General features: G+C 43.2%; 2 protein-coding genes across 3 annotated transcripts in view; both read right to left on the bottom strand.

The window, feature by feature from the left end:
- Window positions 1-13920, bottom strand: part of PROM1 (prominin 1) — a 165079-nt gene extending 151159 nt beyond the window's left edge. For both annotated transcript variants that reach the window (XM_081226402.1, XM_081226399.1), the window contains exon 1: window positions 13884-13920. The gene's annotated coding sequence lies outside the window, so the exon portion shown is untranslated. The remainder of the gene's footprint in view (window positions 1-13883) is intronic.
- Window positions 13921-54334: 40414 nt separating this feature from the next.
- TAPT1 (transmembrane anterior posterior transformation 1) lies at window positions 54335-117851 on the bottom strand. Its single transcript, XM_081224887.1, has 14 exons — window positions 117586-117851; window positions 104970-105100; window positions 90984-91102; window positions 80711-80873; window positions 78192-78327; window positions 76482-76579; window positions 76232-76301; window positions 70667-70747; window positions 68164-68273; window positions 66683-66742; window positions 66228-66296; window positions 62773-62849; window positions 59465-59625; window positions 54335-56574 (listed from the first exon to the last, which is right to left on the bottom strand). Exons 1-14 carry the CDS (start codon window positions 117779-117781, stop codon window positions 56357-56359), a joined length of 1689 nt encoding a protein of 562 aa, XP_081081013.1. The 5' UTR covers window positions 117782-117851; the 3' UTR covers window positions 54335-56356.
- Window positions 117852-144179: the final 26328 nt, after the last annotated feature.

The raw sequence follows: 144179 nt of genomic DNA, 5'->3' as shown, positions 1-144179 counted from the left end.
GATCCCACATTCTGCGGAGCAACTAAGCCCATGTGCCACAACTGAGTCTGCGTGCCCCAACTACGGAAGCCCATGCTTCATTATGGAGGGAAGAAAAATTACAAACGAAGTGAGAATATTGTTCTAGATCAGGGTTTTTTAACCTCAGTGCTCTCGACATTTGGGGCTGGATAACCCTTTGTTGTGGGTCTGTCCTGTGCATTGTAGGATGTTCAAGCATCCCTTACTTCTACCCACCAGACAGAAGTAGCATCCCGCCCCCTTCCCCTGAACTGTGACAAACAAGTATTTTCAAAATCTAGGGTTTGATTTTTTTTCAGTCACAGGAGAAATGACTGAGTTTAGGCAGAATTTATCAGCTATATTAAAGAGGGAGTCCCTGGTATCAGTTTTGGCAAGTGCTAAGCGTGTCAGTCATGAACTGAAGCATACTGTGCACCCAAGCCGCTTAATCCATTCACATCACCTACCCGGCCCTGGGGAGTCAGCCCTGAGTGACTTCCCATCGCCCCAGTCACAGCCTGCCCTGGAAGAATTGCAAAGTGAGTTGTTTTGAGAATGCAGCTACCTGCTTGGATTCCTCCACTGTGACCTTCACAGATCTCCCCTGCTGGGTGCTTGCTCTGAGATTAGCCTACCACTTGGAGAAACTCGACATTTTACTTATAACTGTGAGCATAGAAGCATTCAGAAAAAAGAATAAGACAATTCATGAAATTTCCCATGGGCTAACGAGAAAGCGCCTCGTATGTAATAGGGCTTCAATAAATCTCAGAGGAAAACAAGGGGAATGGGGGGAGCTATGAGCTCATAAGAAGACAAATGAAAGTAGTGATGAGATGAAAATTCACATTTTAAGGCAAGATAAGAAAAATTTAAACATAAAACTTTTTCTCTGCCCTTTGGCCTCCTCCGGCCCCACTGGTATGCATTGCACATCTGCAATGGGTGTTAACCAGACCTCTCCAGAGGTAAAGATCAATTATTCTCCTACTGGCACCAGCCATGTAACTCCTTAGAAGATAACGTTCCTTTCTCAATCCTGTAAAAGGTCATAATGACCCACCCTCACCTTGTACATGCAGAGATCTTCGGTGAACTTTATGTACAATGCCAATATAGAATTTCACTTAAAGACTGGTGCTGAACAGACTGGTCAGTTGACCTGGGGAGATACTGGACTGCACCTAATGGAAATTCATAGCTTAAATACTTACTTATGCCCTTACTAATATTACCAGCTATACTACTTGTATTCTGCTCATTTTACAAGATTATTGTTTCTTGCATTACCAAATGTGTGACTGAGCCTCAGATAAAATTAATGATGCTTAGGTGACTTGAAATGATCGACCAAACGTATAGTTCTGTAAGATCAGTGATTGTGGGACTTCCCTGGCAGTCCAGTGGTTAAGATTCCACACTTTCCCATGACAGTGGGGGACCAGAAATTCTGCAGAGCATGGAAGGTAGAACCCCAGGCCTGGATGAGAGAAAAATAACAACAGCTAACATTTTACTGAATGTTCACCATGCATTGGGCAGAATGTTAGTTTCCATATGCCAACTCATTGGCCCTTATAATAACTCTATGAGGTTAGTTCTGATATTATTTCCACTTTACAAATGGGGAACCTAGTACCAAAAGGTTAAGCAATGTTCCCAGGGTCCAGGCTCCCCGTTAACATGGGGCTCAGGGCAAAAGTACATGGAGGTCCATAGACCACATGTCAAATATTTGAAAGTTAAGAATCCAGCCAACAAATTATTAACTAAAATATGTTCTCTCATCCTAAAAAAAAAAAGAAAAGAAAAAGATTCGTGCTTCCACCGCAGGGGGTGCAGGTTCAATCCCTGGTCTGGGAACTCAGATACCACGTGCCATGTGACACAGGCCAAAAAAAAATAAAATAAAATAAAAACAAAGATCAGTGATTGTAATAGTTAGTGTAACTCTAGATATGGGAAGAAGCAACAGGAGGGAACCATTTCCTGGACCATAACAGACCAGTGAGACAGGCTGTCCAGAGGCTTTTGCTTACAGTTAACAGGGCCTAGTCCAGTAATAGCACATTGAGTGGCCTATCAACGCAATCCTTGCCTGACCTGGGGATGAGCATTCCTAGCGCCATGGGACAAATTGATCACGAAATGCCTCCCAAACCTTGGTCGAATTAAGACTGAAAAGGAAGGCATGGTAAAATAAAGAATGTTGCCCACCATCCAGTCCATAAGAATCAAGTCATTAGCCACTGCAGTGGCTGACCTACAGTACACCCTGGAAGGAATTCAGGGTGAAGATCAGGATGACATGCTCTGTGCTCTGGGAAAACTGGCAGAACAAGCCTTCAGGTAGTTAGGTATTTTCAGGAAAAGTTTTTTAGGAACCTGTATTCCTGCATCTTCCCATACTTAGAAAAGCACTAAAACCACTAATTAAAATTGTTATCCCTCGAGCTAGCAGCAACCTACTGAGATGTGTGCTTGATTGCCTGTACCCCCTTCACCAAAATCACATATATACTGGCTGGCCTCCCCCTTTACCTCTTTGGAGTAGTTCTCAGAGCTCTCTGACCGACTGACTGTCTCCCGGGTTATAATCCTCAGTTTGGCTTGAATAAAATTTTCCATTTCTTTCTTAGATTGACTACTTAATTTTTTCCTTGACAATAGTAACAGCAAGAGTATGAGAAGATAGATGACGAATATCCACAGGGAAGTTTGCTGCTTGCTGACATTTGTTGACCATCTACTCTCTGTCAAGCGCTGAGCAAAGCGATTTCCCTACATTCCCTTATTTAATTAAACCCTCCTAAGGGGGCATTGTTATCCCCATTTGTCAGAGAAGGAAACTGAGGCTCACAGACTTGGACTATACTATATCTTAGTCCACAATAAAATATACTATATCTTAGTCCACAATAAAAACAACACTTACCATTTATCAAGGTAACCATTACGCTCAACATTTCATTTAATGTTTAAGATGATCCTAGGAAGAAGGTATTATCCAAGCAAATTAAAGAAAAATCTATTTTGTTACACGCCAGGAGGTGCTGGGGGTGCGGGGGACACAGCCGCAGACAGTCCTTGCCCTCATGGAGTGTTCAGTCTAGGTGGGAAAGTAGACCCTAACAAATACGAACAGATGGGATGATTTGTTTCAAAATCCCACCTTCTTCCTCCTGACTGGAAGTTCTTACCACAAGAACACACAGCAGCCTTCAGACTGGAAGCAAAGACCCTTTTTCAGTGACTTTTCCTCAGCCAGGCGGACCCTGTCCTGGCACTCAGGGACAGAGTGATGACTTCAACTTCATGCCAGTGAGAAACTCTTTGCTCGGACTTGGCTGCCCATGTACTGTGGCTGCTCAATGAAACCCTATTAAGTGGCAAATAATGATGGTGGTAAAAAAAATTTTCTTAAGAAAATGTAAGGGCTTCCCTGGTGGCACAGTGGTTGAGAGTCCACCTGCCGATGCAGGGGACACGGGTTCGTGCCCCGGTCCGGGAAGATCCCACATGCCGCGGAGCGGCTGGGCCCCGTGCGCCATGGCCGCTGAGCCTGCGCATCCGGAGCCTGTGCTCCGCAACGGAAGAGGCCATAACAGTGAGAGGCCCACGTACCGCAGAAAGAAAAAATAGAAAATGTAAGAAGAACAACGACATGAAAAAGAACAGTCCAGGTTCCTTTGGAAGGCAACAAAGCAGAACCATAAAACTGGGCAAGCACAGCCTGGAAAAGCTGAGTGAAGTTAGAGGAGTCTAGAGATTCACGAGGACAAAAAGCAGAAGGAAACATTCGCATGCATGTCTTTCTGCAAAACATTTCAGAAGCCATTTAATGCTGTCTGAAGGTGCAAAAATGCATAAACCCAAAAAGAGGATTTTAGAGGTACCTAAGTTGTAGTGGTAGAGGGGTAAGGGGTGCGAGGGGGTAAGAAAAGTAAAATTAAGGGAAATTCCCCTTAAATCTAAGGGAAAATCTCCTGGTAAGGAGACCTAGAGATGCAAGGAATACTAATGAACATCTTAAGAGTACACTGAAATCAAATTTAAATCAGTAAAATGATTGAAGCAGGGTAATAGGTATCAGGGGTTCTATTTTGTGCTGGTTTGAAATTTTCCATTATAAGAAGGTAAAAAAGAAAGAAAAGAACGTCAGTGGCTGGAATACTGGAAGATGGGAGGTGCAGTGGGCCTGCAGTGAGGGTGTGATGGCTGCGGGGTTGGGGGCCAGGGCTGAGTTGAGTGTGGGGTGGAAGACCAGAGTTAGCAAACCAGGGGCGAACTCTACCCCCTGTCTCCTCTTGGCTACTTTTCTCACATTGGTTCTTAAGGAAGGAAAATGTCAAACACCTCAAAAGTTCAATAGATAAGGGCCAGCAATGGGTGTAAAGTTACTCTCTCTTGTTGATGGGCCAGACAGGAACACAGATTCTGGAACAGACCAACCTGGGTTTGAATCTGACTCTGGCACACCTAACTCTATGGGTCACCTTGGACATGTTACCCAACTCTCATGGGCCTCAGTTTCCTCACCTGTAAAATGGAATTAACCCTGGTAGTACTGCTGGGCTTTGAGAGCATGAATGAGGTAAGGCATGTATGGCACCTGCACATCAGAAGGTTCCAGTAAGTGCTTGCTCTGTCCTCCTTACCACACCAGCCCTGACTGTATTTAGGGCAGGACAACGGTCCTTCTTTAGACTCCAGCCTTGTCTCTCCAACCAGCAGGTCTGGGGCTGGCTGGCTGAACCGGATAAACTGATATCAGAAAGACAGTGGAGCCACAGGTTAGAGAATGGCTCTGACACACCCAGTCTCCACCCCCCACTTCAAGAAGGCAGCTCTTTGGTACAACTGTGCTGGATGGTACACGAGGACCACATCATCGCCACAGCTTGTTGCCTCCACGGGAAAACCATCTGAATGTGTCCTACTGGCCATCACAGGCACCGAGAAAACAGAACACGTGTCTGAAAGGGAAACCAACTTACTATTTTTCCTTTTGTCATTCTCAAAACTACTGGTTTGTTCCTTCTCTAGAGTTTTCCATCTAAATTCATGGCTCTAAGCAGTCTCCCAAGAGAGAAATTCAACCTTGCCTGTATTAAGTGTTTGTCATTTGTTGAGTTGTCCAACATGCAGCCCTTTTCCAGCTGGGACAAGCTCCCCTTTGTGGTGAGTGGTAGTGGGTTACAGTCCAGCATCTTCCACCACAAATGCCAGGGGGTTATCCTCCCATTCACCTGTCATGCACCCAAGGCATGGCCTTACCCAGGCCCGACCAGTTGGCCACTCCTGCCCGTGACTTTGACTCTGGAGTGTGTGCTGCAGCGAAGACTGTGATGCCAGGTGCCAGAAACCGTGTCCTAACCAGGCTGTGTCCACTGCCTTTGCATCTGATTCTGTTCTCCAGCCTCCTGACAAGGTCAGGAGCCATCCAACACCCTTCCGGTATGCTCCTTTCCTAAGGTTAGCCAGAGTTGCTTTCTGCTGATGCCTGAGTAATCAATGCACCACCTTTGGGACTTCCCTGGAGGCGCAGTAGTTAAGAATCCGCCTGCCAATGCAGGGGACACGGGTTTGATCCCTGGTCCGGGAAGATCCCACATGCCGTGGAGCAACTAAGCCCGTGTGCCACACAACTGCTGAAGCCTGCGCGCCTAGAGCCCGTGCTCCACAACAAGAGAAGCCACCGCAATGAGAAACCCACGCATTGCAACAAAGAGTGGCCCCCACTCGCCACAACTAGAGAAAGCCCGCGTGCAGCAACCAAGACCCAACGCAGCCAAAAATAAAAATTAATTAATTAATTAAAAATATATACCACCTTCACCCTCCTCCCTCACCTTCACTTTACTTTCTAATCCATGGTCTCCTCTCCAGTCTCTTGGTGGCAGGGCTAACCAGCCTCTCAGCAGGTACTGCTGGGAGTCGCCTTCTTGAGCAAATTACTTGGGGACGGGACTTAGGAAGATGAGTGACAGGAGTTGGGCATGGGCCGGATGGGATCCTGTCTTTATTTAGCATTTTGAGATTTGTTCATCATGGAGTTGGGGGCATCAATGTGGATTTTTTTTAATTGCATTAAAATATCATGTATCTTTACATGCCATCTGCAGCAACATGGGTGAACCTAGAGATTATCATACTAAGTGAAGTAAGTCAGACAGAGAAACACAAATATCATGTACTATCACTTATATGTGGAATCTAAAAAAAACATGACACCAATGAACTTATTTACAAAACAGAAATAGACCCACAGACATAGAAAACAAACTTATGGTTACCTAAGGGGAAAGGGGAGGGGAGGGATAAATTAGGAGGATGCGATTAACAGATGCACACTACTATGCATAAAATAGATAACCAACAAGGACCTACTGTATAGCACAGGGAGCTATATTCAATATCTTGTGACAAACCACAGTGGAAAAGAATTTGAAAAAGAATTTTTTTTTTTTTTTGCTGTACACGGGCCTCGCACTGTTGTGGCTTCTCCCGTTGCGGGGCACAGGCTCCGGACACGCAGGCTCAGCGGCCATGGCTCACGGGCCTAGCTGCTCCGTGGCATGTGGGATCTTCCCAGACCGGGGCACGAACTCGTGTCCCCTGCATCAGGAGGTGGACTCTCAACCACTGCGCCACCAGGGAAGCCCGAAAAAGAATTTTTATATACGTGTGTGTGTGTGTGCGTGTATATATATATATAAACTGAATCACTTTGCTGTACACCTGAATCATTATAAATCAACTATACTTCAACTTAAAGAAATTATGCATCTTCATTAATGAGCTTTTAGGCACCCCTTACATTTTGTGCTGGCCCTGTGTGACTCCATGCAACACTGACCAAGACCAGAGCTTATCCATGCATTTCCCTCTGTTCACTAAATAAGTTCTTTGGGGCGTGGCTCTGCATGCGACTATACTAAGCTCTAAGCCTGCAGAGATGATGAACACCAAGCCCAGCCCTCAAGATTGTCACCATCTAGTGTGGGAAACAAACAAAGGACACTCTGAATTCTAGGTGCACCAACAGAGAGCAAGGGCAAGGTAAGTGTGGGCATAAAGAGAGGAAGCAAAGCTCAGCTCAGCCCCAGCTGGATCAGGGAAGGCTTCCCAGGGTCCCTGGTGCTCAAGCTACTTCTTTGGAGTGAGAAGTTCAGCAGGTAGAAAAGGAGGAGGACCTTCTGAGCAAAGCAGTCAGCATTCCTAGGTGTCTTTCTGAAACCGAGCAGGATCCTATGGGGCCCTCCTGGGGAAAAAAGACTTTCCATGTCCCCCCATTTCTTGTTTGTATGAAAAAGGCTTCAGCCTCCTAGGCCTTCCCTGAACTCCAAAGGGCAGATTCAAACAGTTACTAATTACTGGAGTGAGGGAAAGCAGAAACAAAGGAGGAGCAGTCAAGAAACAATGGTGCAGGTCTTCCCTGGCGCAGTGGTTAAGAATCCGCCTGCCAACGCAGAGGACGTGGGTTCGAGCCCTGGTCCGGGAAGATCTCACATGCCGCGGAGCAACTAAGCCCGTGCACCACAGTTACTGAGCCTGTGCTCTAGAGCCCATGAGCCACAACTACTGAGCCCGCGTGCCGCAACTACTGAAGCCCACGCGCCTAGAGCCTGTGCTCCACAACAAGAGAAGCCACCGCAAAGAGAAGCTCACGCACTGCAACGGAGACCCAACAGAGCCAAAAATAAATAAAATAAATAAATTATAAAGAAAAGAAAGAAACAATGGTGCAGTGATGGGGCAGGGTCCTGGTTCCTCCTCAAGGGATATACAGAACAATCTGGTACACATCTCTGAGTTCTGCTACAGGAACTAAGGCCCCCATCCAGGTGGAGGTTGGTACCTTCAGGCTGAGCACAAGCACCTGGACCCCTTCTGGTTGGAATCAGAAGGCTGATGATTGATATTCCTGGAACACCACCCCGTAACCTCAAAATCAACCAATCAGAGGAATGTCACCTACCCTGCAACCCTCCTTTCAAATTCTGCTTATAAAAACTCTTCCCCAAAACCCACCAGGGAGTTCAGGCTTTTTAAGCATGAGCCACCCATTCTTCTAACTTGGCCCTTGCAATAAACCTTTTTTCTGCTCCATACTCTGACATTTCAGTTTGTTTGGCCTCACTGTGCTTCCAGGACTGAACTTGGGTTTGACAACATTCAGATTCAGTCAGTGATATTGTAGGGTTTGATTGCAAAGTGTGTGGAACACAATTTGGAGAAAATGAATAATGAAAAGTGAATCTAGAGAAGGAGGTTGGAAGGGGTCAGGCTGTGAAGGGGCTCATACAACAACCATGCTAAGGGATTTGGACCATCTGAAGGCAATGGAGGAATCATCAATGGTTATAAAGTAGAGGAGGAATGGTATGACATTAGTTTTAGGTAGATTATTCCAGAAGGAAGGCTGGGGAGGAGGAAGCTGTGTGGTGTGGGAGAGAGGAGCCTGACAAGACACTATCCAGTGTGGGTGCTCAAGGGCTGGTTCACAAGGGCCTTGGTGTCTTATTCAGGAGTCTGGCTTTTTCCTCTACGTTGAAGAGCTCTGGCCTTTGGAATATCCATTAGATTAACCTCTCCTTAGAGAGGTTGCCTCTCTCCACCCAATTGCTGGCAAGAAGTCTAATTATTATATACAGCAAATGTCTGCTGGCCTCAACACCTTAGATCAACAAAATAAAGTCTTGGAGACTTCTCTGGTGGTGCAGTGGATAAGACTCCATGCTCCCAATGCAGGGGGCCCAGGTTCGATCCCTGGTCAGGGAACTAGATCCCATATGCATGCCACAACTAAGAGTTCACATGCCACAACTAAGGAGCTGGCGAGCCACAACTAAGACCTGGCCCAACCAAATAACTAAAATAAATAAATAAAGTCTCATTTACATTTCTGTCACAACTAGAAGTCTCCATGCCCTGCCCACCCCGCTCTTACCTAAGCAGAAAAGTAGATGCTTTTTAAAGTACCAATGAGGTATTTTGGGGAGTCCCCAAAGGTGTCTGTTCTCTGCCTTCATCCACCACTCAGAGCCCAACATGGTCTTCAGCTGCTGCTCTGACACCCATGGCCACAAAACCACCAGAAGCCTGTCTCCTGCCCCTGCAGACACAGCCCATCACAGGACCCAACATCATTATCACTACCATCTCCAAATTCCTACAGGCCCTTAAAACATGGAGCTCCACAGGTGCTGCACAGATCTCAGGTGTATGGCCTCATCCCCAAATCTGGGCCATAATTTGGAAGGCTAAAAGAATCCCCAGAGGGCACCTGGCCCAATGGTTCTCAAACTCTAGCCCACCCATCACTGAGAGCCAGTCTGAGGGATTCCCCCACTAAAACCCAGTAAGACCCAAATAAACCTGGATCTTCTTGCCCCTTAAGGCCTGCCTTCACACGCCGTGGCTCTCCAGGTACACCCTTCCGCTCTATCTGCCTCCAAACTGCCCTGCATGGTGACTGCAGCCAGTCTCCCGAGGGACGAGAGACGCGGAGGAGAACATCACCCATCATGAGGCCTGCAGAGCTTCCTTACCATCCCCCTTTTCTCACACCGCCACTCAGATCTCCCCCCTCCCTTCTTTCCAGAAACTCCCTGCTCATGTAGTCCTTGATGCTGGCAGCAGAAGCCGCAGGATTCAGTAGACTGTAGTTAGAGGATCACTGGAAGATGGGTACCGGAGGTTCCGGATCCTCAGCTCAGGGATTTTTCCGTCAATCGCACGATAGGGGAAAAGAGAATACTGGAGAAAGCCCAGACCAGGCCCCTGCATCACGGAAAGAGAGACACCGTGGGGGATGGAAAGGTGTGGGCGTTAAGCTTTTCAGAACAAAAGGCACAACAGTGATGTGTATCTTACAAAGATAATGCTTGATAAAAGTCCATTTACTCCTCCACTACCAGAAGCCTTTTCTCAAAGGGCTTCCATTCTGAGTGTGGTTTTCTAACTCTGAGGCAGGGAGCCCTAGGGTTTGCTCAGGACAGGAGTCTTAAGTCCCAGCCCCATTTCAAGGGGAACGAACACCTAGGTGTCAGTTACATATGTTAGGTTACTAAATAAGATCTTCATTTAAGAAAAAAGCATCCATACTCTACCCCAACTCAACATTTAAAATTGGCCTAGGAAAAGCCCTGAGCTTCACTAGTAGTCAAGCAGCACACAAACAATAAGGACGTGGCCAGGACCGTTCCTTGCCCACCCATATGCTCTCTGCCCTTCCTCTTTCACTCACTGAGATCATGAATAAGCAGTGCCCATAGCCTCCTCCAGTAAAGATTACATTTCCCAGCCTTCCTCGGAGTTAGCACTGAATTCTGGTTAAGCAGAATAAAGCCAGAGTGGTGTATGCAGTGTATGCAGTTCTCGGAAATGTCCTTAGAGGGCGTATTAATGAGGGTTCTCCAGAGAAACAGAACAGGAGATCTATATGGAGATTTATTACTAAGAATTGGCTCACGTGATTTTGGAAGCTGAGGAGTTCCTCAATCTCCCAACAGCAAGCTGGAGCCCCAGGGAAGTCGGTGGTATACTTCAGTCGGAGTCTGAAGGCCTTAGAACCAGGGAAGCTGATAAAGTAAATCCCAGTCTACAGACAAGAGAAGATGAAATGAAATGTCCCAGGTCAAGCAGGGGAAAAAAAGGGGGAAATCTCTTCTTACTCAAGCTTTTGTTCTGTTCAAACCCTCAACAGATTGGACAACGCCCAAACCACACTAGGGAGGATAATCTACTAAGTTCACTCATTAAAATGCTAATTTTATCAGGAAATCCCCTCACAAACACATCCAGAAGCAATGTTTAAACTGGGCACCTGTGGCCAGTCAAGGTGACACATAATGTGAACCATCACAGAGGAAGAGGGTGCCTCCTTCTTCATCTCTTCCTCCTACCTGCTGCCCAGAATTTGGACTGATGGTTGGAGCTCCAGCAGCCATCTTGGGCCATGAGTTGATCTTGAGAATAGAAGCCATGCACAGCAGAGCAACATAAAAGGAAAAAGTGAAGCATCACTTCAGCTCACACTGCCTTCCTTCCACCAGTGTTATAATGAGTGACAAACAAATTTCTATGAAGTTTAAGCTACAGTTTTGTTTTGTTTTCTGCTCTGTTACTTGTAGCCAAACTTCCTCAAAACTAATAAAATGCCAATATATCACATTCAATTAAAGATGGTGGGTCCTGTGGGGGCTTTTTTGTCATTCATTTCTGCCTTTATTAGTATAGTGTATTTGGACTCTCTTTCTCTCTCTAACCACAGACTCTTCATTCAGGGAAGGTCTGGCTATAGTTGCTGCACATTTGATAGATAGAGCAAGAGGCTGGGAGGAGGGAGGACAATTCTAAATTTAAGGCAGAACAAACCACTTCTTCCCTGTCATTCGTTTGTTCTTTTTAATTTAACCAATGCTGACTGACTCTGTGCCAGGTACTATGCAGTATCTCATCTAATCCTCACTGACAACACAATGAGGGAGGCATCATCCCCACTTTTCAGATCAGGAAACTGAGGTTCTGAGAGGTAAGGAAATGGCAGAGTGAGAATCAGTCTGCCTCCCTTGATTCTGCACTGATTACTTTTTAAAATCGTCAAACATATTTTCATTTGGCTAGTGGGAACTTGATTCCACAAACTTACTTCAACAAGGCAGAGAATGAAATAGTATAAAGCATCCAGTTCTCAGGTGATAAGGAGACTGGGGTTGGTCAATCAGTTAACCACTATCTATTGAGCACCTACTGTGTGCCATGTACTATTCTTCAAGTGGGTCACCAATGTGATGTTTACAGAGCACCTTTCCTCTGAAGTGCAAGCATCGTTGTTTCTGTGCAGAACCCACACTGCCCTGGCACACTCTCATGGTTCAGAAGAAAAAATAACAGCCAGGGGTACAGGGATTTAGGTTTGGTTCCATCTCTACCACCTGTCCACTGTGCGCCTTCAGATAGGTTGGGTAACCTCTCTGTCTCCCCTTCAGGGCCTTTGAGAGTTTCCCCTGCCTTTGCTTGTGCTTCTTTTGAGTGTTCCTTAATTCAGACTTGGTCAAAGCTTGTCGGGCAGTGCTATTTAGAGTTTTCCAGGAAATTACACTCTCAATGGAAATTCAGGAACCTTCCATTAGGCCCCCAAAATAATTCACATAAACATCGGGCTTCAGTTGCACTTTCCTTTTATAAAAGAGAGAAGACATTTGAGAAGGAACTGTTGTTACAGTTGAAATAGTCCCTGGAATCATGTTCTCTCACCTCCTCCTTGACTTTTTGCTTTTAGGAACCTCCTCTGGGAAAGAGTCCCATTGGAATGTGTTTCCAAAATATATTTGGTGATAAGAACATGGGGTTCTTGATTAAACTAACAAACAAACAGAAGCAGTATCCCAAGTCAGTCTTGGAGCTGTGATTCTGCAGATCAGAATGAGGCCAGGAATAGATATTCTTAAGAAGCACCCAGGGCCTGGGCTAAACTGAGACTTGAGTCCGCATCCTGAGGTTACATGGAAGTTGGAATCAGAAGTTTGAATCCTGATCTTCCTATTTATTAGCTGTGTGATCTTGGGCACGTGTTCTACTCAACTCACAAAGTATTCATGAGCAAGCGTCCGTATTACGCGCCAGATCATGTGCCTAGCTGAAGTGCTGTTGGTGGAAGGTGAGAAGCCAGCCTGCCTATGGGTGTTGCAGAGCCTGAAGGGGAGACTAACAAAGAGCAGGGACCACTAAAGGTGAAGAATGCCACCAAAGCGGAGGGGGACCCCATAGAGGTACCCAGCATACCTGGCCCGGTCTGCAGGGGACGGGAGTGGCTTCCCTAAGAAAAGGGGGTTCAGGTTGTAAAGGTTGACTAGGACTCGGCCAGGTGAGCAGGTTGGACGAGAGCACTTTAGGTATCAGGACAAATGCGCAGAGACCAGGTAAGTACCTGAATGCGGGCCTCCTGAGTCCAGAAAGAAATCCAGGAGGCCACGGGGTAGCCGGGGAAACTGGGGTGGGAGGGGAGGCAGATCACAAGTGGTCTCATCCGCTCATGCGCTCTATCTTAAAGGCGAAAGGAAGTCCCTCAAAGATGAGAGGTGGTCATGGCACCATCGGATGTTGAGGGCACGTTCCTGAGCCTCCGAATCTTCCTCTGTAAACGAGGGGTTTTGAGGCGCCTCTGCTTTCCTGTTTCCCACCTGTGGTCTAATTCTCCACCCGGGGAGCGATGTTTTCACACCAGAAGCCAGATCCTGTTCCTCCTTTGCTTAAAAGCCCCTGATGGCCCCCATCTCAGAACAGCGTCCAAAGTGCCCAGCGTAGCCTGTAACAATATGCCACGCCCTTCCCGGGCCTCCCTGTGGCCCCCAGGCCCCCAGCACACTTCCCGGCAAGTTGTGCCGCGGCTGCGTCCTTCGCCTGGGGTCTCAGACCCAGACGCCACTCAGCCCCTCCCGACGGCACCGCTTGCTGTCCCTTGAGGTAGCTCAGGTTTTCTTTGGAGCACATTCACCTGTCATCTCATATATTTATTTGTCTAGTTCTTTCTTGTCTGCTCCCCGCAGCAGAAGGTGAGCTCCCGGGGAGCAGGGATTTGGTGTCTGCTTGCTGCTGTTTCCCCAGGGTCTGGTGCAGAGCTCCAGCCCATAATATCAGAACAATACCTATCTCACATGTTTGAGAAGCTCAAATAATAGAATTATTGTATAAGTAGCATTGGGTTCAGTAAGTACTTAGGAAGTACTTCCCTGTTTCTTTCTACTCCAATCCCCCATCTTCCAGACTCCCGTTAGAAGTCCTTCCCAGGGCACCATTTACCCCTGAGCCCCCAGTTGCCCCACTGGGCCCTCTGCCCCGCCTGCCAGCCCCTGGCTCTGTCCCTGACTGACCTGAAGGTTTCGTACTGCCCCGCTGCTGGCTTGGCTGTGTCCAGGGAGAAGATGGCATGTGTCACGGTTACCACACACTGTGGCCGAGGCTGTTTGGAGGTTGGCAACGCTAGTTATAGTCCTGCTGCCCCTGGATCCTGTGTGGTCAGGGCCTGGGTGTGGCCATCACCCCGGGCGGCATCAAATGCATGCCAGGGCATGTAATGAATCTGGACCATTTTGCAGGGACAGAAAAAACAAAACTCTTCCTTAAGCTTTGACTGATGGCTTCTTTTCTCCTGACCCCGACACAAACAGATGGTTTTCATCTGATTTTCTCCAGCAGTGACCTGGGATCACGTGCAGAAAGCCTGCTGACTGCCCCTGCCCCTTCCTACAATCTACCTGCTAGGGTCGTGGAGATGGCAAGTAGTCTGCAACAGGGCGGCCCAGGCAATGTTCTGCAAAGGCTCTCTCCTCCTGCCTCTTACTCAGAACTCACAGGGATTTAAACAAAAAGCGGGGCCTTGCAGCACATGGAATTTCACTGTGGCACGTGGACTTAGTTGTGGCACACATGCAGGATCTAGTTCTCTGCCCAGGGATCGAACCCAGGCCCCCTGCATTGAAAGTGCTGAGTTTTACCCACTGGACCACTAGGGAAGTCCCCCTAGGCGGGGGCGGTCTTTAAAATCACCTAGATCAGGGTTGTTGAACCTGAGGCTTCTGACTGGCTGAGGGGTTTGGACTTGGGCTCTGAGCCTGGGTGCAAGATGGTGTCAGTCTGTGGAACAGAGAGTGCTTGATTTTTTGATTCTCAGAACCAATTTGTGCAAACATCCGGCCTGGGGAAGAGGAATAACACCTGTGATCACAGCGTGGATGGCAGCTCAGTCTGCTGGGGCTCCGAGACCTCCATCTGCCAGGTCACCAGCACTGCTCAGGACAAAACCATGGGCATACAAATAACAATGAACACGGAAACAATAGAAAACAAGCTTAGAAGAAACAAAGCAAAAGGAGATCAACATGTTAGTAGCCACAATCGTTTCTGGGAGCAGTGGGACAAAAGTCTTTCTCTTTTCTATTCTTTTACATTTTTTTCTGTATTTTCCAGATTTTCTATTTTAAAAGCCTTTTCTTGAAAGCATCATTAAAAGAAGAAAAATTTCTTTGAAGGAAAAAAAAATCACTAGCATTGTATAAATGTATCTCCATCCAACCCCTCTTTTTCTATTTTGTTAGGTTTGAAGGTTTTTCTATTGTTCGAGTTTGTAAGGAGTACATTTTGGTTAACAACTTTTCTAGAAAAAAAGCATGAGAGTTTAAGAATGCATTAGTTTTCACTCTGGAAGTATTTAAGGATTTCGCAGAAATGCTTTAAAGGACAATTTTCATGTTCTGATAAGTTCTGTAAATGGCAGAGTGCATTATTTGGAAAGATGCTTTTTTATGAATAGTTTTTTATTTCACTTACACTGTTGTAAAGTTTTATTTCTTCAGGGACTGAACAAAATTCAGGGAGCTGTGTTTGCCCTGAGATACCACTTCAGGGCAACCCTCTTATTTTTCTATTCTTAGCTTCAATGGAGGTTTTAAAAATAAAATTTTAAATTGTGGCTTCAGCTGATGAGTCCAATGTGATAGCTACTGAACCTAATAATTATAAGACTTCCTAGAATAAATTTAATTGGCACACAAACACTTGCAATCAGCTGTTATTGTTGCTATAAATATCTCTAAAGCCCTGGGTAAAGCTATGCTAATTGTTCTGGCCTCCGGAAAAATGTTAGTTAGGCATCACCCGTATATGGGCCCTCATTGTAGCCAGTTGTTTTGATTCATCTGGGGCAGAGGTCTATGTAGTTCAGAGAAACTCCTCACACACACAGAAGACAGCAGAAAGTTATTCTCATTCTTGTGGAAAAAGACACTTTTTTTTTTTACCCCATTTGGTGTGTTAGATTCAGGTTTACAAATCCATCCCTGTTTATATCTAGCTATGTCATCTTCTAGAATTTCATTCTGAATTTACAGGGATAAAAATAATTTGAATATAAGCCATTAAGCTAAATATAAGCCATTTTGTCTTTAAATATATAAGTCTGACTTTAAACCCTTGTTCTGCTTCTTAGTAGCTGTGTGACCCTGGGCAGCTCACACAACTTCTCTGATCCTTATTTATAAAACAGGAATGGTAATATACATGCCATAAGATGTATATGCTGTTAAGACTGCAGTTTTTTGGAAATAAGTTTTTGGGAACTAAAGTATAATATGGCATTATTAGAACAGTGTGGAACACACACAGCACATTTAAATTCATTTCATTTTCCCCAGGTAATTCTCAGAGAAGAATGTCAATTTTATTCAATTAAGCAAACATTAATTGAGCACTTATTATATGCAAAGTCCTGGGGATACCAACCCTCCATTCAATATTTTTAAGAAGCTCATCATCTTTTTTTTTTTAATTTATTTATTTTATTTATTTATTTTTGGCTGCATTGGGTCTATGTTGCTGTGCGCGGGCTTTCTCTAGTTGTGACGAGTGAGGGCTACTCTTCGTTGTGATGCGCAGGCTTCTCACTGTGGTGGCTCCTCTTGCTGCTGACTAGGAGTCCGGGCTTCAATACTTGTGACTCACGGGCTCTAGAGTGCAGGCTCAGTAGTTGTGGTGCACGGGCTTAGTTGCTCCGCGGCATGTGGGATCTTCCCAGACCAGGGCTCGAACCCATGTCCCCTGCATTGGCAGGTGGATTCTTAACCAATGCGCCACCAGGGGAGCGCTGCTCATCATCTTCTAAGGAGGACAGACCCCCTCTTATGTCCTAATTACACCAGATGGGGAAAATTGCTTTAACTGAAGTCTAAAGAACGTGCTCAGGGTTCCAAGGGAAAGGAATATTAGTTTTGACTGGTACAAAAAGGTTTTTATGAAAAGGTTTAAGAGCCTCAACCCAGCTCTCAATGGATGAATAGTTCTGACCTGAAAGAGAAGAAAGATTTGGAAAACAGAGAATGGAGAAAGAACACTGTAAGAGGCAAAAGCATAAAGGAAGGCAAGACAGAGTAAATGTGTGTGGTGTGGTCGAGGAAAGCTGCGGAGGACTGTGTCTCCTCAGGGGAGATGACCAAGTGCCAGAGAGAGAAAGATGGGGAACAGAGTCGCCAAAGGCCTAGGTAGAAATACCTGTGGCTCGTCCACATTGCCTCTGTCAGTGCCTGCCCCTTTAAGGCAGGCTGATCTCCAGAAAGGCAAGTCTTGGAACTCTAGTGGAAGGTCAGTAGACATCTATCACCTTTAATTATTTACTCAGCAAATACTCATCCAGTATCTACTATGTGTCAGGCCCTGTCTGAGACCCTTGGGAGGCAACAGTGAGCAAAACACAGTTCCTGCCTTCATGGGGTTCCATTCTACCAGGGCAAACAGATGATAATCAGATAAACAAATAAATGTCCTATAGAATAAAATTTTAGGGCATAGTGCTGTGAAGTACAAGAAAGTGTAGGGGATAGACATGAGGTATTTTCCACAGGGTCGTCAGAGATGTCTCTCGGAGGTGACACTTGAGCAGAGATCCAAGTTAAGTGAATAACTGTGGGAAGAGGGTTCCAGGGAGAAGCACGGCAGGTGCAAAGGCCCTGATATGGATAGGGTCGCTTCATGTGCTCAGGGAAGAGCAAGAAGCCTAGGTGGCTCCAGTGCAGGGTTTGGAAATGAGGTCAGAGATTTGAAGAGGCGGATGAAGGTTTCTAAACCTTAAGCTCTGTAACGCATCCCCCAATCATGCTCTGACCTTCTGAGCTTGGTCCTCCTGGATTTTGAACTTGGCTTTTCCAGGGCAGATTCTCTTGACTCCCTATTGGCTCCCTCTGCCCTTACAGGAACCCCTGGCTCCCGTGCCACCCAGGGCACATAATTCTGGACACTAGTCTTTGGAAAGGAAACACATAGAAAAGGGAATTGGTCACTTGGGTGGCTGTGCATCCCCCACCAGTGTCCTCATCAAATTCTCACCTTGATTCTCCAGGCTGGCGGCAGGGAGGGGGATTCCCCAGTGGGGAGGGCCATGGCAGGTTTGACTCTGGGACTCCCCTGGTGTCATCACACCCCTGCTGGCCCTTTTCTCTCTCTGACCTAACCCTGAACACAGACCCTTCCATCGATTTGTTCCAGCCCAGCTGAGACCAGGCTGGATAGTTGAGCAAGATTTTACAGGGGGCTTAGGGAACACCAAAGGGATGTAACTAGAATAACTGACAACTACCACCGCCACGGTTGCTCTCAGAACCCTCAAGGCCACCCACAGCTCTCCCCTGCCTGGCTCAGCCTCTTCCCAGGCAGCAGCCACTGCTCCCTACTCCTGGGGTCCTGGTCCCCACGGAGGGGCCCACAGAGAAGCAGGCAGCCAACGCCTCACCAGTTTAAGGTCTGCCTTCCACATTACTTCCCGTCCCAGAATCCTCCTCTTCCCACCTGATTGACACCAGGGTCACTGTAGGAGACCCTGCCCAGCACCCCAAGGGCTTGTAGCCCCAGCTTAATCCTATCAGAGTGAAACCGAGTCCCCCTAAAACCAAGTTCCCTTACTGAGTTTATTAACCTCTCTATTCAAAACTTCATTGCCTTTCTTGTCCCGCCTTAGTTTCCCTCGGGATTGAGGAGTGTCAAAGAAAAGTGGGGATTGAAACCAAGCAGGACCCTGTGAGGCCCTCCTGGGTACGAAAGACCCTCCATGCTCCCGTTTCTCTTTTTTTTTTTTAAACACCTTTATTGGAGTATAATTGCTTTACAATGGTGTGTTAGTTTCTGCTGTATAACAAAGTGAATCAGCTATACATATACATATATCCCCATATCTCTTCCCTCTTGAGTCTCCCTCCCTCCCACCCTCCCTATCCCACCCCTCTAGTCACAAAGCGCCGAGCTGATCTCCCTGTCTTGTCTGTAGAAAAAAGGCTTGAATCCCCTAGGTCTTCCGGAAGTTCCAAAGAGCAGACTCAAGCAGTTAACGATTAGAACAATAGAGTTGATTTCAGACGCACGCAGCAGTAAGCAGCAGCTTGCATCAAGCAGCAGTGAGCAGTAGTTGGAAGAAAGATCTTAGTACCCAGACGGGGAGTCCTAACTGCTAGACCACAGAGGCCAGCGGCTAGGGCCTAAACCCCCAGTTCTTGCCTGCCTTGTCAGGAAAGAATTCAGGCTAGGAGGCAGAAGGTAAAGAAAAAAGTAAAAAAATTATTGGAAAAGCAGAGTACATGCGGAAAGATGCAGGGGCGAACTCAGAGAGAGAGTCTCGCCTTTGGGAAGTTTAAATCTTTTATAAGGGGGCAGTTTTCCGGGTCTTTGTCTTCTTCTGGCCAATCATCTTGCTTTGTGCTCCCTGGCTAATTTGTCTCAGGACCCTCCCCTTAGGTGCGTACGCATCTCTTAGCCAAGACAGATCTCGACGCAAAGGATTCTGGGGGAAGCAAGACTCATTATGGCCTGGAGTTGTCCCCTGATTTTGATCCCCAAGGAGCCTTTCTGCACATGAGTAGTGTCTCCCTTGCCCCAAGGAGGGGAGAAGCAGAGACCCCTTGATCCTTTACTCAATCAAAGTTTTGCCTCTCTTTGTTCCTGCCATGACTGTTGTCTTAAGGCCTCCACAAGAGGCAAAGCTTGGCTAATTACCCAGTCCCTGTCATAGCTTCCATTTCAGAGAGTAAACAGGAGGTTGATTTTAAATGTCTAACCTGGAGCCCATCTAACTCTTGTCTCAGGAAATGCAAACAGGAGACTAGTTGTAAGTGTCTGGCCTGAAGCGCACTTTTTCCTGCCCTACAAAATGTAAACAGAAGGCCAACTGTAAATGCCTAACCTGGAGCCCATCTATCTCCTGCCTCAGAGTCACCAGACTTCTAGCTCCTCCTGAAGATACAGAGAACAATCTGGTGCATATCTTTCAGTTGTTCTATAAAAACTAAGACCCCCACCCAGGTGGAGGATGGTGACTACATGCTGACCATAAGCACGTAGACCCGAGGCTGGTGGGAACCAGAAGGTTGATGACTGGGATTCCTGAAACATCACCCTGTTACCTCACCACCAAGCAGTCAGAAGAAGGTCCACCAGCTGGTCAGGCATCCTAGGACACCCTATCCACTAACGCTGTCTTTAAAACCTTGCCTGGAAGCCATCAGGAAGTTGGGGGTCTTTTGCACACAAGTTGCCTGTTCTCCTTGTTTGCTGCCCTGCAAATAAACCCTGACTTTGCTGCAAACACCCTCTGGCAGAGTTTGGCTCTTGGTGCCTTGTGCACACGAGCCCTTGCTCGGTAACCAGAGCATTGTGCTCTCAGTGTCATTCAGAGCTCACAGATTCTCCTATGGGAGGATTCCTCGCAGCTCGACCGGTGCCCCTGGACTCAGTTCGCCCTTGCCCTGAGCTGCTTGGGGCAGGAATTCCCACCTGGCCTGGCTTCTTGAAGCTCATCTCTGCTCAGCAGCCCCAGCATGGTGGGGAGGGAGAGGGGGGTAGCCTGGAGGGGGCTGGCCTCCTGTCCTGCACGCTGCCTGTGCTGCTGAGTCTCTGGCTCAAGGGGCTGGTGGGCTCACCGGGGGTGTCCTGAAGTCCGGCTAGTCTCAGGGTACAGTACGTGGCTCCTTCTACCCATCATGCCTTGAGCTGAAGACCTGTCACCCTGTTTACAAGTTAGACACCGAAGCAAATGGAGCAGAGTAGTTCTCCAGATTCCAATGGGACACAGAAGCAGCAGAGCCTAGATGAGATTGGAGGACAGAGGCCAAGAGGGACACACCATGTAACGTAGCGGTTTATACTGAGAGTGAATACATGTAAACTTGATAGATTTGACTCAGGACCATATTATATCCCAGACACAATGCATGTGATCCATTTTGTTTCAACATCTTCGTTGGAGTATAATTTCTTTACAATAGTGTGTTAGTTTCTGCTTTATAACAAACTGAGGGGACTTCCCTGGTGGCGCAGTTGTTAAGAATCTGCCTGCCAATGCAGGGGACACGAGTTCGAGCCCTGGTCCGGGAAGATCCCACATGCCGCAGAGCAACAAAGCCCGTGTGCCGCAACTGCTGAGCCTGCGCTCTAGAGCCTGTGAGCCACAACTACTGAGCCCACGTGCCACAACTACTGAAGCCCATGCGCCTAGAGCCCGTGCTCCGCAACAAGAGAAGCCACTGCAATGAGAAGCCCGCACACGGGAATGAAGACTCAACGCAGCCCAAAATAAATAAATAAAATAAATAAATTTATTAAAAAAAACAAAATAAAGTGAATCAACTATACATATACGTATATCCCCATATCCCCTCCCTCTTGCGTCTCCGTCCCACCCTCCCTATCTCACCCATCTAAGTGTGATCCATTTTCTTGACTCCCAAGGTGAAGAGACTTGGTAAAGTTCCATTGCTGAGGAATGGAGTTGGGGGACTGGGTGCAGATTGGCCTGACTCCGGGCCTGGGATTTTAGCTACCACACCACACTGCTTCTTAAGCACAGATGCCTGAAGTTTGGGGAGGAGAAAACAAAGTCGGGAAGAATCCACTGAAGCAGGTTTCTGGGCCATCATGACATGTTGTGCTGAGCTCATGGCCCTTGTCCATCATAGAGTGTACAGTGGAATCATCTAGAATACAGTAGGGAACCACCCAGCTGCCAAGGCAAGAAGAGGACCATAGTAGTGTCCCCAAGACAAAGGCTGCCAAGCCTCTAGGAGAGAAAATCGAACACATTTATGAATACTTCCTCACCCCTGATTTCCTATCATCATGGCAGCCACCCTGTTATGGATTGAATTGCATCCCCCAAAATTCATGTTGAAGTCCTTGCCCCTAGTACCTCACAATGTTACCTTTGGAGACAGGGTCTTTACAGAGGTAATTCGTTAAGCTAAGGTCATTAGGGTGGGCCCTAATTCAAAATGGTTGGTGTCCTTATAAAAAGGGGACATTTGGACAAAGGCAGACATAGAGGGAAGATGCTGTGCAGAGAAACAGAGGGAAGACGGACATCTACAAGCCAAGGAGGGAGGCCAGGGACACATCCTTTGCTCGCTGTGAGACAGTGCCTGTCTGTCGTCTAGGCCACCAGTTTGTGGAACTTGGTTACAGCAGCCCTAGCGAATGAATTGACACCCCACGTGGGAAGAGTTATTGTCTCTACTTTACAAATGAGGAAACAGAAGCTCAGAGAGATTTCATGTGCCCCCTCAAGGGTCCTTGCATCCAGTAGGAGGCTGAGATTTGGGCTGCCAAGCCTTTTCCCACTGCCTGGAGCTGCTCCTGCAGGGGGCAGCGGGCAGGGGGTTGGGGAGCCCTGAGGTTTCCCACACAGGGGCCAGGCTGCGCCCTCGTGCTGCAGCAGAGGAGGCCCTGACTCTAATTATGATCATTTGTTCCCTTCTGTGGTTAGGTAGCAACCGTTCTAATGATCTCCCGGGTACTCACATGGGACTAGGGCACCTCCTTCCTGGAGGCAGGAGGGGATCCAATTCCTGGCAGCCAGGAGGAAGAAAGTTTCCTTATTTACACAGTAAAGCTAATGAAAACCTTGTTGGAAATCCCAGCTCTTTACACCCCCAGGGGAGGGGGTGGGGGAACTGAACCCTGGGAAAGTAAGTAAGGTGTTTGCAGGAAATATTTGAAAGTGAAAGTATGTGGCCCTCGGTGGCGGTCCCCTTTCCCATGCTAGTGTCATCCCATCACAGCTCAGGGTTTACTGACTCCCTCCCAGGGGTCTTCTGGCCTTCACCCCTTCGCCCATCCCAGCCTCTCCACACCTTGCGGGGCAGGGGCTGCTCTTATTTCTCCCTTGGACAGAGAAGGAAACCCAAGATCAAGGAAGAAGGAAAACGAGCCCAAATCCACCTGGCCAGTGAGTGGCAGAGCTGAGAGTCATACATAGCCTTTTATTGTCTCACCATAGAACTCATCTGGAGACCGTTGCTGAGCACTTGCTGTCTGTCGGAGGGAAGGAGGGGAAGAATGAAAACAGGGGCCGCCTCTCTAGACTGTCTGGAGGCCTCTGAGCCCCGTCCTGCTACGAGCTGCCTCACCCACTCGGTCTCCTAAAAGCGCTGTTGAAACTGGCAACCAGGTTGGTCCTGTGACCGAGGCCCTGAGGCCACAAAGCAGGTGCAACTGCGACCTCACTTCCATCCCGTTCATCCTGTGACACCGGCTTTCCAGCCTGGGGCTCAGGGAGAGCCAGGGGGTCAGGCTCGAAGGACAGAGGGGGCTTAAGGGGGAAGTGACTCACCTTGAACGAGCACATCAGAGGTAAAGAACAACGATTAAGTCCAACAAAGGGTACAACATCCACTGACCCTCCACATGCCACTCCCCACCCCCTCGCCGGGCCCTGAGGGCTGCACTGGGCTGAGTCTGCACAGGAAATGGGGGGACTGGCTCCTCATCCAGAAAAGAGCCTCAAGGTTCCAAGGGCCCTAAGTGGCCCTTCGCCCTCAGAGGGTGGTAGGGTGCCCTGAGGCACAGGGTGCTGTGTGAGAGGTGCTGGCCTCTCCTGGAGCATCAGGCAAAAGCTCCAGAGGAGGATTTCTCCACTGCAGCTCCTTCCTTGAGTAGGAAGAGGGCGGGAGGGTCAGTCCAGCAGATCCAGCCACTGGGCAGGCATAAGCTACAGGCACAGCCTTATTCTCCTTTTTTAAAAATTGAGGTAGATTCACATAACATAAAATTAGCCATTTTAAAGTGTACAGTTCATTGGTATTTAGTACATTCACAGGGTTGGACAGCTACTGTCTCTGTCTGGTACCAACACACTTTCATCACCCCCAAGAAAGCCCCGATCCCATTAAGCAGGTGCTCCCTTTCCTCGCCTCCCAGCCCCTGGCAAGCCCCCATCTGCATCTGTCTTGATGGAGTCACCTCTTCTGGTTATTTCCCACAAATGGAACTGTACGACCCTCTCTTCCTATCAACAGCCTGCAGAGCATCAGATCGAGAAGGGCTGAACTGTACATTTCATTCTGATATATTTTAACCTTTGTTGAGACTTTGTGTGTGTGATAAAGAAAGTCACACATTTCATGGTAGAAAACCTAGAAACTGAGAAAATCCCAAAGAAGAAACTTAAAATTGTTCCTTGTCCCATCCCTCAGAATAACTACACTAATATTTCAGAGATAAATATTCCACTTTTTCCCCCCAAGCAAATATCAGTGAGCATCTAGGCTGCTCTACCCGGCTCTGTGCCTTGGGTTGGTTTCTTAACCTCTCTGTATCTCCTTTCCTCACCTGTACAATGGAGATGATAATAGTACCTACTTCATGTGTCTATTGAAGGGATAAATAAGTGAATAATACATGTGAAGCACTGAAAACGGGGTGAGCCACAGAATAAATGCTCAGCCAATGCATCCACGTCAGCTATTATCATATTCTTTCCCACAACTCAATGTCATGAGGATTATTATATCTACAGAGGAAGAAACGGAGGGTCAGAGAGGTCAAGTAATTTGCCAAAAGGCAAAAGGAAGCAATTATTCTTTTTTGAGTACCTCTGTGTGCTAGGTCATTATCACTGCCTCATTTTACAGAGAAGGAAATTGAGGTGCTGAGAGGTTAGTGTGTCCAAGGTCACACGGCAAGTTCGGGGCAGAGCTGGTTATTAGCAGTCCTGGGGTCTTCCTCCATCCTGCCCCACTGCCTTCTTCCGTGTAACGAGGGCCCCTAATCTGGGATTTACAATCACGTGGCCAGGGCGCCTCACCTCTGTGTGGTTCCAAGCATCCGGTTCTGCCTTCCTGGTTTCCCAGGGCTACTGTCAGCTTCCTCCCTGGCTGCTTGCTCTGGTCATCTCTGGGCTGTAACTGGAGACACTCCTGCAGCATCTCCAGTGTCTCTCCGAGCGGAGTCAAACACCCTGTGGAAGCAGGCTTGTCAGTGCCCTGGTTTCTACTGCCGGAGCCCCTCGGGTGCTGCTCAGAGACAGTCCAGGGCCTTTGAGCAAGGCGTCTCCAGGTTACAATATCTGCTGCGAGCTCAGAGCCAGGCACCAGGGCTCCCTTCACAGATGCCATCCACTGAAGCCTCCCACCTCTGCCCTGGAGCAGGGTAAGCCCTGCGAAACACCGAGAAACGCCTCAAGCCCGGTGAAGCAAGGAAGACGTCTCAGGCTGGAGCCCATAGCTCTGCCAGCTCACCATGGTCAGCACTGGATGTTGTTACCGAAACAATTCATTGGGCCGTAGAGCTTTCCCTGAGATTCCACAGGAGGGCTTCGAGGCTGCAGCCTTTTCCTAGGATGCTAATTAGAAGCACAACCCAACCAATACAGCGTCATAAATTATTCAACTTGGAGGACCACAGGGACACAGGGTTCATGCTGCTGCCCGAATGCCTCCAGGGCATGCTTGTTCCTGCTGTCCTCTGTCTGTCTGGAGATCTCCCGAGACGGGAGTAATTCTCAGCAGGAACTGCTCCCTAGTCACTGGGACCAGAGGCCCGCATGGCTGCCTTGGTCCTGGCAGCCCCACTGAACCCCATCTGGTCTGCTGCCTGGCTGGGCAGTAGATGAGGCTGCCTGGCTTGTCAAACGGGAGTTGAGTCCGGAAACTGGACACACCTCCCTTCAGTGAAGTTTCCCAAAGTCCTCCAGCTTGGGGCTTGGTGGGAGTTGGGTAGACCTTCTGTTCCTGAGTTCCCAGAGCATCCACAGGTGAAGACTTATTTGTGAATTTAGAAATGGCAAATGCCTTGGACTCTGTCCCTTGAGGATGTCAAGCACCTGCTAAGTGATGAGATGCACGAGCACGGGTAGCACCATTGTGCTATGCTGCATGGATGGGGATGCTGTCAGTGTTTGGGTGTGGCTTTGACACTGGGGAAGACTTAGAACGTCCACACAGAATAGACCTGTGGGGCAGGTGATGCCTCCGGGGGCCTCTGCCTACCCAAGCTCTCTCGTTGGCCTTTCTGAACTAATGAAAACTCACTTAATACACCTGGAAAAATCCTATCGTCCATGACCCATGGAGAAGGCTCCCAATCAATAGAGAAGGTTCCCACACTTGGACTTCAATCAAAGGATCAGAGGACAAAGCAACCCAATCACTCTAACCTCTAGACCACGCTCCTGTTATACATGTGGCAGACCCTCCGGGGGGGTTCCTCCACTGGCCTGACTCTCTTCCCCTGCTGCCAAAGCCTAGACCAGATCTGGGCACCCCCTCTCCCACCTGCTCAAGGGAGCTAGTGTCTCTGTGGCCACAGGCAATGAATGTGGCTCAGTTTGAGCCATGTGTGGTCCCTCATTCCCCACATCCATGATTGCTTAGGTGTGGGCTTGGGATGTAACCCTAGCTCCTGACACAAAAGGAGAGGGTCCTTTGGGGATTTGGGGAAGGATTTCCTCCCTGATGGAAAGGATATGTGAGGAGAAATTGCCCCTCTTGTTCCTGGACATGATTCTGTGAAGGCAGGCGATCAGAGACTGAGGCCGCCATCTTGCAACCATGAGGCAAACCTGAGGACAAAAGCCAGTAAACCAAGAAGCAGTGTAGAAAGCACCCAGGCCCTTGATAAAATTAAACAGCCTGCTCCCAGCTGCCTTTGTACGACTTATAGACGAGATAATAAATCCTTAGGTGCTAAAGCCATTGATTTCCAACCTTTAGTGTGTGTATGAGGATCACTCAGGGAGCTTGTTAAAACAGGAATGCGCACTGGGGCTGGAGTGAGGCTCCCTAATTTGCATTTTCAGCAGACTCCCAGATGATGCTGATGCTGATCCAGGGACCGCACTTGAGTAGCCATGGCTGAAAGCCATTTTAGTTGTGTGCTCTATTTTTCACAACCCAAAGCATCCTAGCTGATAAGTGCTTTGGGCTGGTACATGACAACGAAGTTTACTTCATATTCACAAAGCTCTGATGCAACACTAGTTCGTTTGATCCTCACCACTGGCTTAGGAGGTGGCTTGCTTTGCAGAAGAGGAAACTGAGACTTAGAAAATTTCATTTGCCAGAAGCCTTTTGTTTGCAAGGGACAGAAACATGGCTCCAAAGGAATTTAAGCACAAAGGGAAAGCTGTTGACTTAGGTGTCCAGAAAGAATAGGGGAAAATCCAGGCACGGCTGGATCCAGTGATTCATATGATGTTGCCAGGGCTTCGTTTTGTTTTATTCTTTCTGATCTTTGACCACCTTTCTTCAAATAGCAGAGAACCTGACCACTAGCAACCCAAGGCTCCCATCCCATCACACTGGATTAAGACTCTAGAGTGGAGTGTTTCTCTTGCCCAGTGTCCACATATGAAACCCCTGGACCAATCCCCAGGAGGAAAAATTGGAAACAGTGAGAATGGTTAGGAAGTGACCCAAATTGCCAGGCATGAGATGACATGGCTCATATCAGGCTGGGAGGCATGAAGGTTGTGAAAAGCAGTCAGTGTGTTTAAATTCAAATACCTTTGTAAGATTTTCATGTCAATATATTTAAAAATCAGACAAAAATACTTTACCAGAATTCCTGTTCCAGGGCTTGGTCCTGAAAATGTGACTCCCTGTGCTTGTAGTTTTTATCTGACCCTCCAGCTTGGAGATGTTAATTATTACCTCCTCCATGAGTTATGGGGCCCTGAGAGCAGAAAACACGTCATTCATTCATTTCCTCAACAAATATTTGTGGGCCCTGCTGTGTGCCCAGCTCGAGGAATGGCGCTGATAATGCTGTGTCCGTCCCAGTGAGGACGTGGCATATGGATAGTCGGGCTCCCTGTGGACCAGGCATCCAGGAGGTGCATCTTTGTGCCCCTCCTGTAGTACAAAGAACCACTTCATCACACTCTCCTCAAATTTCATTCTGTGATTGTAATATTCAGCTTTGTCTTGGCTTTGAATAAAGACTGATTTTACCATCTGCCAATTTAGAATTTGGTCAAAGGCACATTTAGTGACCCCCAGAATGTGTGCACGCACACACGCGCGCGCGCACACACACACACGCCTCGTTATCCCAATATCTCCAAGCCTCGCCAGGCTGGAGTTATGATCACATTAACCATAATCCCTATGGTTGGCAAGTAGTTCTTTTGTTTATATTCTCAGCCTTTTCCGTCCCAAAAAGCATATTAGCTGGGTCAGAATGGATCTTAAATATCAGCTTCCAGATGATCTTCAGATCCCCTGTACTGCCCTCTGGACCTGAAGTCTTGAATCTGACTTGTTTTGCCAAAATTCCACTTCTCTCTTCAATTCCCTTGCAAAGATGTCCCAGTACTTTTGGCGGCTGTGTAAGTTCATCCATCTCTGGTTCACAGAAAGACAAGGAAATCACAGTTGGGGTGGTTTGGGCTGATATTAGATTTGGAGCTAATTAGATGTGGGCTTCCACGCGGTGATGCCCATCCACATGGTGATGCCCATTCATGTGGCCATGCCCATTCATGCAGTGATCCATCTACGTGGTGATGCCCATTATTGCAGTGATGATGCCCATCTATGTGGTGATGCCCATCAGCCAGGCAGAGCAGCCATCTTGGAAGTCTCTGCAGAGAAGTTCTGCTTGAAGACTTGGGATAAAACTGGGGCGTCTAGAGAGGAGAACAGACACAAAAGGGAACTCACCCTGGGTTACAACCAGGGTTGAAGGGCAGGGAGAAAGCAGAGCAAATGCAAATGGAAGAGACAGAGAAGCAGTATCCGGAGAAAGGGCAGTGCAAGATGGCTGAGTCCAGGCAGGAGCATTTCTGGAGGGAAGGAGAAATGCAGTGAAAGCACCAAGAGGGCAAAGTCAAGTGGGACTGACAACAGCAGAGCAGGCGAGTGGCATAGGCGAGTGTCTGCCTGCCTGGACCCTCTCCCTGCCTCTGGAGGTGGGCACAGCAGACACTGTGATCCTGTGACCTCTAGCTCCCAAATGAGTCTGCTGAGGACCAGAGAACTGTAGGAACTTCTTCAAAGTCACACAGGTTATTCTAATGCTTATGTGTCCTGGGACCTTGGCCAGTGTCCTTTTGGCTCCATCCAGCTGCCAGGGGCAGTGATCACTCCAACGGACAGCAGCTGTGCAGGAAGAATCGGTCACTGGAAAGGTCAGCTGAACTGCAGCTCAAACACGTTGAGATCTGAATCTTTTTTAAAACCCATACAAGCCTGCTGAAATTAACCATCCAACTTCGCCATCCAACTGTCCTCTCAGGAGGCAGAGTTTGTGGATAAATTTCTGTATATCATTACAAGTTTCCAAAATAGTCTTCCTTCTCTGTGTTGGGGAAACCGGCCAGACTTCCCAGGAGACATGACGATACCAGAGGCTTCCCTGCATCCACTAAATGGAAAACAAGCCTTTAGCACTGTTGTGAATTCCCTAAACTACTAGTTCTCTACCCTGACCAAGAGGTTAAGTCCTTTGTGACGCTGTCTCCCAGCCAGGGGACGGTCCGCCCACAGCCCTACCGCCAGCTGGTTCCATCTACTGTGGGGAGCCTGGGAGAGAGATGATCACTAAGGTAACCCAAGGCCCCGGGGGCGGGCAGACACAGACACACAGCAGCTGCCACTGCTGGGCACGCAGGCTACGCCCTGCTCTGGGGGGACTCCCGGGGGCCTTTGGCCAGCTGAGGCCTCAGACCCGACTCCTGCAGGCCTGCCTGGAGAGAGCTGCTTGGTGAGAGTCTTCTTGGTCTCTTCACACTCCTGTTGGATCATGGAGACCCCAGGGACCATCTCCACCTGGGGAGACTGAGGCCAGGAGTGGAACTGACACTTAGCAGCAGAGCTGGTACTTACCCTCAGTGGTCCTGATACCTGCTCCTTCTTTAGGGTGATGTCTTGATTCAGTGGGCTCCCCAGGATCCCATAGAGAGGGGCTGAACATTGCTGCCATGGATGGCATTCATTCATTCATTCATTCACTCAGTAGGCATACCAGATGTCTACTATATTAGTTTCCCAGGGTTACCATAACAAATTACCACAAATTTGGTGACCTGAAATAACAGGACGTTATTCTTGTACAGTTCTGGAAGCAAGAAGTCCAAAGTCAAGGTGTTGGCAGGGCAGTGCTCCCTCCGAAGGACGTAGGGGTGAATCCTTCCTTACCTCTTCCAGCTTCTGGTGGCTCCAGGCATTCCTCGGCTGGTGGCTGCATCACTCCGAAGTCTGCCTCCTGAATGTGTCCTGAGCTGCTGAAGTGCAGGCCCGGGCACCTTGAGACCAGAGCAGAGTGTGGTGACACCATGGCATGAAGACTTGGCTTTTGAATTTCAGGGTCCACAGGCAAGTGGCACACCTTTCCTGGAGCTGGCCTGGATGCACAGTGAGGCGTAACAGCAAGGGAAGCAATCTGCAACCCCAGGGGCTGGACAGGCCAAGGGAATCCAAGGAAGGAACCAGACTAGAGACTTCCTGGAAAAAATTCTGCCCAAGAGGCTGCTTGCTGGGCAAGGGGACCTCCAGGGTGAACCCTAGGGTCGGAGATGTGATGGGCAGAAGCTGGGAGAGGTCAGACAGAGAGTGCACCTCCCACGCCAAGAGCCCCAGGTGGTGACAAGGCTGGGTATCAGGGGAAGGGGATATCCCTGAAGAGCCCACAAAACACCCCATGACAGTGAGAGGAGAAAGAGGGCCATTATGGGTGAGTTGTTCACCCCCACCCACCAAATATGTTGAAGTCCTAACACCCAATACCTGTGAATGTGACCTTATTTGCAAATGGGGCTGTGACTAATGTCATTGGTGAAGATGAGGTCCCACCGCAGTAGGAGGGGCTCTTAAGCCACTGTGACTGGGGTCCTCACAAGAAGAGGGAAAACTGGGCTCAGGCACAGAGAGGAGAAGGCCGTGTGAAGACAGAGGCAGAGACTGGAGTGATGCTTCCACAGCCAAGGAACGCTTAGAAATAGAAGCTAGAAGAAGCAAGCGAGGATCCTCCCCTGGGGACTTCAGAGGGAGCGTGGCTCTGCCAAAACCATGATTTTGGATTTCTGGCCTCCAGATTGTGAGAGAACAGATCTCTGTTGATTGAAATGCCCCATATTGTGCCTCTTTGTTATGGCAGCCCTAGGAAATTAACAAGGGGACCAACCTTTGAGCATCCACCACATAGCAGGTACCAGTAGCCAGATATTCCGACAGGAATTCAACAGAACTGCCTTGCCTTCACATCTCCTCTCCCTTTGCTCACCCTTCTCCTCCAGCTCTGGAGGAGCCAGACACGGCAAAGCCTATCGAGGAGAGGGGAGGAAAAATCTGAGCCGAAGGACACACAATGCCCTCATTCCTGCTGTTGCTCTGCCTGAACTGGGGGAAGGGTACTGCTTCAAATGGGATGTGAGACAAAAAAAGAAAAAGGAAAAAAAAAATACCTGCCTTAGATTAGACAGGAATCTTTTTTTTTTAATCAATTTATTTATTTTTGGCTGCATTGGATCTTCACTGCTGTGCCCAGGCTTTCTCTAGTTGCGGTGCGCGGGGGCTACTCTTCGTTGCGATGCACAGGCTTCTCATTGCGGTGGCTTCTCTTGTTGCAGAGCACAGGCTCTAGGTGCACGGGCTCAGTAGTTGTGGTTCGTGGGCTTTAGAGCACTGACTCAGTAGTTGTGGTGCACAGGCTTAGTTGCTCCGTGGCATGTGGGATCTTCCCGGACCAGGGATCAAACCCATGTCCCCTGCTTTGGCAGGTGGATTCTTAACCACTGCACCACCAGGGAAGCCCTAGACTGGAATCTTTATACTGTCTGAAAATGACCAGAACGGGGTACGGGATCCACCTATATAATGTGGGAAATTGCCTCCAAGAGCCAAGACTGGGAAAGAATTCAAAGGAAACATGCATGTAGAAATATCTGATGGGCTCTGATACGAAACTTCCCCCTAAGCCTCAGCAGGAGCCAGAGTGCCTCTCTAAAGACGAGGGTGGCGGCAGGAGGTTATCTCAGAATCCTTGCCTTCCTTTGTGCTTTTCCAAAATGGAAAGAACCCTCAATTCAGCTTCACAGAAGTCTTCTCCAGGGACTGAAACCTAACCTGGAGCCCAGGTCACTGCAGGGAAATGATCCAGACTTCAAGGAATTGTAAAACATGTACTCAGGCAACAGCTTTACCTGGAGGCTGGCCAACGAAAGTCACCTAGTGGCCAGGGCAATATTCTGTAGTTGAAGGAGTGCTTTCCGAGAGGGGAAAACCTTTGAGACTGGAGATGGTGATACAAATGCCAGAGTAAATAGAGCAGGGTTTCCTGGTTGAGGGCATGGGTGCTCGAGGCAAACAGCGTGGGTCTTTGTTCTAGCCATCTGTGCAGTTGGCTAAGTGGCTTTATCATCAGGGTCAACGGCAGGAAACAAAAGCCTCGAGTAGTTTCTAGGCAAAAAGAGAATTAGTACAGGGAATTAGGTGCTTACAAAGTCATCTGAAGGCTGAAGGGAGTCGGGGGCTCTAGACTCGGTCTCCAGGAGTATTTAAAGAGTAGATAGGATTTGTTTTCATCGGTATAAGATACCGACATGTCAGTGACTGTTGTCAAGGAAGAAGTGTGTTATCCTCACAGATCCCTAGAAACAGGAGGCATAGCATGTTATGTAGGGCCACATGGGGAAGCACCATGGTCTGCTGGGGGCAGTGGGAGCAAGGGTAAAACATGAACAAGAAAGAGCCTTTATCACGGTTTCCAGGGGAAGGAACTTGCTGCAGGGTAGGCAGGCTTGGGATTGGCTGGTGTGAATAACTTCAGCAGACTGTGGGGCATAGGTGCTGTCCTTAGTTGTCTGGTACCTGGCCTTGGGGTGATTAGGGCAGGTGAATAGAGGCTCAGATGGTGAGAGCCTTGGAGGAGGTGGCTGGGTTATGGGCTCTGGGTTATTGGCTGGTTTGCATAGGAAACACATGTGTACAGACCAGCCATTGGCTGTCTCTAGGAATTAGCTACTATGGAAGGGACAGTCCCTCCAGGGTCAGCAAAGCCCCAAGATGTCAAAGCATCAAAAATACAGAATAAAAAGACTCGATTAATACAAGAATGATTTCTTTACTACTGTAGAATTGACCAATAGGATGTGGAATGGTTTCTGCAACCTTATGGAAAGTGAGGAAACAGACCACAAGGAAGCTGCTGAGTGTAAGAGGATAAAGACATGTATATAAACTGCTAGCAGAGCTAAAGGCATCAAGTCTTCACAGTGATTGCTGTCATTCTTTTTTTTCTTTTCTTTTTATTTTTGCGGTACGCGGGCCTCTCACTGTTGTGGCCTCTCCCGCTGCGGAGCACAGGCTCCGGACACGCAGGCTCAGTGGCCATGGCTCACGGGCCCAGCCGCTCCACGGCATGTGGGATCTTCCCAGACCGGGGCACGAACCCGCGTCCCCTGCCTCGGCAGACGGACTCTCAACCACTGCGCCACCAGGGAAGCCCGTGCTGTCATTCTTATTATTGTTTTGAATTCTGTAACTTGGGCAGCACAGACAATGATCATTAGGCTTGAAGTTAAAAAGGGAAAATGTCCCTGTCATTTGATTATCCATTAATACAGTACTCCCAGGGACGCAGGTCTGATGGCATGTGCGTACTTGTCAGCCTTCAGATGCACCAAGTTAAACTGAACCGCAGTGTATTGGGGATAAGGGATAGTTCTGAACCTCATCTTTCCATGAGGGCTTGAGCATTGTTGGGGGTAAAATTGCCTATGAGACGACCTAGCAAAAATTGTTTCCAGCACCTTCCTGAAATATCCCAAGAGCTTTTCCATACATGTAATGTTTTCTGCTGCCCACCAGGTAAGCAGCAGGGTAATGAAGAGCCAAACCCTAAATCCAGCCAAGGAGGGCCAACCTCTGAATCCATTTCCTGGAGTTGGGGAAACAAAACGAGGGAACCGTTCAGTGAGTAGAGCCTCAGGGACAGCAGGGGTGGGGCAGACCACAAAGCCCCCCCAAGTCAACACAGGCCAATGTTGTCTCCTTCAGCCTGTCTTGTCCCGCCCAGTTTCCCTGACTGAAATTGCATTTCTCTGCACTTTCACTCACAACTTTTATGGGTTGCATTTTTTTTAATGAAATAACTCTTTTTTATTTATTTTTAAATTTATTTTGGCTGCATTGGTCTTCCTTGCTGCACCTGGGCTTTTTCCAGTTGCGGTGAGCGGGGGCTACTCTACTTTGCAGTGCACCGGCTTCTCATTGCGGTGGCTTCTCTTGTGGAGCACGGGCTCTAGGCGCATGGGCTTCAGTAGTTGCGGCATGCAGGGTTACTTGCTCCATGGCATGTGGGATCTTCCTGGACCAGGGATCGAACCCGTGTCCCCTGCATTGGCAGGTGGATTCTTAACCACTGCACCCCCAGGGAAGTCCCTTATGGGTTGTATTAATAACACATCCCTCACAATTACAAAAGTAATAGACATTCACTGTAAGACAGAGACATGCACACTGTATAAAGATAAATCACCACACTGACAAGGATGGCTATACTGCAAAGGATAACAGCAGGTGTTGTAAGGATGTGCAGTGATTCGAGCCCTCAGACACAGCTGATGTTTAGCACAGCTGCTCTGCAGAACAGTCTGGCAGTTCCTCAAAATGTTAAACAGAATTATCCCATGACCCAGCAATTCCACTCGTAGGGATATACACAAGAGACATGAAAACATATGTCCACATAAGAGCTTGCCCGTGAATGTTCATGGCAGAATTGTTCATAATAGCCAAAAAGTGGAATCAACCCAAATGTCCATCAACTGATGAAGAGATAAAGAAAATGTCGTCTATCCACACAATGAATATAATTCAGCAATAAAAAGGAATGAAGTCAGGGAGGGAGAAGGGTAAGATGGGACGAAGTGAGAGAGTGGCATGGACATATATACACTACCAAATGTAAAACAGATAGATAGTAGGAAGCAGCTGCATAGCACAGGGAGATCAGCTCAGTGCTTTGTGACCACCGAGAGGGGTGGGATAGGGAGTGTGGGAGGGAGACGCAAGAGGGAGGAGATATGGGGACATATGTATATGTATAGATGATTCACTTTGTTATAAAGCAGAAACTAACACACCACTGTAAAGCAATTATACTCCAATAAAGATGTTTTAAAAAAAAAGGAATGAAGTACTGATACAGGCTACAACATGGATGAACCTTGAAAATATTAGGCTAAGTGAAATAACTCACAAAAGATCACATATTGTAAGGAATGTCCAGAAAAGGCAAATTATAGACAGAAAGTATATTAGTGGTTGCTTAAGCCTGGGGTGGATGAGATGGGGAGTGACTACTAATGGGTACGGGGTTTCTTTTGTGATTACAAGAATGTTCTAAAATTGATGGTGGTGGTAATGGTTGCACAACTCTATGAATATACTAGAAATCACTGAATTATACTCCTTAAATGGGTGGATTTTATGGTACATGAATTAAATCTCAATGAAGCTGTTATAAAAATTAGTTATGAAAACTTATGTCCACACAAAGACCTGCATACGGATGTTTATAGCAGCTTTATTCATAATTGCCAAAACATGGAAGCAACCAAGATGCCCTTTAGTAAGTGAATGGATACTACAGTACATCCAGATGATGGAATATTATACAGTGCTAAAAAGAAGTGAGCTATCAAGCCATGGAAAGACATGAAGGAAACTTAAATGCATACTACTAAGTGGAAGAAGCCAATCTGAGAAGGCTACATACTGTATGAGTCCAATAATCTGATTTTCTGGAAAAGGCTAAATTATGCAGGCAGTAAAAAGATCAGTGGTTGCCAGGGGTTGGGGGAATGGAGGGAGGGATGAATAAGTAGAACATAGAGGATTTTTAGGGCAGTGAAACTATTCTGTATGATACCATAACAGTAGATACATATCATTACATATTTGTCAAAACCCATAGAAGGTACAACACCAAGAGTCAACCCTCCTGTAAACTATGGACTTTGGGTGATCATGATGTTTCCACATGGGATCATCCATTGTAACAAGTGTACCACTCCCTGGGGGATGTTGATGGTGGGAGTGGAGGTGGTGAATATCAGAGACCAGGGTGCATATGGGAACACTCTGTACTTTTCTACTCAGTTTTGATGTGAACCCAAAATTGGTCTTAAAAAATAAGGCCTTTTTTTTTTTTTTTCTTTTTGCGGTATGCGGGCCTCTCACTGTTGTGGCCTCTCCCGTTGCGGAGCACAGGCTCCGGATGCGCAGGCCCAGCGGCCATGGCTCACGGGCCCAGCCGCTCCGCGGCATATGGGATCCTCCCAGACCGGGGCACGAACCCGTATCCCCTGCATCGGCAGGCGGACTCTCAACCACTGCGCCACCAGGGAGGCCCCTTTTTTTTTTTTTTTTTTTAAATCACTTAAAATTTAAAAAATCACTTAAGAGTCTGATCACATACACACATGATAAGTCAAACATTTTAATCGTGTGCTTGGAGTCTTTGTAAAGACTTTTTTATATAGTTTCACGTTATAGTATTTTAGCCTGTTTTTCTTCACTTAGCAATATAATGTAAACATTTTTCTATGGCAATAAAGGTTTTATTACACTTTAAAATATCTGCATGGAAATCCGTTATGTAGATGAGCTATAATTTATTTAAACATCCCACATTTTTAGACATCCTTTTAATTTGTGTTAGTATAAAGAACACAGTGGTAAACATCACATGCTCTTGGAATAAATTCTTAATGATAATAAATAGTGAATATTTGTAGAGTGCTTATAGGGACCAGTTAATGGTCAAATGCTGTACAATTTGTCTCGATTAACAAATGCTCAGAGAAACTTAGGAAGCAGGTACTATAATTGACCCCATTTTACAGATGAAGTGACTGAGGTTTGGAAATATTAAATGACTTGCCCAAGGTTAAACAACTAGTAAATGACGAAGGCTGCAATCACACTTAGGTTCACCTGATTCTAGCACTTTGAGCTATTAATTGCTTCTGACTCCTAAACACATGGAATTAGTTTCTGTAAATTTTCATTCTTTTGATACCTTTTGTCAAATAACCCCCCAGAAAATTCACAATAATTTATAGTCCCCATCAAAAATGCAGAAAAGTACTAATGACTCTCACCAACACTGGTTTTATAGTTCTATGTAATCTTTGTGCTAATTTGATAGTCAAAAAATGATTTCCTGTTACTGTTTCAATTTGTAATTTTTTTTTAAGGGGCAGAGTTGTCATCTCTGAGGATGTAGACATGTTTTCTTTTTTGTTCTTTTTCTTTTTTAATTGAAGTATAGTTGATTTACAATGTGTTAGTTTCAGGTGTACAGTAAAGTGATTCAGTTATATGTATATATTTCAGATTCTTTTCCCTTATAGGTTATTACAAAATATTGAGTACAGTTCCCTGTGCTATACAGTAGGTCCTTGCTGGTTATCTATTTTATATATAGTAGTGTGTATATGTCAATCCCAAACTCCTAGTTTATCCCTCCCCCACTCTTTCCCCCTGGGTAACCATAAGTTTGTTTTCTATGTCTGTGGGTCTATTCCTCTTTTGTAAATAAGTTCATTTGTACCTCTCTCTTTTTTTTAAGATTCCACATATAAGAGATATCATATGATATTTGTCTTTGTCTGGCTTACTTCACTCAGTATGAGAATCTCTAGGTTCATCCATGTTGTTGCAAATGGTATTATTTCATTCTTTTTTATGGCTGAGTAATATTCCATTGTATAAATATACCACATCTTCTTTATCCATTCATCTGTTTGTTGATGGACATTTAGGTTGCTTCTATGTCTTGGCTATTGTACCTAGTGCTGCAATGAACACCAGGGTGCATGTATCTTTTCGAATTATAGTTTCCTCCAAGTATATGCCCAGGAGTGGGAATGCTAGATCATATGGTAACTCTATTTTTAGTTTTTTAAGGAACTTCCATACTGTTATCCATAGTGGCTGTACCAGTTTACTTACCAACCAAGACATAGAAGGGTTCCCTTTTCCCCACACCCTCTCCATCATTTATTGTTTGTAGACTTTTTGATGATGGTCATTCTGACCAGTGTGAGGTGATACCTCATTGTAGTTTTGATTTGCATTTCTCTAAAAATTAGTGATGTAAAGTATTTTTTTCACATTCCTGTTGGCTATATGTATGTCTTCTTTGGAGAAATGTCTATTTAGATCTTCTGCTCATTTTCAATTTGTAACTTTTAAGTTACTTGAGAGATTGTATATTTTTATGTTTATTGGCTGTATTCATTTATTTTCTCAAGAATCAACTTTGTACCTGCTTTTTTTCTCTTCCACTGGGCTTTTTTCTTATTATTTGTTTAGCAATAGTCTTGTTGTTATATAATTTTCAAATATTTTCACACTTCATTCTTTTGCATTGTAACTTGACTATTTCCATTATTTTTCTTACTGACTTTTATTTTTAGACTTTAAAAGTGTTCCCTTACCAACTCCTCTAGACACGAGTACAGTAGCAATGAAGTTCCAAAATGAGCAAGCTGACAGCAGCTAGTCAGGGAGCCAGCTCCTGAAATGGTTTAAAACCAGTCTCTGCTCTGATTTTCTCTCCAATTAAATCCAGAATAAATATCCATATTCTTTGCTTTCTGCCTGGAGAAGTCAGAATACACATCAGATGTAGAAGGCCAGTATCAAAAGTGCAATTTGGAGCTGACATTTGGTCCATAAGACAGCAAAAATTACAGCAAATTCCTCCATACTTTTGCTAATTGCTGAAAAATTTTAAGATATAATTCATATACCATGAAATTCATCACTTAAAAGTACAAAATTTAATGGCTTCTATTATATTCACAAGGTTGTACAACAATCACTACTACTTAATTTCAGAGTGTTTTCATCACACCTCAAAATGACACTCCATACCCATTAAGCAGTCAATCCCCATTTCCCCTCCCGCCAGCCCTGGGATCCAATAATATACTTTCTGTCTCTATGGATTTGCCCATTTCCTATAAATGGAATCCTACAACATGTAGTCTGTATCTAGTTTCTTTCACTTTGCATGTTTTTTTTTTAATGACTTTTCTTTTTTCTTTTGTCTGCGTTGGGTCTTCATTGCCGTGCGCAGGCTTTCTCTAGTTGTGAGCAGGGGCTACTCTTTGCTGTGGTGCATGGGCTTCTCATTGTGGTAGCTTCTCTTGTTGCTGAGCATGGGCTCTAGGGGTGTGGGCTTCAGTAGTTGTGGCACACGGGCTCAGTAGTTGTGGCTCACGGGCTTAGTTGGTCCATGGCATGTGGGATCTTCTTGGACCAGGGCTTGAACCCGTGTCCCCTGCATTGGCAGGTGGATTCTTAACCACTGCGCCACCAGGGAAGCCCTAGCATGTTTTTAAGTTTCACCCATGCCGTAGTTTGAGTCAGTGCTTTTCTTTTTGTGGCCAAATAATATTCCATTGTATGGAATTTTGTTCCTCTGTTTGATGTTGATGGACATTTGGTTGTTTCTACTTTTTGGCTGTTATGAATAATGCTGCTATAAAAATTCATTGCTACAAATTTTCATGTGGAGGTAAGTTTTCATTTCCCTTGGGCATATATCCGGGAGAATGGCTGTATCATATGGTAATGATGTTTAACATTTTGGAAAACTGCTAAACTTTTCCATAGAGTCTACACTATTTTTCATTCCCACCAGCAATGTGTGAGGGTTCCAATTTCTCCACATCCCTGCCAACCCCTGTTATTTTAAAATGTATTTATTTTTATTATGGCCATCCTAGAGGGAGAGACTTTTACACTGGGTGAACTTTGAGTCTGTTAAAATAAAGACAAGCTTTCTGAGTGTGGGTTTTGCAGGGAACTACCAGACAGGTCAAATGATGATTGTTCTTTGTGAATGATGTTTTGAAAGAACTCCAGCTTTGTTCTGCTCCATCCAGTACGGGGAATGCAGACTGTTATTTTTCAAGGCTACTGCTGAGCTGGAAAATGAGGGATGGGACTAGAGCAAGTTAAAAAACAGAAATTATATTTTTATGCAAAATTGCCTGATTTTTAAAACACCTTTTGTTGGTCCCAATTGAAAACACCTGTGGGTCAAAATCAACTGCGGGCCCCAGTTAGGAACCTTGGTCACAGAGAGGTGGCTTGGCAGAATGGAATGGTTTTCAATTATTTTAAAGTAGTAGAAAATTTTTGTCAGATAGCATTTTATTCAGAAGCAAGGGTGATATGGAAAATATTTCACAACCCAAAGGCTTAGCACCGGCCCATCAGAACAGACACAACTTTAGCTGTGTCAGGTGTTGCCCTTTGAATGGCCGGATTGTGGGGAGACGGAAGGGTGTCCAGGAGAGGGACCCTCCCGGAGCAGCCCGCAGAGAAGAAAGGATGAAAGCGGAGCTTCCTTTCAAGTGGGGGTGGAAAAGGAGAACGTGTGCGCTGATCCCCGCGGTGCCCCAGACCTTCTGCAATCCAGACTCCCTCTGATCCCACACCCTGCGCCCACACTCCTGTGCTGCGGACCCCACTGCCCCTCCCCTGCTCCCCTTCATCCCTTGCTTCTCCCCTCCCCACTCCATGCTCCGGACCGCCCCCACCCCCGTGTGGCCCCCGGGTCCTGGTACCTGGACTCCACTGTTCCTGGACCCCCTGCACCCCTGCACCTTCCACCCCTCCCGCAGCAGCCCTTAAAGTACCTCGGGGAGCCCTGAGCTCAGCAGAGGAGTTTAAAACTTCCTGCTAGAGGGTTCCCTTTTCTCCACACCCTCTCCAGCATTTATTGTTTCTAGATTTTTTTTTTTTTTTTTTTTTTTTTTTTTGCTGTATGCGGGCCTCTCACTGTTGTGGCCTCTCCCGTTGCGGAGCACAGGCTCCGGACGCGCAGGCCCAACGGCCATGGCTCACGGGCCCAACCGCTCCGCGGCATGTGGGATCCTCCCAGACCGGGGCACGAACCCGTGTCCCCTGCATCGGCAGGCGGACTCTCAACCACTGCGCCACCAGGGAAGCCCTGTTTCTAGATTTTTTGATGATCTTGCACTGTTGGTGGGAATGTAAATGGATACAGACACTATGGAGAACAGTATGGAGGTTCCTTAAAAAACTAAAAATAGAATTACCATACGACCCAGCAATCCCACTACTGGGCATATACCCAGAGAAAACCATAATTCAAAAAGAGTCAAGTACCACAGTGTTCATTGCAGCACTATTTACAATAGTCAGGACAGGGAAGCAACCTAAGTGTCCATCATCGGATGAATGGATAAAGATGTGGCACATATATACAATGGAATATTACTCAGCCATAAAAAGAAACGAAATTGAGATATTTGTAGTGAGGTGGATGGACCTAGAGTCTGTCATACAGAGCGAAGTAAGTCAGAAAGAGAAAAACAAATACCGTATGCTAACACATATATATGGAATCTAAGAAAAAAAAAAGAAAGAAAAAGTCATGAAGAACCTAGGGGTAAGACGGGAATAAAGACACAGACCTACTAGAGAATGGACTTGAGGACACGGGGAGGGGGAAGGGTAAGCTGTAACAAAGTGAGAGAGTGGCATGGACATATATACACTACCAAACATAAAACATATAGCTAGTGGGAAGCAGCCACATAGCACAGGGAGATCAGCTCGGTGCTTTGTGACCACCTAGAGGGGTGGGATAGGGAGGAGATATGGGAACATATGTATATGCATAACTGATTCACTTTGTTATAAAGCAGAAACTAACACCATTGTAAAGCAATTAGACTCCAATAAAGATGTTAAAAAAATAAAAAATAATAAATAAATAATAAACAAAACAAAACAAACTTCCTGCTACAGGATGAAGAGTGTAGCCCACGCTAGGGCTTCCCAGACTTGATCCTTGGGGGTCCATCCTCTGAGCCCGTGGAGCCCTGCCCTCCCCGCCCCATCCCCGGCGCCCTGAGGGGCTCGGTTCTCCGCTGGGGTGGGCGGGGCTCCCGGGGTCTCTCCTCCACCCACCCCTGCAGGCACTGGGGGCGGCGGCGGCCACCCCTTCCGGAGGACCAGCCTCACAGGGGGTTCCTCCTCTGAACGCAGACGGGTCGCGGGTCCAGGGCGGGGCTGGCTGAGGGCTGCGGTGGGGCTCGAATCTGCCGCCTTTGTTTCCTCAACCGTGCGGGACTGCATCTGGAGGAAGGGTCTCCCCTGGGCCCCCAGCTTTCCCCAGTGTCCCTTCTGTTAATGCCACCCTCCTTCGTGTGTTTTGTAGTCTAGCTTTGCTGGATGCCCAGGTCTCATAGATGGATCCTGAGTGGGTCCAGTCTCTCCGCAGGAGCGCTGGTTTTTCTTGGAAACCACCACATCTGGTCTCCCATAAAGAAAGCATATTCAGGCTGTGATGTGTCTGGGACCTGATCCTTGAGATACGAAAGTTACTGAGGTTTTTGGTGAGGGGCTTCTGAGTCCTGCTTGAGCCTGGTTTTTACTGAGAATCAAGTCAACACGCAACAGGCTCCCTACCGTCTTGTCTTTCATGATTGGCACCAGCGCCCCGGGGATTGTTTCTCTGATCCTGGATGGGGATGATAACGTCACTTTACCGTCGCCCCCAAGGGCGTGGTGTTGGTTGTCAGCAAACTGGGTTCAATTCTCGTCTCCACCAACTGTTGTGTGATCTTAGGGGGTTCACTTGGCCTTCCTGGACCTCAGGCTCCTCAGTTATAAACCTGAGATAAGACTGTCCTCCTTATGGAATATTAGCCATAAAAAAGAATGAAATAATGACATTTGCAGCAACGCAGACCGAACCAGAGATGATCATACTAAGTGAAGTAAGTCAGAGAAAGACAAATGCCATATGATATCACTTATATGTGGAATCTAAAATATGACTCAAATGAACTTATCTACAGAACAGAAACAGACTCAGACATAGAGAACAGACTGGTGGTTGCCAAGGGGGGGAGGGGGAGGGCTGGAGTGGGAGGTTAGGGTTCGCAGTTGCAAACTATCACATAGAGAATGGATAAACAACAAGGTCCTACTGTATAGCATGGAGAACTATATTCAACATCCTGTGATTAAACCACAATGGGAAAGAATATAAAAATATATATATGTATAAGTGAATCGATTTGCTGTACAGCAGAAATTAAGACAACATTGTAAATCAACTATTCTTCAATTTAAAAAAATAAATAAAAGCATTAAAAAAAAGAAAAAAGACTCTCTCCTTGCAGTGAAGACTCAAACAGTGTGTGGCAAGGACCCAGCCCTCTTGCTGGCATCAAGCAGGCCAGCAACAGAAGCGAGTTTCTTTCTTTGCATCTCTTGGCTTCCTGGGTTGAGCCAGCTGGTGTCCATGCCTTCTGGAGGGGCCGAAAGGAGAGGATGATTCTATGACGCTCTGCTGTCTACCAGTCCCACCTGCTCTCTGGACAGGACCATGATCAAAGTGGCAAACATGGCCCCAGGGCTTCAGGAAGGCTGCAGATGGAGCGAACAGCATGGTGGTTCAGTAGGGTCTGAAGCCAGACACCTTGGGTTTGAATCCTGCCTCCGCCACTTCCTGTGTTCCTTTGAACTTGCAGCTTTTATCTTAAGTCAGAGTCTTATCTATTAAAAGGAGTAGACTGTGAGAGTACCCAGCTCAGAAAAAGTACATGCAGAATGAATGACCTAAAGCACCCACCGTACGTGAGCACAGAGTCCAGACGTGGGAAGGAGCACCGCATCAACACAAGCTAGTGTTATGTGTTTTAACCTCTCGGGACTGCCCTGAACATCCAATGAAATCATGGTATGTGGGCTCTTGGTGAGTTGTAAATGCCTTTTTGAAAATAAAAGTTTTTTGTCATTTGATCAAAACAGCAAAAAGGGAAAATGGCCCACTCTAGGATGAAACCCAGGGGTTGGGAGGCTGCCCTTGTGAGTCTAGACCAAGTTCAGGAACACACAGAGAGATTCTAATTCCTGGGTAGGATACTGTGTCTGCACTGAGTTATAGTTTCGGCTTTTCAAACCCGGTCAGCAGCTTGCTAGGGGGGTTATCTTGTGGCTTAACTACGTAGTTGTAAGTAAAAGGACTTCTGCTAAGTAGAGGAAAGACGGCATCCATATCAGTCATCTGTGTTAAAATGGCAGAGCTAACTAATACCATTTTAATTAGGAAATTGTAGGAATTTAATTTGCAGTGGCAGTAGGGTGCCCTGCTCAGGGGGTGGGGTGGGGTAAATCGGAGCTGGGAGTCACAGGGCTGCATCTTGATGAGTCATACCTCCATCACTAGCCAGATGTGTCACCTATAGGGCAGGTTATCTAACCTTCCCAGGTCTTGTGTTCCTACTCTGAAAAATGAGTATAGTCAAACCTATTTCATCTATTAAAGATAATTAATGAGAACAGTCCAGAAAGTATTAGGTTCTACACAAATGCAAGGTATCATCATCATCACATCAGATCCTTTCTCTCATCTCTCAGTCCAGGGGCCCAAGTTCACCAGAGAATGGAGATTTTTGTTTCTTTGTTCATTAATTCTTTACTGACCATCATTTAAGAACAAGGATTTGAAGTAGCATGTAGAAACATAGAGTCCAATAGCATTCCAGTGAATACCACAGTGAGTTCCAGAAGGCTATTTCTTATAAGCAACACAGTACAGTAAAAGTGATTCTTTGGGATTCTTCTTCTTGGTTTGTTGAGTGAATGAATGACTGAATGGAAGATAATGAATTGAGATTCCCTTTAAGTAATATTCCTTTGTACATGTACAGGGAGTACATACTTTTGCAATGTCCATGATAACCTGTTAGATGATCTCTCCCTTACAAGTATAATCCAGTCACAGAAGATCGATTTTCTCTCCATCATCACTGACCATCAACTTTATGACAAAGAGGCCCCAAACTGACAGGACTCAGGGTGCAGGACATGGTGTGATCAAAGATTTGGTGAAGCACTCCTCCAATGGCATTGAAATGATCCACTGGTAAAAACGGATGCTTTATTTCTGGACACTAAGGAACTGAGCAAAACCCTCCTTTTGGGGGGAATTTTGTGCCTGGCCTAGACAGAATGGGGATCAATTGCCGTGTCCCCAGTCTTTTGGGGCAACAATGATGGAGGGGAATGAGAGGATGCTGAGTGCTGTGTCCCAGAGACAGGGCTCAGTTCATTGGATGCTCTATACATTGTGACTCAAGGTGATGTGGGCCCCATCGAATGTAACTGCTGATCTGCATTGCATAGTTGTCCTTAGCCATTGGAGAAACATCCAATGAAGAGTTTAAATAAAACTTTGGGGGAGGATTTGTTACGATACGTGTTTGAAAAGACACTAGGAAAACTTATCCTACATGAGGAAAAGAGTGCAGAGAAGTAGTTGCAATCTGAACACACCTGAAGAAACAGCACTGGGCTTGGTGAATAGTCCGGAGGAGGGTGATCCTGCTATCCTAAAATGAAACTTGAAGAAAGGCCACTGGGGATCTGAGAACTCCTGCCCAGGGATAACTCTCTCCATTACAGGCTGAATGTTTGTGTCCCACCAAAACTCATATGTCGAAACCCTAACCCCCAATGTGATGGTATTAGGAAGTGGGGTCTTTAGGAGGTGATTAGGTCATGAAACTGGAGCCCTTGGGATGGGATTAGTGCCTTGTTAGTCAGGGTTCTCCAGAGAAACAGAACCAATAGGATATATATAGTTATATACAAGAGGAGATTTATTCTGGGAATTGGTTCACAGGCTCATGGAGGCTAAGAAGTTCCACAGTCTGCTGTTTACAAGCTGGAGAATCAGGAAAGCTGAGGGTATAATTCAGTCCGAGGCTGAAGACCTGAGAACTGGGGAGGCTGCTGGTTTTAAGCCCCTCAGTCCAACGGCCTGAGAACAAGGAGCTCTGATGTCCGAGGGCAGGAGAAGATGGACATCCCAGCTGGAGGAGAGAGAGAATTCACCGTCCTTTCACCTTTTTGTTCCATTAGGGCCCTCAACAGATTAGATGGCGCTGCCCATATTGGTGAGGGCGGATCTCTTTATTCTTCTTCTGAATCAAACACTAGCCTCTTCTGGAAACGCCCTCACAGACACACCAAGAAATAATGTTTTACCAGCTATCTGGGCATCCTTTAGTCAACTTGATACATAAAATTAACCATCATGGTGTCCTTATAAGAAGAGATAGGGGGCTTCCCTGGTGGTGCAGTGGTTGAGAGTCCACCTGCCGATGCAGGGGACTCGGGTTCGTGTCCCGGTCCGGGAAGATCCCACATGCCACGGAGCAGCTGGGCCCGTGAGCCATGGCCGCTGAGCCTGCGCGTCCGGAGCCTGTGCTCTGCGACGGGAGAGGCCACAACAGTGAGAGGCCCGTGTACCGCAAAAAAAAAAAAAAAAAAGGAAGAGACAGGAGGCAGGAGAAGAAACAGGAGAGAGCTTTCCCTCTCTGCTTTCCACCAGGTGAGGCTACAAAGAGAAGACAGCCGCCTGCAAGCCAGGAAGAGGCTCCTCACCAGACCAGACCTGCCAGCACCCTGCCCTTGGACTTCCAGCCTCCAGAACTGAGAAAGGTTTGTTGTTTAAGCCACCCCCGTCTTTGGTAATTTGTTACAGCAGCATGACTAGCTAAGACACTCCCTGAAGGGGCTCTCCTGCAGCCTGGCAGTCAAGGCTTTTCGGGGCAGGCGGGGCTCAAACAACTTTCCTAGACAATCTCCTTCCATCCGTCCCAGAGCCCAGCCCGTCTGGTGCTGGACGCGTGCTTGTTCACTCACACTGCCACTCTGCCAGGGTTCACGTGTTCACACGGGCCCATCCTTCAAGGTCTGATGTCTGCTCTGTTACATGTCTACCTGAGGTCTCCCTCCCTTTTATCCTATGCTAATGAAACCCTGATTTTGTTTGGAGCCAGTATGTTCCAGGCAGTTGATTATGCTCGGTGTAAGCCAGTGTTTTTCAAACTATGGACACAATCCATCACAAGATTATGAAATCAATTTAGTATAGTGTGACCAGCATTTAAAAATTATAAACTGAAAATTTTTGAATAAATCAGAGTGAAGTTAAGTATTGTTTGGTGAAAGTTTACTTTTCAGTTATATATGTGTGTGTACACTGGTTTCAATGTGCCATGTATAGTTGACCCTTGAACAACACGGGTTTGAACTGAGTCCATTTATACATGGATTTTTTTCAATAAATACTACTACAGTACTACACAATCCACGGTCGGCTGAATCCGAGGATGCGGAAGCATGGATTGGGAGGGCCCACTCTAAAGTTGTACACGGATTTTGGATTTTTGACTGCAAAGAGGTCAGCACCCTTAACCCTCCTGTTGTTCAAGGGTCAACTTTATTACCTATTATGGGTCTCCATCAGAAATTTCCAAAATCACTGGTCTAGGCCAATCAGGAGGCTCTCAAGTCCCCATCTCCCAGCCCCACTTGCAGCTAACACCAAAAAGAAAAATTAAAGATATAAATACACATGCCACTAAGATGAAAAATAACTAATAAATATTTTTAAAATATTTAATCACACTCTTAAAACTAGGTACCCTTTTAAAACATCTGTAAGGTTGGCAAGGATTAGATCAGGGCTGGTGGAAGTGCGGGGTTCCAGGTATGCTCATATGTGCATCTAGAAGGTAATTTCATAACTACAACAAAAGTCGTTTGGAGACTTTGTCCAAGGAATTCCAGCTCTAGGAATTTATGCTAAGGAGAAAATCAAATGCCCAACAAAAAGGAATTGATTAAACAAATTATGATACGGCCGTAAATGGAATTCTAGGCAGCCATTAAAAATATTTTAAATCATTGACTTGGAAAAATGCCCACCACGTGTAAAGGAAAGGAAGCATGTTATAAACCAGTATGTAGAGTCTCATGGAAATATATTTACACGTAGAAACCTATACCTGTGTATATATTATCAGAAACAGTTTGAATGTGCAACAAATTAGATGGTAAAATTATAGATATTCCTCTCCACATCTCTACCTTTTTCTTAATAGTCTTCTGACTTTTCTTTAACTAATGTCTGTTACCTGAGGATTGACAAAAGCTTTTAAATTATGCACTATTTACCATTGCTCAAGCCAGGAAGGTGGTCCCCACCCTCCTTTCTTAGCACGTGGTCAGCGATGGGGGGCATGTTATGCCCACGTGTTTAGCAAGCAAGTGCCCCACCCATGGTCGGGGAGCCCTGCTCCGAGCTCCTGGCACCACACCCAAATTCTTGGAAAACCAAGGTCTTGGTCTCCCTGTTGGTACATGGACATCAGGACCCACCACACAGGAGTAAATGAGAAACCAAGTGCTAAGCATCACATAAATCCATGTTGTCATGCCTCACACCATCTAGGCTCCTTAGGGAGAAAAAAAAGGTGATTCAACAATAAGCAGTAGAACCAGAATAATCCATTCATAGTCCAAATTCTAAAAATAGCACTCAGCAAAGCCAACCTATGGAGAATTGGAATCATATGAGAGTCTGGAAAATGTGAACTGAAAAGAGGTCAGGAGGAATGGAAAATTTGTTAAATTCTCAAGCTTTTGTTGGAAAACCACTTGATTTAAGAAAACAGTCTTGTGCATATTGGTAAGAGCTCTGGTGCAGGGCTGTCCTGGGGTCTGAGCGCTGCACAGTTGTGAAGGACCAGTGCTCTGCCATTAGATGAACCAGCCTTTAAATCTTGGCCCTATTCTTCCCTAGCTGGATGACTGTTGAGAAAAGCCTCCTAGCCTCAGTTTCCACATCCATAAAATGGGGACTCTGCAGGCATATTGTACATATTAGATGAAGTATGAATTAAAAGGGCCTTGTATGATGGTTTACAGTAGATGTCTAATAAGTACTGCTCTAAAAATCATTATTACTCTTATTACTACTACAGCTCTTGCTTCAAGCCAAAGCTAGATGACACTGGGGTACAGGAGAAAAGTAGCTTGTCCTGGGACAGAGGTTGGGTGCCTGTTAGAGTCCCTTCAAGGCTAAAATTCCATCTTTCTAGGACCTACATCATCTTTAAACATGTTATCTTTGAAGGAGAAATGAACATCCATTACATTTACAAGGAAAAGTCATATTCTTTCATGCGGTGTTTTCTAATTAAAGATGGGTAGGATCTGAAACCGCACGGCTTTATGTCACCCCGTCACCGGCTTCTTTTTTTTTTTTTTTTTACATCTTTATTGGAGTATAATTGCTTTACAATGGTGTGTTAGTTTCTGCTTCCTGCTTTATAACAAAGTGACTGTTATACATATACATATGTTCCCATATCTCTTCCCTCTTGCGTCTCCCTCCCTCCCACCCCTCCAGGTGGTCACAAAGCACCGAGCTGATCTCCCCGTGCCATGCAGCTGCTTCCCACTAGGCATCTATTTTACGTTTGTTTCCAGTTCTCAGTCCAGTCCGGACAATGAGGGAGCTGAGCCCAGTTTCCTGGTATTCAGCCAGGGGCTCTCAGGGTGCTTCCTTCCGTTGCCTGTTATGCAAATGTGATTTCCATCCTGAGCTGGTGACCGGGTCCCAGCCTGTCTGGGCAATCATTTCAGGGGTAACAATCATTTCAGGAGGCTGCTCATCACTACATCATCCAGTGAGAAACAGAAAATCAGACAAAGATTGATTTTGCCTACGTGCAGTGTCAGTATTGAAAAAACACAAGGATGAAATCTAAATCGAAACCTTTGTTATGTGGCTGTATGGTCAGTGGAGGTTTAAAGGTTCCTGCAGAAGTGCTGCTTTTTCCTTCTGAGGTGGAGACAAAACCAAGTCAGCCTGGGGGGCTCCTGGCCCTGCCCCGACTCTAGGCCTCCCTCGCCTGGTTTATTCCATAAAAGCACCCTCCCACACACACATGTCCCTGATTCCATGCTAGCTGCCCTACAACCCATTCTTCACACAGCAGGAAAAAGCAACATGCTAACTCCTTATCTGGTCCCCAAACCAGGAATATCCTGGCCCCTCCTGGTCCCTGGGCTTGGATAAGCTGGACGCCCTGCCATAGCCCACCTCTTACTGCATTTCAAGCTGCATCCTGTCCTTAACCCCACATCCCTTCAGCCCTGCTGACTTCCTTCTGTGGGAAGAATACATCCTTCTCACTCTCATCTCAGCAACCTTGAACTTGCTGGTCTCTGCCTGAAAGAAGTTCCTTCTACCTCAGGCCACATCTTACATGCCACCTTTCAGAGGGCTTCCCTGACCAACCCTATCACATTATCTTATTTTCTCTATGGCACCCATCACCCTCCACACTACTCAGCTGTTCCCAAGGTTATGGTCTGGTTTCCTCACTGGAAAGTAAGTTTCCAAGTGAAGGACCCTGCTACCTTGTCTGCTGTGTCACTAGTTCTCAGAACAGCAGGCTGCTCCCAGAGGGGATGAATCTCCCGCAATGGGTTTTGGTGCCCAATTCCACAACTTAGTGGACTCTGTGTCCTTTCTCTCTTCCTCGACTTTGGTGATTAAAACTTTAGAGTGTCATGTGATATCTTGACCCAGTGCTCTATGATTTCTGCATGATTTATCTGAAAAGTTCTACTGCCAGGGGTTGGGGGTGGAGCCTTGAGGGTGCAGTAGGCGGAGCATTGAGGCTTGAACATCTGGAAGACACCGGTTCAGCCCTGCTGTGCCTCATCTAACTGCCCTGTCCTGAGCAAGCAACATCAGTGAAGTGTCGATTTTAAATAAAATGTAGGCATATGCTAGAGAACTTTGGCTCCCCAATTCTATTTTAGTCTCTTCGGTCTTTACTTTGGGAAGAGCAGCTGGAGTTGTTTCTGGCCCCATAATTTGAGGTACAGATCCTAGACAGTGATGGCGCTAGGCCAGGGGTTCTGAAACTTGAACATACACGTGAATCACCTCGATCGTTGGGCACCACTTCCAGAGCTTCGGATTCAACATGGCTGGGCAGGGGCCAAGAATCTGCAGTTCTAACATCTTCCCAGGTGATGGGATGCTGCTGCTCCGGGACGACGCTTTGAGAACCACTAACCTAAGCTGTGAGGCATCAGGTAACGATGGTCAGCACAACTCAGATTTGTACAGTGCTTTATCATTTACAAGCCGAGTTTTAGATGCATTATCTTATTCGCTCCTCCCAACAACCCTGAGAGTATTATTAAGCCCAGTTTACAAATGAGCAGACTGAGGTTTGCAGTTGCACACAGAGGAAGTCCCTGACTCAACACCACACAGCCAGCCAGCCAGCCCTCCCTGGACTTCCCAGAGGGGTAAACATTCTAGACATCCAACGTCCACAAGGTCACCATGCCCTACACCCCTGAAGTCCTGTTACTCTGGCATGAATGACCACAGTCACCTCCTTAAGGGGTTTCCTTCATTCATTCACTTCTGACTTGTCCTTCCTTTTTTTTTTTTTAATCCATTTAATTCCTACTTTTTTCAAAGCAGCCTAATTGCACATCCTCCACAATGACTCCCAGGTTTATTCATCCAATAAGCATTTATTGGCTGCATCCATGTGCCAGGAACTGTACAAAATGTCAGGGCTACAGTGAACATGGTGAAACCCATCTGAATCAGATGTCCTGTCGCAACCAGCACCATGTTTATGGTAGCACTTACCTCAGTTAGTGGTCCCCTGTCAGGCTGCAGATAAACTCTGTGAACAGAGAGCACAGCTTATTTAGTTCTGTGCTGTGCACAGCGACTGACTGTGCCATGAATATTTTACATCAAGCCCAACAAACTATTTATGCATTTTTGTTGTATTTCACTTATCGGATTAACCCTGACATGACAGCTGCCTCCTTCCCGAGTATTTACATTTTTATGTAGACATATCTAAAATGAAATGAAAATAAGCTTGTTGAAAGTAATTGCAGTTTTGAAAGTACCCACTTTGCAGGTGATTCACCCCTCAAGAGCTTAAACACTCTGTAATCCCTGATCTAATTCCCTCAAAAAGGTGCCAGCGGGCTTCCCTGGTGGCGCAGTGGTTGAGGGTCCATCTGCCGATGCAGGGGACACGGGTTCGTGCCCCGGTCCGGGAAGATCCCACGTGCCGCGGAGCGGCTGGGCCCATGAGCCATGGCTGCTGAGCCTGCGCGTCCGGAGCCTGTGCTCCACAACGGGAGAGGCCACAACAGTGAAATGCCCGCGAACTGCAAAAAAAGGAAAGGTGCCAACTGTACTCTCAAGACCCTCACTTCATTTCCTCACCTGCCAAAAAGAAAGTTGTAAGTGAAAAGCAAGATACATCGTGCAGATACATTCCCTTCTTTTTCATCACTTTAAATATCAAACGACTCCAAATAAACTTTACTATGCTGTGCCAAAACGTGCCTTTCATTAACTTGCCAGTGTGTGTTGCTTTTCTTTTCTTACTGAAATTTACAACAGCAAGGCCAAGCTTGCACTTGCTGAGCATTGCTTGTTACTAAGGAAACTCCTCAGATAACAGAAACTCTCTTGGAACGCCAATTTCTTTCTTAACAACTTCCCCTCTCAACGGTACACATTGGATATTTTCAGCCATCACGTACATGGTACCATTTGCTTCAAACTGGTCCCAGATGATCATGATTCTGCTGCTCTTTTGACATATTAACTCCTTTTCTTTCCAATTCTCTGTGCTGTTAGACTGTACTCAGAATCTATTCTTCCTGTACAATTTCCTGAGAGACAAGGGGCAAGGCACATCTTTTCTGTAGAGTATATGAACAAATAGGACTTTGCCACTTATAAACACACTTAATGTCATGATGACCCAGGGTGTTGGAGTCTGACTGCTGAGTAAGTAGGGCATAGTCGTTTTATCTCTTCCTTTACAAATAGTAAATATCTAACGAGTATTTTTAGAAGCACACGTTTTAGGAAGTTAGGTCTAACATCCACTCCTTTTATGTAAAGATCTCTAAATAGGCCCTTTCAGATTTCCAAGTGTTATGAATGTGGGCTGTAATCCAGACCCTCCAGATTCAGTGGCTTAGAACCAAAACCACTTACATCTCTCTCATGTATAGTCTTAAGCTGAGTGTCCCAGGTTGATGGGCAACTCCACTCCGCAGAGGCATTCAGGGACCTGGGTTCCTTCCCCGCTGAGGCTCTGCCATCCAGTGAGCCCTGTGCATTTACCTGCATGGCTGGGGAGGGGCCACACCTTCTCTGGGTTCCAACTGGTGGGAAACTGAGAGGTGTAGGGCACCCGTGATGGCATACACCCTTTGGTTTCCATCTCTTGGTGAGAATTAGTCACTTGGCCACATGTAACAGCAAGAGGGGCTTGGGAATATAGTCCCCAGCGAGGCAGCTAGGTGCCCAGCCACAGCTCTATGCTTATGCCACAGAAGATGCTGGTGGACAACTAGCAGTATTTAATTCAAAAAAATATTTTCTTTTTTAAAAATTAATTTATTTTTGGCTGCGTTGGGTCTTCGCTGCTGCGCGTGGGCTTCCTCTAGTTGTAGTGAGCGGGGGCTACTCTTCGTTGCGGTGCGCAGGCTTCTCATTGCAGTGGCTTCTCTTGTTGCGGAGCATGGGCTCTAGGCGCGTGGGCTTCAGCAGTTGCAGCATGCGGGCTCAGTAGTTGTGGCTCGCAGGCTTAGTTGCTCCGCGGCATGTGGGATCTTCCCAGACCAGGGCTCGAACCCGCGCACCCTGCATTGGCAGGCAGATTCTTAACCACTGCTTCACCAGGGAAGTCCCTCTTATTTTTTTCTATTTTATGGAAGCACTGTGAAACTGCTATACAATTATTTTATTTGAAGCAAATCCAATAGGAAAAAAAATCAGATTTACATTAAAATGTTAAAGAACTATATTTATTTTAAAACTGAAATAGACCTGAGAGATCATTTGGTTATTAGACAACTTGCCCACAGCAGCTGTTATTTCACTGACTTGTTTACTATCAGTCCTCCCCAGGAGGGCAGGGACTTTTGTTCATTGCTGATCCCAGCAACTAGAGCAGTTCCTGACATATAGAAAGTGTTAATAAATCTTTGTTGAAAGAATAAATAGATGGAACTGAAACAGTCCAAAATGTAGTGATTTTAAATTATTTTGTGACTTTATATCCATCTCTGCTGAGTTACCAGGGATGGGAGGAAAATTTCTGAGGTTCTAACAAGTTTCTTCCATGTATATGTATAAAGAGTATAAAGTCTTACTGCTAGCCAAAGTACAAAAGTACAAAGAAAATTTGGACAAGCTCTGACTGACTCTTGGTGTTTATACTTCTATCCCAAAGAGAAAGCTATGAGTCTGACTTACGTTGTGCCTCAGATTTTTTTTTAAACCAAAATACTGTCTTAAACTTGACTCCCAGATGTGAAAAGCACATGGTGTGACATTCAAATAGCTGCAAAACGAAGTACCTTAATTTGCTGAGAGATATTAAATGGTCTATGATCAAGACCCAGCCTATTTTTTTCCTCCAAAGACAAAAATCAAACGTTTTTCTCCCATTAAAACCAAAAGAATAATTCAAATTAGACAGTCCTGTCACTTGTGAATTGGAAGTAAATTCTTATTATAGAGTGGGAAATTCACTCCACTGAATAGAGTAGAAAATATTATTAAAATAAATTCAGTGACCTTTTTAAAAAAGATTATAAAATTGAATTTATTGAGTTTCACACAAGATGCACTTATAAAATTAGTACTGAATGCCATTTTAACAGAAGAAATGAACATCATTCCAAACTCCCAATATATTCTGCCAAAAAAAGATCTTTCAAAAATGACAGCACAGTAACAGAGTAATTCAAGCTGAACAGAAAGATACACCCAAATCATATTTTTGCTCTGATCAGGGCTATGTTTGGCAAAGTTATCCCCAAACTATTCCCATTCCTCACAGACACTGTTCCTTATGTTGGTGAAGAGAAGATGGAAAAAAGAATAATAATCTTAAAACGGGCCTTCACTGAAACATACACAAAACAATTTAAAGTCTTTCATTTTTAAGTTAAAATAATTCCTGGTTTCACAAAAGTGTTTCTGTACAATTTTCTTTTTTACCCTATGTGAACGTTAATTTCGATTTCTTTAGCTTTAATGTAAAACATTAAAATCCACTTTTGTTTTTCAGAGGAACAAGCCAAAGCATTAAAGCTTGCTTTTTCACATTTCACCCAGGAAACAGACAAATTAGCTAAAATTTACCTTCTGCATGTCACGTGATGGAAATATCAGCACAAGAGCTGAACTTTTAAAATGAAAACATCAAAGGAAGTTAACAGTTAACGGTTAACACCTGGACATTCTGAAATTAGACCCTGTAAAATTTTTATAAAAGTGCAGAAAGGTTCCTCAAGGTAAAATGTGGTGGAAAATAACCTGTCCTATGACGTGGGCCACAAACTGGTAATTAAGCAGAAATGGAATACTGATCTCAAACAAAACCAAAAAGCACCTTTTGGCTGCTGTTCCCAACATCCCCGCACAAACACCTGTCCACACCCAGGCAGCCACCTGAACGCCCCGAACACTCCCATTTCCCTTCCCCGACACAGCCTGCCCAGCCCAGCACAGGCGCACGTGACAGCCACACCTCCCCACACAACACAGGCCCGCCCAGGCGCAGGCACACAGACAGACCCACCCATGTACTCCAGAAGCCGGAGCAAGATGCTGCCCCATCCGCTAGAAGATGGACTTCAAAACTGTTGCTTGGAAAACCCACTTGAAGTCGACACCTTTGAATTTTGTATACTGACAGTTCTTCAGCCTGTTCAACACCAAATCCTTTTAACTGTTACAGTTTAGGAAGCAATTAATTAGCTTAAAGTGATACCAGTTAACTTATACATTAAAGTTAACACTGCTCCGCTTTCTCAGTATAAAAAGTGCCTTTCTGTAAGGGAATTCCTCTTTTATCCACTGCAGTGAAACAATACACAGCTCACGTTTTGCTGTAAAGAGTAAACTGAAAAATTATGAAACATTTTCTCAGTGATGCATAACCTTCATTAATTAATATTTCTTAAATAAGCTGGCTTAGGGTCTTTTTTTTTTCTCTATAAAGTGCTACTATTCATCATGTCTTATTTAAGGTAGCTTTTTATTCTGATTAATTCAGGTACATCTTCAAAGATTATTCTGGTGGTAAGAAACTTGACTTAAGTTTAATTATTATTATTATTTTTAATGGTTTGGCAGATGAAGTGACGTTTGAAAACTGTGGAAACAGAGTGAGGCTGGAAAGGGAGCATCGTGCTAGGAGCTTCACAGTTTTCCAGGTATATCCTTATACTGAAGAGGACTCCCGTCAAAATCCGATCTTCTGGAAGCACAGATTGACAAAGCAAAAGTGATGTCTGTGTTGCTCCTGTCGGGCCCAGAGAGATTCTGCTGCTTTGCCAAGCAGGAGGAACATTTCCTAATCCGTCAAGTTTTCCAAGGAGTCAAGGCTAGAGGTCACTGTTGGAGGACTCACGTGACCTGACCTTCAGCCAGAGCACATCACTGGAAGAAGGACACTAAGATTTGCTTTCCATTAATAATTTAAGTTCTTAAATAAATATTTAAGTGCCATTTTCAGCATCTGTCCATCCTGGTAGCACAGCATCTGCTGCCCCGGGACTCTGTGTATCTTTGGCACACGCAGCTACAGAAATCAGTCAATTCGGTTTCCACAAATTGTGAACCTGTCTATCTCTAACAAATCTTTCTTTGAGGATCTGTGTTTTAATTCAGAGTTTTCTTGCGTTATGTCCTTCTCGTCACCATCTGGCGTTGTCAGAAACTGATCAGAATTGCTTGTCACAAGTAGTGGTATGACATTTTCCTTTTGATGAAGAGGCTGGCTGGTGACCGAAGCAGACAGGTTTTCTTCTGTGGAAAAACAGATTCATTTAATTAGAAAAGGGTTTCCCCCCAACTTATAATAACCACAAGCTTAACAATATAGTGGTACTGAAAAAAAATGTTGATTATCCATGCTTTTGTATAAAGCGAATAATAGCCAAATAGCATGTTGTATAAGCCCCAGAGTTTATAATGAAACTTAGAGGCTGCACTATTTCTGTTTCCTCATCCAAAATTTTATATAAAAGCTATTATGTGGACCATGTCACACAAATAACACTGTTACCTGATTCTGGAAAGATCAGAACTCCTATGTAACAACCCTCCTCCTATAAAACCAATAATAAGATTGTTGCCAGAGCTGAAAAATTAACATTGATTCCTAAACTCAGGACATCAGGGCTAAGTAGACTCTAATCCATTCCACCTGTTATGTGTAGTCACATTAGACATAGTCAGCATTTCATGTCCAGGAAGTCCAAATCAGAAGTAAAAACAAATCAATGGACAAAACCTCTAATGTGTATTTTGGGCCATGGGGATCCTGAGCCTGGCCTGAGGAGCAGTGGTCTGGGGGCCCGGACCCACCAATCTCTGAATCATACATTCAGTCCTTATAAGAGCAGCTTCATCAAGGTAAGGATGACATACCACAAATGGTACATATTTAAAATGGATAATCTGATGAGTGTTGACACATATATACACCTGTTGAAACTGTTGCCACGGTTGAGACAATGAATACATTCATCTCTCTTGGTCGTCCCTCCCTCCTGCTGTCCTCTGCTTCTTTTGGAACATGATGGACTCCATGCTGTCTTGACAGCCAGCCCCTCTTTTCATATGCAAATTGGGCCTGAGCTGCCCGACTTGCAATATCTTCCTGAATGGTCTCTGGCCAGTGGTCTCCTGACCTCCAAAACATCCTGACCAGACACAAAGGCACTCGCCCAAAATGCACTTCTTATTACAGGGCTCTGGATCCAGTGAACTTGAACTGCAGTGCGTGCTACAGGTTTTATCCCCTCTTCAACTGGAGGCTTCTTGAAAGCAAGGCTGATGGTTATTAGCTTCTTAATGTGTTGAAGGAGCCTAGCCTAACAGAACACATATGGACCCATTATGAACTATCCAGGTAGCTGAAACAAATGCAGTCCCATATTACCAATGGTACTTACATGTTCTTGAAAATTAAAAATTATTTTCAAGTTAATCACAAGTTTCTGTTCTACTTTAAAATAAAGCATACATGACGAGCATGGCTCTCTCTTCAGACTGGCCTCCGGCCCAGCTCTAGTCTCATCTCTTATTCCTTCCAGAACAAACGTGACGCTTGGAATACCGACCCATTAGTTCTCTTCTTTTTCAGGCCTCCACGATTCAGCCCACCCTGGTCCCTTTCCTGACGTGGCCCAATCTTCACCTGGGCCTATTTCTTCTCACCCTTCAGGATTTATTTCAGGCGTCACCACCTCCAGGAAGGGTCCCTCTCCTGTGCCCTCCACGCCCCTGTCTATAACCTCACTCACCAATTTGGATTATCCACTTTTGTTGTCTCCCTTGTCAGTCTGAGAGGCGCTAAAGCATGATTTATTTACCTCTGTATCTCCAGCATCTCATATACTACCTGTCACACACATTGCCCCAGTTCTTCCTCCAAATCTTCCAGGCCAGAAGCCCTGGAATCATCCTCAACTCCTCTCCCATGGCACAACCTCACTGGCAAGCCCTGGGCCCCTCCTAACCCACCCAGAATCTGGTCAGCCTGCCCGCTCACATGCTGACCCATGCACTGAGCCAGGCAGCTCCCCACTGGCCTCCACCTCTGGGCTCACCCTTCTTTTCTTTTTTTAAAATAAATTTATTTTATTTTTGGTTGCGTTGGGTCTTCGTTGCCACACGCAGGCTTTCTCTAGTTGCGGTGAGCGGGGGCTACTCTTCCTTGCGGTGCGTGGGCTTCTCACTGCAGTGGCCTCTCTTGTTGCGGAGCACGGGCTCTAGGTGTGTGGGCTCAGTAGCTGTGGCTCGCGGGCTCTAGAGCTCAGGCTCAGTAGTTGTGGTGCACAGGCTTAGTTGCTCCACAGCATGTGGGATCTTCCCAGACCAGGGCTCGAACCTGTGTCCCCTGCATTGGCAGGCAGATTCTTAACCACTGTGCCACCAGGGAACCTCTGGGCTCACCCTTCTTGAGGCTAATTTCCACAAAGACTGAAAATAGCCCTTTTAAAATGTCTGCTGGATCGTGTCACTCCTCCGCTCCAAGCCGTGCAACAACCCCTTCACACAGGAAAAGCTGAGATCCTCACGAGAGCCCACAGGGCCCTGGGTGACCCGGAGTCCTGGGCAGCCTCTTGGACCCCCTTCCAGTCCCTCCCGATCCCGGGGGAGAGGCTGTCCCTTGACACGCCAAGCATGTTCCTGCCTGGGGCCTCTGGACACATGGCCTGTGCCTGGGAGGCTCCTCCCTGGAAGGCTCGGTCTCTGCCCGGATGCCGGCTCCTCACGGCTGGGGAGTGCCCCCAACTCCCACCACAGTCCCTCTCCTGAGTCTGCTTTAGTTTTCTCCACAGCACTTACAGCCACCTGCCGTAGTGCACATCCACTCCCTCTCTCTCCCCCATGATCCAGCTCTGCCTGCCCCACTGCTGTATCCCTGGGCCTGTCAGGTAACAGGTGCCCAATAATCATCTACCGAACAACCAACGAAGGAGTGAAAAAGCTCGGAGCACTGCGTTAGGGGAACCTGTGATGAGATCCACAGCATAAACATTAAAAATCAACAGCTAAGCAAAGTGAAATCCAATCTTGAAAGTGTTGCTAAACGTCGACTGAACAGTGATTTTTTTATTAAGTAGAGTTCAGACAATTAATTCATTATAGAATGATTCATAGAAGTGATAAAAAGAACCAAACCTACCTTGAGAGGGTTTACATTTATTCTGTGATTTATTGGATGGTTTGCTGGGAGCGCTGGTTGGGGGAGGGTTAAACAACTTTTCTTCCATTTTGGCTTCCTTCACGTACTGGCATGATTTTCCCAACAGGACAATGTTGTTCAGTACTTTCAGAGATATCAACCTAAAACCGGAAAGAAACGACCAACTACTGTTGGAGTCCCTCTCAGTCACTGGGCAGGCAGAGGGGAGGGGGAGAGAGGATCACCCAGGCGCCGCAGGGCCCAGTTCCTTATGCAAAACCTGAGTTTCTGGAGGTTTCTTTACCACGGGGGAACATTTTTGAAAAACTCCTTAATTCTCTCTATAAGAAGAAATTATGTTTAGAAGTCTCACCTGGTTCTAAATTGTTTGACATTTATTCTTTTATTACAAAACAAATACATTTAGCAAATGCAGATGAAAAACAACAAGAAAAACTTATAATGCCACACTCCAGTGCAAATCACTGTGACATTTGGTATATTATCCTTCAGTCATTTTTGCTCTGAATGTACATCTATTCATATTTCTCACTGTCCAGTAATGGGGTCTCTTCAGAAGGCAGTAGGGGATTGGGGTTCAGAGCGAGTGCAGAGACTCCAGGGTCCAAGTGTTTGAGTTCGAATCCTGACTCCACTGCTCAAGACCTGTGTGGATCTGAGTGAATTTCCTAACAGGTTAATCCATAAAGGAGGTGATTTCAGTAAGGTGCTCAGGACAGTGCTGAGCACATAGAAATGCCAACAAATTTTGTTATTTTATTACCATCGTTGTTGTTGACATGACAATACGTCATGAATATTCTCCAGAACCGCTTGTGTTCCTCAATGACATTATCTTAATGGTCTCACAATGCTTCACTATATTGGTTATCATATAACAAAGCCCCTCAAAGCCCTTAATTCTGGTTACTTAGGCTATTTCTAATATTTTGCTTCTATTAAAAAGTTGCTGGTTAGGAAAACTTACGTTAAATCTGTGTTTCCTTAAGATAAATTCCAAAATACATAATTACAGAAGTGGGATTTCTGGGCCAAAAGGTGTATAACCTTTTTAGGCATTTGAAACGAATCTGGCAAAAATTCTGAAAAAAACTCTTCACACTGGTATCGTCACACAAATAGGGGCCCTTAAATGGCACAACACCAAGGACCTCACGGTCAGTTCTACAGTGAGTGAAGGCGCGGGTGGCTATTTCTTAGGCCTGATAGGAAATCCTGGCAGTGACACGGAACTACGCGTCAGTGAGGGGAAGTCTGAAGAGGGGTGTGGAAGGAGGTTAAACAAGAAGCAAACAGGCTTCCTTCACTCTCCCCGGCCTCCCCACTCCCTACTCCGGAGCACCGAGGGCCTCACATGGACCCAAGGCTGCAAGGACCTTCCGCGTGCATGCGCCACTCTTCCAGGTTTACTGCCAGCCCCAACTTCCCCCGCCCTCTTTACTCAGCCCTTCCACTGCTTCCTTGACACCACTAGGGGATGTCTAGTAGGATCTCAAGCTTACAAAACCCAAACAGGACTCTCGATTCCAGCCCCAACCCTCCAAAAAAACCAAGGCCAACCAGCCCCACTTGTCTGTCTTCACCAGCTTCCCCATCACAGTGGATGGCCAGCCCATCACCCTAACTGCCCGAGCCCCACACTCTGTGATCACACTTGATGCTTCGTGTTCCCTCTCGCCTCACATTCAGTCAATGCGTCAGCAAGTCCTGTACATCTCCACCTTCAATGTATCCCTAGTTGACAGATTTTTAGCACTCATTGACACCATTCAATTCCAGCTGTGGTCACCTTTCCTGGGAACGACTGGAACAGCTTCCTGACCTGGCCTGACTTGTGCTTCTCTCCTTGCTACACTCCAGTCCATTCTCTGCACAACAGCCAGAGTGGCCCTTGCAAAAAGCCAGATGGATCTAGCCCTCTTATGCTCACAAGACTCCAGTGGTTCGCCTCCCTCAGAGCTGAAGCCCAGGCCCTTCCCGGGGACTGCCGGACTGCCGGCCATCCTTGCCCACGCTCTCTGCCTGGCAGGGTGGAGATAAACAAGGAATGATACAAAGAACTTCGGAGGGCAGTGTGAGCATTTGTGCCAGGGAAGGAGGATCTCACGTTTTTTAATGGCAGTAACTGACGAAAGTTACCTTAATACAGTAAAGCATTTCTATGCTCACTCAAAAGTAAATGGTATGCAATCTGATCAGAACCACATCTTGCTTTGGGCATCACTGACATAGGCCGCGTAGCCTGAACGCGGCGCTGAGGGCGCAGAAAGTTTATTTGTAACTCACATACTCGGTGGAGACGGTGAAAACTGACTGCTCCTGGGCTCCTGTGTCAGACACCTCTCTGGAGCACCTGCTGAGTCAGTTAGCAGGCAGACAGCAGTGTAGAAAACACACTCAAAACGTGGAACTGGAAATACCCAGATGTCTCTGGAAAGTGGACCTTGTCCCAGGGGCAGATTCTGGGTGAATCTCTGGCTGAGGTCATTACCGCTATGCTTATCCTCTCCTCACTTTCTCCTCTCAAGATACTCAGTTCTGACTGCTGCCCAGAGCACGGCTCCTGATGCGCCACCTGATGCGCCACTGCACGTGAGCACAGGGACCAGGGATGGGGTCCCTTTCTTCTAAAGCAAGTAAACCTAAAGCTAGGCAGGGCTACTTTATCATAAATTCACGTCATGAAAAAACTAGCAGTGGCAAAAATGCCTTTTTATATTATTTTCTTCATACCGCTTATTACTATCTTAAAGTATTTTAGTTGTTAATATGTTACCCTTTGTCTTTCCCAACAAGATATAAGCCGCATGAGACCAACAAATCTGCATATAAGTTTAACCAGTCACAGGCAGAGAAATGATATATTTCTGCATCTCCTTTGGGTTTATATGACATAGGCCTAGAGCATGCTAAATAATCAGTATGGCAAACATAGTAGAAACAAAGATTTTTTTAAAACATAGAACAATATCTGATTACAATGGCAGATTTTATCATAAAACATGGGTGAAACTTAAGTCCTAGGCAGAAAGGACTTTAAGTGATTTCACTAAAAGATTAAAATTAAATCTAAAGTGCTATTAATACTACTACCAAACAGCATATTTAATTTAACTAGAATTTAACTGAGTCACAAATACATTTGGAGATACATGCTGTCAAGGGAGACCCCCAAGACAGTTGGGATGGGCATATTGTTATGATTTAGCTGCTATTAACTTCCATCACATCTTGCACTTATACTTTACTGTATAACCAAAAACATATTCAAGAATGGTTAATCTTACCCAAAATAGAAGAGTATGACACAGGCATAAGACAGGATTCCTTGCACTTTAATTGAGCTTGTTACAACTCTGATGAGCTAGCCAGAAACAAACCAAAACAACAAAACACATAAACAAAACATACAAACACAGAGTTATTAGTTAATATTTAAATAAAGATTTCTCCATGCAGATTTTAACACTTTGGGCACATACCTGTGGCCTTTGTCTAAACTCAAGAAAGCAGTTCTAGTTTTGTTGATTCATATCAGAATCTGGCTGCTTGTGAAAGCTTCTGTGGTAGATTTGGATTCTTTAGACAAATCCAGGATGGCTGTGGCTAATGCCACGTTCAACTGCTGACTCTAAAGTCAGACACTATACCTAGTTCATGAATGACATGTTCACCTGTACTTATTAACAGAGATGCAAATCAGCTGACTTTTAAAATAAAAATTATTCTGGAAGATACAAATGAATTCATCTTGCTGCATGTGTCCCTACCAGAGCTAGAAGCATCTAGTGGGCATTGCCCTTGCTCCTGCTTTTTCTGTCCTTTTTTCTTTGACTCTCTAAGAACCCCCAATGACTTGCAGGGGGAGAGAGAAAAGGGAACCTTAGGGGGTTTGTACTGTTTAAAAAAACTAAATACCATTACAAAATTTATTACTTAAAGGCCAGAAACCTTCTGCGTCCTTTGGATAGTTATGATTAAACATCTATTTTCTTACTTATCTCATAGAAACATAGGAGTAACAGCACTATCCTTGGAAGTTTGCTGAATAAATCTGGTGGGATCTGTCGCTGGAAAATGTTTACACATTATAGGTTCCGCTTAATAATGAGCCCACATATTAGGGTATAGGGGGACTGCTATGTGAAAATAGAAAATCAGGGAAAATAACTGACCTTATCTAGTAATGTTATCATCAAATGGAAGGGTCTCTAAATAAATATCATAAGATACATTTTAAATGACATTTAAAAAATGCTTTTAATAAAAGAGCAATTGGGAGGAGACAGACAGAATGGACTGCCATATATTCAATAAAATTTCAAGATGAGGAAAGATATGGAAGCCCTCATCTCTGTCACAGTCTCTAATGGGGAAATGACCTGTCGTACAAACATTTGTGATGGAAAGTAACATGGTTCTAGAATTTTATTCATTAATATGAAAGGCAAAGCAATGATCACATTCAAGGCTTAAACGACTTCATTTTTACCCAGTATATTATTAGGTAACTTTAAGATACATGTGTCTCAAGTCCAATTTCCTTGAGACCTTAACATATGATTTATTTTACTTTTCTTGGATATGAATTCATTCTAGGACCAACGGTAACATTTACAAGGAAACACTGCCACTCTTGGCCTTAATTAAAGAATTATCTTAGTTACTGAGGCCTCAGCTTATTCTTCAGGGCCCCTAGATTTCTGCCAAAGCTAGGGTGTCGCTCTGGCACTCTGTGAGAAAAGCGCTGCAAAAGGAAACCTGCTGGATCCTCGCATAACTACATAATCCCCTTTGAAACTACAGGAGGTTTCCCAGAAGTGTTCTGTTAATCGATTATTAATTAAACTTAAATCTTTTCGTATAACAACCATAAAAACTTATTTAAAGATTAAAACAAAGACTGAAGAAAAATCTAAAATATGTACTAATTTAAAAAATTCATACTAATTATGAATCGAGTTTTCTGGCAAATAAGTTAATAGATAAATAATTATTATTTGGCAAAGCAGGGACACACTTAAATCCAACCACTTAACCAATCCTTTAAAAAAAAAATAGGCAACCTAGGTTTACTCTCACACTGTTGTATCCCTTTTCCAGTTGTAGAAAACAAATGTAGAAAAATTTTAAATTCTATTTCATCAATCTCTTAAACCTTTAACAAATAACTTCACTCTTGAAAAATTTCCTGTTTTTCCAAAATTCTAGGAGCTCCTTTTCCCAAGCAAAAGAAAGCCGAATTAGTTAGTATATAATAAAAACAAGCTCCTAATATAACTGAAAACATTTAGGATGTGGTTATTAGAAGAGTCCTGTTGAAGTTTAAATAACGTTAAATCTATTAATCATCCATCCTCTAAAAAAAAGTTAGGCAAGCTGGTCAAAACTACAGTTAGTATAATCTACAACTTCTTTATACCTCTTAGTCAATTTCTATGGGACTCTGCATTGTAAGAGAACTTCAGATATACTTTGACAAAAAGATGGTTGCATTTGTTTTGATATGAGAATAGGTAGCCAAAAAGGAATACAGGGACTTCCCTAGTGGCGCAGTGGTTAAGAATCCGCCTGCCAGCGCAGGGGACACGGGTTCGAGCCCTGGTCTGGGAAGATCCCACATGCCGCAGAGCATCTAAGCCTGTGCGCCACAATTACTGAGCCTGCGCTCTAGAGCCCACGAGCCACAGCTACTGAAGCCTGTGTGCCACAACTACAGAAGACCACGTGCCATAACTACCGAAGCCCACGCACCTAGAGCCCATGCTCTGCAACAAGAGAAGCCACTGCAGTGAGAAGCCCATGCACCCCAACTAAGAGTAGAGCCCCTGCTTGCTGCCACTAGAGGAAGTCCGCATGCAGCAACAAAGACCCAACACAGCCAAAAAAACCCAAAAAACACTCCCCAAAAAACCACCCAAAAAAGAATAGAATCATATATAAGTGCAGCCAGCAAATCTTCTTAATTAACATTATTACAGCCTTAATTAAATATTATAGTAGCTATATGCAAGGCTGTTCTGAGCAATTCATTAAAATATCAGAAGTTGATGACTAATTTTTTTGGTTGATCTAGTAAATTTCAGTGCTATTATTTAAAAATATATATGATATTTCCTGTGTATAACAGTAGAAAATCTCCTTGTAAAAACTTCGGAAAAAATTTAAGAAGTAGTGCTTATAATGAACACAGAATATTTCTTCATTTGTGCACACCATATTTATTTAATCTATTTCATCTGTTGCCAAATTTTTACTACTATAAATGCCACCGCAATGCATAACCTTGCCTATAAATCATCATGTGCCTTTTATAACTATTTTCTTAGGATAAATTCCTAGAACTGGAATTACTTCATCAAAGCATAATACCGTCACAGTGCCCTTTAGAAACGTTGGATCAACTTATACTTCCACCAATATGTGTTACAGTGGCCACATCAATGCCTACCACTAGGTATTTCCACTCTAAAAGAAAAATCGTTGCCAAGTGAATAAGCCAAAATGAATATTCTCCTTGTCAGGAAAGCCATTACATAAAATAGAGCCTTAATATCATTCACCTATTGGATGGCTCAAAATCCAAAAGGAAGATACTATAAAACAAAATGTCCTTCTAAGTCATGTACCTTTAATTTCTATATCAAGTCCTTTTAAAACAAACTTATTGATAATCCTTTCATTAATATTCTGTAATGACAGTCATCTCGTCATAAAAAATGGAAAAGAAGTATGGACTTACTAAAACAGCTAGTGGGAGAGGAATAAACCCCATCCTCCGTGCCACGGAATCACTGTAATCAGTATATGCCTAGACAGAGAAAGGAGAAAAGGATTTACGGGATTAAATAGCACTTAAAAAGTACAATTCACTCATCACCAGCAAATGTTATCAACAGGTGAGGCTGTGAGCAAGAAGAGAACCTAGCACCTATAATGTAATTTAGTAAAATGATGTGGCAATCTAAATGTTCATAAGAAGTTTAAAATACAAAGTTGCATAACTGTTACAACACTGCAGAAATCATACCCTATGTAATGTTACATATTAGTATTATTTTTATTATTTTGTAAACATTTAGTGTCAAGAACAGAGATAAGTAGGAAGTTTACCTAGCTTTCCCTTAATTAATATCCCATGCTGAATTAAACCATTGTTCAGTTAACTTCAGACTATGTCTTCAATATAATACTCACATTTTTCTGTCGACTGCTAACAAGGTCAAAAGCAAGGCTGGCTCTATATTCACTGTAGACCTAAAGACAAGTAAGAATGAAATATTAAGTAATATAGTGCAAACATACAACGTGGAAAGCTTTACCTTGTAGATAAGATGTTCAATAACTAGCCAGAAAGAAGGTGCTACTAACTAAGCGACATCTGGGTAGTTTTTCTCTTATTCGTTTTCCTACAATAAGGGTAAAACATAGCCTCAATTCCCCCAACTGGTAAGTTCACAGGCTTTGTAAAGGTTTCTCTTAAAGAGGGATAAATATTCAACGATTATGATCCTGAGAGTTTAGAATTTGGGGAGGAGTGGTTATATTTTAACTAGTGTAAGGCACAGAAAATAATTCTGAAAATTTAAATTAAACGAACACTTTAAAATTATTATTACTGTATATCTAATGATAATGATGCCTTCTTAGAAAAATGAATGCTAAACATGATATAAAGCTGAGTTAGAGAACATAGTTACGAAGGCACTTGTATTCCACTAAAAACTGCACTAAGTATTAGAATCAAGCCTATTAGTTTTGACTTATGTTGCTGAGAAAATGATCCCATGAAAAGGGATTCTTGTTTTGAGGAAGCCAAGAGAGTAAAGGGTAAAATTACTTTATCACCGTTTATGCAAAAAAGTGCAAAATTATATTTTATTCAAGTATATTAAAACATTCAGAAACCCCATAATCCAATCATCACATTGTAGCAGCTGCAACTGCATTATATTTTAAGTCTTTGCCTTTTGAAATCAAACAATAAGCATCAGAGTAAGACAAAGCATAACCAAACCAAATCTAAGTAACTGGTGAAATTACTATTCGTTTTGGGCCTGAGGTAGGAATGAGGACTGTACTAGAAAACTTGCCTGCGTTTTGTTTACAACAAGCCTAAAGCCCCATTTCTATTTCTGGAAATTCTATAGAATACCTGCTTATAATATAAAACAAATCTCTCAAAGTTCCAGCAAATGCTTTCACTAGAAAAATATAAGGCTCTTGTCTTCTAGGACTTATCAGAAACCTATTCATAATCACAGAAAAAGAATCAATTTTTAAGTATAAAATATTAAACAATCTAGGCAGAGAGAGAAGTTTTGATATCTAATGTTTTAAATAGAAACAATGTGATTTTTAAACAGTTTAAGTAGACAGATTATGATGGTTATTAACAGTTTATAATGGTTTTGAGTTAGTGACACCCTGATCTCAACTACTGGTCAATCTATACCTCTACCCAAATGTATGGAACCAGAACTGTTTAATATTGAAATAATGTACTTTCAGTAGTACAATTATTTTTAGAAATTTAAAATTATAATTCTAACTTTAAAGTAGTAGTACTTTTCTATTTTTCTTCATAAATGCAGTAAACTTAAACTTGCTCTTCTACAACTTTATAATATTAACCAGAAGTCAACACCAAACACTGAATTGCTTATTAAAATACATACATCTGCAGTAATGTCATTGAACTTTGTGATAAAGGCATGTTTTATAATATCCACAGCAATTTCTGATATAACCACCATACAGACATCTGGAAACAACACCCAGAGATGATCTATAAAGTAGGGGAGAAGAGAGACAATTAAATCTCTTAATATGAACAGAATCCATAATATCCTATCACAGGCTACCACAGAAACCTGCAATCTCCACAGGGCAAAACTATAATGTTTTCAATAAGTGGTAATAGAGAGAGAACCAGCATTCAATTAATTATCAGAAGAGCCCTATTTTATCCAGATAAAGGATAAGTCATTCAACAAGTATTTATTCTGTGCTTCCTCTGTGCCAACCCCTACTGAAGGGGGCACAGTGGTGAGCAGAGCCCCTGGCTTCCTTCCGGACCAGCACGGGAGGACTGGTGGGACGGATAACTAAGCAGGCTCCTTGTAAAACTCTCTGGCTGCCTTAATGTGATGGTGAATAAATACTAGGAACATGTGCTGAAGTCAACTGAACAAATTTTTCTCCCTCCTTGATCACTAAGACTTAAAGATACTGATCAATCATTTATTTCACTGTCATACAGATGTAATTCGTCAGATTTGCTCACCTTTACCATATTTATTAGAATGTCAATTCAGTACCAAGTACCTGACAAAAAAATGCCAACAGATAACCTCCTTAGACCTTGAAGAAAGATATGAGTGGGACAGAGCAGGAAAAGGATCAGAATTGTTGGCAGGGACCTGTAGCAATCCAGCACCTGGGCAGCTGGAAGGTGGGGTGGAGAGAGCACAGCTGGGGCTCTGCCTGCTGACAAGACAAGGCAGTCTTAGGGAGTTTCACATCCTGTTGAGGTTTGGGGAATCAGGGAACCTCTCTCAATAATAAACTCTGCCACTGACTGGCTAGATGATGCTGGCAATTACTGGCAATTAAGTTCCAGTTTCCTCATCTACAAGATAAAAGTATCTACACTTCACCATTATGAGAATTAAATGAGACAATGATGTAAAGTGCATAGCAATGGGCCCGGCATACAGGAAAACTTGTACTATTTTTATGTTATTCATCATCTTGGGAATTTAGGGTAAGCTTCCGTAAGTGGTATTTGGTTTAAACAAAAATTTTTTTAAACCTAAAAAAAACAAAAACAAAGAGTGAAAGAATGATGAATTTACCAACAAAGAAGTGTTCCTCTTATCATACTCGCAAAGAAAACTAAGATAACTTGTTGAAAGTCAAGTACAAATGAGAACACGACTTTAAACATCCAGTTGTCAGCAGGTTTAGGGATTACTGTCCTGGGGCGCAACAACACCGCTGTTTCAGGACTGCTGATCCCACGCGGGCTCTGCTGGGACCAGCCACACTCGCCCGTTACTGCCTCTCATGAACATCCTGTTAGCTGACTTAGTTATAAAGCAAGAATCCAGCTATGCAGAGAATCTAGGTGTGTGTGTGTGGAGGAGGGGCCTTGCTACCACAGGTCAAGTAGCCTTTGGATCTATTCACATGAGACGTCAAGCCACTGTTAAGATATACCATTTGATTGTATCCTTTCTACAAGAAAATAACTTCTGGAAATATATTTCCAAGATCACATATCTCATTTTACATCTGTTTCTGATGTTTCACACACACCTGAAAACGAACAAGAAGTCATTAAATACCTATAACATGCACGGCATTGGGGGTACTAAACTGCAAAACATGACCTCGATGCTTAAGAACAAGGTTATACAGAAATGTCAGACGTAAAAAATTCTAAATTACTTGAGACACGTGATCATTTCCCACCAAGCTGACTTCAGCACCACCAGACTGTGTTGTAATTACCTATCTATTTCCTCTATTAGTTTGTGATTCCTACGCACATCTTAGTCCTTCTTACCTGTGCCAGTGCCCAGCACATAACATATACTTAGTGAATGTCTGCTAGCTGAATGACTGATGAAAATTCATGGAATCTCAACAACTTCCTTGCCAGCCTTGATTCAGAGAGTGTAAGTAACAAAGTTTACTGCTTTACATTATATTTCTTTAATTTATCTTTATTCAAAATGCTAATTCATAGGCAGTGAATGAGTAAAAGATAAATTTTAGGAAACAGTCAAAGTTCTTCTGGTGAACCCGTAAAATGAAAAAGATCTGACTGCATTTAGATACCCACAGCACACTACAGTTAGAAAAATCAGCAAAGAGGCTTGGAAGCTGCAGTGCTCGACAGGGTCCACTCACCCACTGGGTACACAGCTCTACAGAGATGCTGTGTGGCTCACAGGAAATGACGGGCCAAACACCATGGCACGTGGTCTGCCTCCCACCATACCACAGAGAGCGCACTCAATCTGTCCCACTGGGACAGTTATTTCCAACACCCAAAGAGTTGAACAGCTAAAAATTTTGAAGTTTTCTGCAATATTCATTTTATTTCATGGAAGAGAATGATTTTTGGTTCAAGAGTAAAATTGGAAGGCACCGTATTTGTTAAGAGTTACTTACCTGGATTCCAAGAAAATTGTTCCATGTTTCTTAGACACACTATTAGCAGAAGCACGTAATTTGTGAATCGTTCTTTAATATCTGAAAAAAAATTTAACAAATAGTAGATATATAACAAATTGTATATAAATAACAATTATATAGTATATCTAAAATAACTTTCTTTTAGTCAGAGCATGATGAAATTATATATGTAAATGTGTGTAAAATTAATATATTATAAAATATATATAAAATGTCTGTAAAATTATATATAGGGTGGTGCTACGTTGGCAAGCCATCTACTTCTTTGACCAACATAATTCTAGTATGGAAATTCCAGTTTTCTACAGACTTCAAAAAATATTCAAGCCATCAATCTGCTCATATTGAGTCAGACTGCTCCAGTGGTCTTTGGGAATGTAAGAAAACTGTTTTCATTTTATAGAAGAAGAAATAATAGAAGAGTGTAAAATATAAGACTTTGGGTAACATAAAACCCCTGCTTCCCAGACTATTTCCGATCTGGTAAATAGTAAGCACACAAGTACTGACCTGATGAATCCTTCAGCTAAGAAAATGCTAGTATTACAACAGCATTACTAAGGATATATGTGGAACTTAGGGGAATAAAACAAGCAAAAAATTAGGTTTCATGATATTTACCGTAAGTTACTAAGTATTCTGAGCTTTAGTCTGAATGAATTTAATAAAAGCAAATAAGTAAATTCCTGATAAAGGCTAGTTTACACATTTCACTTTTGAAGCTGTTACCTTCTTATCAGAGTCTAAGATACTATGTAACCAAAAAATGGAATGAAATCAATCTATGCCTGCTGTAAGTCTGGTACATCCACATGTTGGGTCTATGCAGTGGTAGGGCTGTGGCTAGAAGCCATCATGCATATAGTGCCCATCTCAAAAGCCTGTACACATCTGTCATTTCCCTAATAAATCTAATATCTCAGGAATTCAACTGTGGGACCCCCTATAGCCCTCTGCATTTCAGTTTCACTCTGAAGTCCTTCCTGGGACAGCTTTGTTCTTTCTTTCTGGTTTCCACCTTTCCCTGTCACTCTAGAGCAAATGATGTGGACTTTTAGTCTACAGCTAAACCTTGGCCTCTGTAAGTGAGCTGGTGTTTTCCATGTGTCTTCTTCCCTAAATTCCTGAACTCTCTCTAGTTAGTAGCAGTACCTCTTTTCTAGGGTAGCTCGGCTCCTAGCCCCTATCTGTGAGGAGTCTGAGCTGTACCTTTACTTCTTCAAAGGCCAGGGGGCACAATTTGCTGTTCTATTATGAATCCATAGTGTTATTTCTTATGAAATGCCATGTTTTGGGGTATAAGCTCACAGCACAGTGAGTCTCCAGGTGAAGAGCACAGGCATGCCCCCTCGAAGGGCACTGCAGAATTGCAAGGAAGCACACTGTGGAGTGCAAAGCACACACGTTGTGACTAGTTCTAGATCACATTTTCAACTTATTCTGTGATTTCAAACGGGAGTATAGGTTAAAAGAAGCTGAGAAAAGCCTGTCCTAGAATAATTTCCATCATAATCTAAATAAAATGTATTCTCTGCTACTTATGTATAGTTAACTGTGGGACTTAATTCATGGGACTAATTAAATTTGTCCATGTACTTCCAGTTGGAATTCTGTGCAGTTATTCACAGAGCTGCAGCTATATGTGTGCTAAGCCCTTCGGATTTCTAATTTCCCTTACCAAATTTAGCGAAGAAATGTACTTATTTCTGACCTTTCCACTTTCCATGATACTGACTTGGTGCACTGCAGAATTATCTGGAAAGAAACTGCCTTGTGAAATTTAAAACAGTATTTGAGATAAGCCAACATAATTTTTATGAAGTCTTATATAATAAAACAAAAACAAGAGCAGTGTTTAAACTAATCATATCTGATTCTTGGACACATGGTAGCTGCCGGCATAGAGGAAACCTATAATCATTTCAATTCTAAGAATACTGATAAAAGGGGAAAAACTCCATTTTATTAGGGGGATATTTAAGGTCAAATAGATTTTAGAAAAGCAGACTATTTCAAAATACTGTAGAGGTTAATAAAGATTGATAAATTCTGGTGGATAAATGCGATTTTACACTATGAGGGACGTGAAAGGTGGTAAGTTTGAAGATGAAAAACAATAAAAAAAGCACTCATTTATCAATCTAACTCTGAAAATGAGGCTGCTATGTGGCTATTAAAAAATCTCACTATGTTTCATTCTTGTACTTTCACAACTTTATTTTTTGTACATTTAAATAATTTACAGAGATTTTTTTAAAATTTGAGCATCACTAAAGTATACCGAAATTCTGACACAGTTCATCTGCAATAAAATAAAATCTTACATAAAGAAGTAACATTTTTTAGAATAATAGATTCTGATAATGATAAGATGTAAATATGTTGATTGAATGATTTATCTATTTACAATATTAATAATGCAATCCACAACATATTTACATCATATCTCATCTTCAGAACACAGTTTTGACTTGGATTGAACTCGCATTAATCAAAAAGTGAAACTCCTACCAAAATGGGAATGTTTTCTCTTAATCTTTATTAATGAGCTTAAAAACACGGGTGATTAATGCTTTAAAAATATTTCTGATATTCAAATTATTAAGCTCCTTTTTCCTCTTCTAAGTCACCACTAACAGGGATATACTTTAACATATTTACAGTCACAATTTAAATGTGCAATGAGTGACTCTTTTATTTCCAACAGTCATTCAAATTAATGCAGGTACTCAGCCTTATGTTAAGAGAGTTAAACAGAATCACCCTGAGCTGGAACCTTACTTCAGACCAATGTTAACTCCTGCAGGATCTTTCTGAACGTACAGTTCACATTGTCAGTGGGTTAACAGCTATGTAAAACATTTCATTTTAAGAACACAGGTCAGAAAGGTCTAGGTTCCATACTCAGCTGGGGCACACAATGACATGATGTGGAAGAAAGGACAAAATGTTAAAAGTTGGGTTTTATTAACTAAACTCTATTTTGTGTGTCCTCAGGTAATTCCCCTAAAGACAACGTACAGTCAGGCAAGAAACTGAAAGGGATAAAGTCACTCTAAAATTTCCAAACCAAGTTTTCAACATTAATCTAGCATGAGGTACTAAATTTGATCCCATGTACACGGCAGCTCAGTTTCCCAGGGAAATTCCCAGGGAAAGAAATAGCTGGTGTGTGACCGGCAGCATCCTGTGGACTGGCTCTCATTTCACAGCTGCTAATGCATGTGGAGGAGGCAATAAACTCAGTCACCATGTGAAAGGCAGGCATTAGTGACTCCTTACCTATTCCTTTAATATCTGAGCACCACCTGCAACACCAGCGAAATTGTCTACGACAGATTTTTCTTTTTCTTACTTGGGAACAGGTTTTAAAAAGCTACCTTAGGTAAAATTAATTTCTTATAAAACTTGAAGGGAGACAGAAGGGGGTACAATGCAGATCACCCTGCATTGTAACGTGAATTATTTTATCTCTAACAAAAAGCAAAACTTTTCATGCTGATTACTAACCATTTTAAGCCAAAATATACTTCTGAATTCCTTATAGACTCACATGCATTGCTTTATTAATATGCTACTGTTTCAGGGTTTTCTTAGAACGGAAATATTGAATTCCTTATCTTTCTAAGCTAAGAGATTAAAATTTGGGGGACTTGTTTATAAAAGAAAGGAAAAAGGGATATTAATTATATCACCATACTGGCGATAAGGTTGAAAATCGTTCACAATCTCCTCCTCACGATATATAAAGACTGAAAACACTTATAACTTAAAGATCTGCATGCCTTGTTTAAAGCTCTACAAAGAGTGCCTACTCAAACCAGGTTATTAATTTAAATAGAAATAATATGATTTCTGCTACAAGTGAAATTCTTACAGTCGAAGCAATATATTCTAGAGTTAAATCCTGAAGCTGAGAAGAGCATGCCCCTTCCCTCCTATCCCTCCCCTCCTCTTTCATTTCAAATGTAAAGAGCTTGGCAGCACACGTTTGAAAGAATATTACTGCACAGAACGACACTGTGCCAACTGCCCTTCAGAGCTCTGAGATTTAAGGTCTATCACTGCTCCACAGAATTATCTAAAGTTTTTCATTAGTTCTTTCTGTTCCTTGCCTAGTTATCAAATCTCCTATAATTCTAAACACTCCTTTGCTTTAATATATTCATATGCCATTATTTTCCTTGTCTAATATACGTACAGCAAAATTTATGCACAGTGAAATTTTACTTTTAAGTGTACAATTTGATTGAGTTTTGATGAATGCATAAGCTATGCCACCATCCCCATAACTAAAATATGAACAGCTCCATCACTACAGTAAGTTTCCTTGCACCCCTCCCAGTCAACCCCACCCCCAGTAATCACACTTGTATTTCTATCATCATAAATTAATTTTATCTGATCATAAACCTCATAAGTATGAAATCACACAGTAGGTACTTATTTGTGTCTGGCCTCTTTTCACTCAGTATAAGGCTTTTGAGATTCATCCATGTAGCTGAATACAGGTAGTTCTCTCTAACTGTTGAATAGTGCCCCACAGTGTAGATATACCAAAATTTATTTATCTGCTTTCTTCTTAATGGGAGGATTTGGGTTGTTCCCAGTTTCGGGCTATGAATAAAGCTGCCGTTACAATTCTTTACAAGTACAAGTCCTTTTGTGAAACTGTGTTCCCGCTGGTGAGTGATAGGGTAGGTCAATGTGTAACTGTGTAAGAAACCGCCAAAAGGTTTCCCAGAGCAGCTGCAGCATTTCACATACACCATCAGTGCGGGGCACTCCCCAGCGTCACTGACACACACTGGCAGCCACAGGACCAGCCATTCATTCCAGTGGGCGCGTGGTGATCTCTCACTGGCTTTTTCACCCCTGTTTTCCACCATAGTGCAAATGGCAACATGGTGAAAGAGATAAGTAATGTCTTCATATTCTTATGAAAACAGTTTTGACTTTGCAGACTCGCTGGAAGGGTCTTGGGACTCCCCCTCCAGGGTTCCATGGGCCACACCTTGAGAACCAAGACACTGTGCTGCTATGATTATCCTAACTATGTAAGATAAGGTTTCTGGGGATAAACTTTGTGCCCTCACACATCTTAGAATTAGAAAGGAGGTGGTAAGGCACAACTGAAAAAGCCTAGAACTAAGAGCCAATCTGAGGTTTATCATCAGAATTAGAGTTAGTAGCTAAGTGAGTGACCTTAGGGAAGTCAAATTACTCTCTGTTTCAACTTTCACATCTGTAAAATGGAATAGTATCAGCTGCTCCTAAGAAATTTCTGGATCAATGAGAAGCTTCTGAAAGTATGGTAAGGTGTGATACAAATACCTGTAATTTTTTACTATCTTAAACACCCTGAGATTACAATAACCAAAATAATAAAAAAAATACTTAGTAAAGATGTTGAGAGAATAAAAGAAAGCACAGCTTAAGTCAAAGAAAACAGTGGCCCATAGGAAACGTGACATTAGAGTTTCAGAATGAGTTACAAAATAATACTGCATAAAGCTGCAAGTAGAATCTGATAGTACATACCGCTATTTGATATTTGAAAAAGATTGTTCTTTTCAAACTTCTTGAAAACACTTCCTTTAATTTCAACAAACTGAAACAGTAAACACAAATATCATCTTCATCATTAACACAGTTTTAAAAATGGACATGCTACATATAAAACTTCTTAGGGGATAAATAACATTTAGAAAAAATAATTTTTTCCCATTCAGAATACTGCTGTTAAAGTACCATATAACCTCAAAAATGTAAAATAAAATCTCATACTTACATTATTAGACATCATAATAGTAAGCAGGGACTTGTTGTGTGAGTTAAAAGCCACATTGAGAGTTGTTGCCTGAACCATTATAAGGATCGCATGAAGAACTAGCAATAAGTGATGTCAAGGAAAAAACTTGTCTCTTTTCAGTTTATATTAATAGATAATGCTATAAGATCTTGCAAGTTTATAATGGGGAAAAAAGATGACTATGCTTTCTAAATCAAGTTTTACGTATTTTATTAGCTTTGTGATTTCCCTATTAGCTATAGTTGATATAAATTTGATGGGATAAGATGTATGCAACTCATATGAAACAAAACAAAAGCAGAAATGAATCCAGTCATTTAGACTGTGAGTCCTGGAAAACAGTTGTCTTGTTCTTTCTGGATCTTTGGCATTTGGTACAATGCTTGGGAAACAGGATATCAGAAAAGTTTATTAAATAAATGGAATAAATTATGGTAAATACTGAAAGAAGAGACCTAGATATATACATTGTGAATTAAGAAAATCTGCATTCTAAAACAGAAGAGAACACAAAGTAAAAGTTAGTCTGGAACTGATTTTCTTCTCTGGTTCTGTAGGGGGAGGGGAATATAAGACAATAAAAAATGTCTGATAATTAAGACTCTTCTTCAGATGTCATTTTTGAAGACATCCACAAGCTGCAGAATTATACTCATATTACATATGGAATAGTTTATTTAAATTAGAACAGTAACTTTTTACTTCATTATACTTGGAACAAGCTTTTACTCTCCACAGAAATTTTTCCCACATAGTCCTTTAACTTCCCAAATATTAATCCAATTCTTTCAAGCATTGCTCTTTCAGAGACATTCCTTTGAACGAGTCCTGATCCCATATGGACCTTAAGTGTAGGTATGCATGTGTGTGTAAATATACATACACACACGTGCACACCGTGCTATATAGTAAAGCATTTACTCTCCAAAAGAAAAGCTTTCAGAAGGAGATGAAGGAGGGAGAAATAAAAGCTCAAAAACTCCGGAGCCTGTGCTCCGCAACGGGAGAGGCCACAACAGTGAGAGGCCCGCATACCGCAAAAAAAAAAAAAAAAAAAAAAAAAGCTCAAAAATTCCTCCCTAACCAATTTCAAATTTTATTTCTAGATGAATTGTATACATTTTAAGCTGAAGGTTAAAACAAAGAATTCATAGCTTTAAATATAACTTCAAAAAATTCTAATATATGTATGAAAAAGTTACAGAGATCTATATAAATCTAAAATATGTATAAACATACTATCCCTTTATTCTAAAATCCTTCCTTATAATCAGTTACACTGAGAACAGAACTATTTTCTAGCAGTTCAAAGGGTCATGTATACATGACACTCTTTAAATTAATTTACAATTACAGTTGACCCTTGAACAACACGGGTTTGAAACGCATGAGTCCACTTATACGCATATAGTTTTCAATAGTAAATACTACAGTATTAAATGGTCCGTGGGTGCTTGAATCCTTGGATACACAGGGCTAATTTTAAGTTATACTTGAATTAGCCCCTGTGTTGTTCAAGGGTCAACTGTACTACTATAAGCAATTTCTTAAAAGAAAGCAGAGGGTTCACATTAGTCTTCAGGATACGGACACACACACACATCTTTAAATCTGAGAAACAGCTAACCAAATAGAATAATGTAAAATATGCATTGATGGTTGGAATTTCTGAGAAGTCTAAAAGGATACAGACATAGAGAACGGCCATGAAAAAGTGAGGAATCACCCCGATGTGGGCTCTTTTTCTTTCTTTGGGCTCTGTTGCTGTCCAATAGAGAGCATCTAATATATCTTGTCCGAATGATGAAAACAGACGATCTGCTACCTAAAGAGAAAAATTTTATTAAGGTGTTTCTCAATATTCCATTTGAATATGTTACTAAAATTCAGAGGTGAACTCAAATACTGGAAATCTCACTTTTTAAATCCTACTAGAAGCTAGGCTCCAAAAGAGAGCAGGATCTTTATTTACTTCTTCACTTACATTTCCTTATTCTCTGACACACAATGAGTCCTCAAGTTTTGTGTTACCCGAATTAGACTTTGTCTAGTAAACTGTTTGTAACAAGAAAAGTTTTAGTAGCAAAAATAAAAGGGAGAGGATACATCAAAATCACAGTTCCTCTGGTTTTAAAACTCTGTGAACTCAAATTCAGGATTCAAACTTAAATCCTTTAGGACAAATACACCATTTGACCCACTCTACTCACACCTAATATCGGTAAATAACAATAGCTGTAATTTGTTTGAGGTTTATCATATAAGAATATAATAAGCAGATTTGCTTCCTAAAGGCATTTTCAAGTTCTGATCTCCATGAATACAGTATGATAAATAAAGAGAAGCACATAAAAAAAGAAAAAAGGAGGGCTTATCATTCACGTTTCAGTCACATTCTAAGACAGGACCTTCCCAGACCATCCAGTCTTTTGTGGTTCCCGTGGTCTCTAACTATTACCGTGTTCTTCTTCATCACGGTTATTTATTATTTCCAAATACCTCCTTGTTTACTGCCTCTCTCCCACCTGTAGAATATAAGCTCCAGGGGATTTAGGCTTTGTTCATCTCTGGATCTTCGGGATCCTGGCATGTAGGGAGTGTTGGTTGAATATCTGCCGAATGAAGGGATAAATTGCTACCATTTAGGGAGCTCCTACCACATGTGCTAAGCCCCTCTACAGGCTGTCTCATGTACTCCTGGTAACTCCCCTAGTATCTCCACTTCACAGATGAGAAGCTGAAGGTCAGAGTCATTCAGCAACCGGCGGCCATGTGCAGGATAACCAGGATTGGAGGTAGTTATCTCTATACTAGAGCCTGGACTCTTCTACACTATGCTGAAACCACTCATCAACTCTAGTCTACAAAGTGAATAAGTATTTAAGCCACTTTGATCAGCAATTCATGGATCCTTCTGCTTGCCCTGCTTCCTAGTAATGGTAGCACCACCACCTTGTAGAGGGCTGTGTAAATCAGGAGGCATCTGCCTTAAGTTTGGGAGTAAGGAGAAGCCCGGTCACCTGCAATCCCCCGGGAGGGAAGGCATGGAGGAGATTAGTGGGGTGCTGGCACGGAGAGCCACCCACGCGGCCAGGGAGGACAGGAGGCCTGGGCTTTTCCTTCTGTGGGAGGGAGGCGAGAGCAGGATGGCTACTCTGCTTCACCCACACGTGACAGGGCAAAGCAAGTGTATGGCAGCGAGCCTACAACCAGGAAGCTGGGGTGTGGTTTTTAAATCATCCCAGTCAATGAATTAAGGACTAACCGGGACGGCTGGAGTTCTGCAGCTTCTACGAAGAGATGGAAAGCCCCCAGCTGCCCGGGCAGGGCAGCTTCAGGGCAGAAAGGCCAGCAGCCTCCACACCACCCCACGTGTCTACGCCAGGACAAGCCTGTCTGTGACTAATTCAAAAGACAGGTAGACCTTACTTGTGTCCCCAAAAAGTAGTATAGGAAAGTGCAAGTTGAGTCTCAGAGGTTAATTATATAACCCAGGTTGGCTTACTGTCTAAAAGACTTATTAAGTTTCTGCCTATAAAGCAAAGCATGTTTTTCTTTGCTTTGTGTAACTGTTAATTTACATAAATGCAGATTTTCATATGATGACTGCTTTAAAGTGTTGCATACTTGGAAGACATACTGTATTCAAAATGTTAAGTACTTAGAGAAATTGGGAAATTGTTTACTTGCTTGGTGTGAAAATTGAAAAGCAACTTAAAATATAAACCTACTACAGCTAACATACACATAACCCTAGAAGTATCTTCATAAATTTAAAAATTCTAGCAAAAAGTATACATAGGTTTCCAATGAATTTGCAAAATAAATTTCTCTACCATTTGACAGTTTACATTCTCAAGGGAACACTGACTCAGAAATGTCTAGGCAGCAGGTGCCCCTCTTCCCTACTTGAGGACACATTGTGCCCTGAGGACCTGCTACCCTCAGTGTGTCCCAGGACCGGCAGCACAAGCACCATCTTGTTAGGAAGACAGATTCTCCAGTGCCAGCCCAGACCTACTAAATCAGAATGTGCATTTTAACAAGGTCGCCAATGACCGGATGAACACTGGAGGCCAGAAGCACCATTACCAGAGCCTGCAGGAAAGTGTTCTGTATTGGAGAGCTTGGAGCAGTGTGCCACCGGCCAGGCCTGTGCAGGCTGGGGCGCTGGACTGCCGGGCGGGTAAATGAGGGCCCAGACTCACCTCGAGCATATTGTAGATGATGTAGAGCTTGATGACGGACTGGCCCCTAATCAAGTGATACATCATGGAGTAGTCCACATAGTGCATCATAAAATAGCAGATGACCAAAATGACACCCTTCAACATGTCACACACCTGGGCAGGCTGAAGCAAACGTCTGTCCCTGAAATGTATGAGAAGTAATAAGAATATGAGTTTTACCTTCTGTGTTCTTGAATAAATAATCTTTACTGGACATACAGTGGCAAACAAAGGTAATGGGACTTAGGTTGATCTTTCAAAAATTTCAAACTAACAAGGAAAGTTATGCTGACTACTCAACAGTATGAAATTTTCTGCCCAAGGAGAGAATATAAAATATTAAACCAGAATTACTGCTAGAAGTGGGGAACCTAAACAAGTGAACACCGAAGGCAGGCGGCTGCTAATAGAGTGCTCGGAAGCAATGGATTTCCACAAAGAAGACACAAGCCTCCCACCTCATCGGGAAGCCCTGGAGCCCCACTGGCTCAGGCCTTCTTATGCAGTGCTAGCATTCTACGCATGGTGTTCTGCACTTTGCACTTTTTATTTAACAGCATAACAGATTTTTCCGTATCAGTTCATAAGGAATTCATATTTACATGACAGTGCAGTGCTCGACTGTGTGGATGTATCATAATTTATGTAACATATCATTGACAGATTTCCAGACTTCTGCTACTATAAACCATGATGCGATGTACATGTCATGCCACGCCAGTGAAAGTGCATCTATAGGATAATGTCCTAAAACTGGAATCTCAGGGTTATGTTCACTTGACATTTTGATACTAGCAGCTGTGCTGCCCTCTGCAAGGGTTGTACCAATTAACACTTGCACTAGACACCTGTAAGCCCACGTGCATCAATTAGCATTTGATCAACTTTGGGATCTCCGCCAATGCCACTGGTGAAAAACTGAATCTAGTAGTTTCAATGTTAATTTCTCTCATTAGGAGACTGACATCTTCTTTATATATTTAAGTTATTTATACTGTGCGTGAATTCTCTCCTCACATCTTTCTCTTACTGGTTTGTAGGGCAGCTTTTATATTACAAAAGTTAGCCGTTTATGACGTGAGTCGAAAATACAGTTGCTCCTTAAACAACAGGGTTTGAACTGCACGGGTCCACTTATATGTGGATTTTTTTCAATAAATATGTACTTCAGTACTACATGCTCTGCAATTGGATGAGGAACCATGGATACAGAGGAATCTCGGACACGGAGGGATCGTGTATACGGAGGGCTGGCTATTGAGCATAGGGTCGGTGCCCTAACCCCCAGTTGCTCAAGTGTCAACTGTGGTTTTTTCCTAATTAACACAAGCAGAATCATTCCTTACTTTTGAGGTCAGAGTATAGGGAGCTAAACCTAAATTGTGAATGGAAATGTCTTCCTAAGACACAGCAAAAAAATACATTAGAAAAGAAGAAATTTAAGACTTCTTTCACTGAACGTAAAATTCCTGTGACAAGAATGGGAAAGGTGTTTTCTCTAAGTCAATTGCAGGCTGATTCCTCAAGATGGAAAATGCTCAGTCTCCTGCTTTGGCAGCTTTTACATATGGATCGTACAATCAATAAAAAGCCTGAATACTGGCATTAGGAGCCGCAGAGTCTCTTCATTTCTGCCCGTTGTGACAACACTTTAGGACCTACCTAAGGGTTGAGCTCCCTTTCCAGCGGGCTATTGGCATCCTGAGCTCTCTACTTACTTGGTATTTCCTGGCTACCTATTCTCTCTGGAGCTCCTTTCTAGCCCTTGTCCACATTCAGATCGGGGGCTTTTTTCTTCCAAAGATCCTTGTAGGGTTCAACAAGGAACCCAAAACTGCTACCCAGAACACTGCTCTATAAGAGAACAGTGAGAGGCATGCAATGCCAATTCTGCCACATGTGCTACAGAACCTCATACTTGTTTTCTACAATACATACTGCATTGCGTACTACACTGTAGTATGCAGAGGTTTTTAGTCAGGTGTGAATTTGACCTCTTCACAGAGAGAATATGGAAATCTGCAAAAGTCCTGAAAAGAGACAAATTCTGTGAAGACCGGGTCCAGGGAGGGCTAGCAGAGGATGAGAAGACACTGGGCTGAACCAACGAGCTAGATGGAGAGACGGGTCAGAATAGTCCAAGTCACGCCACGTGTCCAAGTCATACCACCACAGCACAATAAGCCGAGGGAAGTTATTCTTAGTAGTTGAAGTGGAAATCTTGGGAAAAACTGCCTCAAGGACAAAGTTGATCAATCTCTATCATCATTTTTCTGTCCCTTTCTGTCCTCAGTGCTGTTCCTCTCTTTCCCTGCAGACTCTGGCCCTTTTCTTCTCATGAAATCTAGAGTGAGCTGCATCTCCCATCTGCAAACACCTAGCCCAGAACACAGAACTCTGCCAAGGGCTGCTCAAATATCGAGGTAATTCGCTGCTGGACCCCAAGATAAAAAATGGAAGCGGTATTATATTTGTCAAGAGCTGGAGGTAAACATATTTTTAAGTCAAACAATGAGAAGAGGAGACATTCTGAACACTCTTGGGATCCTGGCCCGTGTGCCTGTCTCCCCTGGGATGGCCAGGGTCAACCCGAAGCATCAGCCAGGAGCACACACCCACCTCCCCCTCAGAAGTGCTGGCACAGCAGAGCATATGCTGAAAAGCACAGATCACCCATAGGCAGGGGCCTTTGTGTTTAAGAACTAGAGGTCATGTTTTATGAACTAAAGAAAACGATAGGAACGAAAAGTAGGGTGGTATTAATGAATTTGCATTAATTACCAAAAAGATTTAGATAACTAATTAAAGTAGAAATCTATACTTAGAGCTTTTGGTACTAGATTGGCATCTACTTAGTTAAGTGATCTCAGTCAAAGCACTTTATTTAAGAGATAAAAGGATTTTTAATACATATCTGTCCAATTTTGTTTCTTTATAAACATTTGCAACAAAGGAACAGTGTGTTAGTACATCTAAGGAGGAATATTATATTTGATACAAGTCATTGTTAGAAATTAGCTACCAAACATTGGAAAGCTGTCTCCCCAAATAACGTAATACCACACATTTTAAACCAAGATGATAATTAAAGTTTTTAAATTTTAAATAAACAACTTTAATTTAGCTTTCTTTTGCTTAGGATTAAACCAGGCTGTAAAAATGGTGGAAGAGTTGAAGAAACACCTTATGCTACAATCCACAGGTCCTACGAGGCAGGCAGCATTCTAGGCACTTGGCACGTATCTGTTCTAGTTTCCACGACAATCCTATGAGATCCTATGAGGAAGGTACATCACCATCCCAATTTCACAGATGATGCAAAGAGTATCAAGAACGTGCCTGCAGCTGCATGGTCAGGAATTAGACGTGGGGGACCAGGGATCTGACCCTCTGCATCTGGCTCCAGAAGGCATGTTCTCACTCCCATCTACCATCCCAGACGTTTCTTGAAAAGAACTTGTAAACTTACAGGAATCAGCAACTCAGTATCTTTTATCTTTCAGCATAATTTAATACTGTGTAGTTTATCACTGTACTGTCATCTCGTATGGAAAAATTATTGTGCTAAAACCCAAAAATAGCTATAATTTTTCATTTCTAAAAAGAGGGGGAAAAGGACTGTTTTCACTGGATCTGTGCACTGCTTTCTGTGCACTCTCTGCTTTGGTGAAAATTTTCCATTGCTTACATCATAACTGGGTACTACACAGATGACTCTGATTTTCTCCTTAATTTCAAAATTAAGGGGATTTATTCAAATAAAAACATAAAAGCATAACTCTTAAGAAACAAGGGTCTTGTTTTCATATAGATTTCCCTGTAAGTGAAAAAGGCAAGTTGCAAAAATTAAAAAATCGTTTCTAAGGGGGCATCACAGCTTCTCTGAGTAAGGAAAGATCTAACCTCAAAATAAGTTCAGCTGGTTAAAACAACTTGAACCAGCTCCAGCATTTGTTTCCTTCTCTGCCAGGACATTTTTGGATATGATATATGATAAGTATTTCCAACTCCATAAGAAGCTTATCTACAGCCCTGACAATCAACTCTGAATTGGTTTATGAACAATACTTTCAGGCTGAAGCTCTTCCTTATAAATGCCTGTTCAACAGTGGTTACTGGCAATTCGCTTTGCAAGCACTGAAAATCCCACACTAACACATAAACAAGTGCAGGAAGCTGTTGGACAAAGTGAAAACCCCACTAATCTAACTTACAGTTGGCTGTCAGTTATCACAAGACACTGTAAGCCACTCTTACAGAAATTAAATTGTCTACATTTCTAAATTTTATCTTTTGGTCTTTCAAATACTTTCCCTGGATTTGCAATTACCGAATAAAGTGACCCAGTTGTTTCAAGGGCACTTTTGGGGAACAGAATGATGTAGTAAGCCAAGATGATCAGGTGTAGGCTTTTTCTGCACCCTGTTCAGCAGAAGGTACTATGCCAACTAAGATTAAAGTAAAAACTGATAGTGAACAGAAAAAGATCAGGAAAGAAGAGGAGGCAACACAAATGACTAAGAGAACGGGGATAAGCCCTGCCTAGTTAATTTTCAAACTGGTGTTGAAACATGCCAAGGTACCAGCATGAGCTACTTCATTACAAAATATGCATATTGGATCTTTCTTTTTTTCTCTCTTTCTCTTTTAACATGTTTAGCTATTTGTGGTATAACTGAAAAATGAAGATATACAAGCACTATTGAAAAAAACGTGAAATATTAAAAATGGTCTCCATTTTTGAAAGAGAAGTCGTTTTATAATTTTAGAGTAAACTGGAATAAAGTATTAAGATTAAGATATTTTCCTTAATTAGGAGACTGAAAATTTTAAATCTTAAGTTTTTGCGACAGACAGTAGAAAAATAATTATAAAAGCTTAAAATGAATAACTAAAGTGTTCCTTGGGCTTTGAAAATAATTTCAAACCATGCTAGGAAAAAACCACTGGTTTTATAAGCTATGTTTGGTGCTTGGAGGATGCAAAATAAAAACTGCTCACATTGAAGGGCTCAGCTGACTGATGTGGCATTGGGAATGAAGTACTTGATGTCAGGTCTAGTCCGACATGTATAATTAAAGATCATTTTATCAAGTGATTTTCTTATGTGAGATGAGATCATGGTGAAATCCTGCACAAATGTGGACAAAGCTTTATGACCAAGTAAGGACAGGGAACCACATTTTCTTCAGTATGTGTCCATCTCCAAATGGTTATGTCTATATTTTTTCATTATAATCAGTATTCGTTTGTACTGATGTCAATTTGGCCGAGAGTATAGAAGGAAAAATCAGGGTTTACTCACCACGAGGAGTCCCTGTGACACCACATTCCATTCTATAAAGGAAGTGAAAGTGCTCCTCCCTTCGGTCTGATTTACGAGAGAGAAAGAAAGAGAGAAGGTTGTAATGTTGCTACGCTACTTAGAGCGTCATGGTGAGGAAACAGGGGACAATAAAACCTGAGGTTAGGAAGACTCTCTAACAAATATATTGCTCTCTACAAATCAGCCACGTAGACCAGCCCTGGTAAGAGGAAATGACAGACGTACTTGTTTCCCCAGAGAAGTTACCAAGAGCTCTCCCTCCATGCGCGACAGGGGTGGCATGAATCACTCAGGCCAAAAATAAGGCTTACATCTAAAAAGAGAAAAATCTATTATGTATATGTGTGTGTGTTCATATGTGTGCAGTTAATTTTAGGTGGAACTACCTTGGAGGAGGTAAGGCATACGGAAGAAACCCAATGGGTTAAGAAACTCTCAAGCACTTGAAATTCATAATTCTTTGGGAGATGAGAGCTTTCTGTGGGGTAAATTCTTAAAAGAAAAAGATACCATTGCCTCTTAAAAACAAAAAAAGTACATAAAGCCTCAAGTAAGAGTTATGCCTAAAACCGAGGTGAGAAAACAGTAAAATTTACTTGCACGTATTTTATTTGCTCCAATAGTAAAAGAAAAAGACTCTAGCATTTATTACTTAAACCTACTCTACACTTATTATTGTCTAAAATATTTTAGCAAAGTTTTCAAAACTATCAGTTCCTGGCACCAGATAGTATTGCTTTTCTCTACAATCTCTCCCTCAACTTTTAACTCAAATGTGACTGAGGCTTCTACAACACAAAACGAAGCCACAGGTTGGAGGAGGAAAAAGGATCCAGAAAAAATGCCAGGTAAATTAAAAACACACATACAACTGGTTATTATTTATTTATTCTACAAGTAAATTTGGAAAAAATAATGTTGGATACCTCTTTAGCATAATATAGAGCAGTCTACTTTTCTAAAAAACAAAATACTTTCATTCTTCCAAGAAACAAAGATACTTCACATAATAAATCAAAACTTAATTCTGATTTTCATGTCCTCATCATTAAAAAAATTATCCTAATTCAACAAGTTTCTCAAATGTTTTTAAAAAATTATACTATCCTGAGAAAGAGGGAAGATATACATAAATCAGTTGGCTTTTAAAGAATCTGGGTGTATTTCTTTGTATTAGTCTACAACAAAACAGTTAAGGGCAAAGATTTTTCAAGACTGTAAATTCATTAGCAATAGTTTTCACCTAAATATTCTTGGAATTACTAAGGACAGGTGTAAACTTTTTATGCAAGCAGTACACCCGTTGCAGATAACACACACACAACAATGGAGTCAAGAAAATTACCCTGCCAACATCTCAAAATGAAAAATATTTTAACAGGGTCAAAAGCTGGCAAAATGTCCACCAGGGGAGCAATCATGATAAGGGCTGGTTTCTTAAGGGCTGCAGATTCGCCCTGGCCCTCAGGCTTAATGAAAGGCAGAAAGTCTATTTAGTTGTCAGTACTGACAAACACCCACAAACCAAAACCCACAGCAAGTTTGCAGAAGATTTAGAAATAGGTTCAAAGAATCAATTCTAAAGCAGAAAACCCGGGAGGCTGTCAGCTTTCGGAAGCCTCTCACAAATGCTGTACCAGATACAACTCTGCACGTAGAGGAGGTAAGAACACCAATCCCATTTCTGAAAAGAGGGCGATAATAGTACTCTGCTATGATGTGATGCTGAAACCACAGCACTAGAGCCTGCAAACTGTTGCTGTTTTCATGTCAGCATCTTGAATTTGACAAATATCCCTTCCCATCCCCCACCCGGCTTTTTGGGAATAATTTCACACAACTAACAGACTAGGAAGATATCAATAGTAACTTTGTTTTTTTTTTTTTTAACAGAAAAAAACCTAAAATACAGAAGAGTGAGAAAAAGAAAACAGAAAAAAGAATACAATCAACATCTTTGCTGGTCTCTTTAATTTCTTCTTATCTCTTTGAAAAAATAAAGTCAGACTGAAGGAAAGAGCACTTTTTGTTTGCTTAAAAAGATGGGACATGATACAGCTACAGGCAAGACAAATCAAATAATCTTGAATGGAAGTAGAGAATGTTGGAAGAAAAGCTATAAGACGACAAAACTTGGCTGATTAATAATTTTGTAAAAATAAAATGTATTTTTATATTCCTAAAATATTTGAAAGGTCTTAGACTTAATATTAACAATAGTTTTGCTAATTCTGATAAAGTATACTTAAGGCACTAAGACAGGAAGGCAGTATCTTCATATTCTGTATAATCTGCCTACACTCACAGAGTATTTAAAGTGATGAAGTTCTGTTATATAATTTTAACTGCACTTCACGTTATATATACACATATTTATTAGTGATGGCATAAAATGTAATTTTTCAGTTGATCCAAACTGCAGAAATAGCAAGAACTGTTTGCCCAGAAAAACTTAGCGGAGTCTTCATTGTAGTGTGATGGGCTGCCCTCTAGTGTCAGTTTGGCCATAAAACCTTGAAAATAGAACGGACTTGAATTCTGTTTTAAAATGTTATTCAAATTAATTTAGATTGAAAAAGTATTTTAAAGTAATATACGAAAGTTATCACCTTTACTTTTTATGCCAAAAAAACCCCTTAAAATACCTAGAAAAGGTTGGCTCTAGGGACCATCGACCACTCACACTAAAGCCAACAAGGAGTAGAGTGATGAAGGCTTCCCAGCTCTCTGCAACACCTCTCCCACTTTTTAGAACACTGAAAGACTTCTCTAATGCTACTTTGGTGCCTTGCTCCCCAAGTGACAAGGGACACAGTTTAGATGCCTGTGTAACAACAAGACGGCTCTTGTTGATTTTAGGTTACACATCCTTTTCATGCTATATCTCATCGTGCCAACAGCCACAGAGAACATGCTCTGTCTTTAAAAGCCATTTCGCTTAAAGACAGCTAGAGCACGAACTTGCCTCACATTGCTGATCAAAGAATAACTAAAAAGTAATCTAGCTCATAGTGTAGACATGAGTTATTTTATGTCAGGTAGCCTCACCTGGGCTTTATCCAACTTTCCATGCGTCTATTCTTGTTATGCAATCACACATGAAGACTTCCATTTAGTAATGTCTTAGATTTTTTTCTTGTCTTCTGAAAAGGTAACTGAAATAACCATGATTCTATTGAGCTCCCAACAGTGATAAAGGAATAGTGATAGTATACAAGGTTAGGCTTTCTGAATATTGGAGTACCATGCTACAAATGTCTGAAAAAAAAGTTTTGCTGATACAAATAAAGTCTTCTTAAAAATTCTCCCAAAGGCATAAAGCACGTACTTGAATATCTTAAAGTTGACGGTAAATTCCTAAAAAAGATCCCCCCATTTGATTAACAAGAAATTAATAAAATATGTAACATAATTCTTTCATTCTGGAAGGAGAGGAAGATTATAGAATATGAAGTATCACATATAACAATGCTGTGATCTTAATTCTTATAATCTACCCCATGCCATCTTGCAAAGAAGAGCTTTTACTCTTATCACAATATGATCACGATGATCGATAAATTCTTCCAATTTACACTGGAGGGATTTCTTCCTTATTAATACTGATTAAGGCCATTTTTAAAAGGACTGTATGTGTTATTCAGTACGTACTAAATATCAAGTATATGCTCATTTATGACTTTAAAAGAGACCCTTCCATGACTTTAGTCTTAAAAAAAATCAACACATAATTCTGTATGTGGATCAATAATTTTATAACTCAGTTTCCATGGTTACTGATGATAATGTTATTATTCATATATTTAATATACCATGGAAGAGTCACCTACTTTATAGTTAAATAAAGTTTCACATATTATTGTCCATTTCAGTATTTTGTAACTTTTTCGGAATGAAACGTACATAGAAAAATGACGCATGTGAGAAACGTAAATTGGGCAACTATGCTAAGAACACTGTAATAATGTTACAGAGAGTGACCACACAGAGCAGAGGCATGTTGATGTAACCACAAAGAAAAAACCTGTAAAATCCGAATTTCTAACCTCAAGACCAAAAACGCATTAAGATTCACATAAGCTTTACATTTTCATCTTCCTGTTCCCAGTTTTGGAAGAGAAGGAAGGAAGGAAACTAGTATCTATTCCTGTCTACTACGAACCAGGCACTACACTAGGTATTCTTTTTACATCTCTCAGTCTTTGTGGTAAAAGATGCTGGCTCTAAACATCCCCTTTTTACTGATGGGGACACAAGCTTAGAGAAGTTAGTAGTTGCTCATGACCCATCAGTTAATCAATGCTGGGCCAGACTGTCTGATCCTTCCCACCAGGACCATGGTCTTCAAGAGCTTTCCCCTCTCACAAATCAGAGGGGGGTCTCACCTGTAAGCAGTAACTAAGGCTAGCTAGGCCATGAAGACAGAGACTCTCAAATGAGATGGAGGAGGAACCCTGTACTAAGAGCTCCCTAGGAGATTCTGATGCCAGCCGCCGCCCACCTCCCAGCCTAGCACCTGGTCCTCACTTTACAGATGATGCCCAGGAGGCCAAGGGACTTGAAGTACAGGCTGAGCTAGCACAGTGGCAATGTGGTTGGTCCTTGACTCTCAGTGCTAGGCCTTTTCTATTCTTCTACACAGCCTCCTGCATTATTGACATTTGTTTACCGGCCAAAGCAAATTTCTGGTCCAAAACCATTTGGAAAAAAAATGTACATATAAAAAGTACAAATATTATATAAGCATATTACATAATATTCATTAAAAAGATAAACAGCATTCATTTATGCATTAAGGGCCAAAGTGTGAAAGAAACTTAATGATTATCCCTATTCTAAAAAAATCTATGCAAGTGATTATTTAGCTCAACTACAAGTAGTAAAAATAACTTAAATGTTTAAAATAGTTCATAATCTTAAACTTACCTTAAGCCATAGCAAGGCAGTGTGAAGAGCCTGAACAGCGCCAGGAAAACTCTTAAAGGAAGCAGGGTGAACACATACAGAAATGCATCCAGGCACAGAAAGATTCCAAAAACCATGAGCTGGATTTTCAAAGCAGAGAAGAACACAAAAAACAAAATGTAAAATAAATATTCTTTAAAATATTACAGATGAAAATTTTAAACAATCAAGGAATTTCTAAACTTTGTAGGAAATTCATTTCTTTTAACTTATCTATGGGAATAACAAGTTAGTACTTCTCCTTGTATATACAAGCCATATTCTAATGAAAAATCCCTTTTCAAAATGCAAGTTTGTAGTTCTTCTTCCAGAGCCCTTGGTTTACCACCTACACAAGTCAATTACTCAAAACACAAGCTGCCCTTGACCACAGCATCTGATGTAGCTTTCTGGGTACTTCCTCAAACTTTAGAGATATTATAGAAAACCTTTCAGATAAGACTAAAGTCTAACCTTACTCTTATGTAAAGAGATGACTAATTTTAACAAAATTTCATGTATACTTCAACTTGCTGTACAGAGAAGGCATTATTCTTAATTGAAGGAATAGCTGCTAGTATCTGTAGTGTTTCCCCCTTTCTTCTATACTTGCCACATAAGGAGGACAGAGTCTTTTGATGGCTTAGAGAAGGAGCCATACCCAGGCTACTAAACTCCACTATTTTAAGAGTGGGGACTTTCTGTATGTCTGACACACAAACATGGTATGATATATACACCCTCACACACAGCACTTGATGTATTCTTAGTCAATAAACTGTCCTACATATATATATTAAGCAGTTAAAATCCACACTGTTACTGGCAGAATCGCATCCCTCCCCACCAAATTCAGATGTTGAAGGCCTAACCGCTGGTACCTCAGAATGTGACTGTATTTGGAGATGAGAGTTAATTAAGTTAAAATGAGGTCATTAGGGTGGGCCCTAATCCAGTATGACTGGTATGCTTATAAGAAGAGAAAATTTGGACACAGACAAGGCACAGAGGGAAGACAATACAAAGACATAGGGAGAAGACAGCCACCTACAAGCCAAGGAGAGAGGCCTCAGAAGAAACCAACCCTGCTGACACTTTGATCTCGGACTTTTAGCATCCAGAAGTGTGAGAAAACAAATTTCTGTTGTTTAAGACACCCAGTTTATGGTATTTTGTTACTGCAACCCTAGCAAACTAACACACCTTTATAAGAAAGGACACATTTTATTAATTTTTTGCAAGAATGTCTAAAGAAAAAAAATATATATATATACACACACACGTATGTGTATGTATACATATATGTGCCAGGCTTCTTAGTAGTTGGTCTGCGTCAGTCACCCTGTCGTCAGCACAGTCACAGTTCTGTCTGTCCCCTTGTTTCACACACAAAGGAGTGCTATAAAAGACTGAGCAAGGTCCACCTAAAGCTAGTGGTCCTTACTTATTACTCTCCTGTCACCAAGAATCCTTTCCCTGTTTGCTGGTGATCTGTTGTTTACACTCCAAAGGCAGAAAATGACAGAAACCTGACATTCCCGGAAGGTATTTTGCTGTGTCCACATAAACAGACAGCAAGCTGGGAAGGGCAGAGTTAAGTGGCTGTCTTTCTCGTGACTGTACACTGGGGATTAACACATCACTCATTCATCAGCATCTACTAAGCCGTTAATACGCGCCAAGTAAGACACTCAGCCTGGAGGGCACAGAGCCAGGCGGGACCTCATGATGGGGTTCCTGCCCTCAGCAAGCTTATTCGCATTTTCACAGATAGAGACACCAGCATGTAGATAAAGGAGGTCAAATCAATGCAGAGATAACGGCTGCTATGACAGAATTAAGTATACAAAGAACAGGGGAGCCCTGAGAAAGAATGGCCAACCCAACTTTGGGAGATTTAGAAAAAGCTCCATAGAAGAGGAGACTCTTAATGACATCTGAGATGAGGGCTACTGACACCTGGAGAGGGTAGACTGGGCGGGGGTGGAGGGGTGGGAACAGGGGAAGGAAGCTTTCCAGGGGAGGAATAAGCATGAGCAAGAACACCGATGAGAAAAGTAATCATGACGAAAACCGTCTCTTAAACAATCAAACTTTCTTTTAAAGAACAGTCACCTTTCTTAGGCTTAGAGGAATGTGTATTAGTATCATGGTAAACAACAGTAACAAAAGCCTAACGGGCCTTCCCCTTCACTTTTATTTTCAATTTTTATTGAAGTAGAGTTGATGTATAATGTTGTGTCAATCTCTGCTGTGCAGCAAAGTGACTCAGTTATACACATACATTCTTTTTTTGTTGTTGTTAATTAATTAATTTATTTATTTTTGGCTGCTTTTGGTTCTTCGTTGCTGTGTGCAGCTTTCTCCAGTTGCGGCGAGCGGGGGCTCCTCTTCGTTGCGGCACATGGGCTTCTCGTTGCGGTGGCTTCTCTTGTTGCGGAGCACGGGCTCTAGGCGCGTGGGCTTCAGTAGTTGCATCATGCGGGCTCAGTAGTTGTGGCTCGTGGGCTCTAGAGCGCAGGCTCAGTAGTTGTGGCGCACAGGCTTAGCTGCTCCGTGGCATGTGGGATCTTCCCGGACCAGGGCTCGAACCCGTGTCCCCTGCATTGGCAGGCGGATTCTTAACCACTGCACCACCAGGGAAGCCCTATTTTTTCATATTCTTTTCCATTACGGTTTATCACAGGATACTGAGTATAGTTCCCTGTGCTATACAGCAGGACCTTGTTGTTTATCCTCCCCTTCACATTTTAAACCAGCCCAGTAAACTCAGTGGGCAAGAAAAATCTTCCCCCACTGTATGCTGACCACATAAAGACCACCTGGAGCTGTCGATATGACAGATCTCAATATTAAAATGGAAGGAGGGACTTATCTGGTGGTGCAGTGGTTTAAGAATCCGCCTGCCAATGCAGGGGACACGAGTTCGAGCCCTGATCCGGGAAGATCCCACATGCCGCGGAGCAACTAAGCCCGTGAGCCATAACTACTGAGCCTGTGCTCTAGAGCCCACGAGTCACAACTACTGAGCCTGCATGTCACAACTACTGAAGCCCGCGCGTCTAGAGCCCATGCTCCGCAACAAGAGAAGCCACCGCAATGAGAAGCCCGTGCACCACAATGAAGAGTAGCCCCCGCTCGCTGCAACTAGAGGAAGCCCGCACGCAGCAACGAAGACCCAACGCAGCCAAAAATAAATAAATAAATAAAATTTAAAAAATAAAAAATAAAATGGAAGGAAAGCAAGTGTCTGTGATCTAAAGAAACTTCAACTGTGTGGAAAGAAGGCATCCATCTATGTGAGAACATGCAATATACAAATAAAGCAATAGAGATGCCTTTCAGGGTTTAGAAACATGGAAAAGTGACCCAACTCCTCTATCTACTGTAGAGGTGTTAACTTTTTTCACAAAGCACAGCATTCTCTTAAATTTTTTTTTTTTTTTTTATAAATTTTATTTTTGGCTGCGTTGGGTCTTCATTGCGGCGCGCGGGCTTCTCATTGCAGTGGCTTCTCTTATGGCGGAGCACGGCGCGCGGGCTTCAGTAGTTGTGGCGCACGGGCTTAGTTGCTCAGTGGCATGTGGGATCTGCCCGGGCCAGGGCTCGAACCCGTGTCCCCTGCATTGGCAGGCGGATTCTTAACTGCTGCGCCACCAGGGAAGCCCCTCTTAAATTCTTTACAAATGAAAATGAGAAAACTTCCGAAAAAAGTAAACAAGATGTAATCCTGAAAACATTCATCCTTGAGGGAGGTAAAGAAACGCCTGCTGGGCTGAGTGTGAGCCTGGCGCCCTACTGGGCGCTGGAGGGCATCTCATTTAATTTACCTCGTGATCCAGGAGTCTGAAGGAGATGTGTCAGACTCCTGCGTTTTCCGTCCTCCAGGCGAGTGCTGAGTGCTGACTACTTAATCCCCCATCAGCTCTTGAGCTCGTGATTTTCATCCCTGCTCAGCACATGAGGAAACCACAGCTCTGGCGGCTGAACACCTGCCCAAGGCTGTGGGTCAGAGTGAAGGAACTGGCCTTCATGCCTGGGTCTGTCTGCCTCAAGGTCCTACATGTTCTCTTTGAAGCAGTTTAAGCACAGCAAAAAGATCTTACTCCCTACTTTTGCTAGGCATAGGAGTTAACGTAATTTTCTTTGTGCTAACTTGTCTTTTGCCAATTTGCCTAGTGTCATAAAAAATGCAGAAATAAAGGCATTTAATGAATCAAATTTACAAAAGGCATAAACATTTCACATATATAGATTTACTGCTAGCTGTGAAAATGTTATCTTAATAAAATCAAAAGGTTTGAGTATATATTATTAACAAGAATAATGTGTACTTTCAGACCTTCAGTTAATTTGTATGGCATCTTGATAAAATAGGCAAGTACTATTTCCTCTTCATTTGGACCAAATAACCATAAAGCATTCAAGCAGTCTTAAATAACAGCTAATGAAATCTGCCCTGAAATATACAAGGTGTGACTATAAAGCCATGAAATTGGTGTCATATGCCACCCTCTGTTTCCCTTTTGAGAAACACAAAAATCTCCTTTAAATGCCACTTGAAATTTCAAAATAAATACAATGTTGTGGCTAAAATCAAAGAAGCACCATGCTTCTGGAACACGCCTCTTTAAATCACGGGTGAACATCCGTCTTATCAGCTGACAGTCATGCCTTGCGCACTGGACCCTTGTTGCTCTATCCCCCCATTTCCCCATTTCTCTCCTCCTCTGGTACTGCTGCTCCAGCCCCACCTCACTTTATCCATCTTGAAGAAGGCGGTATCTTACTTTACCTGCATCTCACCTTGACGGGGGGTGGGGTGGGGGAGGCCTTATAAATATGTCATCTCTTTGAACTGGCCACTACATGAATAACAGAATGCAGAAAACCAAAGCATAATCGAGAAACTTCAAGAAGAAACCCCACACTGGAGTTTTTGGCTTGTACCTCTTTTCCATTCAGTGTTATTTTCCCGGGGATGGAAGACAAAAGTTTGTGTGAAAACTTTCCAGAGCTAGCTCAGTCTTTTATTTGTTCCTCCTTCTCTCTCTTAACGAAACATGTATTGCATGCTCTCATGTTCCCTGGTCTTTCTGGCTGGCGGGAGATCTTGTGTGGAAGGGCTTCAGAAGCCTTTTACGGGTACTGGGCAATACGGCCAGGCACTGGTCAGGTGCTGTGCACAGGGCCTGAGGGCCTCCGTGCATCCTCACCTCCAACCCGAGCACACTGCCCCTGCCCCGACTCTGCAGTGAAACTCGGGAGCTTGCCCAGTTCCTGAGCAGTAGAGGCAAGGACAGTAGGTCTGCAGAAGACATGGCTTTGAAACTGAGGCACTATTTCTACTGAAGACACCTGTCACTCAGCATCAACCTCGCCACTGGATTTGGCTTTATATGTTTAAAAAAAAAAAAGATTTAACAGAAGGTTTTAATAACTGAATATCAATGTTAAAACTACAACAATTCTGTAACACTTCTGGTCAACAAAACATCACACGCTAGTGAAAATTTCCACAACCAGCTCTTACCACACTCATTTTGAACCTAATACTATTGTTCTTAATCATATGAAAAATACTAGCCTCAAAAGAAATAAACAAATAAAATGCCAGCCTCTCTCTGTGGAGAGTGGAGCAAGGTTTCTTAACCTTTTAAAAATGTTTCCTTTTTTGACAAAAATCTCCTGCCTTCCTTTTAATGCCATTTGAAATTTCAGTAAATAAAACGTTACGGCTAAAATTAAAGTACAGTGATTCTGGAATATGCCTCTCTGAGTTGTACAAACCATCTTCTGGCAATTTTGAATCCATCTCCTCCACCATGACCACCAAGTAGTGTCCAGAGCTGAGGGCGGCTGCTCTGGGGTGGGAGTTGGGAAGCAGTAGTAAAGCAGGAAGGGTGTTTTCTTTCCTTCCCCTGGTTTCAGTTTATAAAGCTCTGGGTCTACTCCTGTAAGAGCAGAACCCGCGTCCTGCTTAATTCTACACGGGGGTTGAAAGGTCATTTAGGAAGGACATCTTCCCCAGGGAATTCAAGTCTAGTGAGCGGGACACAGACTGAAGAGTAAGGGCCAGATGAAGGATGTGCTCTGGATGCGCTGAGATCAGGTCTGAGCAGCGAGCTGGGGTGGGGGTGGGGGGATGAACTTGGGATGGGCACCTGGGGGAGGGAGGAAGAGAGTTAGCAAAGATCTCCCACCAGGAGACAAGATGGGCACTAGCTGCCGCCAGGCACAGAAAGGAGGAACAGCATTTCAAGCAAAGACAAGAGCGTGCTCAGGTGCAACGTGAGCGGGAGGCTGTGTGGCCAGAATGTAATCATCAGATGAGAGGGTCAGGAATCAGCCCAGTTAACCACTAAGGGGCACAAATCTTTATCCTGTGTTCCGGAAGTTCTCAACAAACTCACATGCGGGGATCAATTAAAAGGATGTCAAGGAGAATGGGTTGTCAATAAGGAAGTTTACAAATGACTGACTCTGAAAGCAATTACTGCTTCAAGGTCATCCCTATAATAAAATAATTTTTATTCGTCTGAATTCAAAAATTCATACCCCTGGGAAGTCTACACTCTAGGAGATGGTAAACAAAGGGATTACAAGGAGCCAAGTACTTTCATGACAGGCAAAGTCACATAAATGCATGTGCGTAACGAAAACAAGGTAATTTTGATAAAAGGCTTCATAACAGTCAACTTATGCCTGACATTTTTTTTTTTTGGCGGTACGCAGGCCTCTCACTGCTGTGGCCTCTTCCGTTGCAGAGCACAGGCTCCAGATGCACAGGCTCAGCGGCCATGGCTCACGGACCCAGCCGCTCCGGGGCATGTGGGATCTTCCTGGACCGGGGCACGAACCCGTGTCCCCTGCATCGGCAGGCGGACCCTCAACCACTGCGCCACCAAGGAAGCCCTGCCTGACATATTTAACACAAGGAATAAATTTCTTCGGAGGTAAATAAATATACTGATGATTTTAATTTGTAGAAAGACTGCACATGGAAAGATCTTGAGATTTTCCTACTTCTCTTATTTTTAATCATTGTTGAATATTGTAATATTCTAAGCACTTGACCTATTTAACTTACTTAGTCCTTACAACAACCCTTGCTTGAGGCAGGGGCCATTACTTGGTATTTTGCAAGGACAAACAGGGCTGTGATGTACAAGGCTGGGTGTGCCCTCAGGACCCTATGGCACATTTGCGAGGTCTTAGCAGCTGCTGCAGGCTACAGTCACACACCTTCTCGGCTCAAATCTGCTATTTTTAGGGAGCGACCAGCAGCACTGCAGCAGGCTGAGAGAAGCAGCAGGAACAGTTACGAAGGAGAATACTGTCCGGGGGAGATAGCACAGTGGCCTGATACAGCACGATGGAAAGAGAGAGGAAAGGAAGAATTTTAGACTGTTTCCAAAGCTAACGTGACAGAAATAAGTTACTGATCCAAAAAGATAAACAAAGCCCCACAGTGCCAAGATCACAAATTGTCTTTTAAACACATCAGTGAATGGGATGGAGGCCTGAAGTCTTTGGCTGGTTGCCCCAGAACCATCTGATGGGTCCTATGTGCCTAAGAGGTACAGGGCCGACACCAGGACAAGGAAGCCCTGGATGCCTGGGCCATCCGCCATCACCTCCAAGCCCTGCCTCTGAAGTGGGCTACTGGTGCCCCCGCCAAAATGGATCTGCACTCCCAGCCGCCCCACGCCAAGAAGCGTTAGGAAAGGTAAGACCGTCACACAAGACACGTGGAAGCTGCTGTCACCACTGATGCAAGCCAGGGGCGACAAGCATCAGAGAGGCCAGGAGGAACACCAGCTAAGGCTGCTGAGATGCTGACATGAGCAGATACCCTAGGCTTTCCGGTGCCTTAGCAGTCATGTGGTGGGACGTCTTGAGTCAGGGTGTGTCACAAACAAGAGCTGCATCATGAGAACAATGTAGGGGGATGATTCCCCACACGTTTTCATGGAAATTAGAAACCGAGCAGGATGCCCAAGAAATCACTGCCATATACAGATCTAAGCACTCTCTATTAGTTTCACAACAAAATCTCAGGACTGTTTTATTGAAATAAAGGTGAAACGTTGGCTATAACTACATTTTGTTAATATACACTTACACTGTGAAACAACAAAAAGGCTTTATATATTTTCATTAAGTTCATTATTTCGAAAGGAACTTTTTGAATTATTTTTTCCTAAATGTTATTACCCCTTCCAACTCTCAAAAAAGCAGAACTAAGTTCCTCCACTAGAGATGTAAAATTTCCCTTCTGTGAATGTTTCCATTACTCCCATTTCCTCTGCCCCTCGTCAGCAAACTCATTCACACGGTCATGGACTACCCACCCTCCTGAGATGACCTAGTCCAACTGCCTAATCTTAGACGAAGAAAGTCAAAGCCAAAGGAACACCATGATCGGGCTACTGGGCTCTTCCCTGCGGACCTGAGATGAGAAGCTAAGGTTGTTCACCTCGACCCCATGACTCCCCTCTGTGACAGTAACCTCTCCCTTCCAATAATAACAAAGTCTATGCCCCAACCACAATATTCTATACCTATTGTCATACTTATATCTTCAACCTGATGAACTTAAGTAGTTCTATTTAAGACTAAGCAGTTGAATTCAATTTTCTAAAAAAATATATTAAATAACTGTAACATACAAAGCATGGTAACGATGAAATAAAAGATTGTCAAAAAGCACAGAATTGTAAGGTAAAGTCAAAAATATATTTTCATTTTAGTTCTATCTCTTATGATATAGGCAAGGTTACATAAACATATGTAACTACAGATAAGTAATTTTGATAAAAGGCTTCATAATAATTACATCCCACATATGACATGTATTTAACATGAGGAATAAATTTCTTAAGAGGTCAAATTAATCAACTGATTTTAATCTGAAGCAAGAGCGTACATATGGAGGGATCTTGAGCTCTCCCTGCTTCTCTTATTTCTAATCCATGTTGAACATTGCCATGTTTCAGAAGCAGAGCTTTGAGGGGTGAATAACCCGATTATCATTCTCAATCTGTTTCTCGCTTTGTTGGAAAAGCGTGATGTTCACTGGCCTAGTCTCCTGTGCAGCAGGGATGGCTGTGTGACTCAGTGTGGCCAATAAGACATAGTGGAAGGAAGCATGCTAGGGCACCTCTGGGAAAGCTTTTAATTCTTTATAAAAGGGACAGTGGAAAAGGTGGCACTGTCCATCTCCTCTTGTTTCTGATTATAATGCAGATGTAATGCCCAAGGTTGCAGCTGTCATCTTTCTATTAAAAGGCAGCAACATGAGGACTGAGAGACAATTTGCCAGCGATGGTGAAATAGAAAGATAAAAAGGACTTGAGTCCATGCTGGCCTCATTAATCCGCTGGAACAATTAAGATCTCCTTCCTCTTCACTTGTTAAAAATTTTCTCAAAAACCTTTTTGTTTAAGTCACCATTAGGTATTCTGTTACCTATAAAAGTATTCTTGAGAAATAAATTTTAATTTCCTCCCAAAGCCAGTCTAAACTCCTTAGCCTAACCATCCAAAGTAACCTGGATCCAGCCCAACCTTCCAGTGTACCTGTCCTTTCTTGTGTGTTCCTAACAATTTCCCACCTCTGGATCTCCCTAGTACAACCATCCCTGTCCCCGCCACATACACCGTAAAATGTACAGAAGTGACCTCTTTTTCCTCATCACCTTGCCATTACCTTCACGAGTCTTATGTTTATCTCTCTACTCCCACACTGTAAAAGTGCCTGGAACATAGTGAGCACTCAAAACAAAGACTGAGGAAATTAATAAATAAATGCATGAGTGAGCTGTATCTCTCTAAATTAGTATTTAAATACATTAGGGAATTTTAGAAAATATTGGGTTAGCCAAAAAGTTCGTTCCGGTTTTCCTGTAAGATGTTAAGGAAACACGTAACAACTTCCGGAAAAACCCGAACGAACTTTTTGGCCCACGCAATACTATGGTGAGCATTTCTTTACTACTTCCTGCAGTTTTGGATTCACTCAGATGACAAAACTAGCCCTTGCACAAGGGATGATTTTATACATGGTGTGCGGTAAACTGTTCCTATGGGGTCAAAATGCAGAACACACACTAGCACATGTTTCAACCAAAACATGGGTTGAAGGTGAGATCTCTCTGGGCGTCTACGTGCGACGGCGGAGTGTGGCAGGAAGAGGACACAGAATTTTCATGGTACTTATACCTCAGGAGGCTGTTGATGGGATTTAATGCTAATTCATTTCAGGTGCTCAGGACAGTGCTAAGCATCTAATCCTTATCTGATAAATGCTATTCGTTTTATGAGTAACACAGAAATGGATGCCAGAGATGGGATGTAACTGGCCAAGCCAAGTGGGGTAAGAAGCAGTGACAATCACTCACCAGGAATTTCCTCTCTGGGAAACTGGTGATCCCCTGCCCTGGTTCCACCAGCACCTGATTAAAGCGACCACTGTCTATCCTAACTGTCAGCTCCAGCCTCATGCCTGCAGAGGTCAGACTTGAGGGCTCAGCAGAAAATGTCAGGGTGTAAGGTATGTTATCTCTATGGCCATTAGCTAAATCCTCATGAAAGAGATAAGCTTTACCCTCAGACAGTCTGGCTAAAAAGAGGGAAGAAAACAGTTTTCCCTAAAGGCTCTTTCTGCAGGAGGTCAGCATCCCAGAGGGCTGAGAGTCAGAAAATCATGGCCCTTGCAGGGTTAGAAAAGTCGTTCATTAGCTAGCGAAGAAGGAAGATGAAAGTATAGCAGGAGATGAAAGAGGGACACAGGAGAACCTCGAAAATCAGTCCTTTCCCAATCACTTCCTGCTGTACTCAGCCCAAGATAACAGCTACCCCTATTGTAAATGAGACTTCCACTGGAATGCAACCTGGGGACAAGAAACCTCTCAAAATTTTTCTTGTTCTCCCAGGGCAAGGCATTCCCAATTTGCTGAAGAGAGGCTTGTAAAGATTTTAAAACACTCACAGAAGGCTTACCACATAATTAACATACAGATGAGAAAACCGAGGCACACAGACAGAAGTAAATTAGTCAAGGCCCCACAGTGAATAAACTGTGGAGCCAAGATTCAAGTCCAGGCAGACTGACTTTAGAGTTCATGCCCTTAACCCACGTTGCTATCCTGGCTCTCAGTTCAGGATGCACAGAAAGTACAGTTCAGCCTCCTCCTTGTATGGAAGAGAAAAACACAGCCCCCAAAGTGGACCATGTAAGCAGTTAACAGCAGATCTAGAACAAGAACCCAAGGGGTGTGTGTGGGCACAGGGGAAAAGGGATTGTGGAGGAAAAGAGGAAATGTTGCCCCAAAGCCAACAAAATGCTCCAAAATTTCATATGCTTACCTAAGATTGAAAAGTTCAAATGTAAAAAAGTGCTAATAATTGGAAATACTATTTTAAATATGTAAGCAATTCACCTTTATTAAATGTCAAGTATAATGTGTTTATCCACTGACACAAAAAACCTGGGTTTTTTGGGGTTTTTTTACAATCACTGAACAGGTTCGGTAAGAGATACTAAGCTGACCTTTCTCTTGACTTTAAAGTATAATATGCAGTAATTACATGCTTTATAGTATTTGCAATCCCTGTAGACGCAAAGTGCTCTTTAATTATCAACTTTCTCTTCCTGCAAAGGTTAGGTGAAAATATATTAGCATTTACCCAAAAAAACAAGAACAATAAAAAAACGAATAAGGTATTACATATTAGAATAGACAAACACAAAGGAAACCAATAAAAAATAAATTAGATTAGCGTGAATATCTAGATAGCCTCTCACCTCTCACAATAAAAGTCTGAAGTGGGATCCCCACATATCAAATAAAGGGCTTAGAGAGAGCAGAGTGAATTCATGCTGCTATGAGAGACATTTAAGCCTGGAATTAAACTGAAATCTAACTTTCCTCTGTGCTTCACTTAGTCTTAGAAGAAGAAATTGCTCTAAACTGAAAAAGAAGACATTCTTTCCTACATTTTAAGCAGTAAAATTGCTAAAGTGTTGCTCTAAGAGACTAAATGAAAATTTCCTAAATAGGCCTAAAGCTAAAAGCCTCTCTCATGGGAAACAGGATTAGCACAGGCAATGAATGCAATCTGATACTTTTCCTATTCTTTAATTAAAAAAAACAAATCTAACTGATTAGAAACCATATGGGTTACTAAACCTATCAGTGGTCCTGTAACGGACCACAGTTTGAAAAACGATGGTTTATACTGCAGTCCCAGAAAGACCTGCAGGGATTTCCCCCAGAAGACAATTTAATACAATAACAAACATGAAACGCTTACAAGTTTCCGTGAGAAATCTACCCAGAAACCTGTTTGTGATTTCAATGTTGCTAATAAAGAGAGAAGGATGGGTGTATTGAACCTGCCTCTGATGAGGTGACAGAATTACGAGAGGATGCTGCCATCATGCACTATTTCTGCCACAGGTGGGATGACAGAAAGGGTCAGATGGACACCTCTCTGTGTCGAACCAGCTTCCCAGGCGTGTCCATAAAGTCTGCCTGTGACTGCAGGCAAATCCCTCTGTGCTCTCCCAGAGCAAAATGGGAGTCCAGAGCAGCTCAGACAGGTGGGCGGACGAGGCCGGCACTGTCCCAGACAAGAGTCCAGGCCGCAGAGGTCCACGCCTCCAGCAGTGTCCTCACATTTCCAGCCATGGCTTTTCATTGGTAGAAAAAAGTGAGCTTTGAAAAGCAGATTAAAGTGTTTTAAGAAAGACACAAGACTTACCTTAAAAAAAATTTTTTTTTTCTCAAGCAAAAGAAACATCACCCCCTAGGTCCCTCCAGGACAAAATCTTAAAGCAACTCCAATACATAAAATAAGCGTGATGCTGCACCTGCGGAGGAGTGCTGCCGAGGGTGCCCCCCAGGCCTCCACCTCCAGCCCTCGGCTCCTCCACAGAACCATAGAACTCCCCAGAAAAGCAGCAACACAATGATAACTACGCATGTTTAATGATCCTGACCAAAGGCAACAAGCTGTTTCATTGTCTCAAATGTCTGCTAGCTCCCTAGCTCTCTAAATCTCACCCTAATATAGAACTTTCCAAAGCTTCAGCACATGATGTGCCACTAAGAACCTACTGAAAGCAACATCTCTCAAACCGGGCATCCTTCCTTTTCACTGTACCACACCTCTTGTTATTATAATACACTGAGAAAGCAAACCAACTAAACTCTTCTGATACCAACTCCAATAGTAAAGTATGATTCTAGAGAAGTGACTGGAACATTACAAGTTTTACGTTACTATAAAAGTATGAAAACGTGTTTCAGTATAGCTAAAGCTGAATTATTTCTTAATTCTTTCCTTCTTGCTCAGACTGGTCAACTCTATCAATGTACACAGAAAGAGTGGCCTTGATCTCGTATTTGACTGGTCTTGATGGACTGGGACACAATCAAGGGAGGGCCCGATGTGCAAAGATTTAGTGCTGCTATTACTATGTTTATCCTATGCTGAGATGTTTTCTGTGATGAAGGTGAAACAAATTGTCTTTTTTCTTTGAAGAAACTGTTTTTAAAAATGAGGGCTTTCTGAGAAACTGAAACCTTAAAAAAAAAGGGTGCAATTAAATAATTTATATTACGCTGAATGGGAAAAAAACTGCTTCTAGTAAAACAAAACTTAAGAGAACTAAAGGAATAAGTAGAGAGCAATTCCTTGAAAAAGTTGTTTGGGGGGGACACAAATGGGAATACGGTAAGTTTAATAAGTAGCAAAGTTACAAATCATTGGATCTTACACTAAAAATACACTTTTTAAGACTCTTCCTGAATGGGAATTCCTACTCCCCCAATATATTTAATTATTTATGATCACGTTATTTCCAATATTTTAAAAATGCAACTCAAGCTGTTCACAATTTTTTAAATAGAATTAACATATTGACATAATTTTCAAAACGACGAGTTAAAAAAAAAAGTACCTTTTCCAATTCTCTTGGTATTCGCATACAAGTGTATACTCTTTCTCTTCTTTCTGTATACTTGGCCTCATTATGTTCAAGGAAGTACCCTCTGGTTAGTTCAGCACTGAGGAACCTCAACAATGAAAGCTCTACAGGAAAAAAAAAAAGACAAAACAAAAAGAACAGTATTTATCAAGGAACTTCCATGCTAGTTGGTGCTACAGGTAATGTATATGTAAAACAACAAGAGAATAAAACTAAGTAATCTACATTTCTGTGCCCAGAACTGAACTGCACACAAACCATCAGAAAAGATTGTTGAGGAAATTGCTGTTCTGTGTGATATAAACTGAAAAAGTCACAGGAATATAAAAGGGACGATTACTATGAGCCAGAATAGTTAGAAAAGTGTTCTGTGAGAGTCTAGTCCTGGGTCTTACAGGTGAGATAGGACCTGGACTGATGGAGAGATGAAGGCAGGTAAAAAGAGGAGATACCAAGTATATACAAAATGGAGACACACAACACACACACACACAATCAAAAGGGAGCCAAGTCACCTAACAGGCATTGCTTCAGCCCAAGAACTATCCTGGGTGAAGTACACAGACACTGGTGCAAATTCTTCCTTCTTCAGCCTCAGAGATCCTGCAAGTATCTAAATAATGCCATTTCCCCAGGTGAAGGCTTCCCAACATGATGGTAATTATAATAAATCATACAAAACAGAACCTCAACCCGATCTGAGGTTGGATTTGTCCACCTGTTTCCTCGGTTCCTCTGAGGCAAATTCACCCACAGTCATCTCATCTCAGCTGAGGAAAGAAAGGCCAAAGGAGGTGGAATACTTTCCACTTGGCTGTACCTGGAGGACTTGAGATGAGAAGTAAGGGTGTTAATGCCTGATCCCAATCTTTCCACTGTGTGACACTTCTCTGACAGCCCAGCACCTCGGTGACCTCTCAGTCCCCAACTTCACAGACATCCCTACTTCTACTCTCTAGGAGGCCATCCTCTCTTCCAGAACTCAGCATACCAAAGGTTTCAAATTGTCCTCTTTGCTCTGAGCTGGCCTCTGAGCTGGTCCTTTTACCAAATACAGTATTGGTGTTCCCTCCAAAAAATGACAAAGAGGGGAGGTTGATTTCATTCATGAGTTATCGACCCTCATAGTTACGTCTTATGTGATGCTAAGGATTTAAAGGTTACAGGGATGGGGAACAGTGTATAGTCCAAAATACCCTTGAAAAGCCCTTAGGAAGACACAGAAGTGGACTTATTATCTCCCAGTGGGCCTAAAAACAGCTTACTTCCTCCAACACTGGGACAGATCGCTAGTTCTTTGAGCGTCAGGTGAAGTGGCTTGCTTATGTATAGAAGTTACAGCTTCCCCCAAAAAGTTACACACATTTTTTTAAAATACAAGATTCATAATCCATTTGGAGAGTCAGTGATACCATGAAAGCTGTCTGAAACAGGAGACTGAAACAGATGGAGAGAAAACCCGACTTCCACCTACTGCAGCCCAGCGCAGGGGCAGGCCAAATCATCCAGTGCACCACGAGCACGGTACTCTCAGTACATTTATGGTTGAAGCCATGTACACAAGATGTAAAGTTCACTGTATATATTAATAGATGTTCAGACTAAAAGGCCTTAGTATAGGGACTTCCCTGGAGGCACAGTGGTTAAGAATCCACCTGCCAATGCAGGGGACACAGGTTCGAGCCCTGGTCTGGGAAGATCCCACAAGCTGTGGAGCAACTAAGCCTGTGCACCATAACTAATGAGCCTACGCTCTACAGCCCGTGAGCCACAGCTACTGAGCCCACGAGCTGCAACTGCTGAAGCCCGCGCACATAGAACCCGTGCTCCGCAACAAGAGAAGCCACCGCAATGAGAAGCCTGAGCACCACCAAGAAGAGTAGCCCCCGCTCGCTGCAACTACAGAAAGCCTGCACGCAGCAACGAAGACCCAATGCAGCCAAAAATAAATAACTAAAATAAAATAAATAAATAAATGAAAAGAAAAAAGGAAAAAGAAAAAAAAAAGGCCTTAGTATAACCAAATCTGTGTAGAGTAAAATTTCTGGCTAGGAACTTTTTAATATGCTGTTGGCTGGCTAGGTCCAGGACAATATCTACCGTCTGAAGGAGAGAAAAGGAGTCTTTTGAGCTGCAAGCAAAACAGCTAAAACGGAAAAGAAAGATCAAAGTGTTACACGTGCACACAGTTCAGTTTTCCAATTAGAAACAAAGGGATGTTTTAATTAGCTAATATCTAAAATATCAGTTCTTTCCTGTGAAAACTGGGAAGCAACAGGACATTCAGAGAGCAGAAGAAACTGCACTTACACAAAGTTTCACTGGCGCCAGCGAGCTGAGTCATGAGCCCCAAAGGTCACTTCACCAGAACTGCTGAGCGGCATCTGCCCCCAGCTTCACGTTCCTGCCTGCCGTTCCTGCCTGCCACCCCCCACCAGTGGCGCTCTGCTCTCGAATCACCTTTGCTAACCTAAGTCTCTGCGGGGTGCCTCCTCCTCCACCGGACCCTTAAGCATTTGCTGGTTCGGTTCGGTGCTCTATTCACTACATCCGAACAAAGTATGGTTACAGTAAAATGCCAGCCATCCTTTAAGGCCATATTCTTTGATGTGTCATCAGCCACCTTCTCTTTTTCTTGTCTTTTTTTTCCTACACATACTCTATTTGGGCCATCTAAGGTCAAAACCATCATCTAAATCCTAAAGTCACCATACCTTTAGCTCTGACTCCTGAGCCTGAGCCAATATTTCTAACTGCCACCTGGAAATCCCAAAGGCACCTTTAAACCAGCAAATCCAAACCCCACCTCTTCTCCACTAATCTGCCCCCCTCCCCCGACCTCCTGCAGCCCTGCTGTTAGCTCAGGGCTCACCAATGATACAGACGGTTCTATGCTGGCGGCTTGGGGCCAATTCTGACCATCTCCTCCCTCCTCTCCCCAAGCCCTAATGACTCTTCCTCGAAATGTTTATTAACTGTGCCCTCTTCTTTCCGGGCTCAGCCTGCATTTGGTCCTCGTCCTCTCTCTCCAGGTTACTGCAGAGGATTCCAGACCGGAGCCCTCCTTCCGATCCTTTGTCCCCTCGGTCCCACCTGGCCTGGTGCCTGTCCGTGTGCATGTAGGCCGGCCATGGAAACCCTCCGGGGCTCGTGGGACCTCCAAGTGAGGTCAACACCTCAGCAGTGGCGACACCAGAGCGCTGCAGACTTGGCCCCTGGCTATCTTTCCAGCAGTGCCGCACAGCTGCCTCCCTGAACCTCAAGGTTATAATTTTCTAGTTACATCACTTCTCACTGCTGGCAAATGTGTCAGTTGGCTCACACTGACCACTGGCCTGAGAACTCCCTTCAGCCTCCACAGGTGAACACGTGCAGAGTCACCTGCCCCGTGAAGATTTCCCAGGTTCCCCAGGCAGAACAAGTCCTCCCCCAACTGAGCTCCGTGCTTCCCGGAGCCACGGTACATGCGTTTTCCTGTCTGGTGTTCTCCTCTACCTTTGTATCCTTGGGGTACAGCATGTAAGAGGTGCTCAACCAATGCTCGCTGAAAGAATGTGTGGATCAGAGAAGAGGAAGGGAAATCACAATGGAGGGTGTGGCAGAGAGAAAAACAGAATCAGAAATTAGAAGTGGCAAAAGCAGAGAGTAGCAGATTCTCGGGAAGAGAGCCCGTGACTGAGGCAGGTGTGTTCTGAGACTAGGGTGTTCTTAGCAGGGCAAGAACGCAAAGCTCCCGGTGTCTCACTGGACTCAGCAGCCACCGGAGCTAAGGAGCCTCCAGTCCGTATGCATCCAAATGATGGAAAAGGTCCCCCAACAGGTACCTGCCCCTCCACCCCGAGGAGGACAGGGCACCGCAATGCAGTCACAGCTGGTGAGTGGCTGGGTGCATCGTCACCAGTAAGTGCAGGAAGTTGGGGAGCTCACTAGTATCTCAGTGTGTGAAGGAGATAAACAGGTTATCGTACAATTTTAAATTTTAAAAAGCAAATTAAGGGCTTCCCTGGTGGCTCAGTGGTTAAGAATCCGCCTGCCAATGCAGGGGACAAGGGTTCGAGCCCTGGTCCGGGAAGATCCCACATGCCGTGGAGCAACTAAGCCCGTGCGCCACAACTACTGAGATCACGTGCCACAACTACTTAAGCCTCTGCTCCGCAACGAGAAGCCACCACAATGAGAAGCTCACGAACAGCAACGAAGAGTAGCCCCCGCTCGCCGCAACTAGAGGAAGCCCGCGTGCAGCAGCCAGGGCCCAACGCAGCCCAAAATAAATAAATAAATAAATACATTTTTTTAAAAAAGCAAATTAAATTAAAAGGTTGAGACAGCTGTATGTATGGTGAGGCCACTAAAGGTGGCTGTTCTCTTGCTCTCTGTACTTCCCCTGCCCAGCCAGTGCCTGCTTCACCTACATCTTAGGCACATGAGTGATCTTCCTATATATTTGCCTCAGGCCCCAGCTAGTGACTGTTCTTATCAAAGGGGTAGTGAGCGGGCCTCCCTGGTGGCGCAGTGGTTGAGAGTCCGCCTGCCGATGCAGGGGATACGGGTTCGTGCCCCGGTCTGGGAGGATCCCATATGCCACGGAGCGGCTGGGCCCGTGAGCCATGGCCGCTGAGCCTGCGCATCCGGAGCCTGTGCTCCGCAACGGGAGAGGCCACAACAGTGAGAGGCCCGCGTACCGCAAAAAAAAAAAAAAAAAAAAAAAAAAAAAAGGGGTAGTGAGGGGTATGCCCCCTACTGGTTTCCCTGGTAACTAATAAGCCTACCTGAGGTCAATTCCCCTATAACTGGTAATCTCCCACTCTCCCTGGGAGCGAAGACTGCCACCATGTCCTGCCCGCTGTCAGCCACACATGGTGGGGTGTCGCTCTAGGACCTTGCTTCACATGTGTAAGATCCCCCATCCATTAAACTACTGATGTCTCTGTTGCTGAGTCCAGGCTCTTTCTTCAGTCTTGAAGCTGGGCAAGCACAGGGCTTGTAGGCCTGCAGGGTGCAGCCCAACACTGTACCCTTGTTTACTTAGAAAATTATCCTTCATAATGGTGCCTTCCCTGGTGCCCACAAGATGACCGAGCTTCCACCATAATAAGGGTTTTGTTATGATGCACAAAGAGAGCACAGGATTAGCAATTATTAGAAGGAAGTTCTGGCACCAGTTCTGTCACTCATTAGTGCTGTGACCCCGCTCCACTCATAGATCTCAATTTCACAGAAGAGGAAACCAAGGCTTGGAGCAGTTTTACAACACCTGTTACCTGCTTGCCATCCACAAAGGATGTTCGAGGGACTGAGAGAGGATTTGAATGGAAGGATATGAAAACTGCAAAGCATGACACAATGCTTGAACTACTGACTAGTAATGTCACATGATCTATAGTATTAACCAATTCGAGTTTGGTGGTTACCTAATGTTTATTGCTATTTCTGCAATCCTGTTTCCATGGATAAAAGGTAACACATCAAATAAGCATCTTTAACAAACTATATAACTTAAGTAACTAATTTTCCTTAAACAAATTATAAAATATAAACCTATGAAAGTGTTTTAGCTATATAGTAAATATGAAAAAGTGTCGTGTCAGGATTTTACCTCTAGAAATGTAAGAATTTTAGTTACAAACACCAATTTTGATTTTCCATAGAAAATTTAAAAGCAAACACTTAAAAATCAAATGATAAAATATGTTTTGAGTAGACACCTCTCATAACTATGAGACAGGTTTTATAATTATGCCCAATTTACAGATGATGAAACCAAGGCACAGAGAAGTTAAGGAGGTCTCCGAGGTCACAGAGCAAGCCAAATGGTAGAGCCAGCATTCAAATCAAGCAGTCTATCCTAGAGTGTGTGCTTTTTGGCACTAGATTATTCTATCACTGTCTCAAGTGCTTTTGTAAACAGGCCACTGTGTTCTGGAAAACTGGGTCTCCCCCCACCTCCCATCTCTGTGCTCCTGTAGCATCCTGGGTTTACTTCTATGAAGTTACACTGTTTACTAATCAGCTCCCTTACCAGTCCATGAGCTTTCTGAAAGCAAACACCATGTATCCAGATCTTCTTCATGTCCGGCCAGCAGTGAGTTCTGAGTGTAAGGGTAGTGTTTGCCTACAATTAACACCATACTAATGGGCTGGGGAATGGTTTTCAAAGAAACATTAAAGCAATACTAACAAAAAAACCCCAAGCTTCATGGGGTGAAACATTTTTAAAGCTTTCTTACCTCCTCCTCCTCCCCCACTCCTGGAGAACTGGCCCTACTTAAGGGATTAGGATCCTCGTGCTAGATGGCCTGAGGTAGTTTACAAAGGTCCTGCTCACACTAGTTCGTGAAATTCTCACAATTCTGAGAGCTAAAGAACAGTTAACAGCATTCACATTTTGCAAATGAAGAATCTGAGGCTCACAGAGGTTAGGAGACTTGTCCAAAGTCACTGAAAAGCTAAGGGGCAAGTTGGGGATAGAACCTGGATCTCTGAACTCCAAGTCCAGCGTGCTCTCTCCCCTGGACCATAATTATCACCCATCTATCTGACACTCGTACTAGAGAAGATGACCTAGCCCTGATCTGGCTTCAACCTGTCAGAAGGAGCCGTCTGATTCACACTGAAGGACAAGATTCTGTTGCCCGGTGGCCTGAGCTCCTAAGGTATAGGGTAGTCTTGCCGCTCTGTCTGGTCTCCCCACCTCCAATCTTTTCCTGGCCATGGATATATTCTGCAGGATGCTACTCAATCTTCTGTTCCGAAGTATAGCTGTGTTTCAGTGTTTTTGTTCGTTGCGGCCGTTGTTTTAAACACTATTCTCTAGCATTCTACAGACTTACCTGAACTCACTTGTCCTGTGATACTGGGTAGAGTGCCTGGCTAATTATTTAGGAAGGCTACTACTGTTCTTTGACCTGTGGGTGCCACTCTTCAAGAATTCTGCTCACTGAGTGAACCTTAACTTTTTCCATACCGTGGTGATACTTCATTCCTTCTTAGCAAGAGTCACTTTCATTTGCTATGCCAAACCTCTGTCTTTATAGTTTAAGTGCAAATTATTTTCCAAAATAAAATAATCCAATTGTTTATTTTCTGAATACTGTTTGAACTCTTCAGATGTCAACCAATTTTAGTTCATTTATCCAGATCTCACCAAGAAGAAATATTCAGTAAAAGTCTTTTAAAAATAGAAGTATTTTACTATTTATCAACAATTCTAATAGAAACGAGCTTCTACATTTGAATAAGTTGGTCTTGCCAATTATGAATATTTAACACTAGGAAAATAATACCAATCATAAATCTGGACCAATTCTTCCAGATTATTTTTAATCAATATTCATCTACCACAGAATTGCCTTGTGATCCAGTATCTTAAACTGAGAAAAAGTACAGTATAAATGGTTTCTTCCTCATCCCTAAACGAAGAAATATTATGTTTAATTATCTTCTGAGAGAGCTGAGAAACAAAAACCCAGTATAAAAAAGTATTAATTTGAAGTAATGAGTAATCATAAACATATTTACATGTTCAGTAATATGTCTAAATATATCTTTCTTAAAATAGCATTGACCATCAAAAAAACTGTAAAGTAATATTGGTTAAATGCTAGGAAAATACTAAGAAACATGCAAATCTCCACAGTCTTAAATAATGCAAAAATTTAATAGGCTTTACTACAGTTACACTAAAATATTAGTTACAAGTTTATTACACAAATACAAAGGCACAACCTTGTACAAGGCCAACTAGGAATCAATGACAGCAATTCTGCTTTCCTAAGTCAAATACAGTAAAGGTACCAGTAGAACTTTTAAGGTCCTCAAACTGTTTATAAATAATCTCATTTAGGGAGGTAAAGAATAGGTAGAGTATTCATAAATTTTTAGATGGAAAACAGATACAAAAAGAGTAGTGACTTTTTCCAAGGTCATAAGGTTACAAAGTAAAGGACTAAAAATGGGAACAAAATATCATTAATCTGACAGTCAATGATACAGTCTTTCCAAAGACCTCTTTTATGCAAGCATCCCCAAAGTGGTCTGCAAATTAGCTTCTAGGACTGAATTTTAGGGGTTAAACTAGGTGGAAGGTAAACATCTTAAAAAGGTCAAAATATTGAACCAGTCAAAGATCAAAATAAGTAACTTTTCATTGCTTGTTTAGTTTACAAGTACTTGTTAAGTAAAGCAAGTGAGAATTTTAAAAGGAGAGCAATCGTCTGTCAGAAGAGAAGAAGCTAATTTTACTTTATCTGCATCAGGGTTGTGTTCACTCCAAGTAATTTCTCAGGCAGTTTTACAATTATTCTTATTTTCCTTTCTAAATGAGAAACTGATTTACTCTAGAGCATAATTTTCAGAATCACAGCCTTTAATCATCCATCAGGATAAGTTTGGGGCCATAAGGATAACCATGTAACATATTATAGAGGATCAGGACTGGTTAAATGAGAATGTATTTTAATATTCAAAATGTTAAATTTTCAAATACACAATGGGACATAGTGAATATGTACAGTTAAAACCTTTGTCCCCCTCAAAATCTTTTGTGGGAGCCTGAGTTTTAGTCTTTCTTCCTGCCTCTGTTCATTTTCTTATGGAGGTAAAGCAAGAAGTTTAAAATGTAAAGAATGAGAAGAGAATCACAAGGGATGGATAACAAGTTTAAGCTCCAGAGTGACGAGTCACCACATAAACAGGAACAAAATGGGCCCATGGCACTACCACAGTCAAAAACCATACTGTTCACCCATAACTTACTTCAAGTTCTTTTGTTTTACAAGCAATACCTATCCCTATGCATACTCCAATACCTGCATTATATAGGTATTGTTTCATCCTCACCAGTAGGTGTTGTATTTATTTTACACCAAGTCTTCTACTGTTAAGTCTCCAGTCACTAGAGCCAACTTAGATACTTCAGATACTAAACTATTTAGTAGTGGAATTATGAAACAGAGCCAAATGGATTAGGCAAGGATAGAGTCTACAAAGCAATTGAACAACTGAACCAAGCCAAGAACAGATTGCCTAATTCTTAGTCAAAAGTTGACTTGCTGGGCCTAGATTCCTAAATGGGAATATGGCTATACAGAAACTCTCACACTTAGAACTTCTACAGACCTGTGAAGTGGGGCACAAGAATGGAAACACAGTAATATGTACTTTTTTTTTTTTTTTTTGGCCATGCCATGCAGCTTGCAGGATCTTAGTTCCCTAACCAAGGATCGAACCTGAACAGAGAAAGCAAAAGCATGGAGTCCTAACCACTGGACCACCAGGGAGGTCCCAGTAATATGTACTTACTATCTGGTCTTATATCAAAAAGGACAATAGAAGTTGGTCATATTTTTAAGAAGAGGAAAAAAAGAAGACAGAAGAGATGAATCTATGGTTCTTGATGACTACTATACCCAGAGTTCAAGACAGGTGACCACATAAGGCAACGGTGGAATACACAGTGACCATTATGAGTGAGAAAATGAAACCAGGAATGATGAGCGGGATATCCATTCCTATCTATGTTAAGGTTTAAGTACTAGAACCTAAGAAAAGTCTCAGCCCATTGCCAGGCTACATATAAGTCAGAGGGAGTTCAGTGAACAAAGTGATTAGAAGAGTTTGAAAAGACAAACAAAAAGAAAGCTTACCCTTGATGTAGCTGTATATATACAAACTAATACACATAAATATTCTACAAACCTATAAATGGGCTTCCCTGGTGGCGCAGTGGTTGAGAATCTGCCTGCTAATGCAGAAGACACGGGTTCGAGCCCTGATCTGGGAGGATCCCACATGCCGCGGAGCAACTAGGCCTGTGAGCCACAACTACTGAGCCTGTGCGTCTGGAGCCTGTGCTCCGCAACAAGAGAGGCTGCGATAGTGAGAGTCCCCCACACCACGATGAAGTGCTTGCCACAACTAGAGAAAGCCCTCGCACAGAAACGAAGACCCAACACAGCAAAAATAAATAAATTAATTAATAAACTCCTACCCCCAACATTAAAAAAAAACCTATAAATGAACACAGACAGGTATAAAATAAAAACAGGAACATCAAACATTACGTTTTGAATTATTTTACTTGGATTCAGAGGGTTTGGATAATTACCTAATCTGTATATTCATTTAGGGGATCCTAGAGGGTTAGGGCAGGCCAACAAACGTCTAATTTATAAGAGTCCTAAATTTCTTGGGAGAAATGATACAGGGGACTTTGGAACTAACTGATGGTTCACGCCACCAAGACACTAAAATTATGACTTTCAAAAGGAAAGACAAAGTTGCCCTGAATTGGCAGGGGATGGGGGGAAGACTAGAGTATCAGAGGCAGCACTAGAGTATAAAAAATGGACATGTAACACCTTAAGTGCAAGCACCTAGGCTTGGAAGGCATTTGATTCGGGAAGAAATTCTTCTCACATGACACTAGGTGGTGCCACTCCAAGGCCCTCTGGCCCAGGGCAGCCCCTAGGTGAGAGTTTTCTAAATTCTGGACAGGAGAGGAAGGAAAGGATGCTGAGCAGTGGAAGGGAGCAATGCTGCAGGGTTAGGGTGAATGCAGAAGCCACTTAGCAGCCCAGGGCATTTCAGAATGACTGAAAGAATTCTAATCTCCAGTGAGGATGCCCTGACCAGTGCGGCATCAGAGTTGGAGAGTGGGCACTGGCAACGGCAACGACAAGAGCTGTGTAACTAGCAGAGAAGAGACAGACACCCGGGGGAAAGGACAAAGGGCCCACGTGCAGGCCCAGACACAACAACGCTGGCTGGTGACTCCAGCTGAAATACTCCTGGGATTCTCACCTAAGTCCTCATCCCCAAGAGCTGCCACGGTCCTCTCTCCTCAACATAACGGACAGAATTGGGGAAACAATGACTACCCCAAAGACTAAAGCCAGAAGTGTGTACCTGATAACGACTTCCTGCAACTCTGGGTTAAAAGTCCAGCTTCAAACATGTTAAGTAAACCACGCTCCGTAACCCATGATGATGAAGAATGCACAGGCGGCGTGAAGTCTATAGAAGTCCACAGTACCAGGTATCCAGACCCATGACCAGCAGGGCCATGGAAGGGGTGTGAAGGGTTACTCCAGGAGCCCAACATCTGTGATCATCAAAAGGCACCTGACAACTTCATTTTTTGTGCATCAAACAATAACAAAGGCTTTTATAATGTTGGCTTTCCTAAAACTCATAATAAATATTTCAACGAAATGAGAGTGAAACCTGGCTACATTTTTTTCTATTTGCACCAGAGTGCTTTTAATTTTCAAGTCCAAGTAAGTAAACAGACAGCTGACAGATTTAATACTTTGTCTTACTTAGATCTGACCAATTTAGAAAGTAAATACTCTCCCAAGCAAGTGTTTAACTGACAACTTAGAGTTTAGAATTTCTAAGTGGTTCATTGAAAAAGACAAAACAAGGCACAGTCTGTACTTAATTTTTCAAAGATAAAGACCTCTTCAAAGTTTAACCTACGGCTACTTCTGATAATTAGCAAATCAATCAGGATCTTACCTGATAAGCCTTAAGTTAGCATTTAAGTACTCCCACATCTTCAATACCCAAGTGCAATCAATGGTGCAGTAAGCCTTAGTACTTAAACATTTATTTGCATGAACTGCAGGAAATAACGGCTAATACAGCTCCTATTGTGTACCAGAAGCACTTTTTTAGTTGGAAGAAATTAATGTAGTTATGGGTCTGCTCCTGCTCAAAACTTAGAATTATTTAAGAATTAAAATGCTGTTATCACCCTAAATTCAATGAAACATACATCTCAGTCTTCCCCCTTTTTAAGCTTAATACACAACTGCAATATGAATACAAATGCAACTTTTAAAAACTCTCTAAAAACAAGAATAAATTCCTATAGCTTAAAGAAACAACATTATGACAATATGCTTAAAACCGGTCATTGAAAGTAGGATCCACAAGGCATCTTAACGCAGCCTTTTTCTTTTTTTTTTCAAAGTGGCTTAAGTTTCGGTCTAGGAAAAGTTCACAGGTAACATTTGCAGGAGTGCTAAATATTTATGTCCTGAGCAAAATGACTGAACTTTACGGTCATTATTACCACCTTGTTAAATGCAGCAGAAGAACACAAATTTAGAGGGCAAGTTAACAGGTTTCGATGACTCAAGTTCGCTTAAAACACATAACAAAAGTCACCTTGGCACATAGATAATGAAATCAGTCTTGCGTTTCTCAGTTCGGGGCACCCTGAGACGTGGGGAGATGCTCGCCAACGTTATCGAGGCGGGAGGACACCAGGCGTTCTGTTCTGTTTTTAAAGACCTTTCAAAAGCAGGAAAGTGAGCGGGGACGAACTCCCCGGGCCGCAGCCCTCTCTCTCGGACGCACCTGGCTGGGCGTTTGCCGCTGGGGCCTCGGCGCTGCGCGCGGACGCGCCCAAGGAGCTGTCAGCGGCCGCGGAGCCTCGGGAGCTGCGGCGGCTCCGCGCGCCCACACCCCGGCGGCCCCGGAGGCAGCGGCGGCCGCGGAGCTCGCAGCCGGCAGTCCCACGGCGCCCCCCCGCCGCCCTCCGCTCCCTCGCCGCGGCCTAGCGCCGCCCGCCCGCCCTTCTCACCTGCGCGGCTGCGGCGCCGCTCCCGCCGGCGGTCGCTCTCGTAGAAGCCCAGTGTCTCCGTGAGCTGAGGCGCCGGCGGGGGCCCGTGACCGCCGCCGCCCGGCTGCTCCGCCTCTCCGCGGCCTTCCCTCTCAGGGATGTCGGCGCCGCCACCGCCGCCTTCTCTCTGGGCGGTCGCGTCGCCGACGCCCGCCATGTTCCGAGCACAACAAACCTTCCCCACCGCCTCCCTGCAGCCTCCCGCCCGGCCTCCGCCTCCGGCCGGCCCCCTTCCCGCCTCGCCCCGCCCCTCAGTGGAGCCCGGGCCGCCGCTGCCACCACCATCCGCGGCCCGCCGGCCGGCGCGCGCCATTAGCGTCAGCTGCGCGTGAGAGGCCGCCGCCGTCACGGCCGCCGCCATCTTCTTCCTGCTGTCGCCGTAGCGCGCGCTGGCTTCCCGCGCCGTGCCGGGCTCGGCCGTCTTGGACCCCGCGGCGGGCTCCATGCCGCCGGGTCGCGCGGCCGGGGAGAGCGAGCGCCTCCGGGGCTCGGGTCGGGGCCCCGGCGGGAGAGGGGCAAGAGCGGAGGCGACAGCGGCCGGAGGGTCGGCCGAGGCGCCCCGGGACGGCGGCCGCTGCGCCTGCTGCCCGCTGTCTGCGAGGTGGCCGGCCGCTCGCCCGGGCCCCGTTTTGCAGGCTCGGTGCCCGGAGTGCGCCGGCGCCGCCCGCCTGGTCTTGGCACAGCTCGCGTGGCCGCGGCGCTGAGGGCCCGGCTCCAGATTCCCGACCCCCGCGAGGCCCGGCCCCATAGGTCTGCTATTTGGGCTCCATCTCCTCTGCATAGTTATGATCACCTGTCACATTTCCTGGCCTCTAGGTTTTTGTTGACAGTTTCCAAAGCACTTGGGCAAGGAGGAGCCCGGAGTTGCTACCCAACAGGTGGGGGCGTGGAGGAGAAGCGATGGTCTCAGGGACTTAGCCCGAGGAGCAGGGTGCTTTATACGTTTTCCGCGCCCGCGGACAAACTAGATTGTCTTTCGGCATTAGGGTTCGGGTACAGCTCTTGGCCGCCGTGGTGCCCTTGCTCCATCACCTGGGCGACCTCTTTACTTGGGGTGACTGTCCTTTGCAGCTCAGGCGTGTGACTCCGCACCGAGGGCGGTGCCGAGACCACCGCCGCAGGGCTCCTGGAAGTGAAGACGCCCGGGGCTCGGGGAAGGGGCCGGGCACTCCATTTAGGGGGACCGTGGCAGGTCGATTTCTCTTCCGCCAACTTCACCTGTACCTCTGGTACGCTTCTGATTAGAAAACGGAAAACTGGAATTCTTCCCTTAGCATTAAGCTGTCTGGAAATTACCCTAGACCTAAACTTGAGAGCCAGATATAAACGGGTGTGAATAGAGCAAAGTCGACCTCTTGTTGATTCATCAAAGACCTTGTGTGTTCTGTTGTCACTATGTACCTACTTAGTTGCAAACTCACAGTGGGCTGTTTTGGGTGCTGAGGGCAGCCGTCTAACAGTCTTAACAGCAGGGTAAGAGACGGGCGAGCAACCAAGATGGACCAAAAAGTCCCCGTAGCTGGGAACTGACCCTCGGCCGCCAGTGCAAGGAGGAGCTGATGCCTTTGGAGCATCCTTATTCCCCTTCATAAAACGGAACAGTTCAGAGGATGACATTTCTAAACATTCCTGTGACCATGAAATTCTCTGTTTTGGTTATATTTGGTCAAAACTGAGTCTTAATGAATCAATCAAAAACAAGTGCTCTGGTCAAATCTTCAGAATCATTTTGAAAATCAAGAGGTACTGAAAATTGTATGGCCTCTAAGATTGCTTTACAGCTCAAATTCTATTATTCTCTGATCTTTTATAGTGTAAAACCATCCCATTCTATTATGTACTGATTGTGAAGAAGGAAGTAGGCTTTTATTGCTTGTTTATGTCAGTTCCCAAGTGCTGTCTCACCACATTTATTGGCTTATGGCCCCTGCTTTTAACTCAACAGGAGCTGGAAGGGAAGGAATCTAAAATTCTGTTTCCTAAGGCAGCCAGTTGTAGGAATGGATTTCTCTCATTTTCTGTAATAGCCTGAGGAAGAACATGGTGTTCCAAAGGCTGTCTCTGTCCTTTAAAGTAGTCAGCAAAGAGAGGGAGGGAGCAGTGTGTCCAGGCCAGGTCTGAAGGTGTTATAGCAGAGGAGCAAAGCAGAAATGGGAAAGGGGAAGCTCTTGTAGCTTTTCATCAGTTGGGTCTTTTCACTGGAGCTGCATTATTTTATCTGACGTTTTGTGAAACTGCACAATTTCAAACACAAGTCGAATATACTAAAAAGCATTTTTGAAATGAACATTAATATAAATAATTTTTTCAATTAACACTTCTTTCCTTGCCTAGGTATTGATAATTAGATAATCAAATATCTTACTGTATATGAAAATTTTTCTCTGACTTAATTCAACCCACTGGCAAATTTTCAGAATCCAGGAAAGGGGTATTGTCAAATATGTATTCTAAATCATCAAAACAGGTTACACATAATCTTAAGAAATAGTTACAAAGCATAGAAAACCAACAGTTCTCTGAGAACAATAAATAGAACTTAAAATATCATAATGTTCTTTATATCAGTTGTAGAACAAAAGATATAAGCTTAGATTTATAATGCCACCGTTAGGAAATAATAGCAGTAGTTCAAAAACATGATAACCCTCGCCATTAAAGAGACATCAAATAACATTCTGAGTTAAATTATAAGTTAAAAGGGGAATTTGGATAACAATGAGCTACAGGAATTGAACTTAAAACATTAATTCAGCAAACAGTAGGATGGTGTGCTGTTAACATGTCACTATATTAGTTGCTAGTGAAAAATAATTCATTGGTGGGTAATAGTTTCAGTAGAGGAAAGTGATGAGCAAGAATGAGAAGTGGGGGCTTCCCTGGTGGCGCAGTGGTTGAGAGTCCGCCTGCCGATGCAGGGGACACGGGTTCGTGATACGGGTTTGTGCCCCGGTCCGGGAAGATCCCACATGCCGCGGAGCAGCTAGGCCCGTGAGCCATGGCCGCTGGGCCTGCATGTCCGGAGCCTGTGCTCCGCAACGTGAGAGGCCACAACAGTGAGAGGCCTGCGTACCACAAAAAAAAAAAAAAAAGAAAAAAGAATGAGAAGCAGAGAAGAGGATTACATGTAAACAGTACTGAAGGAAAAAAATTCAATGAGTGAAGAAACTTCTTAAATAATAAGGGATTTATATATTCAAATTATATTTTAATATATACACATAATAACTGATTATATAAATTCAATTAAGAGTTTGTAAAATTGCTACATGTATTCTTAACTGTATTCTTTTTTAATTTTAAATTTAAATTTTATTTTTTTATACAGCAGGTTCTTATTAGTTATCCATTTTATACATATTAGTGTATATATGTCAATCCCAATTAACTGTATTCTTTACCTAATGGTGGTAATATCTACCATGTAGCTATTGTATTTTGAAAATAGCAAAACGCAAAATGTTGTTTTTAAAAAGAATGAAAATTGGGTGAGTAGTGTACACAATTAAAACAATAAATCGCCTATTTTAGTAAAGATTTAATGATTGTGATTTGTGACTAAACAAAATACATTGAACACATTGTGTAGGAACCATGGATTCAAGCTCCAGAAAATTATCTTGTGAAGCCTATAATCTCTGGTTCTCAGTATCTTTCGCTGGTAAATGGGGCAATACCTATACTACAGTAGGAGCTGAAAAAAATAAGATTTCCCTTTTTCTTCCTCCTCAGTGCTAACTTCGAATGCTTCCTTTTGTTTAGACTGACTAGGTTTTACTTTTCAACTACAAAGCAATTTATCTCTTGATAACATTTCTGGTATATTTCCCCTAAAATATGTTTGTAATTAGTTTCATATACTTTTCCTGAGTAAGGGGAACATCAGGCACTTTGATGACTTGAAGGGGCCCTGAATCAAGAGAAGGCCTGGACCCTCTGGCTGTCCAGTCAAAGAGTCTTTTGATCTAAGGTGGCACATGTGACCTCTCTATGTTTCATTTTCTCCACTGTAGAGTATTACACCAGATTACCCTGATGGCCTCTTCTAAAATTTTCTGATCAAACCCTTCCAAACCCTTTTCAGATTCTTGGGCCCCTGGGTTATAAAGAGCTAGATATTTGCCTATACTCTGAAGATTCGTAGAAAAGTATGAAATCCTTAATTATAGAGTGACTTTGTAACTGGGTCTAAAATTTGAATGCAGGGAATTCAAATGCAGTAACTTTATTGATAACACATCCAAGGTGTGTCATCTTTAATGTCCCTACTTTATGAGCTAAGCATTAGCTCTTCATCCCTTTGTGTGGGAGAACTGGTGATTCCCGCTGACCTTTCCACTCCTCACCCCAAGACTCAGGGTTTCTGTGCTTTTTACAAGTTTTCCGTACTGGACACATGCATAACTCTTAAGAACACCGCTTGAAGGTAGCATTTAACAGCAACTGAAGAGGTATTTGAGATGATTACTGTTGTACCACTCATTTTGGTAGTATAGATTCAACCACTGAATAGAATACAGTTTAAAATAATTCTGTATTTCCCAATTGAAAATTTATTTTAGCAGCACATGACTTCTAGTCTCTAAACCATAAATCCCACACATCTAATTCACAAAATGTAGTACTGAATTTAATTCATTCACCCTTGTCTTTCCAAGAGAAAAGTATGAATTGATGTTTTCAGAAAATCCGAACAGCATTGCAACTGATGTTCTAAAGAAATAAAATATACTGAGGGCCCCAGAGCAAGGCTTTGCAGTAAATTTATGTGAGTTTATTGAATCCCTGAGTTTCAGTAATAATCCTTTCTATCTTTGGCAATCATTTTTGGACTGATACTTATTATGTTTTATCCTGTCTGGGCTTTATTCCATGGATTTCTAAAGGACATCAACTCAGTTTGTTTCTGGAAGATCTAGCACAAATTGAATAATGTGCCTTTGATTCTAATGTACCTGTTACAACTTAACTAACACAGTCATGAGCAAAATCTTTTTTCTAAGAGCATTTCTCTGGCACAACAATATAGGACTGAAAACATTTTAAACAGGACCTATTGAAAACTGTATTTTGTTACAAGAGATATTTTATAAAAGATAGTCTGTTCTGAAGACCTAAAAGTAGGTTCTGTTTATGTAATAAAAGTATATGAACGTAAATCCATGCTTTATTGGCTAATGAGACCCTTTATTCAAGATCAGATATAAGGTTTGTTTCATATTAAATTTTAAATTTCTGGAAAATTACAAAATACTGATGCGAGAGACCATGGCAATGGCTTAGAAAGCTTTCCAGTCCAGTTTCCTCTCTTTGAGGAGAAAAAATATCATTTATTTATTTATTTTAAAAATAAATTTATTTATTTATTTTTGGCTGCGTTGGGTCTTTGTTGCTGTGCAGGCTTTCTCTAGTTGCGGTGAGCAGGGGCTACTCTTCGTTGCAGTGTGCGGGCTTCTCATTGTGGTGGCTTCTCTTGTTGTGGAGCACGGGCTCTAGGTGCGCTGGCTTCAGTAGTTGTGGCACGTGGGCTCAGAAGTTGTGGCTTGCGGGCTATAGAGCACAAGCTCAGTAGTTGTGGTGCACAGGCTTAGTTGCTCTGCGGCATGTGGGATCTTCCTGGACCAGGGCTTGAACCCGTGTCCCCTGCATTGGCACGTGGATTCTTAACCACTGCACCACCAGGGAAGTTCTCAGTGTTCTGTTTTATGGAGAGTAGTATAATTGGCTTCTCCCTTGAAAGAAAATAATTTTCTTTGTATTTGTAAGGATTGTAAGGATGTGTTTTTAAAACCAACATATCAGCAAGGATTTTTTTCTTCTGAGTTTGTAATTTTTTAACTAAATTTTCAGACAGGCAGTGTCTGTTAATTCTTAAGGGACCTATATAAACACACAGGTGGATTCACCCATGCAAGCATTTATTTCTAGCTAACGGATGGTTTTCTCAAAACAGTCTGATTATTTTGCTTCTTTGCCAAAGTGTGTGGCATATTTGTTTGGGGCTAGACTCTACAATCTAATATCAAGTGATGGCAGTAGACTAGAAAATGTCTTCAGATAGAGGGATAGCAGATTAAATGGGGAAAGCTATAAACTCGGAGTCAGGAGGCCTGGGTTAGGATTCTGTGCTGCCACTTACTAGTCATGATACTTAGGATGAGCTCTGGGCCTTAGTTCCCTCATCCATAACAGCAGAGGATTGGCTATATTGTCCTGAAGTTTCCTTTAAGTTCTAGACTTAAGAGATTTTAGGTACCTCTTGGGGTATTTAGGCTGAAGTTAATGTTGACTTGGCATAAGCTTGTAATATTATTTTTCTTCTGATGAACTCAAGTTCCCTATTCTAAATTATAATGTTTACCTTAAATTGCTTACCTTTACTTAACAGACTTTAGTATTTCTTATTCAGCAAACATTTGTTGAATGTTTTTTTATGTCAGTTACTACACAAAGCCCTAGAGTAACAACGAAAAATGACATGTAGTTCCTGTCCACAAGAAATTACACTGCAGTGTGATAAGTATTACAGTAGAGGAATGAATGAAGTACCATGGTAGTTCAAAGGGGAGACCGAGTAATTCTGTTCAGGGGGAGCCGGGACAGCTTAGAAGGAAGTGGCATTTGAACAGGTCTTGGAAGATGTGTTTGTCAGGTAGAAAATGGGGCAGAGACAGGTAGCTAAAAGGCCTCACAGGCAGGTGGAGCAGCGTGTGCCAAGAAAGCAGGCTAGGAAGATGCAGAGTGTTTGAGTAGAGCTTCAAGACTGGGTTTGTTTCCAGGGCTAAACCCAGGGAAAAAATGGTGGGAGAGGCAGGGCATCGACTAGACAGAAGAATGGGCAAAAATGGTTTGGAAGTAGAATGAGGAAATAGGGGATTAAAAGGTTGCTAACACTACCTCTGGGCCTTCTTGACAAGAACAATTCATAGTTTTTTTGAGCTTCATATATAGTGAGATTTGCTTGCACTTCTACCCATAGTTGTTAAGTAGAACAATTAGGAAGTCGGTCTGTGTTTATGGGCATTTACTGTGTATTAAGTCTTATTCTCAATGTCCAAGTCCCTAAGAGCTTTTACCAACATCTTTTTATCTGAGAATTTATCTCTGTATAAAATTTGTAAAACAAACATTTTTAAAAAATTTGTTTTGTTTGGCTATAAGACAAAGGGTTAGGTTTTTGACAAGGAATCACAGATACAATTTAACCGTAAGCAATGTATTCTTCACGTATAGAATATCATATTTCACCTCAAAATCCCAAATCAAATCATTTCAGTCTATTGAAAGGGTAAAATGGGATGATGGCTTGGAAGCTGCTTTTTGGAAACTTTAAAGTTCTAGATTATTTTGATTAATTATAAATATCAGAAGGAATACACTGTTAAATTTTATGTCTGAGTTTCAGCCCTCTTCCCCAACAGTTATAGCGTGGGGTAAGAACTGTACCTCAGCTTGGAATCAGGCTGTTTTGAGCCATTTAATTTAGACACATTGTTTTAATATAAGCACTTTTCCTTTGGCAGGCAGCATACAATTTTAATTAGCACTTGGAACACAGAAGAATAGGTTGACAAGGTACCAGACACGAAGAAATGTGTTCATAATGGCCTGCCTGAGGACTCTGGCAGCATCCAGGAAAGACGCTTCCTGCATAATGCCCAATACTTCTGAGAAATCATCTTCACTGGCACTTACACTCATATATTTAATCACTTTAGTGTTTTGAAATATCAAAATGTTGGCATTAGCTGCTTTGTCATCTAAACTACACTCAGAGAGAATATTAATTTCTTAAGCTTATTCTGATGCAGGAACTGGTATATGAGAAAACTAAACTCATTTTCTACATCTGTCCAGGATTCACATCCCAACTTTGCCAGTCAAGCTCTTACTCATCCTTTAAGCCCTAGTTGGAGTATCCCCCTTCCCAGTCTTCCCTAACCTCCTTTTCCCCCATGGCTAGTCTCTTTTTTGTATATACCCAGTGTTCATGCACCTACAACTACATGACCACACTATGTTATTATTTTTTAATGCATTATTCTCCCTGTTGACTCTCAATGCCATATTTGTAAGAACTGTGTCTCCATATCTGTATTTGGGTTGCATCTAATTAAAAGATACTGCATGGTGGAATAAAAAGAACATGCGCCTTATAGTTAAACTGCTATAGGGTTAATCTTAACTGCTACTTACTTTCTATGGGAACTTGCACAAGTTATCTAACTTCTTTGTGCTTCTTTCAGTGAGGGTAGTAATGCCTGCTGTGCAGGATTGTTGTGAAGATTAAATACGATCCATCCATCTGTTTAACAAATACATAGAGAGGTCCTATTTCATGTCAGCCACTGTGCTTGGTACTAAGAATATAATGGTGAATAAGGCATGATCCTTCCCTGAGAACTTTATAATTTCTTGGGAGAGACAGATAAGAAAACAGAAAATTGCAATATAATTCTTTTTTTTAAAAATAAATTTATTTATTTTTGGCTGCATTGGGTCTTCGTTGCTGCGTGCGGGCTTTCTCTAGTTGCAGCGAGCGGGGGCTACTCTTCGTTGTGGTGCACGGGCTTCTCACTGCGGTGGCTTCTCTTGCTGTGGAGCACAGGCTCTAGGCGGGCGGGCTTCAGTAGCTGTGGCGCGTGGGCTTCAGTAGTTGTGGCTCGCGGGCTCTAGAGGGCAGGCTCAGTAGTTGTGGTGCACGGGCTTAGTTGCTCCGCGGCATGTGGGATCTTCCCGGACCAGGGCTCGAACCTGTGTCCCCTGCATTGGCAGGCAAATTCTTAACCACTACACCACCAGGGAAGTCCCTGCAATATAATTCTTGAAGGAATAGCACAGGGATTCTTGGGGTTGGATGAAGGCAGCAGAATTTGGGGTGGCAGGGGAAGCACATGGGATAGGAAGCTCTTGAGCCAGAGAGAAGACAGCAAGTCAGGAGGCAGAGAGAGACATTGTCTAGCAGTGGCCGCGTGGTTGAGGCTGGATATGTAAGTACCATGAGAGGCCTTGCATATCAGGCATGAGGCAGAGGAAACCTGTGAAGAATGTAGGATCAGATTTGAGATTCAGAAAGATCTCCCTCCTTGGCAGTGTGTGGGTAGTTTGGGATATTCAAGGGAACCAGCACGACCAGTTAAGAGGCTGTTGCCCAGAGGTCATGGTGGCCTCCATAGCAGGAACCACAGTGGGAACGGGATGATGAGAACATATTGAGAGATATTTAGGAGCCAGAAAAGGCAGGATGGGATCAGATGTGATGGTGGGGAAAAGGTGGTAAGGAGGGGAGAGGAGTCAGGGAGAGGAGTCAGGGAGAGGAAACAGAGAAGTGGTTTGGGATGTACGTAGGGAAGGAAAAGTGAGTCCTGTTTGGAAATTGTAGGGTTTGAAGTACCTGTGGGGAGTGTGGGACATTTTGACGTTATCATTTTGAGCACTTGTATATTTTGGCCCTGCTGGCTTTTGTTCTGGAATGTAAACATTTCTGCTAGGTTGATATCAACATGGATGAATTCTGTGGCAAAGATTTATTCCAGAGTGAACTCCATTGAGACAATTTAATTCCCTGATCCATTTTCTATATAGCATATTAAAACTGTTTCCAATTGTTTTCACTTTCATTTTTTTTTACCAACATTATTTCCATCAGGATAAAATCTTTCTCATGTACCTTTTACAAGGAAGCCTTGATTGTTCAACTTCTTTTTCTTCATCTTTGTCAAATTTTTATAAATTATAGCTTTTACTATGGCAAGTTTCCTTTTAGGTCCACTATTTTTACCATGTCAAATTTTATACATGTAAACTTTTATCAAATCTTTTCTGATTTTTCATTAATCTGTGAGCAATAAAAGTTTTTTACCATTTGCTGTTTTGGCTACTGTCCACTGTAGTTTACTTTTCTTTTTTAACCTAACCCAATATTTTCTGAAATAATTTTTGCAGTTTTTAAATTTAGCAATCATATTTGATCCTCAAGTCAGCCTTTCATCTGTAACAAATTTTACTATATCTCATTTTGGCCCCTGCCAGTTTCATTTCGGTCCTTAATATCAGGGGTCCCCAGTCCCCGGGCCATGGACTGATACGGGTCTGCGGCCTGTTAGGGACCGGGCCGCACAGCAGGAGGTGAGTGGCGGACGAGCGAGCGAAGCTTCATCTGCCGCTCTCCATCGCTCGCATTACTGCCTGGACCATCCCTCACCCCCACCCTGGTCCGTGGAAAAATTGTCTTCCATGAAATGGGTCCCTGGTGCCCAAAAGGTTGGGGACCGTTGCTTAAGATCAAACTGCCTCCCAATGAGAGAATCAAAATGACATATTTTAGCCCACTGACAGCCAAGGGGAGGTGTCCAGGAAATAGGATATGTATGCAGATATAGTGATTTGGAGAGAAATCAGGGTCAAATACAGATATGGGTGTCATTTGCATCAGGGTGTTGAGGACAAGGGGATGGGTGACATCTACCAGGAGGGTATATAGCATGAGAGGAGAGCACCCAGGAAAAGTAGAGGAGTACCAACATTCCAGAAAGACATAGCCTGAGGAGGAGGAGTCCATGAGAGAGGCAAGAGGCAGGAAGAGACCCACCGGAGGGTATTATCGCGGAAGTCAGGTCAAGGAAGAGCAGCGTCCAATGATGAGGGGTGCAGCAGAGGGCGTGTAGGAGACACATGAAACATGTCCTTTAGAGTTAGCAGCAATGACACCATCCCTGTCCTCTGTGCCAGCCACCTCAGGAGTGGGAGAGAAACACTCACCTGGGGAGACAAACAGGAGGAGTGAGAAGAAAGTAAAGACATGGAGACAGGGCTTCCCAGGTTGCACAGTGGTTAAGAATCTGCCTGCCAATGCAGGGGACACGGGTTCGAGCCCTGATTCAGGAAGATGCCACATGCCACAGAGCAACTAAGCCCGTGAGCCTCAACTACTGAGCCTGTGCTCTAGAGCCCGTGAGCCGCAACTACTGAGCCCACGTGCCACCACTACTGAAGCCTGTGCACCTAGAGCCCATGCTCCACAACAAGAGAAGCCACCGCAATGAGAAGCCCGCGCACCGCAACAAAGAGTAGCCCCCGCTCACCGCAACTAGAGAAAGCCCACATGCAGCAACAAAGACCCAACAGAGCCAAAAATAAATAAATAAAATAAATTTATTAGAAAAAAACGAACCAGTTAGTCTAGGTAAGTAGGGACTGGTAGATGGCCTTAATTATTATTGTTTTCTTGTTGTTTTTTTTTTTTAGTAAAATCTATAACAATCTTATGAGGGCAATAGAACATATGAAATGCACTCTTCTTATCCTAATGTAATCATTTCACCTGCCAGTCTGCCAGTTCACACAGCTCCAAAGATTAACTTTGTTTTAGGAAGTGGGACAGGTTTCAGGACTGCAATTACCTTCAAGAAAACTTTTTCCTTCTGTAGCAACTGACATCAGCTACTGAACCTCCAGGACGTTGAACAAACTCCATTCTCTTTGAATGCTTTACATTTATAGCTAGCATCCCCTTCCACCCTGTCCCTGTTCTGACCCTTTTTTCATTTTGTTGTTTTTGTTTTTGCCTTCAGGACAAAGTGCAGGACACTTTTGTTGGCAGTTCTTGAGTCTAGCGTATTTGTTTGTCCTCTGTGGAATTTAGTTCTGGGCACATGAATTAAATAAAGGTGGACTGAGCAGTCATGATTCCTCCCTGACAAGTTCTTCAAGCTTCTGTCTTTGCTTTGCGTTGCTGTTTCCCTATGCCACGGACATGTCATTGCCTCTGGGCTCCAGCACTGGCACCCTGTGTAGGTGGGACACTGCAGTGGGACAGCACGGGGCTGGGGGAGCCCAGGGAAAATCAGAGATGCCCTTCTTCTGTTTCCCTGCACCAAGCCACAATTCCCCTTGGAGTATAAGTGTGTCTAATTAGGTTGAGAAAGAATCAGAGATATTGGGCATATATTTCATCCCCCAAATTGAAGTGTGCAATAAACACTGCATGAAAGTGATCTCTAGACCAATTTAATACTAACTTTAGACTCACATCATAGTAGGCTGTTGGAAAAAGGAAAGCAGAGGAAATCCTCACCCTGTCCCGGGGCTGGCTCTCTTCCTGACATGTGTCACAGCTCCGGATATTGTCCCCGGCCAGAGAATGGGTGGGGTTGGATCTGGGCTTTGTTCACTGTCCATCTTTATAGGTTTGTCTCTGCATAGTCCTTTCACACCATGTGGGTCTCACTCTGTCTCCCTGCCTTGCCTGGAGCACAGGTCTCGGGCCGGGCTCTGCCTGGAGGGTCCCGGCCACATGGCCATGAGTCTTCCTGTCTCTGCCGTCTCATTCTCAGGACGGCAGACATCATTCTCTCCTTCTTCTTCCCTCTTTTCTGGTGGGTGGGGCAGTGAATGTAGAACGCAGACAGGGCTTTGTGTCCTACCCTCCACATCTGCTCCCCAGGCAATAGACATACAGGCACCTCCCTGCTCCGATGGGGGCAGGACAGCAGAGAGAAAAGAAGGGTCACACCCAGAGAAAAAAAGACACAGTTTAGTATTTTAAATTAGTATCCTGCCCCACAAGCAAAAAATGCTAATAGGGAAGTTGGTCTCCCCTAAATATTTAGAAAAAATATTTCTAAAATGTTTTGGCGAATGACAAAGATCTGTGGCAAGATTAAGGGAGAAGTTTCTTCAGGCTGGGGGAGGAGCCTGTTTGGGGAAGTGATGTCTTGAGCATGCTGCTTCTCCCTTCCTGTTCTCCTATCACTTCCTCTGGACCACTCTCCTCCTGAGCCATATTGTCCCCTTTCTCCATCCATCCCTGTCTTTCCCTGCCATTGTCCTCCTCTCATCCTATACCCATCCACCGAAAGCCGTTTAGAGAGGACCGCCCAGGGCCTAGTAGGTCCCCCTACTTTGAGGGTTTGTCCAGAGGGCCATACACCATGGTTTGACTTGTCCCTCTGGATTACTTATGTAAAATATCTCCTTTTAATTTCTGCATGAGCTATTTTCCTTGTTTTTTTACATTTAATTTTACTTTTTGAACATAAGATTTGTATGATTCCAAAGTCAACATTAAATGGTTATACCCAGGGCCCTGTTGCTTTCATCCTGTGCCCTCCACCCTGTTTGCCTCTGCTGTCTGCAGGTAACTAATGTTGTTTCTGAAAATAGTCTTCTAATATTTCTTTATGCAAATATAAAAATATATATAGGAAAGGTGGCATATGACTTGCCAGTTTGCATCTTGCTTTTTGCACATAATTTATCTCAGTATCCATATTGATACGTATGGAATCTTCCTCATTTTTCCTCAAGGCTGAATATACAGAATTATGGGAACATATCATAGTTTCTAAGTCCCAAATGGATAGGCATTTAGATTGTGTCCAATCCTCTGCTATTATAAATTATGACACAATGAATAGCCTTTTGCATTTGTTGATGACTTTCTTTAAGTAAGAACAACTAGGAGGGAGGAAAGGAGGGCAGGAGGGTGAGGGAGGGAGGAAGAGATGAAGAAGTAGAGAGAGATGCTTGATTTTTTAAAAATATGGTCCTTTGGACAAGAACATTTTTGAAAGAAGGCCTGTATGCTCTTGGGAATTAGCTGAGATTCCAAAGTGTTCTCTCTTCCCAACGGCTTTTGTGTCCTGTGAGAGAACCCCGAGAACTACCCCAGTCTGTCCACAGCCATTGAACTAATGGGAGACCCTGATCTATTTGGAAGTTTGGATTGGGCATGGCGGGTGGGACTTACTGTCCTCTTCTTAAGGAGGTCAAGTTCTCCATGGTGCCAGGAAGCCTCCTCTCCAGCATATTCTCTTGATTTTTACTGACTCCTTTGATAGGAATAAGCTTCTCATTTATGACTAAAGTTGCCTAGGAAGGGAGAACTTACTGGCCTTAGTGTGTCAACGGCATCTGTCCCAGGCAGTTTCTTGAGAAGACATTTTGATAGAGCAAAGGACAGTGCAAATGTGATGATGCGAGTTGGGGAAGATGGGAGAGGGAGGAAGGGGAGGGGAGGAGTAAGACACATTTTTTAATGTTTTACCAGGATATCTCCTAATCCCTGCAAACTTCACATCTCACACAGAGATGGTATTTCAACCCTGGAGCTGCTATTCCCCATCTTATTAATGCGAAAGCCCATGCCTTCGTTCACTGAAACTAGAAACCTCAGTTATTTGTACTGATCTCTTTGTCTCACCTACTCACCCCGCAAATGTCATTCGTCTTGTTCCCTCTTCTCTATTCCAGCTATGATTGCCCTCAGACAAACCTTCAACATTTCTCCCCTGGAGGATTACAGAATAGGGGAGCAGAACAGCCTGCTGACTCTGGAGCCAGACTCCCGGGTTTAAGTCACTGCTCTGTGCTTACTAGCTCTGACCCCCTGGACCACTTACTTAGCCTCCTGCGTCTCAGTTTCCTCTTGCCATTTGAGATGCACAATAGTATTTGTCCCATTCAGCCCTTGTGAGGACTAAGTGAAATAAAATGTGGCAAATGCTTGGAACAGTGCCTGGCATGTCATAAGTATGCAGTAAGCACTAGAGATCATTTCAAAAGCCTCCTAACTGGTTTCACTGCCTTCTCACCTCTCTCTCTCTATGTCTCTCTAGTCTATTCCCCACTGGGTGGGCAGACACGTCTTTATCATCCATATGAACAAAGGGGTTCCCACTGGAATCACTTCCATGATCCTCTGGACCTTCTCAAGCTGATTCCAAGCTATCATCACAGTCTCATCTCCTGCCACAGCCCTGCAGGATTCCCTGGTCCTACCACTGCGGGATTCTCTGGGTTCACATCTCTGCAGCTCGGGGCTCTCAACTGGGATTTACTCCTTTCTCCTTTTCTCCTTGGTAATCCACTTCCTCTCCTTCCAGGCATAGATCAGATGTCCTAAGCTCAGTCAAAAGTTTGCTGACCTTCACCTCCTCATCACCAAGTCATGTTAACTGTTTTCTTTTCTGCAGTCCCCTGGCAATCTGCCTATCCCTCCAACTTAGCCCACCTGCCACAGCAGGGAGAATGCATATGTACCCCACGTTACCCTTGCTCCATAGAAGGGGAAGCCATGCCCTTCCTGCACATCTCGGTTCCCACAGGATTTCCTTGTGCCCAGATCACCTTCTACCTTTCCTCAAACCATCACACATCCCTCATTGTAGCACTTGCCACAATCCCTAAAGGAATGGAGGGAAGTGTGCTTTATTTTGTTAATAAAAGTGGTTGAGAAAGAAAATGAGAGGAATGAGGGACCTTCAAGATGGCGCAGGAGTAAGACGTGGAGATCACCTTCCTCCCCACAAATACATCAGAAATACATCTACATGTGGAACAACTCCTACAGAACACCTACTGAATGCTGGCAGAAGACCTCAGACCTCCCAAAAGGCAAGAAACTCCCCATGTACCTGGATAGGGCAAAAGAAAAAATAAACAACAGAGACAAAAGAATGGGGATGAGACCCGCACCTCTGAGAGGGAGCCATGAAGGAGGAAAAGTTTCCACACACTGGGAAGCCCCTTCACTCGTGGAGACGGGGGGGTGGCAGAGGGGAAGCTTCAGAGCCTCGGAGGAGAGCACAGCAACAGGGCTGCGGAGAGCAAAGTGGAGAGATTCCCGCACAGAGGATCAGTGCCGACCAGCACTCACCAGCCCGAGAGGCTTGTCTGCTCACCCGCCGGGGCGGGCGGGGCTGGGAGCTGAGGCTCAGGCTTCGGTCAGAGCGCAGGGAGAGGACTGGGGTTGGCTGCGTGAACACGGCCTGAAGGGGGCTAGTGCACCACAGCTAGCTGGGAGGGAGTCCAAAAGTCTGGAGCTGCCAAAGAGGCAAGAGACTTTTTCTTACCTCTCTGTTTCCTGGTGCGCAAGCAGAGGGGATTCAGAGCACTGCTTAAAGGAGCTCCAGAGACGGGCGCGAGCCACGGCTATCAGCGTGGGCCCCAGAGATGGGCATGGGACGCTAAGGCTGCTGCTGCCACCACCAAGAAGCCTGTGTGCGAGCACAGGTCACTATCCACACCTCCCCTCCCGAGAGCCTGTGCAGCCCGCCACTACCAGGGTCCCGGGATCCAGGGACAGCTTCCCTGGGAGGACGCACGGTGCGCCTCAGGCTGGTGTAATGTCATGCCCGCCTCTGCCGCCGCAGGCTCGCCCCGCACTCCGTACCCCTCCCTCCCTCCGGCCTGAGTGAGCCAGAGTCCCTGAATCAGCTGCTCCTTTAACCCCATCCTGTCTGAGCGAAGAACAGACGCCCTCAGACGACCTACACGCAGAGGCGGAGCCAAATCCAAAGCTGAGCCCCAGGAGCTGTGCGAACAAAGAAGAGAAAGGGAAATCTCTCCCAGCAGCCTCAGGAGCAGGAGATTAAATCTCCACAATCAATTTGATGTACCCTGCATCTGTGGAATACCTGAATAGACAATGAATCATCCCAAAATTGAGGGAGTGGACTTTGGGAGCAGCTGTAGACTTCGGGTTTGCTGTCTGAGACTGACTTGTTTCCGATTTTTATGTTTATCTTAGTTTCGTTTTTAGTGCTTGAATCGTTGGTGGATTTGTTTATTGGTTTGGTTGCTCTCTTCTTTTATTATTATTATTTTATTATTTTAATAATTATTTTTACTTATTTTCTTTTAATCTTTTTTCTTTCTTTTTTTCTCCCTATTCATAAGAGCCGTGTGGCTGACAGGGTCTTTGGGCTCCAGCCAGGTATCAGGCCTGAGCTTCTGAGGTGGCAGAGCCGAGTTCAGGACATTGGACCACCAGAGACCTCCCGGCCCCACGTAATATCATTCGGCGAGAGCTCTGCCAGAGATCTCCATCTCAACGCTAAGACCCAGCTCCACCCAACGGCCAGCAAGCTCCAGTGCTCGTCACCCCATGAAAAACAACCAACGAGACAGGAACACAACCCCACCCATTAGCAGAGAGGCTGCCTAAAATCATACTGAGTTCACAGACACCCCAAAACACACCACCGAATGCGGCCCTGCCCACCAGAAAGACAAGATCCAGCACCACTCATCAGAACACAGGCACCAGTCCCCTCCACCAGGAAGCCTACACAACCCACTGAACCAACCTCACACACTGGGGGCAGACACCAAAAACAACGGGAACTATGAACCTGCAGCCTGTGAAAAGGAACCCCCCAACATGATAAGTTAAGCAAAATGAGAAGACAGAGAAATACCTAGCAGATGAAGGAGCAAAGTAAAACCCCACCAGACCAAACAAATGAAGAGGAAATGGGGAGTCCACCTGAAAAAGAATTCAGAGTAATTATAGCAAAGATGATCCAAAATCTTGGAAATAGAATGGAGAAAATACAAGAAATGTTTAACAAGGATCTAGAAGAACTAAAGAGCAAACGATGATGAACAACACATTAAATGAAATTAAAAATTCTCTAGAAGGCATCAATAGCAGAATAACTGAGGCAGAAGAATGGATAAGCGACCTGGAAGATAAATTAGTGGAAATAACTGTCACAGAGCAGAATAAAGAAAAAAAGCATGAAAAGAATTGAAGACAGTCTCAAAAACCACTGGGACAACATTAAACACACCAACCTTTGAATTACAGGGGTCCCAGAAGAAGAAGAGAAAAAGAAAGGGCCTGAGAAAATATTTGAAGAGATTATAGTTGAAAACTTCCCTAACATGGGAAAAGAAATAGTCAATCAAGTCCAGGAAGCTCAGAGAGTCCCACGCAGTATAGATCCAAGGAGAAACACACTAAGACACACATTAATCAAACTATCAAAAATTAAATACAAAGAAAAAATATTAAAAGCAGCAAGGGAAAATCAGCAAATAACCTACAGGGGAATCCCCATAAGGTTAACAGCTGATCCTTCAGCAGAAACTCTGCAAGCCAGAAAGGAGTGGCAGGACATATTTAAAGTGAGGAAAGGGAAAAACCTACAACCAAGATTTCTCTACCCAGAAAAGATCTCATTCAGATTCAATGGAGAAATTAAAACCTTTACAGACAAGCAAAAGTTGAGAGAATTCAGTACCACCAAATCAGCTTTACAACAAATACTAAAGGAACTTCTCCAAGCAGGAAACACAAGAGAAGGAAAAGACCTACAATAACAAACCCAAAACAATTAAGAAAATGGTAATAGGAAAATACATATTGATAATTATCTTAAATGTAAATGGAATAAATGCTCCCACCAAAAGACATAGACTGGCTGAGTGGACACAAAAACAAGACCTGTATATATGCTGTCTGCAAGAGACCCAATTCAGATCTAGGGACACATACAGACTGATAGTGAGGGGATGGAAAAAGATATTCCATGCAAATGGAGATCAAAATAAAGCTGGAGTAGCAATACTCATATCAGATAAAATAGACTATAAAATAAAGACTATTACTAGAGACAAAGAAGGACACTACATAATGATCAAGGGATCAATCCAAGAAGAATATATAACAATTGTAAATATTTATGCACCTAACATAGGAGCACCTCAATACATAAGGCAAATGCCAACAGCCATAAAAGGGGAAATCAACAGTAACACAATCATAGTAGGGGACTTTACACCCCACTTTCACCAATGGACAGATAATCTGAAATGAAAATAAATAAGGAAACACAAGCTTTAAATGATACATTAAACAAGATGGACTTAATTGATACTTACAGGGCATTTCATCCAAAAACAACAGAATACATTTTCTTCTCAAGTGCTCATGGAACATTCTCCAGGATAGATCATATCTTGGGTCACAAATCAAGCCTTGGTAAATTTAAGAATATTAAAATTGTATCAAGTATCTTTTCTGACCACAACGCTATGAGACTAGATATCAATTACAGGAAAAAATATGTAAAAAAATACAAATACATGGAGGCTAAACAATACACTACTAAATAACCAAGAGATCACCAAAGAAATCAAAGGGGAAATCAAAAAATACCTAGAAACAAATGACAATGAAAACACGACAACCCCAAACCTATGGGATGCAGCAAAGGCAGTTCTAAGAGAGAAGTTTATAGCAATACAATCCTACCTAAGGAAACAAGAAAAATCTCAAATAAACAACCTAACCTTACACCTAAAGCAATTATAGAAAGAAAAATGAAGAAAACCCAAAGTTAGCAGAAGGAAAGGAGTCATAAAGATCAGATCAGAAATAAATGAAAAAGAAATGAAGAAAACAACAGCAAATATCAATAAAACTAAAAGCTGTTTTTTTGAGAAGATAAACAAAATTGATAAACCATTAGCCAGACTTATCAAGAAAATAAGAGAGAAGACTCAAATCAACAGAATTAGAAATGAAAAAGGAGAAGTAACAGCTGACACTGCAGAAATACAAAGGATCATGAGAGATTACTACAAGCAACTCTATGCCAATAAAATGGACAACCTGGAAGAAATGGACAAATTCTTAGAAATGCACAACCTTCCAAGACTGAACCAGGAAGAAAGAGAAAATATAAACAGACCAATCACAAGCACTGAAATTGAGACTTGATTAAAAATCTTCCACAAACAAAAGCCCAGGGCCAGATGGCTTCACAGGTGAATTCAATCAAACACTTAGAGATGAGCTAACACCTATCCTTCTCAAACTCTTACAAAATATAGCAGAGGGAGGAACACTCCCCAACTCATTCTATGAGGCCACCATCACCCTGATACCAAAACCAGATAAAGATGTCTCAAAGAAACAAAACTACAGGTCAATATCACTGATGAACTTAGATGCAAAAATCCTCAACAAAATACTAGCAAACAGAATCCAACAGCACATTAAAAGGATTATACACCATGATCAAAGGGGTTTATCCCAGGAATGCAAGAATTCAATATACGCAAATCAATCAATGTGATACACCATAATAACAAACTGAAGGAGAAAAACCATACAATCACCTCAATAGATGCAGAAAAAGCTTTCAACAAAATTCAACACCCATTTATGATGAAAACCCTCCAGAAAGTAGGCACAGAGGGAACTTACCTCAGTATAATAAAGGCCATATATGACAAACCCACAGACAACATCATTCTCAGTGGTGAAAAACTGAAACCATTTCCTCTAAGATCAGAAACAAGACAAGGTTGTTCACTCTCACCACTATTATTTAACTTAGTTATGGAAGTTTTAGCCACAGCAATTAGAGAAGAAAAATAAATAAAAGGAATCCAAATCAGAAAAGAAGTAAAGCTGTCACTGTTTGCAGATGACATGATACTATACATAGAGAATCCTAAAGATGCAATCAGAAAACTACTAGAGCTAATCAATGAATCTGGTAAACTAGCAGGATACAAAAGTAGTGCACAGAAATCTCTTGCATTCCTATACATTAATGATGAAAAATCTGAAAGAGAAATTAAGGAAACGCTCCCATTTACCACTGCAACAAAAAGAATAAAATACCTAGGAATAAACCTACCTAGGGAGACAAAAGACCTGTATGCAGAAAACTATGAGACACTGATGAAAGAAATTAAAGACGATACAAACAGATGGAGAGATATACCATGTTCTTGGACTGGAAGAATCAACATTGTGAAAATGGCTATACTACCCAAAGCAATCTACAGATTCAGTGCAATCCTTACCAAACTACCACTGGCATTTTTCACAGAACTAGAACAAAAAATTTCACAATTTGTATGGAAAGACAAAAGACCCCAAATAGCCAAAGCAATCTTGAGAAAGAAAAACGGACCTGGAGGAATCAGGCTCCTGGACTTCAGACTATACTGTAAATCTACAGTAATCAAGACAGTACGGTACTGGCACAAAAACAGAAATATAGATCAATGGAACAGGATAGAAAGCCCAGAGATAAACCCATGCACATATGGTCATCCTATCTCTGCTAAAGGAGGCAAGAATATACAATGGAGAAAAGACGGCCTCTTCAATAAGTGGCACTGGGAAAACTGGACAACTACATGTAAAAGAATGAAATTAGAACACTGCCTAACACCATATACAAAAATAAACTCAAAATGGATTAAAGACCTAAATGTAAGGCCAGACACTATAAAACTCTTAAAGGAAAACATAGGCAGTACACTCTATGACAAAAATCACAAGATCCTTTTTGACCCATCTCCTAGAGAAATGGAAATAAAAACAAAAATAAACAACAGAACCTAATGAAACTTAAAAGCTTTTCCACAGCAGAGGAAACTAAAAACAAGACAAAAAACCAACCCTCAGAATGGGAGAAAATATTTGCAAATGAAGCAACTGACAAAGGATTAATCTCCAAAATATACAAGCAGCACATGCAGCTCAATATCAAAAATCAAACAACTCAATCCAAAAATGGGCAGAAGACCTAAATACACATTTCTTCAAAGAAGATATACAGATTGCCAACAAACATATGAGAGGATGCTCAACATCACTAATCGTTAGAGAAATGCAAATCAAAACTACAATGAGGTATCACCTCACACCAGTCAGAATGGCCATCATCAAAAAATCTACAAATAATAAATGCCAGAGAGGTTGTGGAGAAAAGGGAACCCTCTTGCACTGTTGGTGGGAATGTAAATTGAAACAGCCACTATGGAGAACAATATGGAGATTCCTTAAAGAACTAAAAATATTGGAGATTAATCCTTTGTCAGTTGCTTCATTTGCAAATATTGCCTCCCATTCTGTGGGTTGTCTTTTCATATTGTTTATGTTTTCCTTTGCTGTGCAAAAACTTTTAAGTTTCATTAAGTCCCATTTGTTTATTTTTGTTTTTATTTCCATTTCTCTAGGAGGTGGGTCAAAAAGGATCTTGCTGTGATTTATATCATAGAGTGTTCTGCCTATCTTTTCTTCTAAGAGTTTTATACTGTCTGGCCTTATATTTAGGTCTTTAATCCATTCTGAGTTTATTTTTCTGTATGGTGTTAGGGAGTGTTCTAATTTCGTTCTTTTACATGTAGCTGTCTAGTTTTCCCAGCACCACTTATTGAAGAGGCTGTCTTTTCTCCTTTGTATATTCTTGCCTCCTTTATCAAAAATAAGGTGACCATATGTGCACAGGTTTATCTCTGGGCTTTCTATCCTATTCCATTGATAAACAAACAACCCAATCCAAAAATGGGCAGAAGTCCTAAATAGACATTTCTCCAAATGAAGATATGCAGATTGCCAAAAGCACCTGAAAGGATGCTCAACATCACTAAATCACTAACATGCGCAAATCAAAACTGCAGTGAGGTATCACCTCACACCAGTCAGAATGGCCATCATTAAAAAATCTACAAACAATAAATGCTGGAGAGGGTGTGGAGAGAAGGGAACCCTCTTGCACTGTTGGTGGGAATGTAAATTGATACAGCCACTCTGGAGAACAGTATGGAAGTTCCTTAAAATACTACAAATAGAATTACCATATGACCCAGAAATCCCACTACTGGGCATATACCCTGAGAAAACCATAATTCAAAAAGTATCATGTGCCACAATGTTCATTGCAGCTCTATTTACAATAGCCAGGGCATGGAAACAACCTAAGTGTCCATCAACAGATGAATGGATAAAGAAGATGTGGCACATATATACAATGGAATATTACTCAGCCATAAAAAGAAACAAAATTGTTATTTGTAGTGAGGTGGATGGACCTAGAATCTGTCATACAAAGTGTAGTAAGTCAGGAAGAGAAAAACAAATACCGTATGCTAACACATATATATGGAATCTAAAAAAAAAATTGTTCTGAAGAACTTAGCGGCATGACAGGAATAAAGATGCAGATGTAGAGAATGGACTTGAGGACACGGGGAGGGGGAAGGGTAAGCTGGGATGAAGTGAGAGAGTAGCATGGACATCTATACACTACCAAATGTAAAATAGATATCTAGTGAGAAGCAGCTGCATCGCAAAGGGAGATCAGCTTGGTGCTTTGTGACCACCTAGAGGGGTAGGATAGGGAGGGTGGGAGGGAGGGAGACGCAAGAGGGAGGGGATATGGGGATATATGTATACGTATAGCTGATTCACTTTGTTATACCATGGAAACTAACAATTTTGTAAAGCAATTATACTCCAATAAATATGTTAAAAAATAAAAAAAACATAATCTGGCAATGGCAAGAAGTATAAAACAAAAGAAAAGAAAATGAGAGGAATGAGTCTGGGGAAGGGCAGATTTATAAGAGCTAAATAGTCTGGTTGCCACGCCTTGTGTCTGCTTCCACAGCTCTCAGAAACTTCTTAATACAAGTGTCAAACTCTGGGAAGTAACTGCGCCAAGGATTTGCTGCCCTCTTGTTCTTGTGCTCACCTCCTTCTGTGGAGGCAGTTTAGAGAGGACAGAATAAAAGCCTTTGAAACCATGAAAGTAGTTATGATTTTGTCGTGTTGTTCTGTAGAGTGAAGAGCATTCTCTACCCTGCAGCGGTTCACGCTGGGGCTCCTTGGTTTAGCAATGTAGCACGGAACCCAGATCTGAATCCTTGCTGTTCTGTGTTGAGTTCTCAGTCCCCTTCTGGAAAAAATCTTATAAATCCAACTGTGTTAGGTCTGGTTCCCCAGAAGCAGAACCTGGGTCAGAGATTGTTGTGACAGTGATGTTTTGAGGCAGTGTTTGGAGAAGGGGAGTGGGAGAACAAGAGCAGGGAAGGAGAGGAAAGCCCCTCATGGATGTGACCTTAGCAGGGGCTGACTTGGATCTGACCCCTCGGCGAGCTCTGGAGCATGAATTCCACCACAGACCTGGTCTCCTCTTGAGGCAAAGGGATGGTTTTTCAAAGTCTTGTGTCGGTCAGTCATTGTCTCCTGTCTTCGCTGAAGGCCGGGCAGCTCCTTTTGGTTGAGCGCCCACAGAGTCCACTATGCCAACAATCTTTGAACAAAGAAGTGGAAAGAGGTAGCTCAGAGCACGTACCGATGACTAGAAACATAACCTCTTGGGGTACCTTGGAGAGACTGAAATGGTATAGGCTAAGTGTGTGCATATGGCTCCTGCACGCATGTGTCTGTGCCTGGATTTCCCAAGGCACGTGGTATGGGGCCCAGGCAATTTCATTAAGATATTAAAGGGATGATGTCCTCTGAAGATACAAGGACTTAGCAAAAGTGAAATAACAGACATTCATTTTTTGATAATCCATGGTCTATTTAAAAGATCAGAGCTATGCCATGTCTGTATCTAGGTCTAGCAGCAATTGACTATGGCGATGTGCTACTCTTTCTACTTAATTTAACTAATTTATTTAGAATTTCTACCCTGGCTTTGTAGAGTTTAACCCATATAAACAAGGTGACTCTGAAAGGGAAGAGGATGCTGCCAAAACCTTTAGTTGAGGAGTTACTACAGGGAGCTCTGAGAACTAAGACAAAAATGGGATAAGTGTTGCGTTATAAGGGTGTATTATTTGGGGAAAACAAGGAACTATAATGTGAAGAAAGACACAAAGCTTTATTTACCTCTCCTAACCATCTCAAACCGAATAGGTGGGACTCTTGCATGACTTGGATAGACTTATTCCTGGCCAGGTAGCTCAGACAACTCCAAACGTGACTCCCAGAGGTTCTTGTGCTGCCTAGTGTCCTTAAATAAGTTCATTGTCTGCTTCAACTTGTACATGTAAGAAAGGATGAACTCAGAAAGCTGGAGGACTTGAAGATATCCACGTGGCCAACTCTGTATTTTTATATATTTAAGGATCTTTAAAAAGACCACAGCTTGTTAGTTGACTGTATGTCTGTGCATCCTGCTGATATTTTTACTGATGTCAGAAGGTCCAGCCTTGTATTTCTAAAGTTTTTCCCATCAAGTCTTCAATGGACATTCCTACCTCTGCAGTCACTGTTTGATAGGTGCCTGAGTAAGCTCTTCCATGAGGCAGGGTTATCATTGGTGAAAGAGCTTTAACAGGTCAAGTTTGAAAACCTTGCCTTCTCAAGAGCTACTTGATCCTAAGAACTGTAGATACTGCATTTTTCTGTGTGAATGTGTGATTGAGATCTATAGAGGCTGGTGCTGTCTCAACAGCTCCTGTAAATGGTCTCTGACAAATCTGTCATTATTAGCTTCTTGCCTTCTTTCTTTTAGAGGTCTGGAGGAAAAGAAATAATTAACAGTTGATTGAGATGGTTCATTCATTTGGGTTCTGGTTAAAGTCAAGAAGGCTCTAATCTTAGTGCTATTGACTCTAGAAAATGATCTGTCAGATCACCTATAAAATATCAATAATATTATTAAAGGAAATTTTCAGAAAAGTAATTTTCTAAGCAGACATAAAAAGATTTAAAATATACATCTGTGCTTATACCTATGATGAGCAACTGGTGTGGTGGAATTTTTTATTTAGAGGCAAACACAGAAAGTCACATCGGAGTTGCATCCTGTATATAAATATAAGAATTGAGGTATGTCGACTTTGGAAAATGGCATACCGTTAACTTTTTTTTTAATGCTGTTGATTTAGCCAAGACTTCTCCTCAATTTGCAGAGGTTTGGGGAGAAGGTGGATGTATTTGCATAAGGATCCTAAAAGCCTTCTGAGGAGGAAAAAGTGAGGTACCAACCCTCTCCACCAAATCTTAAAATTAGGAAAACCTGCTACAGGGGACGGTGGCAGTCCTGACCACTGTTCAGTGACAGAAGAGGACACTCTGGTTCCCCAAAGGGAAACTCACCACAAGAGAAAGTGGAGTTTGGCAGTGATCTGAGCTCCACACTATAGTCCCAAATCAAGGTGAAATCTTCATCTGATACACCACGAGCCTGAGTTCAGAAGATCCACAGGTAGGATCCAAGAAACCAGCCATCTTGGATGTTATGATAAAAAGCTTAAACATTCCAGGTTGAAGGGTGTTAAGCAAGGCAGTGGCCTGGATTTTGTATTAGAGAGTTCATTCCAGTGACCAATGCAGAGGCTATGCCTAAGCGGAACAAAAGTAGAGTCTGGGAGGCTATTGTCATGGTCCAGGGAGTGGAATGGGGTCCGAATGAACCAGAGATAGAAGGGAAAGATTCAAGCAGTGGGAGATAAAGCTGTCATGTTGTTAATTGATTAGCTCAATGGGAGCAGTACTCAATTTGTTTGCTATTTGTGCTGTTTGTTACTATTATAAATGGTGGGAATTGGAATAAGTGGCCAATTATTCTTTTTTCACTTGTTTCAGCTGTTGATCTCTAAGAAGAAAATTATGACAATGGGGATTTGATTAACTTCAATCATTTTCACAATGACTGTAGTTATCATTCCCAGTTTCTTGAGTGGAGTCATTGTTTTAATTTGCATAAGTGGCTTTTGGATATGCAGAGATCCAATTAATTAAAAGCAAGATATCAATGGATATAGAAGAACAATTATGTCGATATGGCCAGACGTTAAAGAGAACAAATGTCTGACTGGAGAGTTTACCAGCATTTCCACTGAGTTATTTCTAGCTGCCAAAGATTGATGGGAGGAGAACGAAAAGAAAAGAAGAAATATAGATGGTCTTGGCCAAATGGTACTTCTGCAGCTTAGAAGCATGGTGGGGGAAGCGTGTCATGTTTTTTTTTCTTTTTAACCAAAATGTTTAAAACTAGACAAGC

The sequence above is a fragment of the Mesoplodon bidens genome (assembly GCF_964165515.1).
Source record: "Mesoplodon bidens genome assembly, chromosome: 1".
NCBI classification, from domain to species: Eukaryota; Metazoa; Chordata; class Mammalia; order Artiodactyla; family Ziphiidae; genus Mesoplodon; species Mesoplodon bidens.
The sequence above is the reverse complement of the archived record's forward strand: the minus strand, read 5'-3'. Positions and strand labels throughout refer to the sequence as shown.

What these genes read in the sequence shown, in the direction of transcription:
- TAPT1 (XM_081224887.1), bottom strand. Translation starts at nt 117,781, where the DNA reads ATGGCGGGCGTCGGCGACGCGACCGCCCAGAGAGAAGGCGGCGGTGGC. An exon ending in CATGGCCGTTCTCTATGTCT is followed by an intron (nt 76,580 to 78,191) that starts GTATCCTTTTAG and finishes ACTTATTGCTAG; the next exon opens with TTCTTCATGCGATCCTTATA. An exon ending in ACAATTTTCTTGGAATCCAG is followed by an intron (nt 68,274 to 70,666) that starts GTAAGTAACTCT and finishes CCTACTTTATAG; the next exon opens with ATCATCTCTGGGTGTTGTTT.